Source organism: Salvelinus sp. IW2-2015, linkage group LG4q.2, assembly GCF_002910315.2.
Source record: "Salvelinus sp. IW2-2015 linkage group LG4q.2, ASM291031v2, whole genome shotgun sequence".
Classification (NCBI taxonomy): domain Eukaryota; kingdom Metazoa; phylum Chordata; class Actinopteri; order Salmoniformes; family Salmonidae; genus Salvelinus; species Salvelinus sp. IW2-2015.
In genome coordinates this window covers 6,929,372-7,073,550 of record NC_036843.1, presented here as the reverse complement: position 1 = coordinate 7,073,550, position 144,179 = coordinate 6,929,372, and the positions used below count along the sequence as shown (strand labels likewise).

General features: G+C 43.4%; 3 protein-coding genes across 6 annotated transcripts; 1 reads left to right on the top strand and 2 right to left on the bottom strand.

Moving 5' to 3' along the window:
- The first annotated feature begins 18,967 nt into the window (after positions 1-18,967).
- fndc5a (fibronectin type III domain containing 5a) lies at positions 18,968-46,339 on the top strand. Of its 3 annotated transcripts, none has more exons than XR_011479773.1 (6): positions 18,968-19,462; positions 34,240-34,355; positions 34,939-35,140; positions 41,442-41,525; positions 41,915-42,122; positions 42,587-46,339. XR_011479773.1 is itself a non-coding variant. In XM_023986481.2 (6 exons), the coding sequence occupies exons 1-6, from the start codon at positions 19,390-19,392 to the stop codon at positions 42,644-42,646; spliced, it is 669 nt and encodes a 222-aa protein (XP_023842249.1). In that variant the 5' UTR covers positions 18,968-19,389; the 3' UTR covers positions 42,647-46,339. The 3 variants fall into 3 exon arrangements, 2 of the variants coding, with proteins under 2 accessions (XP_023842249.1, XP_023842248.1); XM_023986481.2 differs by having other exon boundaries at positions 41,915-42,048; XM_023986480.2 differs by having other exon boundaries at positions 41,442-41,549; positions 41,915-42,048.
- An 11,479-nt stretch (positions 46,340-57,818) lies between these two features.
- On the bottom strand, positions 57,819-70,091 carry LOC111962957 (uncharacterized). The gene is made up of 7 exons (XM_070443280.1): positions 69,239-70,091; positions 65,574-67,103; positions 65,248-65,336; positions 64,749-65,096; positions 63,527-63,627; positions 59,458-59,557; positions 57,819-59,259 (listed from the first exon to the last, which is right to left on the bottom strand). Exons 2-7 carry the CDS (start codon positions 67,029-67,031, stop codon positions 59,130-59,132), a joined length of 2,226 nt encoding a protein of 741 aa, XP_070299381.1. The 5' UTR covers positions 67,032-67,103; positions 69,239-70,091; the 3' UTR covers positions 57,819-59,129.
- A 15,977-nt stretch (positions 70,092-86,068) lies between these two features.
- Positions 86,069-140,024, bottom strand: ldlrap1b (low density lipoprotein receptor adaptor protein 1b). Of its 2 annotated transcripts, none has more exons than XM_023986476.2 (9): positions 139,793-140,024; positions 105,937-106,079; positions 104,536-104,648; positions 100,555-100,669; positions 100,046-100,118; positions 95,219-95,314; positions 90,297-90,421; positions 89,441-89,475; positions 86,069-86,592 (listed from the first exon to the last, which is right to left on the bottom strand). In XM_023986476.2, the coding sequence occupies exons 1-9, from the start codon at positions 139,875-139,877 to the stop codon at positions 86,448-86,450; spliced, it is 930 nt and encodes a 309-aa protein (XP_023842244.1). In that variant the 5' UTR covers positions 139,878-140,024; the 3' UTR covers positions 86,069-86,447. The 2 variants fall into 2 exon arrangements, with proteins under 2 accessions (XP_023842244.1, XP_023842245.1); XM_023986477.2 differs by having other exon boundaries at positions 90,336-90,421.
- Between the last annotated feature and the right edge of the window lie 4,155 nt (positions 140,025-144,179).

Sequence of the window (144,179 nt, the reverse complement as noted above, 5' to 3'; positions counted from 1 at the left end):
GCACTCTCCTCAATCAATAGCATGGTATTCTTTCACTGTAATAGCTACTGTAAATTGGACAGTGCCAACATCTTTAAGATAGGCTAACACTTCTCTGTATCCCAATAAACCATCCAGCAAACATGACTGCCCCGTGTGGGTATTCGGTGGGCCATGTGGGCACAGGTTAGCCCACACCAAGACAACAACAGTCCGACACAGGCAAGACCACACACCAATCCAACATCAACCAAACACAGGCTAGCCTAGCATGAGCTAGCCCACAACAGCCCAAGACTGGCTAGCCTACACTAGCCCAACACAGGCTAGCCCAACACAGGCTAGCCCACACCAAGCCCACAACAGCCCAACACAGGCTTGCCCACACCAGCCCAATACGTGGGGTGGAAGGTCACAAAGCTCAAATAATTAAATCACTTAAAATGAGAGAGCAGTGAAGAGCTGTCAGAATTAAACATCCCGAAAAGGAGAAATAATATAGTGCTTGAATATTCGTCAAACCTCTGAATGTTAGCTAAAGTGGTCCGCTTGTCCACTCCTCAGAGAAAGCAGAATGTGAACAAAAGGATATTTTTCATTAGGGAGAAAGTCTCTTCATTATCACAAAGGACCCTGGCTCTTTGTTTTCCCTTGTTCCCCTGCTTCCTCCTCAGCTCTGCACGCCTCGGCCTCATTAAGCTCGTTGCTGATGAAATGGCCTATCTGGGAGTGCTGATTAAGCCATCATAGAGGTGCTGCCTCGCCTCAGTGTCTGGGGAACGACGTGCTTCATTAACACAATTGGACCAGATGGTGGAGACTGCATGGGCAGGTCCAGTCCGGGTGCTGGGCAGGTCAGGTGCTTAGAGGTGATTGTCTGCTGCCTAGACCACACAGAAACACAACGTTTTACCTCAAACTAGTTAAAGATGTGACTTGTTTTTTACTCCTATTCTGATATTGTTTCCTGTCATCCTTTACCTTCTACTGTGCTCTTTAAGGGACTTAGATCAAAACCTGCAAACCAAATGCAAACCATGGCGCTAATTTAAAACCCTGAGGCAACTTTCACATATTCCTCTGAGAGAAGAAGCCCATCAAACATCCAAGGAATCTCATTATGAATGTCAGTCATTTAACTAGATAACTCAGCAACTGACTACCATCTGGCCATAATGTCACCAGTTCACCATCAAAACTAACTTCAGAACACTCCTCCAAGTATCAAAGAAACACATGAATGAATCTGAAGTGGTAAACATCTGATGACAGGATCATGTCCTGTTAACGACCAGCTATCCTTAGTATCATCCTATCACAATGAAGTGTGAGTGCTTCTGCAATAAGGCGGTAGTCCCATCCAAGTGGTTGTGTTGGAGTAGTTGGCCAGGGTCAACAACCTGATCTCTCAGCCAACAACCATTACAGTTGAAAAAAACAGTGAATCTGTGAAGAGTCCCCAACAGGGTCAGCCTGAAATGCTCTTAGCACCTCCCTAAATGTTTTAGGCCCCCCATGTGGGTAAGTGAATGAGAGTTAAGTGGGTAGGTGATGAATGTTGCCTTTATGGTGCGGTTAGACTGTTTATGAGAGATATTAAAGTGAGCTGCACTTATAACGGTTAAGAACACTCAGTGTCATCCATCAATGTGTATTGAACACTTTATGGAGTCCGGACACTTTTAATATACTGTACTTCCTCTTTGCGACAATGAATCTTCAATACCTCAAAACTTTAGAGAGCACCACTCTTCCCACTTCCTTAATTGTTTTATTGCTTCTTTCATTTATTTGCAAATTTATGGTGTACAGTATTGATTTCCTACGTTGTAATAGTTAAGGCATGTTGAGGAATGCTTCCATTCAATGCTGCCTCACTACATGCGAATTCGAAAAAATAAAATCAAAGTTTATTAGGTGTGTACACATTTGTAGATATTATCGCAGGTGCAGCGAAATGCTTGTGTTTCTAGATCCAACAGTGCGGTAATACCTAGCAAAAAAACATAAAACAATATACACATAATCCAGAAAAATTAAGAAATATCAGAACGAGCAATGTCAGTGACCAGAATATAAATATGTACATATAATGGTGTGTAAAGAAAGTATGGACATTATATGAATAGAAAAGGTGTGTACAGCAGTAGTTATATAGGATGAGCCTTGACTAGAATACAGTATATACATATGAAGTTGGAAGTTTATACAGTTGAAGTTGGAAGTCAACCCCTCCACAAATTTCTTGTTAATAAACTATAGTTTTGGCAAGTCAGTTAGGACATCTACTTTGTGCATGACAAGTCATTTTTCCAACAATTGTTTACAGACAGATTATTTCACTTATAATTCACTGTATCACAATTCCAGTGGGTCAGAAGTTTACATACACTAAGTTGACTGTGCCTTTAAGCAGCTTGGAAAATTCCAGAAAATGATATCATGGCTTTTGAAGCTTCTGATAAGCTAATTGACATAATTTGAGTCAATTGGAGGTGTACCTGTGGATGTATTTCAAGGCCTACCTTCAAACTCAGTGCCTCTTTGCTTGACATCATGGGAAAATCCAAATAAATCAGCCAAGACCTCAGAAAAAAACTGTAGACCTCCACAAGTCTGGTTCTTCCTCGGGAGCAATTTCCAAACGCCTGAAGGTACCACGTACATCTGTACAAACAATAGTACGCAAGTACAAACACCATGGGACCACACAGCCGTCATACCGCTCAGGAAGGAGACACGTTCTGTCTCCTGGAGATGAACATACTTTGGTGCGAAAAGTGCAAATCAATCCCAGAACAACAGCAAAGGACCATGTGAAGATGCTGGAGGAAACAGGTACAAAAGTATCTATATCCACAGTAAAACGAGTCCTATATCGGCATAACCTGAAAGGCCGCTCAGCAAGGAAGAAGCCACTGCTCCAAAACCACCATAAAAAAGCCAGACTACGGTTTGCAACTGCACATGGGGACAAATATCATACTTTTTGGAGAAATGTCCTCTGGTCTGATGAAACAAAAATAGAACTGTTTGGCCATAATGACCATCGTTATGTTTGGAGGAAAAAGGGGGATGCTTGCAAGCCGAAGAACACCATCCCAACCGTAAAGCACGGGGGTTTGCTGCAGAAGGGACTGGCGCACTTCACAAAATAGATGGCATCATGAGGGAGGAAAATTGTGTGGATAAATTGAAGCAACATCTCAAGACATCAGTCAGGAAGTTAAAGCTTGGTCACAAATGGGTCTTTCAAATGGACATTGACCCCAAGCATACTTCCAAAGTTGTGGAAAAATGGCTTAAGTACAACAAAGTCAAGGTATTGGAGTGGCCATCACAAAGCCCTGACCTCAATCGTATAGAAAATTTGTGGGCAGAAGTGAAAAAGCATGTGCGAGAAAGGAGGCCTACAAACCTGACTCAGTTACACCAGCTCTGTCACCCAACTTATTGTCGGAAGCTTGTGGAAGGCTACCCGAAACGTTTGACCCAAGTTAAACAATTTAAAGGCAATGCTACCAAATACTAATTGAGTGTATGTGAACTTCTGACCCACTAGGAATGTGATGAAAGAAATAAAAGCTGAAATAGGATCACCACTTTATTTTAAGAATGATCTAACTGACCTAAGACAGGGCATTTTTACTAGGATTAAATGTCAGGAATTGTGAAAAACTGAGTTTAAATGTATTTGGCTAAGGTGTATGTAAACTTCCGACTTCAACAGTACATATGAAGTGGGTAAAACTGTATGCAAACATTATTAAAGTGACCAGTGTTTAATGACTATGTACATAGGGCAGCAGTCTCTAAGGTAGAGTACTTGTTGGTAGCTGGCTAGAACAGTGACTAAGGCTAGTGGTGACTGTTTAACAGTCTGATGGCCTGGAGGTAGAAGCGGTTTCTCAGTCTCTCGGCCCCAGCTTTGATGCACCTGTACATTTTCCACCTTCTAGATGGTGGAGGAGTGAATAGACCGCATCTTGGGTGGCTGAGGTCCTTGATGATCTTATTGGCCTTCCTGTGACACCGGGTGCTGTAGATGTCCTGGAGGGCAGGCAGTGTAATGGAACTAAGTTGCTGGTTGATGGACCATTAGTGCGAGAAACTCAATCTTCTGCAAAGCATAGAAATGTAATTGTGTTTAATCACAGATCATGTGCTCTCCTTCTCTCCCTCTCTCCCTCCCCTCAGGAGACTGAAAAGATTTGGCATGGGTCCTCAGATCCTCAAAAAGCCATTCAGCTACACCATCGAGAGCATCCTGACTGGCTGCATCACTGCCTGGTATGGCAACTGCTCGGCCTATGACCGCAAGGCACTACAGGGGGTAGTGCGTACGGCCAAGTACATCACTGGGGCCAAGCTTCCTGCCATCCAGGACCTCTATACCAGGCGGTGTCAGAGGAAGGCCCAAAAATGTGTCAAAGACTCCAGCCACCCTAGTCATAGACTGTTCTCTCTGCTACCGCACAGCAAGCGGTACCAGAGAACCAAGTCTAGGTCCAAAAAGCTTCTTAACAGCTTCTACCCCCAAGTCATAAGACTCCTGAACATCTAATCAAATGGCTACCCAGACTATTTGCATTGTCCCCCCCACCCCCTCTTTTACGCTGCTGCTACTCTCTGTTATTATCTATGCATAGTCACTTTAACTCTACCTACATGCACATATTACCTCAATTACCTCGACTAACCTCTGCCCCCGCACATTGACTCTGTACCGGTACCGCCTGTTATTAGCCTCACTACTGTTATTTTACTGCTGCTCTTTAACAATTTGTTATTTGTTCTTTTTTACTTATCTATTCTTACCTAACACTTATTTTTCTTAAAACTGCATCGTTGGTTAGGGGCATTGTTTGTTGTAAGTAAGCATTTCACTGTAAGGTTACACCTGTTGTATTCGGCACATGTGACAAATAACGTTTGATTTGATCTTCTCATCAACAGTCATGTGCTACTCTACTGTAGGAAGGAGAAGGTGTTAGTTGGCTGCTCATGCCATTTCTGTCCCTTCATCTCCCATTTTCTCTGACCCGCTCTCTTTCTTTCTCTCTGCTACCTTTTTGACTTTCCACTTTCTCCTCGTTTCTCAATTTTTTATTTTCTCCCTCTTTATCATACATTTCTCATACTCTTTCCTGTCATGCTATGCTTCATCTATACAGTAACTATGTGATTCTACATCTTTCTTCCTCCCGCTCTTCCTCTTTCTTTGGAGATAGCTGGGTCTGACTATGTAGCCGTCCTCCACTCCTGCTGTCTGTTCTATTAGTGCTGAGGGAGACACAGAAACCCTGTGAGCCAGGAGGGTTAAGCCCTGTCAAAGAAACTCCCAGACACAACTGGACACAGAATAGACTGACAGGCCATGTGAGGCGTACAAAACACACTGCAGCTGACCGTGCTCTAGTCAGGTTCACCTCACTGCTTTTCTATTCTTCCATTCATCCCCTGCTCCCTAGCCACAACAATTCCCTTGTGAACAATTCCCTTCCTCTCATTTTTCAAAGTCATCCCTCCCTCCTGTACATCCATCACTGTCCGCTCCTCTTCCTTTGAATAGATGCAATCTCTTTTTGCCCATCGCCAATCTGTTCGATTGTTCTTCAGTTCACTGCAACTCTGTCCCTCCTCTGTCCCCCCTTCATTCCAGAGCCTAATATCAACACGCCCCCTCCTCTTTCTATCGCTCCATCTCTCTGCATCCATACTGTTCCTCTCTCCTTCCCTCTCTTACTCTCTTTCTAAATTTACCAGCAGCATTGATTGACTGTGTGTGCAAGCAAGTGGTTTTTGTGTGACAAAGTGTGTGTGTGTGTGTGGTCTGCGTGTGTGTGTGTGTGTGTGTGTGTGTGTGCATGCTTCAGTGCATTTGTGCGTGTGTGTGTGCATGAGTTGTATTAGAGTACTGTGGCTAAGGCTGGTCCTATGAACATTGCTCTCTACCTGTATCAGCATTAAGCAGGCAGACCTGTGTCGGCCCCATGCTGAATGATGGTTAATAGGAATGACCCGCGCCCAAGGAGAAGAGAGGGATAAAGAAGGAGAGAGAAAGTGAGTGAGATGATGTGCGGGTGCTTTCCCCATTACAAACCTTTTAGGCTGTCTTGGACAAAGCCATTTTTACAGAGTGACACTAAGTTTGGTATGAATGGTCATTTATAACCATAGTTGTACACTATACTGTTCAGGCTTGGGGAAGGTAATCTAATCATGAAAACACAATTGTGTTTTCTAATAAATTCCTCTCCACACAGAGATATATCAACAGTGAGAAATAGACTAAGAGGACAGACCTCAGTGATTTACTGACAGATTACAGAGAGTACAGATGGCTTGCAAATGTTACCTATTAATTCACATACATAAATAATGAAGTCGGATAATACAAGTGTTATAATAAATATCAGGGACTATTCACCATGAGGGATTCTTACTAGTCACAGTGATTAATGACTCTACCTCTGGGTAGCCATAAAACTTCCTGACACATTATCATGGCCAGGGGTCTAATTCTATTTTACTTTGCATTATTGTTGAGATCACTTCCCATAATTTGATAAGCACACACACTTTTCTAAGGGAAAACATTTTTCCCTTGGCGGTTTCCCTATTTTGTTGCATTACAATGTCACGCCCTGGCCTTAGTATTCTTTGTTTTCTTTATTATTTTAGTTAGGTCAGGGTGTGACATGGGGAATGTTTGTGTTTTGTCTCGTCTTGGGTGGTTATATGGTATAGGGGGTGTTGGGTTTAGTGTATGGGGTTGTGTTGAGTGAATGTGTCTAGGTATGTCTATGGTTGCCTGAGTGGTTCTCAATCAGAGACAGCTGTCTTTCATTTGTCTCTGATTGGGAGCCATATTTAAGGCAGCCATAGGCATTATGCGTTTGTGGGTAATTGTCTATGTCTTACGTTTGTAGCTTGTGTATGCACTAACGTTTGTAGCTTCACGGTCGTTTGTTGTTTTGTTTTGTAAAAGTGTTCGTTTTCGTGTTTCGTCTTCTCTAAATAAAAGAAGATGTATTTATATCACGCTGCGCCTTGGTCCACTCTCTCTCATCAAGACGGTCGTGACATACAACCTGTAATTTAAATAGATTTATATTTGGATTTCAAGTAATGGACATACACAAAATTGTCCAAATTGGTGAAGTGAAATGAAAAAAATAACTTGTTTCAAAAAATTCTAAATAATACAAAATGGAAAAGTGGTGCGTGCATATGTATTCACCCCCTTTGCTATGAAGCCCCTAAATACGATCTGGTGCAACAAATTACCTTCAGAAGTCACATAATTAGTTAAATAAAGTCCAACTGTGTGCAATCTAAGTGTCACATGATCTGTCACATGATCTCAGTATATATACACCCGTTCTGTAAGGCCCCAGAGTCTGCAACACCACTAAGCAAGGGGCACCACCAAGCAAGCGGCACCATGAAGACCAAGGAGCTCTCCAAACAGGTCAGGGACAAAGTTGTGGAGAAGTACAGATCAGGGTTGGGTTATAAAACATATCCGAAACTTTGAACATCCCACGGAGCACCATTAAATCCATTATTAAAAAATTTAAAGAATATGGCACCACAACAAACCTGCCAAGAGAGGGCCGCCCACCAAAACTCACGGAACAGGCAAGGAGGGCATTAATCAGAGGCAACAAAAAGATATCCCTGGAGGAGCTGCAAAGCTCCACAGCGGAGATTGGAGTATCTGTCCATAGGACCACTTCAAGCCGTACAATCCACACAGCTTGGCTTTACGGAAGAGTGGCCAGAAAAAAAAACATTGCTTAAAGAAAAAATGTAAATGTTTAAATGTCTTGGAATGGCCTAGTCAAAGCCCAGACCTCAATCAAATTGAGAATCTGTGGTATGACTTAAAGATTGCTGTACACCAGCGGAACCCATCCAACTTGAAGGCGCTGGAGCAGTTTTGCCTTGAAGAATGGCAAAATCCCAGTGGCTAGATGTGCCAAGCTTATAGAGACATACCCCAAGAGACTTGCAGCTGTAATTGCTGCAAAAGGTGTCTCTACAAAGTATTGACTTTGGGGGGGTGAATAGTTATGAACGCTCAAGTTCTCTTTTCTTTTTTGTTTCACAATAAAAGATATTTAGCATCTTCAAGTGGTAGGCATGTTGTGTAAATCAAATGATACAAACCCCCCCAAAAATCTATTTTAATTCTAGCTTGTAAGGCAACAAAATAGTAAAAATGCCAAGGGGGTGAATACTTTCGCAAGTCGCTGTACTGTATACATTATGCCAGTAAGATGGAAGTGTGAAAGGGTGTGTGTGTGTGAAAGAAGCCATTACATCCATATGAAGGAAGGACACATTGGTGAGTAGAAAGACAGCCTTATGACCAAAGGGCAGAGCAAACGTCACACTTTTAAATATGCATTATTGCTTTGCCCACAGACCCTTCCTGTTGGATTGGTTCCTGGAATATTAGGCTGCTTTCTTCTCACACTCAGATCATGCAAAAATATGACTTGAAGCAGTGCCAAGCCTATTGCAAGAGTGCGCATAGACAACTTAAATGTTGTTTCGGCATCAAATACACAGCCAATTCTAAAGGAACATTCATGACAAGACATAACATATATTTCTCTGTCCTGTTGACAAAAAACACACTGTTTCCCCCCGTGCCAACCAGCCAGGCAGCCAACCAGGCAGCCAGAGCTGCACATATGGGGCTGCTCAGCAGTCGGCAGTAGCTGGTAACAGAAACACAAAGCTGTCAGAGCCCCGTCGTCCTTTTCCATCTCCCCCAGAAATAGAGTTTATTACAGCCCGGTGCAAAGTTTCTCAGTTGGGCCTTCGGCCCAATGGCTGCTGGCAGGAAATCTCTCCTTGGATATTAATAGTTGTGGTTAGTGGGCCATTTAATTGAGAGAGGTAGTGAGTGGTAGGTGAAAAGGATGATGGAGAGGCTCCTGCCAAGCCACAGTGGATATGTGGGATTGCTGTACTGCATAAATGCACTCAATTTACTGGTCTGTCACTAGACTTGGGCGGTATACAGTATATACCGTATACAGGGGTATTTGGAAATAGCCACGGGAGGATTTTTCAATAGCGTCAATACCGTTTAAAGATGTTTGAAAATGTTTTGCTACTTTTTAAGTAAATACCTGAAGTAAACTTGAGCAATACTTTAGGAGATAAAGAAGATTGTGTTCTTCATTTCACCTGTCACATAATTTTTCATTATGAAGCTTACCGGTAGTTCCCAGTCATGTGGTGTTTGTTTACCAGAGACTGGAGCCTTGTGAGTCACTCACTGTTGTTCACCACGTGCCAGGTGATCTAATTAGAGTATGGAATTCACAACTAAATGTTTGCCAGCTAGATATCTTATAACTATTAAGTTAACTGTCTAAAATGTGCTAAATGCGCTGCAGTTGTGCATTTGGTTTTCTAATTTAGTAGCGACAGGTAGCTAGTGGTTAGAGATGAATCCCAGGTCTGACTGGAGAAATCTGTCGGGAAATGAGCTGGAAACTGGAGGGTTGCTGGTATCAAATCCTAGATGCATTGCATGCAGTTGTGCCCTTGAACAAGGCACTTAACCCCCCACAGCAGCAGCTCCCCGCACCTCTCCAAAAGCCTGTATATGTATGTGTGTCTTTTGGAGGGGTTGGGTTAAAAGCGGAAGTAACATTTTGGGTGGCCCTTGTGTGCAAATAAAGTGATCTTCATCTCTTAATCTAGCTAAGTGGCTAGCTTCTTCCAAAATCAAGCTTTGCTTGGTAACAGCAGAGAATCCACTCTTGGATCAAGAGCCTTGCTGTCTAATATTTGTTTTGTGTGAGTGCAGCAAACTGTGAGTAGCATGTCTGAGTTACTTGTATAACGTTATGAGCTAGGATGTCAGTCCTGAAAAAAGTTTAGGTCAGAGACTGTATAAAATGTTCGCAATGTGCTCGTTAGCATTTAGTTAGCATTCTCTATGGGATTTTACATGAACATGGTAGCAACATGGTAGCATTGCTAACCTTCGGATTACAGAGTGGCGTTTTGCCCCTTGTGTTCAGTGCCGGTATTACCGTATTTACCGGTAAGGCACAAGGTCGGTATGAAGGTACAGTATGACAATTTGAATACGGCCCAAGCCTGTCCTTGGGCTTACCATAAAACAGCTATTTTTATCAGACAGCAACACACGTTACTGCTCTATCAGTGGTGATGGTCACTTTTGATTGGGAAGAGGCAGAGTATCATATAAGGAAAACTCACACATCCTGTCTACAAAACGTTTAACTCTTTTTTAAAGCTACAGTATGAGACAGGCCAATGAGCGCAGATGTATGCAAATACAAAATTTTATCAGCAAATCAGTCCTCCCACATAACAACTGTGTGTCATCTCCCCTGCAAGGCTACGTTAGTCCGTACTCCTTCTGCCACAGCGATTTTGACAGCCCTCTCTGTGCCAAGGAGGTGACCTCTGTCACTGTGCCAATGTGTGTACAACTTGTGAAATGTGCACTCCTCCCCTAGCACATCTCCTTTCTCCCCTCTACTCTCCCCTCCCCCATCCCCTCCCTACCCTGATCTCCTGGTCTCTCTCTCTCTCTCTAAAGGCACAAGGAGAAAAAGGTCATCCCACTGCAGAGAGGACATGCATGACCGCCCACCTCTCGGACACCATGTCCAACAACGAGGTCACCGGCACCATGCAGCATCACAACCGCATCATGAATATTCATGTCTGGGAAAGGTGGTGTCAGCCATTTTCCCTGCAGTGGTTTTCCACAGTGGTTTCCTGGAGCGATGCATGGAACTTCAATGACATTGCAGGCCTGAACATCAATGACATTGTAGCCCTGGGATTTCTCTCTAAATCAATCGCTCTTATTCATCTGAACTGATCTATACACATCTTGCAATGAGGTCTTAGAGGAGGTGGATTTAGAGCTTTCTGCTTTGATGACTGATGCAGAAAAATATAGGAAACTTGTCAAAATAAGGCGCGCGTGCAGTATAGTGGATGAGATCCACCAAGGCTGGGAAAAAGAAGAGACTGGCTTGATAAACTGACTGAGCAAGTTTGACAGTAAATAATTGAGGAATCGCACCTCTCACCACATTCAACCCCCTAGAGCAGATTCCTTTGCTCTTTTATGGATTTGTGTTATTTCAGGGATTTCAGTGAGGTATTCTAACACAATGCATTCCTGTGCCAGCTTCTGATGTCCTTAAGGAATTGCTCCATCTTGGATCTAAAAGGAGGTATTTATGATTGAAAAAACAAAAATGGAATAGCACTCACATACTGTGATTGATTGAGATAAACTGGGCATTTCATGCAAAGCAGCACTAAGCTTTTCTGATGTCCCTTGACCATCTGCTACAAAGCACTGCCTTTCATTCGGTACGAAAAGGGCATCCTTTGAATTTAGGCACAACCAATGCATTCGCCTTCTTTCATAACTTAGTCACACTTTCACGCCCTGACCTTAGAGATCCTTTTTATGTCTCTATTTTGGTTTGGTCAGGGCGTGAGTTGGGGTGGGCATTATATGTACAGCTGCAGCTGTACATAGTCCATCTGTAAACTACCCACCCAATTTACCTACCTCACCCCCCATACTGCTTTTATTTATTTACTTTTCTGCTCTTTTGCACACCAGTATCTCTTCTTGCACATGATCATCTGATGATTTATCACTCCGGTGTTAATCTGCTAAATTGTAATTATTCGATTTATTGCCTACCTCATGCCTTTTGCACACATTGTATATAGATTCTCTTTTTTTTCTACCATGTTATTGACTTGTTTATTGTTTACTCCATGTGTAACTCTGTGTTGTCTGTTCACACTGCTATGCTTTATCTTGGCCAGGTCGCAGTTGCAAATGAGAACTTGTTCTCAACTAGCCTACCTGGTTAAATAAAGGTGAAATAAAAAAATAAAAAAAATATATATATGTTTTGTGTTTCTATGATTTTCTATTTCTATGTTTTGGCCGGGTATGGTTCTCAATCAGGGACAACTGTCTATCGTTGTCTCTGATTGGGAACCATACTTAGGTAGCTTTTTTCCCACCTGTCTTTGTGGGAAGTTGACTTTGTTTAGGGCACATAGCCGTTGAGCTTCACGGTTTGTTTTGTATTGTTTATTGTTTTGACGGCGTCATTTCTAAAATAAAGAGAAAATGTACGCTCACCACGCTGCACCTTGGTCCTCTTTTTCCAACAGCCGTGACACACACTTCGTTGTGATTTTTCCTCTACTCTGATGCGTTGTGAGCAGATCATTGTTCCTCCTGCATCATTTCATAATTGTTTCATAAAATTAACATTACTTCTTCACAATTAGGTTGGATATTAAACTGTAGATAAATTGTGGTACCGTATTCCTACGAGGTCTGCAAAACGCTCTCATAAACGACGGAATAGAACCACGCTCTGTTATGCGGAAACATTCTGATTAAATTTACTTTTCCACTCAAGTGGCAAATGTCCCATCACACTATAACCATGGAACTGAATGTAAAAAATAAAGTGCTTTAAATGTTGATTGAAAATGTTCTCTGTTACCCCTGAAAATATCCTATTTGATCATACATTAGAAAACAGGGCCCACACTATGATTGACATTGAATAAAACTGCATAGACTACAACTAGAAGCTCTGTCTGTGGTCCTGAATGTTGACTACAACTAGGGACACTATCCATGGTCCTGAATCTCTTCAAGTTTCAACTTTATTGTCCCATACAGTGGTTTTGCAGCAAAGGAGCATAAAGAACAACATTGAACATATAAAATAGACATGGATCACAATGACACAGACCTTCTACAGTACATCTGCATTGCTTGCTGTTTGGGCTTTTAGGCTGGGTTTCTGTATAAGCACTTTGTGGCATCTGTTGATGTAAAAAGGGTTTTATAAATACATTTCATTGATTGAGTTATAGTGAATACAATGAGCATAGGGCTAACAGCCATCAATACGAATATATACAGTAGGCCTACTAGTGATCGATATTAGCAGCAGCACAAAAGTATAGCAAAGTTGTCTAATAAGTAAAGTGCTCTCTGCATTCCTAGATTATCTCGTCAACAACATATCATCAGTGTGCTGGCAAAACTAAAATGACCATCATCAACATATTACCATCATCATCCGCAACATCATCATCATCCCTAGCCTACCTCCTTCTCTTCCCTGTAATCAAAAGGACAACGGACATAGGGGTGAAGGAGTGCTTGTACCTGTTAGACTTAACAGTGGGGAATCTACACTGGGAGCCAGAGGGTAGGACCTGGAACTCATGGTGTAGGGGGTGGGTACAGTCAGACAGGATGGATTCTGCCTTCCTCACCACTTGTCTGTTGTACAGGTCAGACAGACTACTCCTATGATCTTACTGACCACATCACTATTCTAGCTAGTGCATTGTTTGCTTTTACACCAAGGTTGCCGTACCAGCAAATCAAAGACAATGTTAAGGCAGACTCTATGTACGACTTATAAAAGAGAGTAATCAAGGTCCTGTCTACCTGGAACTTTGCCAGTTTCCTGAGACAAAAGTGTTGCTGGCCCTTCTTCCACAACATGTCACTGTTACACTCAAATTTCAATGTATTCTCAATCATTGTGCCAAGATACTTGTAGTTGTCTACCGTGTCTACCACCTGGCCCTTGATGACAGTGTTCTGAGGGGTAGGGGGTTGATGCCTGAAATGAACAGACATCTTTGGGTTTTGTCACATTCAGTTGTAAAAATGCACGGTCACACCAAAGTGGCTCAATCATTACCTGATTCATGGGTGCAATTATTCGGGTGGACTGTCTCCTTGCCTGGCTGAATTAGCACTGACTGAGGGATAGCTCTAAATTCTACTGCATTGAGACCCTTCCCCTTGTGGGACCAAGTATGGACATCCATAAAGATTACTGAGATTGCGCCTGCCACTCTATAGTAGGTAGCATATACACTGGATATAAACAAACCGAGAGAGAGATTAGTCCTAGAATGCCCTGCAAATGGTCAAGGAGAGAATTAGAAAAACATTGAAATTCATTAATTTACCGGTCATTTCTCAAAGTGTGAAAAATCAATTGCTCTGGATGTAGGCCTAGTGGTGGGGGAGATATAGGGTGCGAGAGTGAGGGTGGCTGGGAGCTGAGGTGGGCTACCCATCACAGAGCAGATAACTCTGGTTCTATTCATGGCGAAGCTCCATCTGTCCCATGGGATGAAGTCTCCTCCATAAAAGAAGGGTCATATCTGCTGCCTGCCTCCACAGATTTAGGGTCCACCAGCCTTAACCCTCATCCAGAGCATCTGGTGTCGGCACACACTCACACACTGGCACAACCACACGCACGCACAAATGCACACAACCACGCACACACAGAGTGGAGTGGATCCACTGTATTCAATCATGCTCACACTAAACTGATGCACTTGAGTGACCCTGCGCTAAAAGGACATTATGTTCGCCTTTACACAGTCAATTTCAAGAACAAGACCATGACCTTATGCAAGGAAAGTGTGCTGCTGGCTTGCTTGGTTCTTATGTTGTATTCCCAAGCATGTGATTTAATTTCTGCCATCAATGATATCCGGGGTGAAAGTAGATATCATTTCTAACAGTGTTAACAATCTATAAAACGGCCTCATCTCTCGTGTTCTGCCATCCGAGGCTTTGAGTCGGTGTGCGACTGCCAGTTCAGATTTTCCACTATTCAGACGGGAGCATGTCTCAGCACAAAGCGGCAAATGAACTCTGAATTCAACGGAGTCGTAATAAGATTAGGACCGGGAAGTCAACCATTCAGAGGACCACTTTACATGTGAGCAGAGGCGAGCTCATCCATTTGTGCAAAAACATTGTCCGGGCCAAGAAAACACACGGCACAGGAGCGCTGAATGAGAACATGAAAGCGCTGCGTAAACATTATTTCAGCTCATATTATACATTTGCAGGTGTTATTTTGAAACTGTTCAGAGCTGTTCCTAGAGAGATAAAACCAAAATTCGAAATCTAAAATCCATTGATTCATATTTTTATGACTTGGTTCAAAGTGTGACACAATGATTTGAGGTAATTTAGGCTACCTTCCTGTGAACTCCTTTCTTTGTTTGAGTCATTGTCGTCAACATCATCGTCATCATCATTATCATCATCACCACCACACCAAACCCATACATCTGTTTTAGTGACCCAGAAGCTGGCAATCGTCTACCCTTTTCCCTTCCTAGTTTTTTCCCTTCACTATCCCCCTTCTCTTCCTACCCTCTTCCCTCTCCTCTCCTCTCCTGTCATGGCCTTATCTCCCAGACCATTTTCTCCTGGTGCTCTGGCCAGCTAGCCTCACATCGCCTGGGCCAGCATCCCAATCCTGTCAGCCTGGGATAGGAACAAAGGCCTACTGTTCTGCTGCTGCCTCCGCTGGACCTCCAACCACAGTAGCCCTGCCCCGTCTCCCCTCCACCACCCCACCACCAGCTCTCCAATCCCCCCAGGACTACTGGCTCAACCCTCACCTCCCCATAACCTCCAGGAGATTAGATTTTACAGCTCATCCAAAACTCATTTTGAACTGCAGGATAGTCCCAGGTAAGTCAAAATGTAATATCAGGAGATACTTGTGTGTTATATATTCATGCTCAGGTTACTTGTTTGCTTTCCCCATCGTTGTAAAATGCTGATTCAGGTTATGAATTTCAACATAAAGTTTGGGAATCAAGTGTGCTGGGGGATTTATAATCCATCCCTTACATCACATGGTCATCATGACACATGTTCATTCAGAACAGATAGATACGTATACTGTAAATAGAACTTTTTGTCCTCAAAATATGACTTCTGCCTCAACAACTGAAAATGTCTGCAGGTTTTTACCAGGGTAAATGCACTGATCTATATCCACCTACTAATGATAATCAAAATCAACATCTCTGATCCACCCAGAGAAAAACAGCCATGTCACCAAATCAATAGTCCCTCAGCTGTTATTTTCAATGTCCCTACAATATTGCTATCTGTCAGGAATGACTGAGCCAATTCATTCTGTATGCAAACACAGAGGCATTGGCTTCAACAGCCTCCATAGCCACATGGACAGGGGCAGCTTGGGTCCTAGCAGATTGGAAAACTTCAAAGGGTGGGAAAATCCACACTGTATCTTCAGTAACTCCATGTCTAATGGTCCACTCTACGGCCCTCTTCTCACTGTGAGATGATTACAGCGACCACATCAATCCTCACACACACACACACACACACACACACACACACACACACACACACACACAACACACACACACACACACACACACACACACACACACACACACACACACTGTCAAAGTGGAACCTCGGAGAGGATGGATACACCACAACTTCCATAAAAACAGCTCTGATTTATTAGTGATTTTCTGCTTGATCTGTGTTTAATATTGTGAACTGTAAGGTATCAGTGAAGCCCTTTCCAAAAGCAAATTACGCGCTTGGGCTGAGTCCTTTATGTGTTTGCAGAGTGTTGAATTTAAAGCCCATTAATATTTTATTGGCCGTAGACTTGAGAGATACCTTTGCAATTCCTCTGTTTGGGTCGTGTCAACAATCCACTGTGCTGTCTTTGTGCTGCCCACGCTTCTATTGAATGAAATACATCTCAGTCAACTATGGCTGTGGAGCAGGGTTTTGCTAATGGGATTGTTAGAATGCAACACACCTGACCAGTGCTGGATTGAGTATCAGACAGTATAAACACGAATAGGGTTGCAAAGCTACCGGTAATTTACTAAAGTTACCAGAATCTTCAGTCATTTTGTAAATTAACAGGTATTCTATGGCAATCTATGGTAACTTTGGTAATTTATAAACATTTTGCTCACTTAATTTTTAAAAATGTATATATATATAGTATAAAGAAATAATTATCTGTGTCCATATTGTCCATGACTTCCTAGTGGGTAGACCATATGGATCAAGAGAAAATAGCCTAATTAATAAAAAAGGCTCTTATCAACAATGGCATAATTTTCAATTAACTCTGCAACTCTTCCAACTATTGACTTTTTTCACAAATGCCAACAGTTTGGCACCAAAACATTTACAAAAAAGACATGGACATAAAAAAAAAACGAGTGTGTAAATAAAAATATATAGGATATGTCATGCTGAAACTCTCATATTAAACATCAATGGTATTCACTAAATTGATGTTTAATATTTAGGAAACATTTTGGCATCATTTTTTAAATGTTGAAATCGTTTTATTTGATTATTTTATATATTTAACGTGTGATAAGGCCACACAGAGGGCCAGCGTTAATTACAGGCACCTGTGATAATCTGACGTGCCCAAAATGGCCACTAGATTAAACTTGAAAGTGATCTAAATTCTGGTAGTTTACTGGTAAACTTCGAAAGTTTTACACCCCTTTGCAACTCTACACACAAGTGACATACTGAGGCCTTTGCGCCAGAGCAATGTTTGCATATTTGCACTGGTGTACATTGTACATCTTAAAATCTTGGCAACAAGTGACAGAGTTTTACATTTTAATGTTGCAACTCATAAAAATGCAGCTAATTTCTTTGGACAGTATCTTCCTCCTTGCCTTAAATGTGTGAGGTAAAAACCTATACGGAATTGTCTAGGAAACACCTAATTTCATGACTGCAGAGCTGCAAAGGACAATGACTCACGCACACACACTCGCAAACTCCCCTTAATTCACTCATTCTCTCTCACACACACGCCATCACCCAGCCAGATGCTGTGAAGCTGAAGTAGTGGGTGTAGTGTCGTTGCAGAGCGGAAACAGTTTTTGGGGACACAGAGGGCATTCGCTAACGTTGCTTCTCAGTTGGGACGGTAGCCCGACTCCGGACGGGCGCGCTCTAAACTCGTGACGAAGCTTTCTTAAAGTGAACCATCCCGGCCATGACCGCACACATCTTGCAGCGCCGACTGATATAGGTAGGCTACATACAGGCAGCTCAGGTAAGAGAGACTATCTTGTACTATTTATGTATAAAATAATTATCTGCAGTTTTCTTTTGATGCAGTAAATGATCTATTCAAATAGTCAGAGGGTGTGGTGATGTGGTTGCTTAAACTATAGTGTATGGACGGATATTTGCGGTTCTAAGTGGTGTTCGAGGACAAAATCATTTATGACGCGAATCTATGCACTGGCGGCAGTTTTTTTGCATGGAATTGTACATGAATATTTGATAGTGGTGTGGTCGAAAATCATTCTGAGAACTGTCTTACCAAGTATGGTAAATGGATGTGGCCGGGTGTCGGTGACAGAGTGCATTCAAACAAATGACGGAGGAGTGACATGTAGGCTCAGGACCTTGAACTTGACCAATGGTCAGAGACAAATGGGAAGTCAGATAGATAGATTCAGCCCATGTGTAACTATACAAATGGAAATTATAAAATCCAAACTTTACACTTCATTGGAATGCATTTTTTATTCTATTCTACTGGCCTGGTATTTTGTCCTAGCCTTTAATGTACCATGACAATTGTCTATAGAGCAATAACTAGGCTACTGTTGGTGCTCTTATGCAAACTTGACATATGCCACATAGCTTACCCCACCCACTGCTGTATACCAAAATGCAAGTCTGAAATGTCTGAATATTCAAGCTTCAACAACTGTACTCAAGATCAAACTTTATAAATAATTTCATAGCCGAAATATACCAGAGACTGTCTATAGCTGAGAAAAATATACATGCACTTTGAGCAAAAGTCAAAGTTATCCGGTTTAGTGTAGCCAATATCAGTCTGTGAGATGCTTTCATACCTCATTTCATCATAATTAATAAACTCTCCATGTGGACATTATGTGTGCATAGAGGTATAACTGCAGCGCATATGAATAATAATTGGAGCATAGACTGTATGCCTGTGTGTGTGTGCATCTCTCCCATGACTATACGCACGCGAGTGTCAATTGCAGTGTGCCACGGGCAGTGAGAGCAGCGCGATCACGTTTCTGTTGACCACCCGATTCAGGGGCACATATGTACACGGTGCGAAACTCGGCCACAGCCACAGCCACGGACCAACACTCATCACCAGGACTTCATTTATGTCTGGTCGTCGAGTTTAATGTCTATAAATATCTCTCGTAGCTGAGGTGGAGCAATGAAGAGCGTTCGTGGGCGACACACACGTACAAGGTCCGCCGCATGTTAAGCTACTGTTGCATGTAGGTGGGGGAGCACTGTCGCTGTCCCAGGTGCTGAAAGCGCTCGTCAGTCAATCTGCGGCAAGCCAACGAGACAGTAAACGGTTTTTGATCGAGACAATATGCATGGTCTGATGTGAATGCTGAACAATAGCAAGGCAGTCAACATAGCTCTAGTCAGAGTAAATGGATCTCACGTCCTCTAATGTTTAAAGGATGAAGAGATTTTTCCTGTCAACCGTGCCACTGCTAATTCTCAGCTGTCTAGGTGTCTCTCGCGTCTTTGCGGGTAAGTTAATGTTTATGTACTGAAAATATTTATTTGTCAGCAATTACTCAACCATGCATTCACGTATTTGCCTTGTAGTGGGAACTCTAAGGTTGATGTGTGAGCATTAAGGGGACTGCATTGGTATCCGTGCAAATAAAACAATGGGAAAAAGTGAATGTTTGTGCTAATTTGTTTCTAATTGGCATTTAGGCTATATTCTGTGCGATGAATGAGGAATCGTGTGTGTGTGTGTGTAAGAATCTGTATTGATACAATGCTCCAGACATTATACTGGTACTGATCTATACTGAAACACTCTAAACAGGCCATGGAACATGAGCAGTTATGTTTCGGGATTTAAAGGCTAAACAAATGCTTTTGCAATAATTCAGCACCAGTTTTATTGCCTACGTTACGTTTCAGTATGTTTTATTACTGTAGCCTGGTTATATTTACTACCGTATCAGCAAGAATAACACTAGCCTTTGATCCAAGCAGTTGTTAAGTGCTTACATTCATAAGATTTAGACTGATATGACGTTAACCTGACTTACCCAAAACAGGTTTATAGATGTGTGTGTGTTCCAAGTAAAGCTGACCTTTGCATGTAATTAAGTAGTACATGGTACAGGTACAACCCCAATGTCTCTGAAAATGAAATACTTTACTAATTTTTTTAAATGTATGTTTTACTTAAAAATCTGTAATTAACTGTTATCACAGAATGATGGAGGATAACAAATATGTATTTCTTCTACACACATTTTCAAAGTAATATGTGATATCTATACAGCAGGGACCAAACTAATATCCATTAGGATCATGGCATTACAGTGAATGTACTATTGGCACAGCTTGCTGTAACATTTGAGGAGGAAAACAACCATTTCAAATTGTTCCTCGGAAAGCTGCTGAATGATCTATGCGTGAGGTGAGAGTGAACCCTGGGAATAGACTGAAGAGAACCCCAGCGGAATCTATCACCCCGTAATGTACGTTCCCTAAACACTTGAGTGCTGTAGCTTTCACTGCTCAGCGTGATGGAGCGCTGCACACCACACTGACACACTACTGCAATCAGAATCCACCGCCTCTACAGTGTTTACATTCCAGCTGGATTGCATCTCGCTCTCTCATAAATAAATACACACAGACACTTAGGACGTGTCTACACTTGACACCTACATGTGACATCTGCTATCAGAATACAAAAAACGCTTTGTGGTCTGACTGTGTTCCGATCTGGCTGACCAGGGGGCAACGTCATCAACAGTCCTCCCACATGTCTCCAGAAAACGTGTGTTTTGAGACCGAGAGGCAACTTTTCATTATAACGTTGGAGGAAATACGCTCCTAGCATGTGAAGAACGTGTTTGCTGGCCTCATAAATAGTAGCCAGCTAGCTAATATTTAGAAAAATACTAGAGTTATGCTAACCTGTTTGCAATCCCTTTAGCATTGAGTGCTAGCTACAGAGATTAGCTGGCCAGTTAGCTACAGCCATCAGTTGTTGTGGTGTTATCATATTTTGCCTATTCCACCATTTGTAAAATGTTTACTGGCATTTAAATATAGCGCGGGAATAGGGAATCTGGACACACTGTGGACACGGTAGACACATTTCTGTAGGTGTAGATGCATGACACGTTCGGAATTCCATGAACAGAACGCTATGATCATAATTCTAAAGCTGCATGAACTGTCACGTCTAGACACAGCCGTAGACATAGTCTAGACACAGACACACATGCATGCACACTTGCACGTAGGCAACACACACCCTTACCGTGTCAGCAAATCACGTTTCGCCGAAAGTGGGGTGCACATATGGGTTTTGTGGGCTCATAATTGTTTCATACATTCTGATTGTGCGAGGGCGATTGAATAAAACATTGATTAATGAGCCAGTCCTGCTGGCAGTGCAGAGAGAATGTTCTTCTAATTCCTCCTCCATCTACATCAATCTCCTTATAGCCACAGCAACATATACCTAGTGTATGATGTCATCTCACTAGACAGTACTGTACTAGAGAGCTAACACACATACTGTAGCAATGCAGCCAGATCGTGGATCTAATGGTGTTCGTCAATCCACTGGGCCTAGGGATATACAGTGTGTGCAGGCTTTTGTTCCAGCCCAGTACTAACACCCTGTGGTTGTCCAGGACCAGGTAGAAGAACACTCCGACAATCAGAGAGACCATTAAACCTCTTCCTCTTCCATCTCCTTAGTAGAAGTGTTGACTGGAGAGAGTCAAGGGCACTTGTGGATGGATATTTGATTGAAGTAGACATTGCACTTGTCTAAGATACTCTTAAGAATGTGTTACTTCTGAAAAATCTTCAGAAAGCCAACATAAAGAACACAGAAACAAAGGAAAGCATGACAAGTAATCAGAGGAGCGAAGCTAGGTCCGGAGTAGGATGGATAGATTGACAGAAGCGTGTGGGTGTGTGTTAACACACTGTAAACTTTACATTTGTGACGTCCTTTAATGCGTTTCTGTTTATGGTGAGTCATGAAGTATCTGTCACCCTGGACGAGGAATGTAAAGCTAATGTTTCCATTTAAAATGTAAATGACCTTCAACACCATCATAACGAGGTGGTCAATTCCACCAGCCAGTCCCTGCTCCTCGACAGACTCGCCATGAAACACAATAAATCAGTCAGTCAACCCATCAAATCAACCAATCAATCAAGTAGTTAAACAGTAACCAATAGAAAAGCCCAGCGTAACCTTAGAGACCCTTTCAAGTTCTGATGAAACGAGTAACTATTCTAAAAAGCCTTGTTTTGTTTTTACTGTAAAACACAGCATGACTATTACACTCCCACTATGAGGGTTCTAACGCGGCCAGCCAGAGGAGTCCTGCCACTCCCCAACCCTGCCACAGATTCTCAGTAGCAGCAGTATATTAACTGTCAAGTGTCAAGTCATCACACCATCCCACCCGTAGGAGTTACAGCACCCAGACAGGGGAGCCAAAGGTCGTTAAACAGACTCATCAACTCCAGTCTACTGCCAAATCGCTAGCTTGCTCAAAAGCTCTTTGTGGAATATTTACTGGGAGGTGGTTTCATCAGAAAAACACATCATCTTACAGTATGTTAAACAAACTAGGGGGACATACACTGTGGTTCCTGAAGGTCTGTATTCATGGAACAACAGTATTTCCTTGATGCCACCTTTTCTTTCTTCACTTTAGTCTACCGTTGTTCTCCTTTATGCTAAATAGACATTTTTAATCTGTTAGATTCTGTGAATCTTTTGAAATAATACGTGATAACAAATACAGCCCACAGCTACCTGTTTTGGATGTCACCTGGCTTAAGTGCTTTCTCTAAAGGCCTGGTTGTTATGTAGGCCAGCCACTTATTGTTGGATGAATCATCCCAATTTCAAAAGAACAGTCTGTTTGGATTTAGATAGTTTACCCCGCAGACAGACACAACCAATGGAGCAGGAAACAGAACATGCATGGGGTTACACAGCAGAGGCTGGATATCTTCCACTTACCACATGTATGAGGTCTGCTCCGACCAGAACGGCAAAGAGAAATGGGTGTTTGGAAGCAGAACATTATGATATAAGTAATGGAGTGTGTGCTTGTGTATGTTCATATGGGTTTGTATTACGTGCATGTGTGTGTGTGTTTGTGTGTCAGTGTGTTTATGTGTGAGTGGAAACAGATTAATAGTATTCATTCATTGGCTGGCTGTATTATTGAAGTATTCAATTAGTTATTTGGCAGTAGATCTGTAGACAAAAGGAGAGAACAGACGAAGGCACAGAATTCTCTCAAAATGGCACTTGCAGCTCAGCACACACATACATTACAGCCATTACCAGCACTAACACACACTAATAAAGCCATGTTCCCCCTGTTAATCAAAAAGAACAGCCTTAATGACAGGCTGATGGTATTTTCAAACACAGTAGGCAAACACAATAGAGACAAGGCAAAATGTCAGCGAGCATGAGAAGTGCTGCAGCACCAGCCAACAGCAGCAAAAGAGACAAGTGGAATCTTCCTCAGAATGAGTGTGGTTGGTTTTGCCTGAACTCAGACACTGTAGACAGAGGGGCCTTAGACCAGATACACACAGGGCTCCTGATGCTCTGTTGCCTGCTCCTGCACATGACTCACAGCGCTAGAATGCACAGATTAAGACAAAGGACTAAGCCTTGTTTGCGTTCCTGCTGGCTTCTGTTGAGTAAGGTTGACTGAAATACAACTCAACCAAACAGCATCTGTTCAACATCTTTTCACAGTGGAACTCATCTTAGCAGCTTATTTTCCAACCAGACCATGTGTGATTGATATAGTCAATTGCTCACTTTTTGTCATACTCCATGTCTCCTCCACTTGTGATCTCTCAGAGAGCTGAGATCCATGGAAATGAATGGATGTGCTTGTCTGAGGGGCCTTGTTGCTGTCATTGGGAACACACATTAATCAAATCAAATCGTATGTATCACGTGCTTCAGGAAACAACAGGTGTAGACTAACAGTGAAATGCTTACTTACCAACAATGCAGAGAGAAAAAAAAAGAAAAATAGTCTGAAAAATAATAACAGAAGTAATAAATACACAATGAGAGACTAGCTCCTGGCCATCAGGCCTGTGAGGTGGCACTGCCAACAGACTGACGTGTCCCTGCCATGTCTCTGACGCAGTCTGGAGTCTGCTCTGACACCATGAGTGGCAGGTGGGGAGGAGGATGGCAGGTGGTATTGGTGGGGGGCCAAGCTGTTGAGCGGTGGGGGTCCAATCTGCCATTTAGAGCCCATGAGTACAATATGATAATGGTGGGGTGGTTGCGCCAGAGACTGTTATGGTGCTGTATATGTTCCTGGCCCTAACACAGGAGTGTGCGTGTATATACACGCACGCACACGCCACGCACAACACACACCACACACACACACACACACACACACACAACACACACACACACACACACACACACACACACACACACCACACACACACACACCACACACACCACAACACACACACACACCAACACACAAACACACACACACACACACACACACACACACACACACACACACACACACAGCCCTTGGCAGCTCGCCAGAGCGTAAAAATACTGTTTTTATTTTCTCCTCTCTGTTAATATCCTAGGGGATAACCCAAATGGTGTGAGCTATGCTAGAACTGGCTGTGGAGACACAGGTGTGCCTCCAGTAGTTTACCTGTTAGCCCAGTCTCGCTCTCTCTCTCTCTCTCTCTTCTACCTAACTGCTTCTCTGCCAGAGGCCTTTGCTTCACCAGTCCAGTGCTAATCCACTCTCTGCTGCTGCACAATCTAAAACTCTCATTCTCCCTAGTCCTCCTGACGTGGCGCGTGTGTGCATGAGACACACTGTCTCCTGGGGCTGTGGCCAAATCCAGTGTAAGAGCTGCAGGCCTGGTGACATTCAGGGGGATAAGAAGCCTGCCTCTACCCACCACAGGCGCCTCTCAGAGAGGAACCGTCACGCTCACCCAGAGAGAGAGAGAGAAGAGGAGAGAGAGAGGAAGAATGAGAGAGAAGAGAGAGGAAGAGAGAGAGAGAGAGAGAGAGAGAGGAGAGAGAAGAGGAGAGAGAAGAGAGACGAGGAGAGAGAGAGAGAAGAGAAGAGAGAGCGGAGAGAGAGAGAGAGAGAAGAGAGAGAGAGAGAGAGAGAGAAGAGAGAGAGAGAGAGAGAGCGAGAGAGAGAGAGATGAGAAGAGAGAGAGGAGAGAGGGGATCCAGGGGTCGCGAGAGAGGAGGCACGGCGACGATGTATGATGAGGGATGCAAGGACAGATGAGAGGCAAAAGAAGCGAGGGGCAAAACGAAGAGGAAGGAAGGGGGAAAGAGGACCGGACCCCCAGAAAGATGAGGCCCTGCCAAGAGGAAAAAGAGAAGGAAGGAGAGGGGGGAAAAACACCCACTAGGGCACAGACGTGATCACGTCTATTCCACAAATCACAATAGACTAAGCTCATGCAACATAACGGTAATTGCTAATAGTAATTAGCTACGAACTCTGAAACGTCTGAGCAAAGACGTATGTACGAGATTAGATGTGGAAATTAGACGTTGGAACACAACACTGATTAAACCAAGTGTGTCCCAGTGGGCAAATGAGAGGGAATGAAGGATGGGACAAGAGTTTGTGACGGACTGTTGAGTGTTTGTTTGTTGGTGTGAAAGAAAATAGATAAGACTGAAAAAAAAAAAAAAAAAAAAAGTGACCTGAAAAAACATGCCCAGAAAGACTGAGAAGAAGGGAAAGTACTAAGTTTGACGAGAGACGGAGTGCGGAGACGTGCGAAGCACCATAGAGAGGCCGCCCCACATAACAATGGCGACATGATCGTCCCACCATACACAACGCAGCACCGAACTCCACGACCTCTCCTGACGCCTCCTCTTCTCCGTCACCATCTCGTGGTCTCGTTGTGTCCCTATCTGTGACTCCATCCTCCAAGAGCAGGACAGACTGCTAACACTCTAACCGGTACACGAGCAGGAGATCTGAGGACAAAAGACGAAGAAGCGGAGAGAAATAGGTCGAAGTCCGCAATATGTGTGTGATAGTGGTGTGAACAGACGCAACAGAATGGCGGGAGGAGCGGCGGAACCAGAGTCGAATAACGAGGGCTCACAGCGAAATGAAGGAGCAGCGCATGACGAGCAAGACGAATAACAGGGATGGGAGGAAAGATGATGGAGAGAAAGAGAGCGAAGAGAGTGGAGTCAGGTAACAGGGAGAGAAAGGGTGAGTAGGAGACAGATGCATGAACAAGGAAGAAGGGGAGAATAGTGAAAAACCCATCATATTTAAGTGCTGTGTGTATATGTGCCCAGCTCTACTGGGATATTGATTGTGTAATATTACCTTGGTTTCCTGGCGCCGAGGAACTTGGATGGGAACTAGATTCATTTGTAGTTAACAGACGAGCAGTACGGCGGATTGTCAAAAATCAACACTGCCACCTGTGCTCCTTTGCTTTTGAATTAGCTGCATTCTCAGCGATACTACACAACGCAGCAGTTGTTTTCATACTCTGCTTTTTACATTTAATTACACAAGTGAGGGGGAGAGTGAGTGGGTGTCACGCCCTGGCCTTAGTATTATTTGTTTATTTATTATTTTAGTTAGGTCAGGGTGTGACATGGGGTATGTGTGTATTTTGGGGTTATTATTATGGTAGACGGGTGTTGGTTGTAGTTTATGGGTTTTGTGTTGAGTGTATGTATCTAGCTGTGTCTTATGGGTGTGTAGTTTACTAGGAAAGTCTATGGTGGCCGGAATGGGTTCTCAATTAGAGACAGCTGATTTCTGTTGTCTCTAATTGGGAGCCATATTTAAGGCTGCCATAGGCTTTAGCTGTTTGTGGGTCATTGTACATGTCGACGTAAGTAGTTTGTGTGTGCACTTGCGTTTTAGGTTTCACGATCGTTTGTTGTTTGGTTAGTGTGTTAATGTTACTGTTTCATCTTTGTCGTTTATAATTAAAGAAGATGTATTCAAGTCATGTTGCGCCTTGGTCCTCTCTTTCACGTCAACACGATCGTGACAGAATGACCCACCAATCTTACGACCAAGCAACATGACCACAGCGGCAACAGAGCAGCGCAAGGAGAAATGGACTTGGGAGGAGATCCTGGACGGTAAAGGACCCTGGGCTCAGCCAGGGGGAATATCGCCGTCCCAAGGCGGAGCTGGAGGCAGCGAAGGCAGAGAGGCGCTGGTATGAGGAGGCAGCGCGGCGACGCGGTTGGGAGGCCGAGAGTCAGACCCAAAAATTTCTTGGGGGGGGCACACGAGGAGTGTGGCAAAGCCGGGTAGGATACCTGAGCCAACTCCCCGTGCTTACCGTGGAGTGAGAGAGCGTCGTACTGGTCAGACACCGTGTTATGCGGTAAAGCGCACGGTGTCCCCAGTACGCGTGCTTAGCCCAGTGCGGGCTATTCCACCTTGCCGCACTGGGAGGGCTAGGTTGGGCATCGAGCCAGATGTCATGAAGCCGGCCCAACGTATCTGGTCTCCAGTACGTCTCCTCGGGCCGGCATACATGGCACCAGCCTTACGAATGGTGTCCCCGGTTCGCCAGCATAGCCCAGTGCGGGCTATTCCACCTCGCCGCACTGGCAGGGCTACGGGCACCATTCAACCTGGTAAGGTTGGGCAGGCTCGGTGCTCAAGAGCACGTGTCCTCCTTCACGGTCGGTATACCCGGTGCCACCTCCAAGTACCAGTCCACCGGTGGCAGCCCCCGCCACCAGGCTGTCTCTCCGGTTTCTCTCCCAGCTGCTCCACCTGTCCAGCGCTGTCAGAGCTTTCCTCCTCTCCAGCGCAGCCAGTGCCTATACCACGCACCAGGCCTACTGTGCGCCTCAGCAGGGCAGAGTCGGTCGTCTGCCCAACGCTTTCTGCACTGCCTGTCTGCCCAGCGCCGTCTGAGCCATCTGTCTGCCCAGCGCCGTCGGAGCCATCTGTCTGCCCAGCGGCGCCTGAACTGCCCGTCTGCCCAGCGGCGCCTGAACTGCCCGTCTGCCCAACGGCGCCTGAACTGCCCGTCTGCCATGAGCCTGCAAAGCCGCCCGTCTGCCATGAGCCTGCAAAGCCGCCCGTCTGCCAAGAGCCTACAGACTTCCGCCAGACGGATCAGCCAGAGCCTTCCGCCAGACCGATCAGCCAGAGCCTTCCGCCAGACCGGATCAGCCAGAGCCTTCCGCCAGACCGGATCAGCCAGAGCCTTCCGCCAGACCGGATCAGCCAGAGCCTTCCGCCAGACCGGATCAGCCAGAGCCTTCCGCCAGACCGGATCAGCCAGAGCCTTCCGCCAAGACCGGATCAGCCAGAGCCGTCCAGCCAGGACCTGCCAGAGCCGTCCAGCCAGGACCTGCCAGAGCCGTCCAGCCAGGACCTGCCAGAGCCGTCCAGCCAGGACCTGCCAGAGCCGTCCAGCAGACCTGCCAGAGTCCCTCAGCCAGGACCTGCCAGAGTCCCTCAGCCAGGACCTGCCAGAGTCCCTCAGCCAGGACCTGCCAGAGTCCCTCAGCAGCAGACCTGCCAGAGTCCCTCAGCCAGGACCTGCCAGAGTCCCTCAGCCAGGACCTGCCAGAGTCCCTCAGCCAGGACCTGCCAGAGTCCCTCACCAGGACCTGCCACAGTCCCTCAGCCAGGACCTGCCAGAGTCCTCAGGCAGGACCTGCCAGAGTCCCTCAGCCAGGACCTGCCAGAGTCCCCAGCCCAGTCCCCAGCCAGGACCTGCCAGAGAGTCGCCCGCCCTCAGCCAGGACCTGCCAGAGTCCCTCAGCCAGGACCTGCCAGAGTCCCTCATCCCGGTGCTGCCTCTCTATCCCGGTGCTGCCCCTTATCCCGGTGCTGCCCCTTACCCGGTGCCCCTTATCCGGTGCTGCCCCTTATCCCGGTGCTGCCCCTTATCCCGGTGCTGGCCCTTATGACTATGGTGGGTGGGGACCACGACCAGTGCCGGAGCCGCCGCCGTGGAAGGAAGCCCACCCAGACCCTCCCCTAGACTATGTGCTGGTGCGCCCGGAGTTCGCACCTTAAGGGGGGGTTATGTCACGCCCTGGCCTTAGTATTATTTGTTTTATTTATTATTTTTGTTAGGTCAGGGTTGACATGGGGTATGTGTGTATTTTGGGGTATTATATTGTAGAGGGGGTTTGTTTGTAGTTTATGGTTTTGTGTTGAGTGTATGTATCTAGCTGTGTCTATGGGTGTGTAGTTTACTAGGAAAGTCTATGGTGGCCGGAATGGGTTCTCAATTAGAGACAGCTGATTTCTGTTGTCTCTAATTGGGAGCCATATTTAAGGCTGCCATAGGCTTTAGCTGTTTGTGGGTCATTGTACATGTCGACGTAAGTAGTTTGTGTGTGCACTTGCGTTTTAGGTTTCACGATCGTTTGTTGTTTGGTTAGTGTGTTAAGTGTTACGTGTTCATCTTTGTCGTTATAATTAAAGAAGATGTATTCAAGTCATGTTGCGCCTTGGTCCTCTCTTTCACGTCAACACGATCGTGACAGTGGGTGAGAGAGTGAAAGTGAGAGGCTATTTTGGCGCTCGCATCTTTGCAGCTCTTTAGGCCAGCGGGTTGGAGAATTATTTTGGCAAAAGTAAATAACTAATGTCTCCTCAAAAGAGGAAAGCCCTGGAGGTATGTTTATCATGGAGCATGGCGAGTGAAAAGCCATGGAAAAGACACACACACACACACTGTTCTCTGCGGCTTTGGGAAAGGGGCTTGAAGCCACACTCCAGTGGTTCGCTTTCTGGGTTGTACATTTCCACAGTAAACTATAGACAGTAATATTTTCTATGTTAAATGATTTTAACATAGCCCCTAATGAGCTCCTGGTTGGGATGAGTGGCAACCCTGATTAGAAGCACCTGCTGCTCACCGGTTGTTCTCTACAAATGCTGTTTTGAATTAAAATAAAACTGTATCTACACACTGAGGAGGGCGGTAAAGCCGAAACGTCTGTCCGCTATTCCTGATGCAGTAAAAAATAATACAAGTGAATGGAATAATGAAGTAAGCTTTATGCAACATCTTTTTGAGTGCGAAACCAGTACACTTTGTTGTTTATGGGATCTCAACCCCCTCTGTGCCCCTAGAACTATAAATGTAGGGTAAACCTGGACTGTATCTCTACCCATACTGTACTTGTTCTGACAATCAAAACCAGAGAGTGCATAGTACAAACCGCGCTAACAGTATGAAGTGAGTCATAGCGTGCTGTAGTGGAGAGGCTGTGGATTGATATGGAGGTGTTGGCGGGAGATGATGCAGAGATGATGAGGGGGTGGGGTAGGGGTAGGGGGTGCCAAGCCTGAACTCTTTCCTTCTATTGTCTGAAGTGGAGGAAGCAGTGAGCAGCTCCCACAGAAGTGTCAGTCAGCCGGAGCACCGTTTACACTCCGGAGGACTAGGAGACTGTCTGCAGCCCACCTGTCAGGAGAGGCTCTACTGGAGAACGTCCACACAACCAGATAGATCGGAGACAGGTAGAGATGCCGAGAGAGAGCGTTTCAGAGATTTGAACGAGTCAGCTAGAGAATGAAAGAGAGAATGGCTGAACGAAAGCAGAGGGAAAGAGAGAGAGAGAGAAAGACTATAAGAAAGATGGAAAGAGGAAGAGAAAGAGTGACCAAGAGAACAGGAAAATGTTTTGTTTCTCTGCTTCCATCCAGGGACAATAAGCAGTGAAAAATAGACTGAGGCTCGATAAAGGCTGTAATGAAACAGGTGATAACGCATTCATAATTGAACATGGCATCGTGTTATGGCTCCCAGTCTCGCCCTGTACACCTAACGCAGACATTCATTTTTCAACAGCTGTTTAAGATGCCAAATGAAACACATTAACTCTATTGTTCCAACTCTCCTTTAGGCTTTACTGCTGTTTCTTTAACTGCTGTGGGTGTGAGAATGACAACATGAATATATGCCTGCAAATCAGTGTGTGTGTCTGCATGCATATGCATATGTATATATATATATATATATATATATATATATATATATATATATATATATATATATATATATGTGTGTGTGTGTGTGTGTGTGTGTGTGGTGTGGTGTGTGTGTGTGTGTGTGTGTACTGCACAGTACAGTAAACCTGAGGAAGAGTAGGAATGACCTGAAAGCACAAAGGGAGAAGTGGTTGCCCTTGCAATCTCAATGACACGTTTGGGGGGGGGGGGGTATTGAAAAGCCACTTGTGATTCCCCCAGCGTGATCGTTAGCAGCAGGCGAGGACGTGTTAATGAACATGTGCTAATTTATTGTCCAGCAGGGTCGGCTATCGCTTAGAGACAGCAACCCAAGGTTCACTTCATTTGTCTATTTATGGTCTCTCATTGCTAATGCCAGAGAGAAGCACCACAGTATTGGCCCACTTTGATATTCTACTCCCCTCGGGCCATTACTGCCAGCATGCAGACTATATGTCTGTCTGTCTGTCTGTGGGATATTTACCCATGAGATGAGAAGGGTGTCTTTGATTGCTGAGCAGTAAGTGCTCTATGAGCACAGAGGCATGAAAGGATGAAATGCTGCAGGACCAGACCAGGGTCTTAGATCAGGCAGAGGCAAAGCAACTCAGTCAGACATCAGCCTGCGTTCAACACTCAGAGAGAGCAGCTATACAGATATACAGTTCACAGGTTGAGGGGGGAGTGCTACTGTCTTTCCCAGGTCAGAGGGTCTGGTGGGCTGGGGGGGGGGGGGGGGGGTGGGGGCTTGTATGGAGTTATGAGAGAGAAGGGCCTGTGGAGGCCAGAGAAGAATGTTCATTAAATAATCATAGGCTTTATTGATCAAGGGCAGCTGGAGTACTGTGACAATAAGACTAAGCAGAAGACGGGGTTTGTGTGTGCGTGCGTGCAAGTTAGTAAAGGCTCTTAAAATGGTGAGGGGAAATAGTACGTACAAACTGCAAGCCAACAGTTTCAGTGTTTTATTTGTTTGTTGTCTGTAGGCTGGACAAAATCTAATTTAATGTGCACTGTACAATTAGTTTACTAGCAAACACACACAGACACCCATGCAAACATACTGCCTCTCTTTATATACCCCCTCTCTCCTTGAAAGACTGCCGAGCTGTCACCCACTGAACACTGTCATCCTCATGACACGGCCCAGCACGCCACACACTACCTCCTGTCCCTCTGATGACTTCGCTAACAAAGACATGCTGGTGTCTGCTCCCTCCCACACACACACACACAGAGTTCTGAGTCAAAGTCATCCCCATCTCTCATCCTGTGGTCCTGGCGGTGTGTGTGTGAGTGAGAGAGTTTATGGAGACATCTGTCTGCTGTTTCATTAGTCCTGACTCACACTTCACGTCATGGGGATATATGAGAGCTTCCTGTCTTGGCCACCGTCCGCCAAGGAGTACATCCCCCAATTACTAGGCCATGATTTACACTGCCTAGCTAAAAACAAGAGTGAGCGCTAAAACGCTCAATAACTCATCTGAATACATCTGCAGCACTAAATAGATTTATGTGTCGGGAATAACGTAACATGATTATGAGTGTCCACTCTCATTTATCTGTTCCCGTCCCTCCTGTGTCTCATCACACAAACCCATCAATCCTCAATGTCTCAGACTGTTTACCATACTGAAGTGTACGTGTGACACGGAGGGGCTAAGAGACAGGGCGCCCTCCCTCTGACAGTGAAGGAACATGGAAGATTGCATGTTCATTTACTCTGCAGACACTCCCCCATCACATGAGTCATCACCACCAAAGCCCTCTGATCATTCAGGTAAGCCCTGATAATGATTCTCCCATTCACTATCTGGAATGTATGAATTGAAAGTGTCATTGAAGAACAGTTGGCATGTCCCTGCTCCAGCAGAGTTTGGATCTCTCATTCATTTGTAATCACAGCGTCATATGCTCACTTATTCGATTAAGTATGCTGCCAGGTGTAAACATCTGAATACAGTACACACACACATACACACACATACGCACACACGTACACACGCACACACGCACACACACACACACAACTAGCATGCACGCACACAAAACTGTAAATGTATTGCACAGCAACAAATCATTACTTTGAAGTGATGTGGCACAAGCCCTGATTAAACTGTCAATGGTTTGCAGCACGCACAACATATCATTACACTGAATAATAAAAAGTAATCCAACTCTATATACACTGGAGTGTACAAAACATTAAGAACACCTGCTCTTTCCATGACATAGACTGACCAGGTGAATCCAGGTGAAAGCTATGATCCCCTATTGATGTCACTTGTTAAATCCACTTTAATTAGTTTAGATGAAAGGGAGGAGACAGGTTAAAGAAGGATTTTTAAGCCTTGAGGCATGAGATTGTGTATGTGTGCCATTCAGAGGATGAATGGGCAAGACAAAATATTTAAGTGCCTTTGAACGGGGTATGGTAGTAGGTGTCAGGCGCATCAGTTTGAGTGTGTCAAGAACTGCAAAGCTGCTGGGTTTTTCACGCTCAACAGTTTCCCGTGTGTATCAAGAATGGTCCACCACCCAAAGGACATCCAGCCAACTTGACACAACTGTGGGAAGCATTGGAGACAACATGGGCCAGCATCCCTGTAGAATGCTTTCGACACCTTGTAGAGTCCATGCTCCGATGAACTGAGGCTGTTCTGAGGGCAAAAAGGGGTGCAACTAAACGTTAGGAAGGTGTTCCTAATGTTTTGTACACTCAGTGTACATGTACATTATTTTGAGTTGAGTGTAATTTCACTGAAATTTCACTGACTCTAAATGTGAACCTATTCAAAATTCAACCCTTAATTGCGGGGCCATTTAAAATTCAACCCCTACAAACCGCTCCACTCTAGATTTGATTGCACTTGTATTTCTTATGAGTCCTAATTATGCTGAATGGATGTGAATACTGAATCAGGCCACAGCTCTTCCTGGGTGAGTAACAGTGAACAGTGAAACCAGCTGTGGGGGGTTGCAGTGATCAGAGGCCTCCGTTTGTAGTAAGCACCAGACTCCACAGTCTGATGGCCAATCTGTAGATCATACTGTCTAGAATAGCCAAGCTCTCCTGTGGAGTAGCTTACTAACCACTCTGTGATTGTAGGGACTGTTTGAAGTACTATATTGAGTCCATGTAAATAATACATGTACCCATTACCGTACCTACTGTATCCTACCCGGTACCCACTAGACAGTAAACGTCATTTGCTTCATGTGTATCTTTTCTCTCTCTCTCCCTGTCTGTGTTTGCAGACAGTTTGGCGGCTCCTGTCAATGTGACCATCAAGGCTCTGAAGTCCAACTCTGCCGTGGTGACATGGGACATCCCCGAGGGGGACCTTGTCATCGGCTTTGCCATCACACAGCAGGTGAGAGCGAGAGTGAGCGCAGTGCGGGGGGGGGAGGAGACCCACCCGCACACAGAAACACTCACACTCTCGCCAATAGGAGATCAAATAGTATCTGTCACCAATCCCTACTCACCGTCTCTCCATTGCGTCCCTGCGTTGCTGGCCAGCGGCTTGTTTTGCGGAACCGTTGTGTCACGGGACGCTGTGTTGCCAGGACGATCCCGTCAGGGTGCCTGTCTCTTCGACAACAGCAGTGGAAGATGGCAGCTGTGTAAAGAGGGAAAGCAATAACATTTCCCACTTGCACACAGTCACTCTACCCTGCACAATGGTTAGGCTCCATTCTAGCCAATCAGCAGATGATTTCCTGGTCCCAGAGGCCCAGCTAAGAGCCCCGGTTCTGCCCATCTCCTGACTGCTGCTCCCTCTCTCCACTCCTCCACACAGTCTATTTCTGTCTACTATTACTGTACAGTATGTGATAACTGGGATTGAAGTTCACCAGGGCTCAATGCTGTGTGTGAGACTTCTACTCAACATCAGTGAATAGGTTTGTGTTACACTGCTCACTAAACGCACCTCTGTGATGATGTGCCAACAGAAGAAGGACGTGCGCATGCTGCGCTTCATCCAGGAAGTGAACACCACCACCCGATCCTGTGCATTATGGGACTTGGAGGAGGAGACCGACTACATTGTGCACGTGCAGTCCATCAGCATGAGTGGGCCCATGAGTCAGCACAGCGAACCCCTGCGCTTCCGCACGCCCAAGGAGTCTGAGACACAGGCCTCGAAGAGTAAAGGTAAACAACTCTAGAATCTCACACACAACTTTAGGATAAGACTGAAGCTAATACATAAAGTATCTATGGAGAAAACAAAGTTCGAAGCACTTCTCCAGGTTCCCGTACCTTGCTGTAATACAGGTACAGTGCCAAAAAAGGCAGAGGAAACCCTGTGCACAGCAGTATGTACACATACAGTGCCGAGAGTAAGGCTTGCAGTTGGACTGTTGACAACTTTTGACTGATTCCATAAAGGCCAATACAAATCAATGGGGACACAAAGCGTGAAATTAAGTTTCACAACAGAATGCTCTTAAACATCAAGCGCTCTTACAACAATTTATGAATATAACACCTTCACGGTATAGTTTGTGGTATATTGATGTGCCTCTATGCATTCACCCCCAACTGCCCCCCGGGCCTGCCCTGTACTCTATCTACAGTAAGGGTAATGCATTTGTCAAAGTGGTGATGAGATATTCAGGGCAGCGTGATGCAAATCAATGTGCTTTTGGCTCGCACCCTTCCCTCACCCCCTCGCTCCTTTACTCCTCACAGACACTCACAGCCTGACTCCTTCACTCACAGACACTCACACCCTGGCTCCTTCACTCACAGACTCCTCACAGACACTCACACCCTGGCTCCTTCACTCACTGACTCCTTCACCTCACTGACTCCTCACAGGACACTCACAGCCTTGCTCCTTCACTCACTGACTTCTCACAGACACTCACAGCCTTGCTCCTTCACTCACTGACTCCTCACAGACACTCACACCCTGGCTCCTTCACTCACAGACTCCTCACAGACACTCACAGCCTTGCTCCTTCACTCACTGACTCCTCACAGACACTCACACCCTGGCTCCTTCACTCACTGACTCCTCACAGACACTCACAGGAAGCAGAGGCAGGGGGCTTGTGGTTCTGGGAACATTTCACAGTCACAGTAGCAAAGGCTCTTTGGGCACACACACTAATCCCAGGTAATTTAGTTGGGATATTGTCAGGAATCTCAGCTAGGAGAAACTAGCACAAAGGGATACAGAATGCTACAAACAGCCTCATCAGACACATACAGACCTACAGTCCCTAGGCTCAGACCAACCCAGAGCTAGATCCCTATAGGTGGATGAGATGAGACGAGACGAGAACCTGTGCAGCGAAAGCGGTGTTAGTGTGTGAGTGATGGCTGGGCTGAGGTGAGATAAATGTGCGGGTCTCAGAGAAGTGTTTGTTTCCTTGTGTACAGCCAGGCAGCCACTGTGATAAATGGCTACAGTATTAAGGCATGACTCAGCGCCGGTCGCATAATGATGCAGCCTCCATATCCCTCTCTATCCCTCTACATCAGTGGTATTCAAACTTTTTCAATGGGCACCCCATTTTTTCTGCAATAATTTCTCAGGACCCCATTTTTTTCACAAGAATTTCACACAACCCCACCCTAAATATAATGACAGAACCTTAAAATCGGTACATTTCGATTTTTACAGCTACAAATAACCTTCAATTCATTACATTTAACTCTTATCAAAATGAAGAAACYAATAAATATATTTACTGAATAAAATTATATGTTTTGTAATTATCTTTCTCAAAAGCGTATTCACACCCCTTGACTACACACAATACCCCATAATGACGAAGTGAAAACACGTTTTTATACATTTTAGCTAATTTATTCAAAATTAAATATAGAAATAACTATTTGACATAAGTATTCACACCCCTGAGTCAATACTTTGTKGAAGCACCTTTGGCAGAGATTACAGCTGGGAGTCTTTCTGGGTAAACCTCTAAGAGCTTTCCACACCTGGATTGTGCAACATTTGCCCATTATTCTTTTCCAAATTCTTCAATCTCTGCCAAATTGGATGTTGATCATTGCTAGACAACCATTTTCAAGTCTTGCCATAGATTTTCAAGTAGATTGATGTCAAAACCGTAACTCAGCTACTCAGGAGCATTCACTGTCTTCTTGGTAAGCAACTCCAGTTAAGATTTGGCCTTGTGTTTTAGGTTATTGTCCTGCTGAAAGGTGAATTCATATCCCAGTGTCTGGTGGAAAGCAGACTAAAGCAGGTTTTCCTGTAGGATTTTGTTTAGCTCCATTCTGTAAAAATGTTTATCTGGAAAATCTCCCCGGTCCTTAACGATTACAAGCATACCCATAACATGATGCAACCAAAGCTATGCATGAAAATATGAAGAGTGGTACTCAGTAATGTGATGTATTGGATTTGTCCCAAACATAACATTTTGAATTCAGGACAAAAAGTGAAATCCATTGCCACATTTTTTGCAGTATTAGTTTAGTGCCTTGTTGCAAACAGTTTTGGAATATTTTCACTCTGTCAATTAGGTTAGTATTGTGGAGTAGCTACAATGTTGTTGATTCATCCTCAGTTTTCTCCTATCACAGCCATTAAACTTTCTAACTGTTTTAAAGTCTCCATTGGCRTCATGGTGAAATCCCTGAGCGGTTTCCTTCTCTGGCAAATTAGTTAGAAAGGACGCCTGTATCTTTGTAGTGACTGGGTGTATTGGTACACCATCCAAAGTGTAATTAATAAGTTCACCATGCTCAAAGGGATAWTCAATGTCTGCTTTTTTAATTTTTTATCTACCTTCCAATAGGTGRTCTTCTTTGCGAGGCATCGGAAAACCTCCCTGGTRTTTGTGGTTGAATCTGTGTTTGAAATTCACTGCTCGACTGTGGGACCTTACAGATAATTGTATGTGTGGGGTGTAGAGAAGAGGAAGTCATTCAAAAATCATGTTAAACACTGTTATAGCACACAAAGTGAGTCCATGCAACTTATTATGTGACTTTTTAAGCACATTTTTTCACTTGAATATATTTTGGCTTGCCATAAAAGGGTTAAATACTTATAGACTCAAGACATTTCAGCTTTTCATAATCAATTAATTTGTCCAAATTTTCACAAACATAATTCCACTTTAACAATATGGGTTACTTTGTTTTGGCCAGTGACAGAAAATCTCAATTTAATCCATTTAAAACCACAAACTGTMGAAAAAGTAAAGGGGTGTGAATTCTTTCTGAAGGCACCGTATGTCCGCTGCAGAGAGACATGAGAGGATGAGAAAAGAAGATGACGAACAAGCTATAGGATGAAGAATACCAGAGTTTTGCGCGCAGACAGTGGCAACCCGTCATTCAGGGCAAAGCCCGACTTGTTAATCTAAACAGAACAAAACAAAAAGTGGACATTCATTTACTTATTTTTGCCTGTTTTGCATATTATTTTGGCATTAATACGTGTCACATATCAGTTTGCAAACAATGTAAAAAAAAGTAATAATATTTGAGTTAATAAAGCCACACAAATATGGCCTGTTTTTCCTTTTCTTGAGTAAGGCAGCTCCAAAATGCARGTGTTTCAACCTAGCTCAGAGCTTTCTGTGGTGGTGGGGCAGCCAGCGGAAAATACYGAGCGYTTGTTAATGTTCTCTAGTTGCGCCATGATTGGCTCAGTGTTCTGTCACTGAAAAAAACATAAAAACGTTATATTTTTTTTTATACTGAAATATCAAGTATTCAGACCCTTCACTCAGTACTTTGTTGAAGCGCCCTTGGCAGCGATGACAGACTCAAGTCTTCTTTGGTATGATGCTACAAGCTTGGCACACCTGTATTTGGGGAGTTTCTCACATTCTTCTCTGTAGATCCTCTCAAGCTCAGTCAGGTTGGATGGGGAGCGTCGCTACACAGGTCTCTCCAGAGATGTTCGATCTAGTTCAAGTCTGGGCTCTGGTTGGGCCACTCAAGGACATTGAGACTTATCCCGAAGCCACTCCTGTGTTGTCTTGGCTGTGTGCTTAGGGTTGTTGTCCTGTTGGAAGGTGACCCTTCGCCCCTGTCTGAGGTCCCGAACACTCTGGAGCAGGTTTTCATCAAGGATCTCTGTACTTTGCACTGTTCATCTTTTCCTTGATCCTGACTAGTCTCCCAGTCCCTGTCGCTGAAAAACATCCCCACAGCATGATGCTGCCACCACCATGCTTCACCATAGGGATGGTGCCAAGTTTCCTCCAGACGTGATGATTGGCATTCAGGCCAAAGAGTTCAATTTTGGTTTCATCAGACCAGAGAATCTTGTTTCACATGGTCTTAGAGTCCTTTAGGTGCCTTTTGGCAACCTCCAAGTGGGCTGTCATGTGCCTTTTACTGAAGGGTGGTTTCCATCTGGCCACTCTACCATAAAGGCCTGATTGGTGGAGTGCTGCAGAGGTGGTTGTCCTTCTGGAAGGTTCTCCCATCTCCCTAGAGGAACTCTGGAGCTCTGTCAGAGTGACCATCGGGTTCTTGGCCACCTCCCTGATCAAGGCCAAGAACCCAATGGTCACTGGTCGCCCGGCTCAGTTTGGCCGGGCGACCAGCTCTAGGAAGGGTCTTGGTGGTTCCAAACTTCTTCCATTTAAGAATTATGGAGGCCACCTTTCAATGCTGCAGAAATGTTTTGGTACCCTTCCCAAGATCTGTGCCTCGACACAATCCTGTGTCGGAGTTCTATGGACAAATCCTTTGACCTCATAACTTGGTTTTTGCTCTGACATGCACTGTCAACTGAGGGACCTTATCAATGGAAACAAAATGCACCTGAGCTCAATTTCGAGTTTCACAGGAAAGGGTGTTTTTTTTTTCTTTTCGATTTGTCATTATGGGGTATTGTGTGTAGATTGATGAGGTAAAACATTTATTTAATCCATTTTAGAACGAGGCTGTAACGTAACAAAATGTGGAAAAAGTGAAGAGGTCTGAATACTTTTCAAATGCACTGTATGTGTTTGTCTCCCAAGACCATAGCTATAGAACCAGCATTTGGTCTGTGACCAAGACTCTTGATGATGGAGGTTTTCTAGCTAGACCAGCGGGACAACTCCCTCCTGGATGTCTGCAAAACTGTGCTGCAGTAAAACAGGTGTATTACACTCCAAGACTATGTCTTTACTCATATAATCCTGCAGCTATACAGCATACAGTTTACCATGTCCCTGAATGCTCCTACCTGCAAACTTCCTCCTCTACAAACAGTACAGCCCCACCTCTCCCTGCAGAGGACTCAACCTGACTCTAGGATTGGAGACAGTCTTTGACATTAGAACTGACCTATATTAGCTATATGGAGGCCATCTGGCAGCGATGTCAGGAGCCCCTGGCTTTCCAGCTTGGATTGGTTAATGTCAAGGTACATAGACTCATCGATTGTCTGAATCAGTCATTGGGAGAACCTGCTGGAGCGTGGTGAAGCTACCCAGGTACATTAGAATTTCAGTGTCTCTGCCTACTTCTGTTTGGTCTTTAAATGGGGGGCACTTGTGTGCTGAACTTTAGCCAGCTCTCTACTGAATTCATAAACATGTTGCTTTGTATGAGTGGACATTGAACACACACAAACACACACTTCTCTGATCTTTTTTGGCCCTTAGGACTATAATAATGATTATTGAGTTCTATTTAGGCCCAACTCAATCGATCGTGGCTGCTGTGATTAACTCTCTCTCTCCAACCCCTTCAGAGTGGGGATCCCCACTGACCCTGTCTCAGGCTTATGTATTCTCTTCATGCCCAGCTTCTACTGAATACTTTGACACCATCAGCCTCTCTCAGAAAGTGGGCAAATTGAGGCATTGTGCTGTGCGGTTCCCACATAGCAGCGCTCTTCAATGAGGAGATAATTGTGGAGGCTGTGCACAAGTTGTTAGGGTTGAGTCAGAATCACCTGGAATCATGAAAAACGTGGCCTGTTTAAAGCAGTGCTAGCTGACAGAAAGACAGTGGTGAGTGGCGCCATCCTGGGACTGAAGAAGAATAGAGAGATCAGTCTACACAATAGGGGGTGTCAGGAGCTAATGGTTCTATCCAGCTGACACAGAGCAGACCTACTCCTGATTATGTATAATTACAGTAGAGACCAGTGGAGGCTGCTGAGGGGAGAACGGCTCACATTAATTGCCCGAACGGAGCAAATGGAATGGCACCAAACACCTTGAAAGCATACATTTGGTGTATTTGATACCATTCCACTGATTCCAGTCATTAACACGAGCCCGTTCTCCCCAATTAAGGTGCCACCAACCTCCTGTTGTAGAGACGAGGTCTACTGGACTGAAGTTCTGCCCGGCATATTCACTTAGCAGATGACGGCTTTCACCCCAACACTCCCCCATCATTAGACTGACCTGTCAGGAGAACCTGGGTTTAATAAGCTGCCAGTTACCAATAATAACTCTGATGATAATGTTGCCATGGTGATGAACTGATTGTGCTGCTGTATTTGACACTCCAGACGAGGTGACCATGGAGGAAGTGGGAGCTCAGCTGAGGGCAGGGGAGTTCATCATTATCGTGGTGGTGCTGATCATGTGGGCAGGTGAGGGGTGGAATGTTTCAAAAGGTCAGAGTGCTACCCACACACTAGGGTTACAAAATTCCAGTAAATTTCGCCAAATTCCCAGGTATTCCAGAAATCCTGGTTGCAGGAATCTGGATTTCCTGCTTATTCCCTTCTGATTCCGGGAACTTCCAACCAGGATTTCTTGAAAACATGGTATTTTGGGAAAAGTTACTGGAATTTTGCAACCCTACCACACACACACCCTCATGAATGTAGAAAAAAATAAAAGGTATTTTTAAACAAATATGGTCCACAACTTGATGTAATTTGTCCATGCTAAATGATTTCCGTCTGCTTTTCACTGCGGTAATGTGGTTGTTATTTACGATCTTTATGTGTATGCCCTTTTCTCCTCTCTCTGTCAGGTGTGATCGCTCTCTTRTGCCGTCAGTATGACATCATCAAAGACAACGAGCCTAACACCAACAAGGACAAAGCCAAGACCTCATCAGAGTGCAGTACTCCAGAGCACCCGACGGGGGGGCTGTTGCGCAGTAAGGTATAACCCCTTCMCCTCCCCACTGAGTCCCCACCGTCACCGGGCAGGTGAATCGTCCCAGCGACTTAAAAAAGGTCCACTTTCACCAGCAGTTAACACTCCCATAACACCATTAGAGCTACGCCCACCACATAACAGAATATGCATTGATTTACTAGCATTTATGACAGCACTTCATCCAAAAAATAAACTGTTAAAATGCAAAACATGCATCTCAAGGCCATAAATTATGACAATGCTATAAATCCAAAGCCTTTCAAATCAATGCATAGACAGCCCATACGCTGGCATGATTGTCCCATGTCCATTCGCTCCTCTCCATCTCCCTCAACAACTGGCTAATGCCCTCTGCCAACTAAACCAATTGACACTAAAATGATCAAAATACCCCATCTCCCWTCCAGAGAGAAAGCATCATAACCCTCCCATTCTGTCCAGGCGCTCCATGCTCATACACTAGCAGAATTATACTTTATTCCAGGTTTAGAGACTGGCCTTCATCTTTTTCATCACTGCTGTTTCCCTTCTTCCCCTCCAGTTCCCCAAGAACAACAACAACAACAACCGGGCGCCATCTGTGAACATCATCGAGGTGTGACGGCCAGAACACTCTCTAATCCAAAGGATTGAGTGTATTCTAAACAGAGCAACCAAAGGGCCCTTTATGCCCATCTGCTTGTTAGGATGAGGCTGGGACTGTGGGTCGTGGCCAGCCCTTTGGCATGGGGCCTGGGTGTGAACTGGGCCCTCAGGACTCCAGGGTCCAGGTCTCAGAGGAGAGGCTCTAGATGTGGTAGCAGGACTGTGGCTGTCACTGCTCTAATTATTGCCAGAAGGTCAAGGAGATAAGGGCCAAATGGGTTCAGCTATGAGTTGAGAGAGAGGAGAAATGAACATGGCCAGGGGACTGCATATAACCAGGGCCAGAGACCCTCTCTCTCAGCTTGTTGTTAATGAACTGAAACACACTGTCCCGGCCCCTGTTCCCCATACTGCAACCAAGGCTTGAGCACTGTGCACCGTGTGAAAATGAACTCCCCCTACTGCATCTCCTCTCTTACAGTGTTTATTTATTTGCCTCCTATTATGCTCATTTGCTGTAAGGCACATACTGTACTCCTTACTATTGTTTACCTCCTTTGACATATTATACCTCTTATTCAAATTATATATCACTGTATCTGTTTCATTTTTTATCAATCTATTCACGACAACTTCTTATTGCTAAAGTACCAGTTTTYTAGATCTCCTTCTAGCTAAACTCCCTGAAACCTCCTCTGAGATGTGTTTTCATTCGATCAGAGAGCTAGTTAGTTCCCCTCTCAGGGAATCCAGACAATACAAGGCTAATTTTGGAGGCCTTTCTGAAGCAAGCTGGTGGCTATGACGTCAGAGCAAGATCAAAAGGAGCACTCAAGACACCCGTGCGGCAGAATACTCCATTTATCTGGCGAATTAAAGCTTGTTAGCTCTGACAGCAGAAAAGAACGTTGTCATTTATAAACAAATCTGGTCTCTARATTTATCATTGATTTACCTTAAATATAACCATTTCCTTTAAAGGTCCAATGCAGCCATTTTTTTACCTCAATATCAAATCATCTCTGGACAACAATGCTACTGTGTTTGTTTTTGGTTAAAATGATCAAAAAGAAGAAAACATTTGCTTCTTAGCAAAGAGCAATTTCTCAAGCAAGAATTATGCTAGGACCATCTGGGAGTGGTCTGAGTGGGGAGGYGAAAACTGAAAACTAGCTGTTATTGGCAGAGAGGTTTGGAACTATCTTTCTTATTGGACTATTAACTTACCACATGATGATGTCACCATGGAAAGCCCAAAGCTCCATTCCACCAAAACGGCTGAAATTTCAGGCAGTCTTTTCAAACTGCTCTTACAATAAAAGGGCTTTATCCAAATYTTCACAATTACACAGTATTATTCCAATCTCAGTGTGCAAATATATATAAAACACAGGAAAATCACGTTGACTGCACTGGGCCTTTAAAGGGATAATCCACACCAAATGGCTAATTCATACAATTAACAGTGTTAAATAACACTAATATGTGAKTATATTTCTTAACAAATGTTTTATTTTGTTGCTATAACAAGGTTGCTAGAAATATGTGAAAAGCATTGTGGAAATATCTTGCAACAAAACCCACAATGCATTGCTCTTTCTGAACTGGCTGGCTAGCTAGCTAGAAAACATAGCTATACACAATAATACCAAAGTCAATATCAGCATGTGAAGTAGCTAGCTAGCTGTATAATCGCCTAAACAAACTGCACTATCAATTTAGGAGTCTCTCACCGAGTTAAAATTACAGTTCATCAACTTGCAATGAAGCTGCAGAAATGGTACGTTGCTATGGCAACAACGGCCTTTTCCCATAGGGAGCATAGAGATKAATAGTAATGGCGTCTTTTWGAGGGCACTAAATCTACCATGGTTCGTTAGCCAAAGCATATGGGGAAATGAATGGCCTTTTTGTAGGGTTTTTGGATAAACACGGGCTTAGGAGATTTAGGAAGTTTTGTTCTATGAGAATTTTGAAGCATTTATGTAATAAAAAAAGCACATAATACACATAAAAGGCTTCATATTTCAAAAAGGTAATGTTAATTGACTGATATTATCGCATTGAACAAAACGTATAAGATCTCCTAAACCGTGTTAACCTCAGACCTTATTTTGGGCGTTTATCCCAAAACCCTATTCTTTCCCCATTCCTTTTCCCCATAGATAGGTTAGCTGAGAACGTCACAAAAACGATGTGCTTGCCTCCATGGGGCAGAAGTCAGCATGTTGTGATTCTGGATGGCCAGATTGTTAGCAAGAATGACAAGAAACTGCCATGTGGGGAATCGTAACGGGCTCGTTTCATCTTGTTCTTGATACCATGTCTTGTTTTGAGGTGTTTTGACTGATTTAATGTCAATGCTGATATGGCTAGCTAGCTAACCAACAACTGTAATGACGTATTTGAGGGACAAGTGCTCATTGTGCAAATGTATTTATGTTTTCAATAAAACATTGGAGAGGAAATATAGCATACATGTTATCAACAATCCAAGSCAACCCTGTCTGTTTTGCCCCATAGTTGCAAACGRGTCAGTTTTGTTGCTAAACAACCGACCCGTCTATAGGAATGGCTAAACGAACCAGAGGTAACTKATTTCCTGTTTTTAGGACTAAAACCTGGCGAACTCTATGGCGAGATGGTACTTGAAGGAGAAACTGAGTTTAATCATTTMGTACACTTTTTAGATTGAGGACATCTAAGCGAAATATATACCTTTTCATGACGATATAAACAGATGGTTGTGTTCCAGACTAGTATGCCATACCATCTATTGGCTGACTTGGCGATCTGGAGTGCAYGTAATTGTTTAAAAAGCGTCATAAAATGTGATAAGTGCGTTATCTCCCATCTCCGGTGACGAGAACCATTTGGCTATGCCGCATTCCTACACCATTTCCTGATTTCACAGATAGACCARTTAGAWGTTAAATCATGGGGAATTGTTTTATTTTACCCACTGATAGAACATAGGCTTTCACCAAATTGACAGGAGTTTCATGAATTTTATTTCTGGTGGTGGATTATCCCTTTAAGTAAAAATAAATATTTGACTTATAAGTAGATTTACTAAAATGCTACTGTTCAAATATTTTTTGTGTATCGTTTCTCTTATCACCTACTTTTATTAGTYAACTTTCAAGAGATTTTATAGACTCACCTTTAAGAGGGGCCTGACTCATGTGCATGGACTGGATGTGTCTCTGAGGAAGGGCTAAACAGGCCTCCCCATGACAGCAATAACAGCCCTGAGTGGAGCAGTGGAGKATCTCACACACCGGCAGGCCATGAAGCACCTGTCCACCTACACTCAACCTCCCAGCCACACTTAATGCAGGGGGACTTTAAAAGGTGATTAAATAAGTTTAAAGTCCTATTTTATGAGTATCCTTGTTTATGAAAAGACCTTTCTATGAAACACCTGCCARCCCCAACTTTCCCAGATCTAATCAACGACGTGATCACAAGCTATAGGGCTGGGAAGTGCCAGAGACCTCACAATACGATATTATCACGATACTTTGGTGCCGATACGATATGCATTGCCATTCTCACGATTCTATATGTATTCCAATTCGACTGTGATTTTATTACGATTCGATGTTCCAAACATATTGCTCACCATATGTATGCTGCAGAGGAACAAAAGATAGCCATGAGAAAACAAGTTTTGATCAGTCATGGGAATAAAAATGATGAAAACAAATTGTCTCCCTATTTAAAAAGATGATGGAAAACAAGTTTTGCTGCAGGTACAGCCAACTGGCGCAAATATAATATTGCGATAGTCAAAACGATACATTGTCAAAAATAATATCCCGATATGTAACTGTATCAATTTTTCCCCCCATCACTAATGAGCTCCATATGTTCGTTCTAAACTTTGACCCCTTTGATTCAGTCCCATCTGACATCATCATTAGTAGTCATCTTCACAGAAGGGCTTCCACTGAATCATCTTCAGTGTGAGAGTCCATCCTCCCCACCCCATCTACTGTATCACAGGCAGGTGTTGACATGCTGTATGAAGAGACTATGCTGTGGAGATTCTCAAATGGGCTAAACAACCTCCTCCACATCCCCATGAAGGGGACATTGCTGTGGTAATGTGTTTTAGGTCTGATTTAAAAAAGCACTGCCTTAAACACCTAAATATTCAATTTTGTTTGATAGGATGGAATGGTAAGGGTCCAATTTGTTCCACCTTTTCCATTTAGTATTTCCCTGCCACTTGGCCCATGGAGGCTGCAGTATGTTATGTTAAACATCTGTGGTCTGTCTGTATCCATTATGAGATGGAATAGGAGGTAAACTAGAATTTGATTTATTTTCTAAGGGATGGGCGAATGTAATGCTAAATAAAGAGCATGACAGAAATGTGTACATACGTTTTCTCATCAGTTATGTGGTTTCTAGAAATGCTACATACAAGTATTATTATTTGAGAAATGTGTCAACCTTTTCACATTCTGTAAAGAGTGGTATTGGTAAGAGAAATGTGTCTTCAGGCAAAGATTTTTGAAGTCTTACGGGCAATGTAAATGTTATTGGAGAGACTGAACATTTGTTCATGACACTTTGCTTTCAATGTATTTCTAACATTCTATGGCTGTCCTATTTAACCTATATCCAATGTACAACAATCTTGTTAAAATGTGCATATAGAGGAATAGAGAAAGGTAAATTTACAGCCAAGGGAGGAGGCAGGAAGGTAGACTATTCTGTATTTTACTCTCATTGATTACTCCAGTTCTGTTATGACGCATCACATTGTGTCAGACTAGCCCTTAATGAACTGTCACTGTAAAACACATCAAACAACCTTCTGTTACTCTCCACTTTCCCACTGCACACACACACCGAAATAACACACACAGTAATTTCGCCTGTACCTGTCGCGGTGAACAGACCTCTCTGCAGGTGATTAACCTTGGCTGTGGGGGAGTGGCAGACTAATGACAGGCAGAGCACAGCGATGTATAAATAGGGGGGAGGGGGTTGACTGATGACTAATAAAATATAAAAGGTTTTTATCTTTCTCCTTACTTCCACCGTTAATGAGAAAGAGGGGAGCAGAACTCAGCTTCCATTTCTCCAATAAGCAGTGATTCGTGTCAGGGACAAGAGCAGGCTTTAAGCAGAGATGGAGGAAAGAGAGAGAGAGAAAAAAGGAGGGAGACGGAGAAAGGAGGAGGCCCATCTGATGGATTAATACAGACATATGGATGTTCGGAGAACAAACTTGCTGGCGAGGTCTCCTAACGTTGTGCTGCTGCATTACCCCATCAGCACTTCTCACAAAAGTTTCTATGCTGAAGGTTGAAACCATCTGTCCTTAAGACTGTTGGAACTGGTAGCTCATTGCAATCGATAGGTATCCGTTGACTCAGTAACGGATAATGATGATCATCTCCCTGGATGATTTCTTTGAACTGGGGCCTTGTCTGTTTGCAGTGTGCCAGCACTACATTTCTCAAAGGCACCCAAGCACTGCTTATTTCTCATTCACCTACCTCCTTGCAGTTTTTAAAATGGGCATTTTACTGTCCGCATTAGATTGGGCAACTCTAAACTTTCTGTTACGCTGAGATTAATAGTCAGGGCCAAACATAATCAATACAGTGTTCAAGTCTTATTAAAAATTGCTTAAAGTTTTTCAATTAAGCGTACCATAACTTTTCATTATGGCACACCATTTACCCAATGTTGCCAATGTCAATACAATTTTTTTAAATTCCGGTTTCAATAATATTAATGCATTTTAGGGCTAATGTACTGTAAAGCAAGTTGTTATGTTGCCAAGTTGTGGTCCAACCATGCTTTGAAGAGTCTACGGTTGCAGTTCTGCATTGATGCATTATCATCTGCTTGACTGGCTCTGGGAGCAGCTCCCTGCAGTCGGAGGCTGGCTGTAAACATGACTGTTGCTGTGTTATTTGAATAAACATCAGAGGCGGCTGTGACCAAGACATATCAAAAGCGAACAGCCTTTTACTGTCAGACAGGAGGGGGGGCTTTGTGGAGGAGCTTAGCCTGACACTTGGCTCTCTGTCTCCAGTATCAACATGCCCTCGTGTCATAGGAAGGATACAGTGGGATTGATGAGTCATCGGCGCAAGGCCAACAGCAAAGCATAGAAATAATTATATTTCTATGGCCAACAGTTCTCTGTAACCTTTTGGTTTCTTTGGATCTTAGTGCCTTGGAAGATAGAGGCTCTTTAAAGTTGTAAAATAACTACTGTCAGAGATTTCAATATCCAGGAAGACCAATTCTGATATTTTTTTCACTAATTGGTCTTTTGACCAATCAGATCAGCTCTGAAAAAGATCTGATGTGAAAATATCTGATATCATTGGTCAAAAGACCAATTAGTGGAAATACAAAAAAAATGAAAGAGTACAGTATTCAGATGGGCCTAATAGATCCCAGCTGGAATTACTGAGGGGGAAATTAGCTGTTTCTTCATACTTACTGTAAGAACAACATTCTACTTAGGTCTTGTGGGAACCCACACTTTTTTAGAATGCTGAAAAATGATGTTTGCTTGCTTGGGAGGGTTGATTTGCTCTCTTCATAGGATGAAAAGTAGGGGATAGAACTTGAGGTTTAATCTAATGATAATATCAGGCAAGGAAAAAGAGAAAAACAATGTCATACTAAATTGTAGTTGTTTTCAGCCCATTTAGTTTTACTTTGGTTCTTTGTAATACAGCAAAGGGATGTACAAAGAAGCATGGTTAAGAAAATATGAAATGCTTTATCAATGCCATCATATTTATATTCCATGCATAAATTATACAAGTCATTGCTTAAAGAGCAACTGCCCTTAAAAAACGAATTCTCATTTAAAAAACAGCCTATGATGCATCGATAAAAAACATTTATCTAATGTCAAAATTGACAAAAGTGTAAATAGGAACATTGCTCATGAAGTCAGTCTCGTCCAAAACAGAGTTGTGTGAGACTTGAGGTCGTGACTGCATCACAACGTAAATGAAGGTTGGGTTTGTTTCAATCCTGCCCACATGCCCACAGCTGGCAGCACGCAGGTAATCATCAATTCGGAGTGCAGCAGCACGCGACCCAATCATATTGTCCGTGGCAAATTTGGGTTATAGCTATGGGGCTAGTTAGGGACCATCAGTAAATTACACAATGCACAGTGCATTCATTTTCAGACCCCTTGACTTTTCCACATCTTACGTTACAGCCATATTCTAAAATCTATTAAATTGTTAATTCCCCCCCCTCAAACTACACACAATACCCCCATAATGACAAAGCAAAAACTGTTTTTTAGAAATGTTTGCAAAAGTATACAAAAATCGCTCCCCTCAAAATATCACATTTACATAAGTATTCAGACCRTTCACTCAGTACTTTGTTGAAGCACCTTTGGCAGTGGTTACAGCCTCGAGTCTTCTTGGGTAATACGCTACAAGCTTAGCACACCTGTATTTGGGGAGTTTCTCCCATTCTTCRCTGCAGAGCCTCTCAAGCTCTGTCAGGTTGGATGTGGAGCGTTAGTGAACAGCAATTTCCAGGTCTCTCCAGAGATGTTCAATCAGGTTCAAGTCCGGGCTCTGGCTGGACCCCTCAAGGACATTCAGAGACTTTTCCCGAAGCCACTCCTGCATTGTCTTGGCTGTGTGATTAGGGTCATTGTCCTGTTGGAAGGTGAACCTTCGCCCCAGTTTGAGGTCCAGAGCGCTCTGCAGCAGGTTTTCCTCAAGGATCTCTCTGTACTTTGCGCCGCACATCTCTGCCTCGATCCTGACTAGTCTCCCAGTCCCTGCTGCTGAAAAACATCCCCACAGCATGATACTGCCACCACCATGCTTCACCGTAGGGATGGTGCTAGGTTTCCTCCAAATGTGACACTTGACATTCAGCCCAAAAAGTTCTATCTTGGTTTCATCTGACCAGAGAATCTTGTTTCTCATGGTCAGAGTCTTAGGTGCCTTTTTGGCAAACTCCAAGCAGTCGTGTCTTTTACCGAGGAGTGGCTTCCGCCTGGCCACTTTTTCATAAAGGCCTGATTAGTGGACTGCTGCAGAGATGGTTGTCCTTCTGGAAGGTTCTCCCATCTCCACAGAGGAACTCTAGAGCTCTGTCAGAGTGACCATTGGGTTCTAGGTCACCTCCCTGACCAAGGCCCTTCTCCCTTGATTGTTGCCAGCTCTAGGAAGAGTCTTGGTTCCAAACTTCTTCCATTTAAGAATGATGGAGGCCACTGTGTTCATGGGGAGCTTCAATGCTGCAGACATGTCTTGGTACCCTTCCCCAGATCTGTGCCTCGACACAATCCTGTCTCGAAGCTCTACGGACAATTCCTTCAACCTCATGGCTTGATTTTTGCTCCGACAGGCACTGTAAACTGTGGGACCCTATATAGACAGGTGTGTGTGCCTTACCAAATCATGTCCAATCAATTGTATTTATCATCCGGTGGACTCCCATCAAGTTGTAGAAACATCTCAAGGATGTATAGAAATTAGCAAACATTTCTAAAAATCTGTTTTCTCTTTGTCGTTATGGGATATTGTGTGTAGATTTCTGAATATTTGTATTTATTTAATCCATTTTAGAATAATGCTYTAACGTAACAAATCGTGGAAAAAGTCAAGGGGTTTGAATACTTTCCCAAAGGCACAATGTTAAAATACAGTACCAGTCAAAAGTGTGGATATACCTACTCATTCAAGGGTTTCTTTATTTTACTATTTTCTATATTGTAGAATAATAGTGAAGACATCAAAACTATGAAATAACACATGGAATCATGTAGTAACCAAAAAGTGTTCAACAAATCAAAATATATTTTATATTCTTCAAAGTAGTCACCCTTTGCCTTGAGGACAGCTTTGCACACTCTTGGCATTCTCTCAACCAGCTTCATGAGGAATGCTTTTCCAACAGTTTTGAAGGAGTTCCCACATATGCTTAGCATTTTCTTGCTGCTATTCCTTCACTGCGGTCCAACTCATCCCAAACCATCTCAAATTGGGTTGAGGTCGGGCGATTGTGGAGGCCAGATCATCTGATGCAGCACTCCATCACTCTCCTTCTTGGTCAAATAGCCCTATGGATCATTGTCCTGTTGAAAAACAAATTATAGTCTCACTAAGTGCAACCAGATGGGATGGTGTATCTCTGCAGAATGGTGTGTTAGCCATGCTGGTTAATTGTGCCTTGAATTCTAAATAAATCAGTGTCACAAGCAAAGCACCCTCACACCTCCTCCTCCATGCTTCARGGTGGGAACCACACATGCGGAGATCATCTGTTCACCTACTCTACGTCTCACAAAGAAACAGCGGTTGGAATCAACAATCTTATATTTGAAATAAATCAGACCAAAGGGACAGATTTCCACCAGTCTAATGTCCATTGCTCGTGTTTCTTGGCCAAAGAAGTCTCTTCTTATTGGTGTCCTTTATTAGTGGTTTCTTTGCAGCAATRTGACCATGAAGGCCTGATTCACAGTCTCCTCTGAACAGTTGATGTTGAGATGTGTCTGTTACTTGAACTCTGTGAAGCATTTATTTGGGCTGCAATCTGAGGAGTAGTTAACTCTAATGAACTTATCCTCTGCAACAGAGGTAACTCTGGGTCTTCCTTTCCTGTGGCAGTCCTCATGAGAGCCAGTTTCATCATAGATCTTGCTGGTTTTTGCAACTGCACTTGAAGAAACTTTCAAAGTTCTTTGAAATTTCTCTATTGACTGACCTTCATGTCTTAGTAATGATGGACTGTTGTTTCTCTCTTTGCTTATTTGAGCTGTTCTTGCCATAATATGGAATTGGTCTTTTACCAAATAGGGCTATCTTTGTATACCACCCTTATCTTGTCACAACACAATGGATTGTTCAAACGCATTAAGGAAAGAAATTCAACAAATGAACAAGGAACACCTATTAATTGAAATGCATTCCAGGTGACTACCTCATTAAGCTGAGATGGCGCCGGAGCAAAAGGCAGACGTTTACGTGTTCCAACTGATTGTTTTTTTGTTTCGTTTATCTGCGTCGTTTGTAACTTATTTTTGTACATAATGTTGCGCTACCGTATCTTTTGACCGAAAATAACTTAGGTATCAGGACTGCAATTACTCACCAGCAGAATCATTTTACTTCTTTCACGACTTTGACAAGCCCGAGGTGGAGGATTACAGCTCCCGCGGAACAGACCCCGACCCCATTGATCTGCGTGAAGAGGCGGCGGAGAAAGAGAGGCCGGACGGCGGGCTGCCTTCTGAGGAGTCGGAGGCGATCAAATAAACCCCCACTCCTCTCAACTCTGCTAGCAAACATGCAATCTTTGGACCATAAATGGAGGAGTTATTGGGAAGATTAAACTACCAACGGAACATTAAAACTAACATCTTATGCTTCACGGAGTCGCTGGGTGCACGATACCTAAGGGAGTCTCGAGCTATTGCTCGCCTGAGGTAGATTTCTAATGATAAGCTGCAGACCACATTACCTACCGAGAGAGTTTATCTATATTCTTGTAGCTGTTTTACATAACACCACAGTCAGAGCTGGCACTAAGATAGCATTGAATGAGCTGTATTCCGCCATAAGCAAACAAGAAAACGCTCACCCCGAGCGCGGACGCCTAGTAGCTTGGGACTTTAATGCAGGGAAACTTAAATCAGCTTTACCAAATTTCTATCAGCATGTTAAATGTGCAACCAGAGGAGAAAGAACTCTGGATCATCTATACTCACAAAGCTCTCCCTCACCCTCCATTTGGCAAATCTGACCATCATTCCATCCTCCTGATTCCTGCTTACAAGCAAAAATTAAAGCAGGAAGCACCAGTGACTAGATCAATAAAAAAAAAGTGGTCAGATGAAGCAGATGCTAAGCTACAGACTGTTTTGCTAGCACAGACTGGAATAGTTTCTGGGATTCCTCCAATGTCATTGAGAAGTACACCACATCTGTCATTTGCTTCAAGACTACCGGCCCGTAGCACTCATGTCTGTAGCCATGAAGTGCTTTGAAAGACTGGCCATGGCTCACATCAACACCATCATCCCAGAAACCCTAGACCCACTCCAATTTGCATACCGCCCAACAGATCTACAGATGGTGCAGTCTCTATTGCACTCCACACTGCCCTTTCCTACTTGGACAAAAGGAACATCTATGTGAAAATGCTATTCATTGACTACAGCTCAGCGCTCAACACCATAGTGCCCTCAAAGCTCATCAATAAGCTAAGGAACCTGGACAAACACCTCCCTCTGCAACTGGATCCTGGATCCTGACGGGCCGCCCAAGGGTGGTAAGGGTAGGTAACAACACATCCGCCACGCTGATCCTCAACACAGGGGCCCCTCAGGGGTGCGTGCTCAGCCCCCTCCTGTACTCCCTGTTCACTCATGAATGCTCGGCCAGGCACGACTCCAACACCATCATTAAATTTGCAGATGACAACAGTGGTATGCCTGATCACCAACAACGAGACAGCATATAGGGAGGTCAGAGACGTGGCCGTGTGGTGCCAGGACAACCACCTCCTCTCTCAACGTGATCAAGACAAAGGAGATGATTGTGGACTACAGGAAAAATAGGAACGAACACGTCCCCATTCTCATCGACAGGGCTGCAGTGAAGCAGTTGAGAGCTTCAAGTTCCTTGGTGTCCACATCACCAACAAACTAACAAGGTCCAAGCACACCATGACAGTTGTGAAGCGGGCACGACAAAACCTATTCCGCCCAGGAGACTGAAAAGATTTGGCATGGTCCTCAAAAAGGTTCTACAGCTGCACCATCGAGACATCCTGACTGGTTGCATCACTGCCTGGTATGGCAACTGCTCGGCCTCGACTGCAAGGCACTACAGAGTAGTGCGAACGGCCCAGTACATCACTGGGCCAAGCTTCCGCCATCCAGGACCTCTATACCAGGCAGTCAGAGGAAAGCCCTAAAAATTGTCAAGACTCCAGCCACCCTAGTCATAGACTGTTCTCTCTGCTACCACATGGCAAGCGTACCGGAGCGTCAAGTCTAGGTCCAAGAGGCTTCTAAACAGCTTCTACCCCCAAGCCATAAGACTCCTGAATATCTTGTCAAATGGCTATCGCATCCCCCCCCCCCCCACACCACTGTCTGTTGTCATCTTAGTCATAGTCACTTTAATTAACTCTACCTACATGTACATACTACCTCAACTGGCACCCCCTGTATATATTGTTATTTTTTACTGCTGCTCTTTAATTACTTGTTACTTTTATCTCTTATTCCGTCTTTTTTGAAACTGCACTGTCGGTTAGGGGCTCGTAAGTAAGCATTTCACTGTAAGGTCTACACCGGTTGTATTCGGCGCATATGATTCATAAAATTTTATTTGATTGAGAGAATGCCAAGAGTGTGCAAAGCTGTCATCAAGGCAAAGGGTGGCTACTTTGAAGAATCTCAAATATATTTTGATTTGTTTCACACTTTTTTGGTTACTACATGATTCCATGTGTTATGTCATAGTTCTGATGATGAACTTAAATGTAAATGTAATGTAAATGATGTCTTCACTATTATTCTACAAATGTAGAAAATTGTAAAAATAAAGAAAAACCCTGGAATGAGTAGGTGTCAACTTCTGACTGGTACTGTAGCTCCAAATTTAAATGACTCAAACCAAACTATAAATTGTATAAATGTATACACAAATATTGAAAGCATTTAATGAGAAAACTAAGAATGTTTGCAACATGAAAATTCTCATTTTCATTGTGTAATTAATTGACGGTCTCTAACTAGCCCCGGAGATAGGCTATCCAAAGTCCAACCAATATTGCCAATTGCACACCAGCCAGCTGAAGCTAATTGGCTAAATAATTTCCACCTGCAAACACACAAGACACCCACATCAAACCGCACCCAGAAACCAACTCACATTTGAATTCAGTCACAGCATCTAAACCGCACCCAGAAACCAACTCACATTTGAATTCAGTCACAGCATCTAGCATTTCTTCATGAACCAAATCTAAAACAAGGCCAAATCAGAAAGTGCATGTTGCTCTTTAATGAGGGATAGCATGGTTACACTGTCTATAATGTGGATTATGGTGTATGCTTACTTGTGTACGGTTAATAAAATAAGTGATTTAACATTATTAAATAAAGTTATTTTAGTTTGCTCCTTTTCTCACAGCTGGATTCAAAATACTACAGTACCAATAGACCATGTCAAATATTTTTCTTCCAGGATTCCAACAATGGTAATTGAGAGGGATGAACTTGAGCTTAGTGTTCATATCCAAWWTTTTTTTTTAAATGTATTTTTTATTTTATTTAACTAGGCAAGTCAGTTCAGAACAAATTCTTATTTACAATGACGGCCTACCATATCCACATATACAGTTGGGCAAAAAAGTATTTAGTCAGCCACCAATTGTGCAAGTTCTCCCACTTAAAAAGATGAGAGGCCTGTAATTTTCATCATAGGTACACTTCAACTATGACAGACAAAATGAGGGAAAAAAATCCAGAAAATCACATTGTAGGATTTTTAATGAATTTATTTGCAAATTATTGTGGAAAATAAGTATTTGGTCAATAACAAAAGTTTATCTCAATACTTTGTTATATACCCCCTGTTGGCAATGACAGAGGTCAAACGTTTTCTGTAAGTCTTCACAAGGTTTTCACACTGTTGCTGGTATTTTGGCCCATTRCTCCATGCAGATCTCCTCTAGAGCAGTGATGTTTTGGGGCTGTTGCTGGGCAACACGGACTTTCAACTCCCTCCAAAGATTTTCTATGGGGTTGAGATCTGGAGACTGGCTAGGCCACTCCAGGACCTTGAAATGCTTCTTACGAAGACACTCCTTCGTTGCCCGGGCGGTGTGTTTGGGATCATTGTCATGCTGAAAGACCCAGCCACGTTTCATCTTCAATGCCCTTGCTGATGGAAGGAGGTTTTCACTGAAAATCTCACGATACATGGCCCCATTCTTTCCTTTACACGGATCAGTCGTCCTGGTCCCTTTGCAGAAAAACAGCCCCAAAGCATGATGTTTCCACCCCCATGCTTCACAGTAGGTATGGTGTTCTTTGGATGCAACTCAGCATTCTTTGTCCTCCAAACACGACGAGTTGAGTTTTTACCAAAAGGTTCTATTTTGGTTTCATCTGACCATATGACATTCTCCCAATCTTCTTCTGGATCATCCAAATGCTCTCTAGCAAACTTCAGACYGGCCTGGACATGTACTGGCTTAAGCAGGGGGACATGTCTGGCACTGCAGGAGTCCCTGGCGGCGTAGTGTGTTACTGATGGTAGGCTTTGTTACTTTGGCCCCAGCTCTCTGCAGGTCATTCACTAGGTCCCCCCGTGTGGTTCTGGGATTTTTGCTCACCGTTCTTGTGATCATTTTGACCCCACGGGGTGAGATCTTGCGTGGAGCCCCAGATCGAGGGAGATTATCAGTGGTCTTGTATGTCTTCCATTTCCTAATAATTGCTCCCACAGTTGATTTCTTCAAACCAAGCTGCTTACCTATTGCAGATTCAGTCTTCCCAGCCTGGTGCAGGTCTACAATTTTGTTTCTGGTGTCCTTTGACAGCTCTTTGGTCTTGGCCATAGTAGAGTTTGGAGTGTGTGTTTGAGGTTGTGGACAGGTGTCTTTTATACTGATAACAAGTTCAAACAGGTGCCATTAATACAGGTAACGAGTGGAGGACAGAGGAGCCTCTTAAAAAAGAAGTTACAGGTCTGTGAGAGCCAGAAATCTGGCTTGTTTGTAGGTGACCAAATACTTATTTTCCACCATAATCTGCAAATAAATTCATTAAAAATCCTACAATGTGATTTTCTGGATTTATTTTCTCTCATTTTGTCTGTCATAGTTGAAGTGTACACTTATGATGAAAATTACAGGCCTCTCTCATCTTTTTAGGTGGGAGAACTTGCACAATTGGTGGCTGACTAAATACTTTTTTGCCCCACTGTATAGTAGGTAATTAAATCATATGCTATTTAAAGTCGTTAGCAATAAGTTTAAATCAAAGGTTGAATAGCGTATTATACCTAAACGAACCTAAAAGATAAAGTAAATTAGTAAGCAAGCTTAGATGGGGTAGTTCATATTGAAATGGTCATAGGTAGGCTGCACTGCAATTCCGTTGTCTTTATTGTAAACTGCCAAAGTGCTCCATTTATTTTTTCTTATAAATGAAGCCTCTATTCTATTAGCATCAGTGAGCCATATGCAATATCTCCTCAGTCATCGAGTGCACTCATATGGTATTCTGAGAGCTAGACATTCATCCTTGTAAAAGTTCACTCGGGGTTTCAGGCAACTGCTTTTAATGTGAAATCAGAAACCTGTGCAAGAAATGTGCCGAGATTCACAATGTCAAAGAAAATAGGCCACACAACAGATCCCTACAAATCGGGTTTCTCACCAAATTCCCACACTAGATTATGTTTACAGATGTCTCTCCAACAAGCATCAATACAAGGCCAATCTATATCACTTCGCTGCACAGAATATAGATGATAAAGTAGAGAACTTTAAGAGTTGACCTAATCCATCTGACAAACTCTAACTCCCTTAAGTTTGTTAGACAAGAAATCTAAGATGGAACAAAAACTTCAAGCAACCATAACATGACCTCAAATACTCAGGCATATGCTAATAAACAAATGACAGGCCATTAGAGGCAGTAAGTGAAGAGCATCTGGAACAATACATATGGCACCACACCTTGGAAATGATGTAGATCAGTAATGATTTGATTGTCCCTTCAAAGTGTTCCAACTGAACCAAGGGGCTAATCAGAACCAAGTACTAACAAAGTGTTGGATGATTTGTTTATACTTCAACAGCAAGAATGCAACATGGGGAAAGAAATTCAACTGCACAAATAAGAGTTTAGGCAGGGAAATATGCACAATATTCAAAAAGGAGTTCTTTAAAACATTTAAAAAAAGAAGCCTGTGCAAACAAGGTGCCTAGCACAAACTAGGAGTGACAGTACAAAAAGAAAATAAGTGCAGACAGGAGATAGGCAGGCAAAACGATTGGCTGTTACGTTATTTTTGTTCCTTTTCTGTCATCAATGTTATGATTATACTGGATGGTAAGCTGAAAGGAACATAATTTAAATTCAAGTATAACAAAAAAAGAGATAAATCACACGAGAATCCACAATATTAATGTCTCAGACCGATCAAATTGAAAAAAATGAAAAGAAAAACATCTCTGGGCTTCAAGACACTTTAACAATAAACATACAATCTTGAGCGAGGATAAATTAATAAATTTCACAAACAAAAAACAATAAGTGAAAGACATTGTTAAAAGATGAGAGCAGAAGTAGAGGATTAATTCAAGTTTTAACCGTGGTTCTAGGCTTACAATATAAGAGCTCAAATCTCACAGACACCTAATGACCTGAGTGATGTCATTTGCCAAATTTAAAAATGTACTGCCCTATACGTTCCTCTGGTAAGATGCTTTGTTGCTTGGATTTACAGAACCGGACTTCTCTCAAAGATCTGTGGGAGATTGGCAAAGCGCTGGTGGTTCCTGTAGTTCTGGTTCTGCCATTCGTCCAGAGTGTAATTTGTTCTGTCATTTCCAAATCTTCTTTGGTAATTTCTGATGAACAAAAATTTGAAGAAAAAAAAAAACACACATTTTTTCTAGTTTAAAAAAAGCGTATGGGGTAAAGTGAAATCATTACTCAGAAATGAGTATGTGACTGCATTAGAAAAGATGCAATCAATTCTCCAATTAAGACTGAAATGTCCTCTACAGAGGGCAGCAGTAGATAAACAAATATGTAGATGCCTGTACCTGCGGGTGAGATCCGAGGGGTGCTGCCACTGCCTGCCGTTGGTGCCTGGTCCCTGTTCAGCCACATGGTTCATCAGGTTCAGCAGCTCAGTCATCACCCCTGGAGACAAACCCATACAGGTAGCACACACACACTACAAGCTGAACAAGTACTATGAAGAAGAAGATACAGGACAGCAAGAATATACAGCGTCAACGGCACAAAAAACCTGGGAATTATAATGCCATTTGAGGGTCATTACAAGCATTATTCAGAAATCTAGAACAAGTGGCTTCAGATAAGTGTCTGCTAAATGACCATTATTATTTGTATTAATAATATTAMATTAAGCTGGTGTCCATAACAAAAAGGATGTAATCAGGGCACAAAATAGACAATTAAGTAAAAAAAACCTAGCCAGTCAGTGAGCAAGTCCTAATAACTGTATTTCTGCAAAAAAAGTCAAACTATCAATGAAAAATGGAAATCCAAGACAACTTCCTAGTGAGGGTGATTATCCTAGCCCAAGCAGCTCTTAAGATTTGTTACATGTGTGGTAAAGTACAAGCGCCTACACCAGCAAAAAAAAAGATGATGCCCAGAGCTTACCCATGATGTTGCTCAATTGTCAATTTTAGTCAAAGTATGGTATGGTCAATTTTAGTCAAAGTATGGTATATTTGGGCTTGAAGTGGGACATCCGAAGTGGGAACTTTGTGGAAATCCGTGTCAATGACGTGCAAGTGCTTTCTGAATTGCGTGTCAGTTACAGGGCTGGCTTTAGTTAATTTGGAACCACCTACAGTACCAGTCAAAAGTTTGGACACACCTACTCATTCAAGGGTTTTTCTTTAAAATTGTACTATTTTCTACATTGTAGAATAAGTGAAGCCATCAACATTATGAAAAATCAAACATGGAATTATGTAGTAAACAAAAATGTTAATCTAAATATATTTTATATTCTTCAAAGTAGCCACGCAAAATCAATCAAATAAATGCTTCAGAGTTCAAGTAACAGACATCTCAACATCAACTGTTCAGAGGAGACTGAATCAAATCAAATTTTATTAGTCACATGCGCCAAATACAACATGTGTAGACCTTACAGTGAAACGCTTACTTACGAGCCCCTAATTGACAGTGCAGTTTCAAAAAATACAGATAAGAGATAAAAGTAACAAGTAATTAAAGAGCAGCAGTAAAAAAAAWTACAATATATAAAGGGGGGTGCCGGTACAGAGTCAATGTGCAGGGCACTGGTTAGTTGAGGAAGTATGTACATGTAGGTAGAGTTAATTAAAGTGACTATACATAGATGACAACAGGCAGTGGCAGTGGTGTGGAGGAGCAATGCAAACAGACTGGGTAGCCATTTGACTAGATGTTCAGGAGTCTTATGGCTTGGGGGTAGAAGCTGTTTAAAAGCCTCTTGGACCTAGAGTCAGGCCTTCATGGTAGAATTGCTGCAAAGAAACCAATACTAAAGGACACCAATAAGAAGAAGAGACTTGCTTGGGCAAAGAAACACGAGCAATGGACATTAGACCGGTGGAAACTTGTCCTTTGGTCTAGAGTCCAAATTGGACATTTTTGGTTCCAACTGCCGTGTCTTTGTGAGACGCGGTGTGGGTGAACGGATGATCTCCGCATGTGTATTTCCCACCGTAAAGCATGGAGGAGGTGGTGTTATGCTGTGCGTGTGCTTTGCTGGTGACACTGTCTGTGATTTATTTAGAATTCAAGGCACACTTAACCAGCATGGTTACCACAGCATTCTGCAGCGATACACCATCCCATCTGGTTTGGGCTTAGTGGGACTATCATTTGTTTTTCAACAGGACAATGACCCAACACATCTCCAGGCTGTGTAAAGGCTATTTTACCAAGAAGGAGAGTGATGGAGTGCTGCATCCCACAATCCCCCGACCTCAACCAAATTGAGATGGTTTGGGATGAGTCAGACTGCAGAGTGAAGGAAAAGCAGCCAACAATTGCACAGCCTATGTGGGAACTCCTTCAAGACTGTTGGAAAAGGATTCCAGGTGAAGCTGGTTGAGAGAAAGCTTTGCACGCTCTTGGCAGTCATCAAGGAAAAGGGTGGCTATTTGAAGAATCTCAAATAGAAAATATATTGATTTATTATTGTTATGTAATTCTGTTACTTTTAATATTTTCTTAACTAAATAAAATAACTATTTCTTGAACTGCACTGTTGGTTAAGGGCTTGTAAGTAAGCATTGTGCATTCGGCGCATGTGACAAATCAAATTTGATAAGTCTCTGAATTTCCTTGAGTGGCCCAGCCAGAGCCCAGACTTGAACCCGATCAAACATCTCTGGAGACCTGAAAACAGCTGTGCAGCGACGCTCCCCATCCAACCTGACAGAGCTCGAGAGGATCTGCAGAGACGAARGGGAGAAACTCCCCAAATACAAGTTGAGTGGGGAGAAGAAGTATTTGATACACTGCCGATTTTGCAGGTTTTCCTACTTACAAAGCATGTAGAGGTCTGTAATTTTTTATCATAGGTACACTTCAACTGTGAGAGACGGAATCTAAAACAAGAATCCAGAAAATCACATTGTATGATTTTTAAGTCAATACGGACTTTCAGCTCCTTCCAAAGATTATCTATTGGGTTCAGGTCTGGAGACTGGCTAGGCCACTCCAGGATCTTGAGATGCTTCTTACGGAGCCACTCCTTAGTTGCCCTGGCTGTGTGTTTTGGGTCGTTGTCATGCTGGAAGACCCAGCCACGACCCATCTTCAATGCTCTTACTGAGGGAAGGAGGTTGTTGGCCTAGATCTCGCGATACATGGCCCCATCCATCCTCCCCTCAATACGGTGCAGTCGTCCTGTCCCCTTTGCAGAAAAGCATCCCCAAAGAATGATGTTTCCACCTCCATGCTTCACGGTTGGGATGGTGTTCTTGGGGTTGTACTCATACTTCTTCTTCCTCCAAACACGGCGAGTGGAGTTAGACCAAAAAGCTCTATTTTTGTCTCATCAGACCACATGACCTTCTCCCATTCCTCCTCTGGATCCATCCAGAGGGTTCATTGGGCAAACTTCAGACGGGCCTGGACATCGCTGGCTTGAGCAGGGGACCTTGCGTGCGCTGCAAGATTTTTAATCTATGACGGCGCGTAGTGTGTTACTAATGGTTTTCTTTGAGACTTGGGTCCCAGCTCTCTTCAGGTCATTGACCAGGTCCTGCCGTGTAGTTCTGGCTGATCCCTCACCTTCCTCATGATCATTGATTGCCCCACGAGGTGAGATCTTGCATGGAGCCCCAGACGAGGGTTGATTGACCGTCATCTTGAACTTCTTCCATTTTCTAATAATTGTGCCAACAGTCGTTGCCTTCTCACCAAGCTGCTTGCCTATTGTCCTGTAGCCCATCCCAGCCTTGTGCAGGTCTACAATTTTACCCCTGATGTCCTTACACAGCTCTCTGGTCTTGGCCATTGTGGAGAGGTTGGAGTCTGTTTGATTGAGTGTGTGGACAGGTGTCTTTTATACAGGTAACGAGTGGAGAACAGGAGGGCTTCTTAAAGAAAAACTAACAGGTCTGTGAGAGACGGAATTCTTAGTGGTTGGTAGGTGATCAAATACTTATGTCATGCAATAAAATGCAAATTAATTACTTAAAGATCATACAATGTGATTTTTGGTATTTTTGTTTTAGATTCCGTCTCTCACAGTTGAAGTGTACCTATGATAAATTACAGACAGTAGGAAAACCTGCAAAATCGGCAGTGCACTGCACAACAAAATTCATAGGTAGTTTAGGATTCAAGGTTATTAGGACTGGCATGAATTAAGTCTGACTTAGAACGGGATTTCACACAAAGCCTTACACATCATTACAGCCAACCACAGAGGATTCACGACAAAATAAGATAAGGACTTGGTGTGGAAATGGGGTAAGGTTTTGGGGCGATAAATAGACTTCAAGAGAACAAGAAATTAGTCTAAATAACTTATTTGTTGGGAAAACAAGAACATTTCATTAAACTCACCAATTGAAGCACCCGGTTAGCACCAGACTCCCAACATCCCAAATAATGAGATATACCTCTTACCTTCTCCTGCACCAATGTTCTCCCTTATGTGTCTGGTGACTGAGTCCACATAGAGCCACTTCTCACGCTGCCAGTCCTCCTCCCTGTCATAGACCACTGGCCTGGAAAAGACATCCACCCAATTAAAACACTCAAGAAATCTATTCTGCTTCCTTCCACTCTCACAAGACCTCAGATCTGACAGAATTGAATAAGTAATGCTTTATTGATGCTTTGACCATTCAAGTCATGTAAAAGCATTGATTAAATAAAGATGCATTTGTGAAGTGGTTGAGTGGGAGAATAACCAGACCGTCTGTCTACATTCAGAGAAGAAAAATAAACCAGTCTCTCTGGAAATAATACCAGTCAGCAGGGCCTGAAGCTCACTTTCTGGTCCAACAGCCACTATGGCATGTAGATTTTAAAATTTACCCACCACTCAGATTTTTTTTTACCAACCAAAATATTTTTGTCTGATAGAATTACACCGACACAAAAAAAGGGATGAGCATCCTTTGTCATGTTTCTAAATCAATAATTGTATTACTAGTAAGATGTAATGAGGTATAGTGTTTAATTTTATCTTTTGTGACCAAGTCTTTAAACCAAAATATCAGATGAGACAAAAATGTTCACCTGCCCCTTTCAGGGCGGGAGGTTACTGTGGTAATGCCAGTTGAGTCATGTTTGTGCCTGTGAGATTGAGTCTGACTAGTAGCCAACTTCTTCTCTTCCCTAGCAGTTGAAACTCAAACATTGAAAAACAACCTAGCTTGTGAACAAAACAAAGTAAATAGCCATGAAACACAAGGACAGTTTCACTTGTCAACTTTCGTTATGCCTATGCGTAGCACTTCTAAAAACGAATCTTTCACGTCAGCACAGCCCCCAGCCTGGCAATGTTGCTGCGCGAGGTGGGATAGGCTATAGGATTAATATTTCTTTGACTTTGTGCAATTCATTTACCAACTATGAAACAAAAAACGGCAGAAATACTGCTGATGCATTTATTTTGCTATAAATCATACTATTTTAATTCATAAATGCAAGTGAAATGCTAGCACTGTGGAGCCTTGACCACCCGCCAACATGGCTGGTGAAATTGACATCTTACTGCCAATGCCAAAATCTGCCCGCATTTGGCGGGTGTTCATTTTAGGCCCTGCCAGATAGGGAAGAAAATCATCAAATTGCTCCCTCTAGGGGAGATTTAGAAAACATCAAGGACTCTGAAATGTACCTTGGTGCAGTTTTCTGGACAGGTCTTGTATTGACCACTTTCTGGTCAGACGAAGTTGAAGCTGCCTGGACAGGTTTTATCTTCGTCACTTTCTGCCCAAGCGATAGGTTTATGGACAATTGTGTTCTTGATAATGTTCTGTCCAGGTGAAGATTTCTGGACAGGTCTTGTATTGACCACTTTCTGGTCAGACGAAGTTGAAGCTGCCTGGAAGGTTTTATCTTCGTCACTTTCTGCCCAAGCGAAGGTTTATGGACAATTGTGTTCTTGATAATGTTCTGTCCAGGTGAAGATTTCTGGACAGTTCTTGTATTGACCACTTTCTGGTCAGACGAAGTTGAATGCTGCCTGGACAGGTTTTATCTTCGTCACTTTCTGCCCAAGCGAAGGTTTATGGACAATTGTGTTCTTGATAATGTTCTGTCCAGGTGAAGGTTTCTGGACAGGTCTTGTTGTTGTCTTGACAACATTCTTCTCCGGAGAAGGTTTCTGCACAGACCGGGTCTCAGACACTTTCTGCTCAGGCGGCGTTGAGGGTTGGCTGCTGCTGCTCTGCTGCACGCTGGGAACCACCAATACTGACCTCACCTGGACACGGCAGAAAGGTCTTACAGCAATATGACCAGAGAAATCCACACAAGCACTATACAGTCACAACCAAATCTAAGCTATCCTAACAGTTGAAGCAGGCAAAACAAATACATTTCTAAATATGGCTATATGGACACAAAATACAGGATTTTTTTTTGTTAATGATGAAATATGATTGATTTAACTAAACAGCTACATTAAGAAAACAAAAAAGTAATCGTTCGGACCGCTTACCTGGACTTGGAGAGGAAAGGCGTTCTCGTACCTGGTCTCCACGGTTACCTCTTCGGCCAGGAGTGTGACCTGGCACTCCTGAACTGAATCAAGCCCACCCCCCCGCCCCTCCACCACATTTCCCTCACAACCCGCATTGAACTCCACTGGGGCAATGTGACACAATGAGGACTCCAGTATCGGGGCACCGATACTCCAATCGTCCTCTGCCGTGCCCTCCAAGCCCTCATCTGCACCCTCCACTGGGACCAGAGGTGCCCCATATAACCCATAAGCTACATCCTCCGAAGTGAAAGAGTAGTGCGGCTGGCAAACCATAGCCTGGTCCCCATTGGGATCAAGGAACCCTGGAGGACATGGAGGCTCCCCCTCATCTGACACAGCCACCTGCAGCCTCTGCATCACCTCCCTCCCCCTAAACAAAGGGCTGGACGAGATGCGGGGCTGCAGGGGTGGCACAGCCTGAGACACATCCTTTCCTGCTTTAAGTGCCTCAAGGTAGGACCTGGAGAAAAAATCCTCAATGCTTCCAACCTCCTCTTCCTCCTGATGGTTTTTCTCCTCATTGCCCTCTTTACCCCTTTCTCCTTCTCCCACCATCTTCTCTCCTTTCCCCTCCTCCCTCTCTCCTACGTCATATCCCTCCCTTGAAACCTGGTCCTGTGTTGGACTATGAGCTAAGAAAGGCTTAGTTTGCTGGGTGTCGCCGTCACTGGGGTTACGGGTGCGGTCGTCGTAAAAACTTTTACAGCTATCGACAAAGGCTTCAATGCCCTCATCGCTCTCCCTGTCGCTGTCAATGGGGCTCAGGCACATGATGTCGTCAACGTCAAAGTCAAAAACAGGACCAAGGTCCATCGAGACTTTCTCAGGCTCATGGCTCAGGGTCTCAGACCAGGCCTCAGACTCGTTTGATACGGGGCCGCCTGGAGCTGCAGCACCACCTTGTCTACTTCCAGCCTCTCCTGCTTGGCCACACTGGATATGATCAGAGTTTGGCACACATATCACAGCTTCTGATGTACCTTTATCTTTGACTGTATTTTCAACACTAGATGGCACTTTTTGGAGGTCAGTGGTGGGGGAGACAGTGGCTACATCTGGAAGGGTGTTACATGAAACTACAACACAAGCCAGGTCTGGGGAGATGGCCTTAGGACTGCAGGGCTTTTTGTACTTAGTCTCGTACGTGTCATCAAGGCAGGAGTCATCCAATCGCCTCTTGTGTCTTGTAGGGGCATTGCTGTTCACAATCTCTATTTTCAAGTTGCAGAATGGATTGGATGAATTCCATGACTGGTTAGTGCCGCTAGGACTAACCCTACCGTTTTCACAAGTTATCATTCTAGAATAAAGAGAGAGCGGTCTCAAGTGCCCAAAACTCTTATTATCTCCTCTTGGTTTTGCACTACTTAGCCTATGAAATATTGTCTTCAGAGGCTGGTTAGGCCTCTCCATTGCCCCTGATACAGTGGTCAACCAGCTGGGGCTAAACAGATACCAGGATCAGGAACTCTTCTAGAACGTTTCCTAAGGGTAGAAAAAAATATATTTCTACAACTATTTTGCCTCAATTCCAATTCAGACCCTCTCTGAGCTACAGTTGTGAAGCAGGAAAGAATAACTAAGCACTTCTGGATCACAGATTTTTGGAATCCTTCAGAATAAGAGTCACGTCCTGTACACTTGGTAAAAACAACAAAAGCATAAAATGCAACATGTAAAGTGTTAGTCCCATGTTTCATGAGTTGAAATTAAAGACCCCAGAAATGTTCCATCTGCACAAAAAGCTTTTTTCTCTCAAATTCTAAGCACAAATGTATTTACATCCCTGTTAGTGTTTGTCAAGATAATCCATCAACCTGACAGGTGAGGCATATCAAGAAGCTGATTAAACAGCATGATCATTACACAGGTGCACCTTGTCCTGGGGACAATAAAAGGCCACTCTAAAATGTGCAGTTGTGTCAGGCAACACATTGTCAGATGTTTCAAGTTGAGGGAGTGTGCAATTGGCATGCTGACTGCAGGAATATCCACCATAGCTGTTGCCAAAGAATTAGGCCTGACCCCAATTAGTCGACGGATCGATTATTTGGTCGTTAGGCTATTGGTTGACCGAYATTGTTTTAGTCGAGGAGTAACATACATATACAGTGCCTTCGGGAAGTATTCCCAACTACTTTACTTTTTCCACATTGTTACGTTACAGCCTTATTCTAAATGTATATTTAAAAAATAATAATTGGTCACCAATCTACACACAATACACCATAATGACAAAGCGAAAACAGGTTTCTAGAAATTTTGCAATTGTATTAAAAATAAAAACAAAAATACCTTATTTACATACCCTTTGCTATGAGACTCGAAATTGAGCTCAGGTATATCTGGTTTCCATTGATCATCCTTGAGATGTTTCTACAACTTGATTGGAGTCCACCTGTGAGGTTGAAGGAATTGCCCGTAGAGCTCCGAGACAGGATTGTGTCAAGGCACAGATCTGGGGAAGGGTACCAAAAAATGTCTGCAGCATTGCCAAGCGTCACATCTGGAGGAAACCTGGCACCATCCCTACGGTGAAGCATGGTGGTGGTAGCATCATGCTGTGGGGATGTTTTTCAGCGGCAGGGACTGGGAGACTAGTCAGGATCGAGGCAAAGATGCACAGAGCAAAGTACAGAGAGATCCTTGATGAAAACCTGCTCCAGAGCACTCAGGACCTCAGACTGGGGCGAAGGTTCACTTTCCAACAGAACAACGACCCAAAGCACACAGCCATGACAAGCAGGAGTGGCTTTGGGACAAGTCTCTGATTGTCCTTGAGTGGCCCAGCCAGAGCCCGGACTTGAACCCAATCGAACATCTCTGGAGAGACCTGAAAATAGCTGTGCAGCGACACTCCCCATCCAACCTGAGAGTAGGGAATGGGAGAAACTCCCCAAATACAGGTGCGCCAAGCTTGTAGCGTAATACCCAAGAAGACTCGAGGCTGTAATCGCTGCCAAAGGTGCTTCAAGAAAGTACTGAGTAAAGGTTCTGAATACTTATGTAAATGTGATATTTCAGTTTTTGTAAAAAAAATAATAATATGCACACAGTTCTAAAAAACAGTTTTTGCTTTGTCATTATGGGGTAGTGTGTAGATTTCTGAGGGGGGAAACGATTTAATCAATTTTAGAATAAAGCTGTAATGTAACAAATACACTTTTTTTGGTTACTACATGATTCCATGTGTTATGAAAGAAGTGAGAAAGAAGTTTTGCTTTATTTCATAACAATCATGTACGAGATTGGTATATTTTTTCATTGTCTTTTGTTTGGAGTGCTCTATGTGAGTATGTGTCTGGTTTCTCTGTCCTGATAATGTTGAGGGAGCGCAGGTATAGAAGAACCTGGCCTGCTGCGCAGGAAATGTACGAAAGTGTTTTTTTTTAACATCCATTTCAAATTATATATTAAATCTATAGTTCCTCAAAGGTTTTAGGCAAAATAACCCCATCAAAACAATAAGCTCCTTGGAAGAGGTAATGTCAGGCCTATTGGACCAAAATCAATGATAGTCTATTGCATAGACAATAGAACGAAAATTAACTGAACTTTTAAGCGATCTGATTTTTTGTTTCTAAATAATTTGCAACAATGATACTTAGCTAGCTACCCACCTCGTTCCTTTCTGTTAGCATGTAGTACACCATCATGTTTCGGGAGGCGTGTCTTCTCAGATTCCACAATGACTCTTTAGTTGTGGACACTACATCACCGCACTCCCTCGCTTGCTCTTTATAAATCAAATTGATTTTGCCCGTTTCTTTATGAAAATATTATGAAAAAAGCCTTTGGGCAACTTGCTCCACGCTTCAGTCAAATTGGGCACCCGCAATTCCTCGCTCCGCTCACATACTCTAGGCCCAGTCTGATGACCTGGAACATGCCGCACCACCCTTTGAAGCTTCTCCAGTTATAGATGCACTTCAGACCCTGTCCTAACCCAAGATGTACTCTTAAGGAGCCGAACGTTACAGTTAGCCTAAGGACCGTGTGTTATTTTTTGAGGTAGACTGGCTCTGTCAGAACACCATCTAAACGTGACTAGATTATCGATATGATACGGTTCTAGAAACACAAATGCATACTTACTGTATACTGTTAAACATGCAGTTGGCTAACCTCACAAAATTACCATTATGTTGATTTTTCTACTAACGTTAACTAGCCAATTTACTGTAGTTCGCTAGGAAATGCGATTCATCACGACACATCTCACACAAAAACATGTGTTAGCTAACTAACTCAAGTTGGCATATTTCGTCTCATTCACTGTTATGTGAAGGAGCCATGCTTCAATAATGATCTTAGATAGGTATTGTTTTACGTAAGTTAAAGTTTTAAAAACATGCTAACGTTAACCGTTGACAAAGATACCGACAGCTAGCTAACAACGTTAGCGCGTCGCTTCCCCCTCATCAGAAAAATGTTTATCGGGTCCAACACAAGAGTTTGATAGTTGGTTGTATAACTAGCTAACTGAACAGTAGCTAATGTTCATAAACTCACCACTTGTATTGTTGTCAAATCAGCCACTGCACAGCCAAAACCACTTGTGGTAATTGGCGCCTCAATTTAGCAGGGTGAGATGCACGCGGTGGAATCCACAATGACACATGTCTATTGCCGCGTTCAAAACAACTGGGAACTCTGAAATTACGAGGTTACATTACATCATGACGTCAGTGATCTTCAGCTCGGAAAGTCAGAGCTCTAGAAAGAGCCCCGAGTTGGAATTCCGAGTTGAATGACCGTTCAAATCGATTTTTCCCAGTCGGAAAAGGAATAAATACCATTATAAATGAGACTCAAACAGAATTTATGAAGGGCCGTCACATAAACTCTAACATTCGTTTAGTCTTGGACCTTAATATAGATTATTCAGATGCTATTGACTCAGATGCGGTTGTCCTATTTTTGGACTTCTGTAAAGCCTTTGACACAATTAAACATGAATTTATCTTTAGGTCTCTTAAACTTTTTGGATTTGGTGAAAATTTTATGAAAGTAATTCGCATGTTTTACAAAGATATAAATAACCCTGTGCTACTAAAACGTAATACTTCCAAAAGATTCGGTATCAACAGAAGTGTACGACAGGGATGCCCAATTTCGCCATTTCTATTCATTTTGGTTGTGGAACTTCTATCTCTAGATATTCTGAATAATGCAAATTTGAATGGCTTAACCATTTTTAACAAAGAAATCCAAATTTCCCAACTGGCTGATGATACTACTCTTTTCTTAAGAGACAAAGACCAGGTCACCCATGCCCTTAATGCTATAACTGCATTTTCTATTGCATCAGGATTAGTACTGAATGTTTCTAAATGTGAAATCTTATGTTTATTTGACTCTGATGATAAAGAAATAGAAAATATTCCTGTAAAGAACTGTGTTAAATATTTAGGAATATATCTGTCAAAAAAACACTAAGTCAGACAACATTTGAATTTCTCTCCTAAAATTAAGAGAACTAAAAATATATGTAATAATTGGCTACAAAGAGATCTTTCTATACTTTGGAGAGTACTTCTGTCCAAGGCAGAGGGACTCTCTCGTTTTGTGTACCCCTCATTATCGTTATGTGTAAATCCTGCTACTTGTAAAGAGATCAATAAGACCTTTCTTGACTTCATCTGGAAAAATAAATCTCACTAACTAAAAAAATCTGGCGGTCTAGAAGTGCTGGATTTTGTTGACATAAATAACACTTTCAAGATAAACTGGTTGAAAAAATGTTTGATCAATACTGATTCAATATGGTATTTCATTCCAAATAATTTGTTTAATAAACTGCGCCACCCGGGAGGCCCCTAACAAGATCTCTCAAGTAAGCCCACGCCTTCCAATCTGAGTTCTGGATAAACTTTGTGATCATTACCAAAGCCAAGATGAGTTTTCATTAGTGTAGTTAGACCACTGGGAACGGCTTTGATCACATAAATAAACTCTCTGAAAGGTATTGGAAACTCTTTCAATGTTATAAATTGTTCATATGTGAGAATATTACCCTTGTTGTCGAAAATATCAAGAACAAAGTCAATATTCCTCTCATGCCAGCTGGGGTAGAACAATGACTTATTCCTTATAGTTATGTCTGAATTATTCCACAAAAGAGTTTTATGTGGGGAAAAATAGTGCAGGAAACATATGTTCCATGCCATTAAAGTATGTTTGAGTATTTTCTTGTTAATACCAGTTTTGTTTTGTTAGACATGTTTGACAAGCAATCAAGCAATGTAAGTTGATTTTTGTATTATGAATAATACATAAAAAWAAAAAAAACTAGTCACAGAAGAAGAAAAAAGGACCTCTCGAAAGAGCCCTGAGTTGGAATTCCGAGTTGGATGACCGTTCAAATCGATTTTTCCCAGTCGGCGCTCAAATTTTTTCGAGTTCCCAGTTGTTTTCAACGCGCCAATTATTCTTGCATTCATCCGGCTCTGGTAAATACAACCGCTGCCTTCATTGATTACATCTCGTAATGTTGTTATTAGCTGTGTAGCAAATGTCTCGTGAGTTCTGAGCAGCACAGCAGCCAAACGGAGCAGTTGTTATGGCTACTCACACGCAGAGCGGCTGAATCGCATTAGTGGAAACCATGACTGTTCTCAGGGCACATCTGCCGACTTTTCGTAGCAGGTTAGGAGAATTTACGTGGCAGGTTAGGATAAATAGGTTAAGGTTAGCTACAGTTGTAACCGACCGGACTCGAACATAAACTCAGCAAAAAAATAAACGTCCCTTTTTCAGGACACTGTCTTTCAAAGATGATTCATCAAAATCCAAACAGATCTTCATTGTAAAGGGTTTAAACACTGTTTTCCATGCTTGTTCAATGAACCATAAACAATTAATGAACATGCGAGGCCTTTCTACTTACTCTGAAAACACCAAAAGAAAGATGCCCAGGGTCCCTGCTTATCTGCGTGAACGTGCCTTAGGCATGCTGCAAGGAGGCATGAGAACTGCAGATGTGGCCAGGTCAATAAATTGAGATGTCCGTACTGTGAGACGCCTAAGACAGCGCTACAGGGAGACAGGATGGACAGCTGATCATCCTCACAGTGGCAGACCACGTGTAACAACACCTCCACAGGATCGGTACATCCGAACATCACACCTGCGGGACAGGTACAGGATGGCAATAACAATTGCTCGAGTTACACCAGGAACGCACAATCCCTCCATCAGTGATCAGACTGTCCGCAATAGGCTGAGAGGCTGGACTGAGGGCTTGTAGGCCTGTTGTAAGGCAGGTCCTCTCCAGACATCACCGGCAACAACGTCGCCTATGGGCACAAACCCACCGTCGCTGGACCAGACAGGACTGGCAAAAAGTGCTCTCCACTGACGAGTCGCGGTTTTGTCTCACCAGGGGTGATGGTCGGATTTGCGTTTATCGTCGAAGGAATGAGCGTTACACCGAGGCCTGTACTCTGGAGCGGGATCGAGGTGAAGGGTCCGTCATGGTCTGGGGCGGTGTGTCACAGCATCATCGGACTGAGCTTCTTGTCATTGCAGGCAATCTCAACGCTGTGGTACTCTTCCTGCAGGCTCATCCTGACATGACCCTCCAGCATGACAATGCCACCAGCCATACTGCTCGTTCTGTGCGTGATTTCCTGCAAGACAGGAATGTCAGTGTTCTGCCATGGCCAGCAGAGTCCGGATCTCAAACCCATTGAACGTCTGGGACCTGTTGGATCGGAGGGTGAGGGCTAGGGCCATTCCCCCCCAGAAATGTCTGGGAACTTGCAGGTGCCTTGGTGGAAGAGTGGGGTAACATCTCACAGCAATAACTGGCAAATCTGGTGCAGTCCATGAGGAGGCGATGCACTGCAGTACTTAATGCAGCTGGTGGCCACACCAGATACCGACTGTTACATTTGATTTTGACACCCCCTCCCTTTGTTAAGGGACACATTATTACATTTCTGTTAGTCACAATTCTGTGGAACTTGTTCAGTTTATGTCTCAGTTGTTGAATCTTGTTGTGTTCATACAAATATTTGCACATGTTAAGTTTGCTGAAAATAAATGCAGATGGCAGTGAGAAGACGTTTCTTTTTTTGCTGAGTTTATCTAGCTAGCTAGCTACAATCAGGCGTGGTTTCTAATGCGATGCTGCCGCAGAGCGGGGACAGACAGACTAGCAGCTAATGAAGGAAATTATTTCTGATTTCTGCGCGTAAAAATGAGTACGGGCCGAGAGTAAATTGTATAGGGATGGGGCAGGAACGTTCCGGGTTTATATAACTGTTGCATGATCAGGACCGTACGGGGGAACATTTGACAGGACAAGACGCGGCATGAATTAATGTTAACCCCCGTGTCAACCTCTAGTGTGTAGACTATATCTAATTTTAAACTACAGCCTCTCACAGTAACCCGTTTTTTACCCAACAGTTTTATGCTCGTAAAGTACAACAACAACAAAAGTATGTCGCGACAGGCCTGATGGAAACTGCAAATTTGTCGGTAAAGTTTCCAAATGTCAACAAAACAAAATACTGTAATGACCTGACTAGATCATAAATGAACAATTGTCCAGACAGAGGCTTGAGTTTGCGAATTGACGGTTTATTAAACCAACTTTACACAGGCTACTGTTTGGGCCGTAGCACACGCCAAATAGATGACAGATAACCCACAAGCCAATCGTGACCTTCTCTTGTGAAACCCAGACGTAAGAGAGAGAGAACAAAGGCTGAACCTGGTCTTAACTTCCAATGCTCCACCCCCCTGCCCAACCCCCCTCCACGCCACTCCGCCAACCACCAGGATGCCCGGCATCAGAACATTCCAGGCATTCCCGTGATTGGCAGATAGCAGGTTGATTGACATGTCGGACCCCGCGAACACCGGGTACTGGTCAGTACAACACAACCACCTCCTAGCCTAACACATAACACACAGCTGTCTGTGCGGGTCGCTACAATACGTTAGAAAAGGTGGGATTTTTTGTTTCGATAAAATGTATTATGATATAACCATCATATCAAAGTAAATGTGGTTTCCGTCACGCGATGACATGTGTGGTCATCCCACTACGACTCGGGAAAACATGCAGTTTATTAGGCTACAGAGGAAATAAATAATGAACTTCACAGGGTGGTGAAAGTGCCATGTGATGAGCTTGGTGCTCCTTTCCAATAAATATCGAGGGTCTTATTCTGGTGACATGATGATCGATGATTGCCTGCCGTTTGACAAATTAAAATAATCTCATCATGTAGGCTATACCCGCACTGTATCTGCCAGTTATTGGCCAGAGCGCAGGTGCCGATACAAGAGTGGGCACATTCACTAAATAACGCAATTGCTTTTGTGTCAAAACCATCAGTAGAGGTGAAAATGCAATGGAAACCCATTTCATTTGCATTTTTTATTTAGTACATGGGAATATAACCCCAAAATCTATTTTTATGTGCACAAGTCAACAAGTCAATTTGATGAAACATCTCTGGTGGGAAAATGTGTATATTTTATTTATGCTGATTTTCGAATATTCGCATGGAAATCTGTCGCCAATTGGATGGAAACCAAGCTACTTTGTTGGAAGAAAAACATATAAACGGAATAATAGCGCCCTCGGCTGGCCCTTGGGGCTGCCTCTATTGCAGCCACTCGCAGGTCTACTGCTTACAGCCTACTGCTTACAGCCTACTGCTTACAGCCTACTGCTTACAGCCTACTGCAGTGACATTCATAGGATTAGGCTACATCTGTATCATTCATATTTCGTCATGATTACTGTCATTCTCTGACATGTTACGTGTACTTGTAATAACAAAACAATTCAAATTCATACATTTTAGCTAAAAAACAATGTCTCAAAATTCATGTCATCACTGAAACTGCATTTAATTTCCCTTAGGAATGCAATAGCCTTCCAACTGGGATCTATCATTCTATCATGCTGCAAATGGATAACCACACTTTCAGGAGACATCTCTGAGTTACCCACACCCAGTTTGACAATCTTACCATCCAACTGAAGCAGCAGGGATAAAGCACATTAGCCTGGAGGTTGCCCTAAAGTTCCTCTGATCAAGAAAGTTCTGATGTTTGTATGGTACCTTGCCAATCAGAACTGTTTCCTGGAGATGTCAGACAAATTTGATGTTTCCCAAGGAGCAGCCCACAGTGCCATCATGGAGGTCCTGACATTGGTATGCAAACTTGCACCGGTTTACATCACCTGGCCTACAGACTGCGAGAAGAGGTCAACATCTGGCTTTTCCACAGAGTCTGCCATAGACGACGTCATTGGAGCATTCGACGGCTGCCACATCAAGATCCAGAGGCCAAAGATAAGTTGCGATAACTACATTAATTGGAAGTCATTCTATTCAGTTCTCCTCCAAATGAGATAATGGTGCCCTGCAAGCTGCAGACCTAGAGCAGAATGCCTGTGTGAGCCGTGGGAGGGTGGTCATTGAGCAGACCTTCAGGCCTGGTCGCATAGACTAGATGTAACATAGTAAATGTACATCCAGAACACTTGAATTAGTTTGATATGTTACGTTTGGTATGGTTACATAAGACAGAAGGTTAACTAAGGCAAAAATGATAAGGCAAAAATGAAAGTAGGGCAGTTAGTCGGGGTGGATGGGTAGGTGTATAACGCCAACATCTAGCAATCCAAAGGTTGTGTGTTCGAATCTCATCACAGACCATTTTAGCTAATTAGCAACTTTGCCACTACTTAATACTTTTTAGTTACATTACAACTACTTAGCATGTTAGCTAACCCTTCCCCTAACCTTAACCCTTTTAGCTAACCTTTCCCCTAACTTTTACCATTTAACCTAACCTTAACCCTAACCCATAGCCTAGCTAATGTTAGCCAGCTAGCTGACTTTAGCTTTAGCCACCTAGCTAGCCACAACAAGTTGGAATTCGTAACATATTGTACGTTTGCAAATCGCAACATATTGTACAAATTGCAATTCGTAACATATTATACAAAATGGATGATGGACATCCACAAATTGATACATACAATACGAAATGTAACATATCATACTAAATGGAGAGTATCAGATTTATGTACAGAATAATATGAAATGCTCAGACCAGGTTGGGCAGAAACAAATCAGTGACTTTGTTATTTAACTTCAACGAATCACGACCTGGCATAGGATATCAACACTGAAGGGTTGGATGTTATTTAAATGATAGTTTTTATTGGTGTGCGGCCATCGAGTTTTATACAGAGCGCCCAGAATTATCTGTGCCATGAGTTAAAAAATTATAGCTAATGACGTTCTAAATCCTGCCACAGACAGGCGCATATAACAAAATCAATGGTACCAAACCAAATATATTAATATGTTTAAAGCAATCGAGGTAATGTATTCGTGATGACTAAACAATCTAAAGCAAAAAGTGTGTAATTCCATTCAATATAATGTGCTGAAAATGCAAACTTGTGTACTATAGTAACACGTTTTGTGCACCACAGAGAAATTAACATAATATAACATACCTAACTAAATATTCTGAAAGTATTCAGACCTCTAGACTTTTTCCACATTTTGTTACGTTACAGCCTTATTCTATCATTTTTATAAAATTGCTTTTTTCCCCTCATCAATCTACACACTATACCCCATAATGACAAAGCAAAAACAGTTTTTTAGACATTTTTGCACATTTTATTAAAAATAAAAAACAGAAATACCTTATTTACGTAATTATTCAGACCCTTTGCTACGAGACTCGAAATTGAGCTCAGGTGCATCCTGTTTCCATTGATCATTCTTGAGATGTTTCTACAACTTGATTGAAGTCCAACTGTGGTAAATTCAATTGATTGGAGATGATTGGGAAAGGCACACACCTGTCTATATAAGATCCCACAGTTGACAGTGCATGTCAGAGCAAAAACTGAGCCGTGAGGTTGAAGAAATTGCTCTTAGACAGGATTGTGTCGAGGCACAGATATGGGGATGGATACCAAAACATTTCTGCAGCATTGAAAGTCCCCAAGAACACAGTGGCCTCCATCATTCTTAAATAGAAGGTTGTTTGGAACCACCCAGACTCTTCCTAGAGCTGTCCGCCCGGCTAACTGAGGAATCGGGGGAGAAGGCCTTGGTCAGGGAGGTGAACTAGAACCTCATGATCACTCTGACAGAGCTCTAGAGTTCCTCTGTGGAGATGGGAAAACCTTCCAGGACAACTATCTCTGCAGAACTCCACCAATCAGGCCTTTATGGTAGAGTGGCCAGACGGAAGCCACTCCTCAGTAAAAGGCACATGACAGCCCGCTTGGAGTTTCCCAAAAGGCACCTAAAGACTCTCAGACCAGAGAACCTACTCTCAGACCATGAGAAATAAGATTATCTGGGCTGATGAAACCAAGAGCAAACTCTTTGGCCTGAATGGCAAGCGTCACGTCTGGAGGAAACCTGGCACCATCCCTACGGTGATGCAATGGAGGTGGCAGCATCATGCTGTGGGGATGTTTTTCAGCGCCAGGGACTGGGAGACTAGTCAGGATCGAGGCAAAGATGAACGGAGCAAAGTACAGAGAGATCCTTGATGAAAACCTGCTCCAGAGCACTCAGGACCTCAGACTCAGGACCTCAGACATACCCTACATTACTCATCTCATATGTATATACTGTACTCGATACCATCTACTGCATCTTGCCTATGCCGTTCTGTACCATCACTCATTCATATATCTTTATGTACATATTCTTTATCCCTTTACACTTGTGTGTATAAGGTAGTAGTTGTGGAATTGTTAGGTTATTATTGCATTGTCGGAACTAGAAGCACAAGCATTTCGCGACACTCGCATTAACATCTGCTAACCATGTGTATGTGACAAATAAAATTTGATTTAATTTGATTTGAAGGTTCACCTTCCAACAGGACAACGACCCTAAGCCCACAGCCAAGACAACGCAGGAGTGGTTTTGGGACAAGTCTCTGAATGTCCTTGAGTGGCCCAGTCAGAGCCCGAACTTGAACCCGATGAAACATCTCTGGAGAGACATAAAAATAGCTGTGCAGCATCACTCCCAATCCAACCTGACAGAGCTTGAAAGGATCTGCAGAGAAGAATGGGAGAAACTCCCCAAATACAGGTGTGCCAAGCTTGTAGCGTCATACCCAAGAAGACTCGAGGATGTAATCACAGCCAAAGGTGCTAAAACAAAGTACTGAGTAAAGGATCTGAATACTTATAAAAATGTGGTATTTCAGTTTTTATTTTCAATAAATTAGTAAAAATGTCCAAACGTTTTTTTCCTTTGTCATTATGGGTTATTGTGTGTAGATTGATGAGGGGGGGGGAACGGTTTAATAAATTTTAGGCTGTAATGTAACAAAATGTGGAAAAAGTCAAGTGGTCTGAATACTTCCCGAAGGCACTGTATGATGATAGTAAATGTAGCACACTCATACATATTTTTGTTCCTACTTTAACCATGGAGAGTTAAAAATGCTCCGATACACAATCCACAAACTCTATACAGCAGGCTGAACATTTTACTTCCTTAAAGGCAGTAACTTTAGCCCTAGATATTTGAGTTGGCTAACCTTAAGAATCACAAAATGACAATTAGCTATATTGTTTTTACTAACGTTAGGGATTGAACGTTATTTATACACTGCCCAAAAAAATAAAGGGAACACTTAAACAACACAATGTAACTCCAAGTCAATCACACTTCTGTGAAATCAAACTGTCCACTTAGGAAGCAACACTGATTGACAATACATTTCACATGCTGTTGTACAAATGTAATAGACAACAGGTGGAAATTATAGGGAATTAGCAAGACACCCCCAATAAAGGAGTGGTTCTGCAGGTGGTGACCACAGACCACTTCTCAGTTCCTATGCTTCCTGGCTTGATGTTTTGGTCACTTTTGAATGCTGGCGGTGCTTTCACTCTAGTGGTAGCATGAGACGGAGTCTACAACCCACACAAGTGGGTCAGGTAGTGAGCTCATCCAGGATGGCACATCAATGCGAGCTGTGGCAAGAAGGTTTGCTGTGTCTGTCAGCGTAGTGTCCAGAGCATGGAGGCGCTACCAGGAGACAGGCCAGTACATCAGGAGACTGGGGGAGGCCGTAGGAGGGCAACAACCAGCAGCAGGACCGCTACTTCCGCCTTTGTGCAAGGAGGAGCACTGCCAAAGCCCTGCAAAATGACCTCCAGCAGACCACAAATGTGCATGTGTCTGCTCAAACGGTCAGAAACAGACTCCATGAGGGTGGTATGAGGGCCGACGTCACAGGTGGGGTTGTGCTTACAGCCCAACACCGTGCAGGACGTTTGGCATTTGCCAGAGAACACCAAGATTGGCAAATTCGCCACTGGCGCCCTGTGCTCTTCACAGATGAAAGCAGGTTCATACTGAGCACATGTGACAGACGTGATAGAGTCTGGAGACGCCGTGGAGAACGTTCTGCTGCCTGCAACATCCTCCAGCATGACCGGTTTGGCGGTGGGTCAGTCATTGGTGTGGGGTGGCATTTCTTTGGGGGCCGCACAGCCCTCCATGTGCTCGCCAGAGGTAGCCTGACTGCCATTAGCTACCGAGATGAGATCCTCAGACCCTTGTGAGACCATATGCTGGTGCGGTTGGCCCTGGGTTCCTCCTAATGCAAGACAATGCTAGACCTCATGTGGCTGGAGTGTGTCAGCAGTTCCTGCAAGAGGAAGGCATTGATGCTATGGACTGCCCGCCCGTTCCCCAGACCTGAATCCAATTGAGCACATCTGGGACATCATGTCTCGCTCCATCCACCAAAGCCACGTTGCACCACAGACTGTCCAGGAGTTGGCGGATGCTTTAGTCCAGGTCTGGGAGGAGATCCCTCAGGAGACCATCCGCCACCTCATCAGGAGCATCCCAGGCGTTGTAGGGAGGTCATACAGGCACGTGGAGGCCACACCACTACTGAGCCTCATTTTGACTTGTTTTAAGGACATTACATCAAAGTTGGATCAGCCTGTAGTGTGGTTTTCCACTTTAATTTTGAGTGTGACTCCAAATCCAGACCTCCATGGGTTGATAAATTTGATTTCCATTGATAATTTTTGTGTGATTTTGTTGTCAGCACATTCAACTATGTAAAGGAAAAAGTATTTAATAAGAATATTTCATTCATTCAGATCTAGGATGTGTTATTTTAGTGTTCCCTTTATTTTTTTGAGCAGTGTAATAAGGGTTACATGGAGAAAATCGTACCTCTCTTTAGCAAAATATATTTTACCTAAACCCTCCCTAAACGCTTGAAAAAAAAAAAAGTGACCCTCCCCTATACCCAAAATAATAATTAAAACATAGTGTATAGCACAGAACATCCTTACTGTTTACCCTCACTTCTTGGACAGACCGAGCCTTTGTATGCATTTTTATTATCTGACCCTGCTGGTCATCTATGAACGTTTGAACATCTTGCCATGTTCTGTTATAATCTCCACCCGGCACAGCCAGAGAGGACTGGCCACACCTCAGAGCCTGGTTCCTCTCTAGGTTTCTTCCAAGGTTCCTGCCTTTCTAGGGAGTTTTTCCTAGCCACCGTGCTTCTACATCTGCATTGCTTGCTGTTTGGGGTTTTAGGCTGGGTTTCTGTACAGCACTTTTGTGACATCGACTGATGTAAAAAGGGCTTTATAAATAAATGTGATTTTAGAAACGGTTCTAAAATCCTGTTACTAGCCTATTCAAACTCTCTTTCGTATCGTCTGAGATCCCAAAGATTGGAAAGCTGCCGCGGTCATCCCCTCTTCAAAGGGGAGACACTCTAGACCCAAACTGTTATAGACTTATATCATCCTGCCCTGCTTTCTAAAATCTTCGAAAGTCAAGTTAATCAACAGATCACCGACCATTTCGAATCCCACCGTACCTTCTCCACTATGCAATCTGGTTTCCGAGCTGGTCATGGTGCAGCTCAGCCACGGTCCTAAACGATATCATAACCGCCATCGATAAAAGACAGTACTGTAGCCGTCTTCATCGACTTGGCCAAGGCTTGTCGACTCTGTCAATCACCGCATTCTTATCGGCAGACTCAATAGCCTTGGCTTCTCAAATTACTGCCTCGCCTGGTTCACCAACTACTTCTCAGATAGAGTTCAGTGTGTCAAATCGGAGGGCCTGTTGTCCAGACCTCTGGCAGTCTCTATGGGGGTGCCACAGGGTTCAATTCTCGGGCCGACTCTTTTCTCTGTATACAGTGGGCTCATAAATTACTGGCACCCCTGACTGGCAATGCACAAACAACACTTAAAAATATATAAACAATATAATTATAGAGAAACTCAAAATACCAACATTTGAGAAATACTGTACTTTATTAACGTTTCAATGGAACCCACCAAAATCATACAATTATTTACTACAAAATACATTTCACCAAAATCAAGGTTTCATAATTATTGGCACTCCTCATTTAGTACTTAGTGCCACCATCTCTGGCAAGGATAACAGCATGGTCTTTTCCTGTAATGTTTGACAAGGTTAAGGAACACATTTGGAGGGATTTTGGACCATTCCTCTATGCAGATCCTTTCAAGATCCTTCACATTCTTGGGTTTGCGCTTATCAACTGCCCTCTTCAACTCAGCCCACAGGTTTTCGATTGGATTGAGGTCCGGCGACTGAGATGACCATGGCAGAACATTGATTTTGTTGTCACAGAACCATTTCTGTGTGGATCTTGAGGTATGTTTTGGGTCATTGTCTTGTTGGTAAGTCCACATACGGCCAAGTCCCAGCCTAAAGGGCAGAGGCAACCAGATTGTCAGCCAAAATTGCCTGGTACTTGGTGGAATTCATTATGCTATCAATCTTAACCAGTGCCTTTGGACCTCTGGAATTAAAACAGCCCCAAAACATCACTGACCCACCACCATATTTCACCGTGAGTATGAGGTGCCTCTCCTTGTATGCATCTCTGTTTCGACGCCAAACATGCCGATGCTGTATCTGACCAAAACGTTCAATTTTGGTCTCATCTGACCAGAGCACCTTCTTCCAATCATAATTTAAATGACGTTTGGCAAACTCCAAGCGCTTGCGTCTGTGTCTTGGGGTCATTAAGGGCTTTCTTCTGGCAACCCTTCCAAAGAGCCTTTGGTTGTGGAGGTGGCGTCTGATGGTGCTTTTTTAAACCTGGTGACCCCAAGATGCCACCAAGGCCTGCAATTCTTTCACAGTGATTCTTGGGGATTTTGTTGCTTATCTCACAATCCTCCTCCCTATCCTGTGGGGCAAAATGCATTTGCGTCCTCTACCCGTGAAGTTTTCAACTGTTCCATATCTTTTGAACATTTTAATAATTACCCTGACAGTGCTCAGTGGTATATTCAATCGTTTGTGGATCTTCTTGTAGCCATTACCAGATTTATGAAGGTCTACGACCATCTGTCCCTTTTGAACTGCCAGTTCTTTTCTTTTCTTCGTGGTCTTTGATGACAAAGAGATATTGCATGCCTGTTACCTCATTTTTATACCCTAGTGACAAAGGAAGTGATGTAATGGCTCAATATAGTTCCTTAACACTTAGATAAACTTAAATAAGTGGAATTTAATTCCTGGTTTAATTTTGGTAGATGTTATTTACAATAATATTTAAGGGTGCAATTAATTGTGAAACCTTGATTTGCAGGACATTGATTTTTTAATTTTTTTAATTTTTAATCAATAAATAATTTTGATGGGTTCCATTGAAACATTAATAAAGTACAGTATCTTTCACATGTTGGTATTTTGAGTTTATCTCTATAATTATATTGTTTATATTTTTTAAAGTATTGTTTGTGCATTGCCAGTCAGGGGTGCCAGTAATTTTGGAGACCACTGTATACCAATGATGTCGTTCTTGCTGCTGGTGATTCTCTGATCCACCTCTACGCAGACGACGCCATTCTGTATACATCTGGTCCTTCTTTGGACACTGCTAACAAACCTCCAGACGAGCTTCAATGCCATACAACACTCCTTCCTTGGCCTCCAACTGCTTTTGAATGCTAGTAAAACTAAGTGCATTCTCTTCAACCGATGGCTGCCCGCACCCTCCTGCCCAACTAGCATCACTACTCTGGACGGTTCTGACCTAAAATATGTGGACAACTACAAATACCTAGGTGTCTGGTTAGACTGTACACTCTCCTTCCAGACTCACATTAAACATCTCCAATCCAAAATTAAATCTAGAACCGGCAACCTATTTCGCAACAAAGCCTCCTTCACTCATGCCACCAAACTTACCCTCGTAAAACTGACTATCCTACCGATCCTTGACTTCGGCGATGTAATTTACAAAATAGCCCCCAACACTCTGCTCAGCAAACTGGATGCTGGTTCAAGTTTCAGCACCACAATGTAAGTAACTAGAATCTGGCTTATTGTGAGGTCAATAACTCTCATAAATACATAATGCCCAAAAACTGTTTTTATTCAAATTAATTATAGTAGTAGCAAGCTATCAAATTTGACCTCTTTGACCTCATCTTCGTCCTCCTTCTCAAACTGAGCAGAACATAAGCCAGTCCGTGTGCGAGATATGGCATATTTTTGGACTAGGCCTAATCAAATATTATTTTCAGAAGAATTCTTTGAATCTCCTCCTGACCTGCCACTGTAGCACTACACCCAGCACAGCATTGGTTAGGCAGCACACAAAAAATATTTGGATCAGCAAGATCAAAACAGGGTCAGGGTTGGAATATCCATTGCCGTGTGTAATGCAGCCTAGTTTTATTTACACCATCCCAGCAGCTATCTTAGAAATATAACTTTGCTCTGTGCTTCTCCAAGCATGCAATTCGTAGCCTATGGAACATTTGATTGAGACCATACTAAATAGCCTATAGATGCATTTGATATTGCATGCCCAGCAGAGAACCAGAGACGAGGGGCTGCATTGGGCACACAGGTATATAGCCTAATACGCAACTCATTCTAAAACACAGAAATATTGAAATTACATCAATTACGTGACCCTTCCCTAGACTAGATTTTAAAAATACTTAACTCTCCCCTTGACAGAAATTAAAAGCATGTACCGATTCTGTAAATTTCGATCCATCCCTTAGGTACTAGAGTAGCGAGGTAGAAAACTACAGCTGGAAAATGCATTCATCACATCATGCCTATGCATCTCACACTAACATTTGAAATCTTATTCACTGTTATCGAAAGAGGTGACCTGCTTCAAAAATGACCTTAGCTAGTTAGCATCATTTATGTTTTCCAAGTTGGGGGAAAAGAAGTGAAATGTTAAAGCTAGTTAGCTAAGTTACCGCGTTAGCACTTCGCCTCACCCTCCCATCAGAAAAATGTTTATCGATCTAACGCAAAATAGTTGTTTGTATGGTTTGATATTTTATAAATAACTAGCTGAACGGTGTCAAACATAGCTAGCTAGCCAACTCACCACTTTTGCGAAATTAGCCACTGCACGGCCCCAAAAAAACTTTGGGGGCTTAGCAGGTGCATGCTCAAGAAAGGTCAATGAGTTCAATCACGTTATGGATATCAGGTAAATTTGACAAATGCACCAAAAATATTTTATTTGGATACCATCGAATTTGTTTAATATGGCGTTGGCTAATGGTTTTACCCACAAATAACATGCTTAATGCCAATGTTATGACTCATGAGTTACTTGAATGTAACCACAGGTGGCCTATGAGAGAAAGCTGAGCTGTAATATTTGTAACTGGTGTGTGTGTGTGTGTACATGTACAGTATATTATTAAAACAGCCTCACATTGATACATACATTTTATTGAATTCAATAGGAGTAACATAATACCGGAAATGATTTAAATACATTTAAAACTAAGAAAAATGTCAGACATTAACACTGAGACTTGACCTCAAATCCTCATACACCATCCCCAAACTGATGAGTAAACTATCAAAATCTTTATTAGCACAAACAAGGTCATAGACAACATTACAGTGGTATATGTAAGAGTTTGATGTTATAACAATCCCCAACATGAAAGTATGTGCTTTGGAGAGGGATGAGTAGTGCAAAAATAGATCTAGCAATAGAATAAAAGATGAATCCATATACACACAACTCACACATTATATATGCAAGTCAATTTTGATCAAGCCTGTTTGCCCAATTATTAGAGCACAGAGGTGAGTCACCCGCACTCTTTATTCTTATATTTGGCATCGGGGCTGGAGTTCAGCTGGTGGCTTTCAATCCATCACTTGTGAAGTTTCCCCTCCATCCACAGGTACATTAACATAGGGCTAATGCCATGGTTGTTATGTTCCCTGACTCCACATCAAACACTGACCATAGGTGTTAACCTGTTTTATCCATTTTCTGCCTCTAAATGCTTAACTGCGCCTTCACCAAATGCTCAAAAAATGATAAAATATAGCTCTTTCTATCAGCTTATGTATACAGTAGATACATACTTACATTTGGTACACACACACACAGTTCAAATATACCAGTAGATACATATACAGTGGGCAAATAGAAAAATAAAAAATTAATGCACAGTTGAATTTAACAAACACCAGATGACTGCATGTTTAACATTTAATTAAAAGAAACAAAATGGTTACATTGCTTTGGTATGAGTTCTGGAGGCTCTCTGCTCAGGAAGGTCTCACCTGGTTGGTCAGCTAGATGCACAAACAGTCACATCCCTCAAGATGGCGCCACTGAGTGGACTTTCAGGGAGAATCAGGTACAAACTCCATGGCACTACTATTTCACAGACATCGTTACTGCCTCTACTGCTTTCACTCAAATCCCTCCATCTTTCTCTCCCTTCCTCGATGCCTTGCGTCCGCAGTGGCTCCACCCTTAGAACCCAAACATATCGTCTTTCTCGGTGTTGTCTGCGTCTGTTTTGTCCCAGTTAGTTGGGGACAGGCACTCTTCGGTGTTGAAGTCCTGAGGGTTTACCCCAATGTCCAGGACCTGGGGGTTATTGCGAGACTCAGCGAGTCTAGACGGGGAGAAGGAAAGACATTTCACTTATCACATTCATCAGGCAAAAGACACCATATAACAGATGGGATGTGAACACTCAATACATTGAAATGAATGGAGATGTGGTAGCATTAACATTGAAAAGCATTGGGCAGTAGTACAATTTAAATTGTCAAATGTGTGTATTGGCTACTAGCAAACATTGTTGAACATTACATTAAATATACTATACACAAATGTGTCAAATTTGAGTAAGTGTAACTACAAATACTGTGTTGGTCTCGTGTTACAGTATCCAGAACTAAACAGTAGAGGCATGTTGTGTGAAATTATCAAACAGTGAGGTATGGTCATCTAAGACAATCTCTTCACACGACTACAGCTCTCAGACCTGACACAAGACAATGTTTCGACACACGCCAAACACTTTCAACACTTCACTGCTACCACAGTAACCACTTGGCTCACCATGTCATCACTCATTTAGTGATGTGGCAACAACGGTGAAATGGCTGATGATTATAAAGAAGAAAAACACAAATCCGAAACATGGACAAAATTAGAATAAATAACAAATCAACACTTTAGCATAAAACCCTGCCTTGCATACACAGCACAGCCTTCCTAGCCTCTGTGCACTTTGCTGCTTTTAAGTAGGATCCTCTAGTCCAAACTTAAATCAGATGGGTACTTCTCGGTTTGAGCCCTTCGTTACCTCAGCATCGTCAAAAGGGAAAATCAATAGGACAGGGTTCCGAGCTGTGGTAATGGAATACTCCTACATCGAGATATGCAACTACATGGTGGCAGTAATGTACACATCCACGCTCAGACAGATGGGCTGGGTTCGGTGAGGACAAGAGAGTGACAGAGGGGGTCACAGTTTGGATGAGAGTGGTGGTGACTGGGGGAAAGTAATGGGGGGGGGCGACACGGCACATCCAATGGATGACGTCATTACCTGAGTATGATTCAAAGCTATCCAGACTGCGGCTGAGGGGTGCAAAGGAAATGTAAAATGTCAGACAGCTGTTTAGAACCTCATACCAGTACTAAAAGATGAGAAAATCATGTCCCCTATAGTCATAATGAGGAACTGCCAGAAGGTGTCACTGTAATCCCTCGAGATAGAGCAATGGCTCATCAGTCCAAGGTCAGTATCAGTATTGAGAAAAAGCCCTGGGCTCAACTTTGCTACATACCATTGTTTAAAGGGATGTACAGGGAGAGGTTTACATGACCATACAGCTGAACTTAAAATCACTCACGCAGAGAATGAAGGGAAGAAATGTCAACACTATAGTGTTTTACTAGTTCTAAAACCTAACATACAAGGATGGAGGATTGACACTAAAACTGTTCTTGGATTCACAAGATGTCCCGAAGGAGGAAAACCACTGTCTACATTACATGCGTCCTTTGACTTCCAGAGTTCTGCTACCCCATTCTACCACCCACAGCATGTTTGGAGGAACCAAAGCCCTACTGCCAATTAAGTGCCTTTTACTGAAAGCTCTTTCCTCAAACACAGAGGAAAAGTCTGACCTCACTCCACCCCATTCCCAAGGAAAATAAAGGAAAGAACAAGCATTAGCAACAACAAAATATACCTGATTATAAACTCCCTGCGTGTGGCCAAACAGCCTAGTCTTGAGGAAGACTAAGGTCTCACAGACAGAATCTAATGTTTCTGTCATCACTGGGTCTTTTTTAGAAAATCCATACTAAAGAGCTAGCTTGTTTGAGTCCAGTGACAGAGACGTTGAAGTGGCAGCCTATGTAATGAAAAACTCTCCYTACACATATATCAGCAACAGGCATGGAACTAAAAAAATAAAAAAGAGAAATGAGTCTACAAGTACTGACATCAGCAGATCGTCCAGGTCATGTCTGGCTGGACATCCAGGTCAGTCCATATGACACTTCGTTTCACCATTGGCTCAACGCCTCCTCAAAGGCTTGCACCAGATCCTCTGCCTCCTCAAAGGCTTGAACCTCCTAAATTTCCCTCAATTAAGACAATCACTTCTCCAGAGTCCCCTCGTTAATCACAGCAACAGACACCGCAGCAGATATTAACAGCTTAGTGAGTAATTACTGTGTGCGCAGACAAATAATTATCTGATAACAGCGTTAGATGGCTTGATTACCAGTCGATGAAGCAAACTGTCCCTACCTCCAGACAGACAGAGGCGGCCACTGTCAGTTTCAACTGAGAAAATTAAAAGAGTCCTGGGGGAAATTAAAGCACTGACAAGACTGTAATTAGACTCTTACTTTGTGGTAGACATTAGAAAACAAATAAATATAAAAACAAATAAATATTGGGAATTGTGATTCAGCTCCCCAAACTCCACAGTAGGCCTCAAAACCCCATCAGGGTTGATTGAAACAAAATGGCGTCCTTTGAGCTCTGCATGAGTTGGGTTAGCTTAAAATGAGCTCTTGAGTAATCCCCGTCTGTGCAAAAGCACAAGGAATACACTGAAGGACATGTCCAGTCAACATTGAACCTGCTAGTTGTGTGACCGAAAACCAATGCTCTCTATTTATCCCTCAACCACAACCATTCTTGTCTGCCAGATTCAATCTATCCCAACTTGAAAACTTACTGTTAAATCACTGCATGTGGGGGCCAAAAGAAAGAGAGGCTGAGAAAGCAGATGACGACTAAGTGTGGTGTTGACGCCAGTAAAATAAAAACACAGCCTGTTTCTTAGATATAAGCGCAATGAGCCAGGAGGAGGGAGTGGCAGCATTTATGAGACGAGCCCTAACCACCGGCTATTTCCAGAACAGTGTGTGTGTGTGTGTGGTGGGTTACTGCAGAGGGGGACTGGACGAGGTACAGTAACATCACCCACCTTGAGAAAGCTTCATCCAGACCATCCTCAAGCTCCTACCAGAAAAAAAACAGACAAGGTCAGTGAAAGAAGACAATGTCAAAGTAATTTAAATACTGTTAAAAACAGTTAGAAAAAGGTTTACAAGTAGGTACACTACAGGAAGTGATCTCCAATAAAGATAAATGGCATCAAACTGCTCTTATGGTTTTACAGTAGATTTAAAAAGGTAGCTTTGAGTTATGAGCAGCTAAAGTTAACACACACACACACACACACACACACCTCTATCCAAATAAGTATATAATTGTAGAGTAACAACCTCACACCCTCCCCTGTTATGGGAACCATCTGACAAGTATTGCCCTTTTCAATGCACCATTGTCCTGAGCTTAACTCAACCCATACATATACTCTAGTACAGTGTTTCCCAACCCTGGTCCTCCAGTACCCCCCTTACTGTACACATCCAGTACCCCCCTTACTGTACACATTTTTATTGCAACTCTGGACAAGCACACTTGATTCAACTTGTCAACTAATCATCAAGGTCTCAATGAGGTGTGTTTGTACAGGGATAAAACTAAACGGTGTACTGTTGGGGGTACTGGAGGACCAGGGTTGGGAAACACTGCTCTAGTATAAATACCCTGCCTTTGAATAAAGCGTGTATGCTAGGAGCTATTGCCAATAGTGTATTGTTTCCATCTTACCCGTACAGTGTACTGTTGCTGTTCCGTCCATTTTATCTAACCCATACAGCTAGTTGTAGCAAAACATATGCCCTCCAAGCCTTTGGTTGTCATCCATAAAGCATTGCCCCTCTTATCAAGCCTGTGCAGCTCCAGTAGTACTATTCTAGCCCCCATTCTCTTACCCATACAGTATTGTTGTTCTCTGTGGAGTGGTTGCGCACCATGAAGGGGTCCGGTTCGCTCTCCTTTGTCCCCGAGTGGACCAGCGCCCCCTCTGCCAAGTCTAGAAGGTTTCCTGTGGCCACTTCTGTAAAACAATGGAAAGCAAACATACTTAATGGAACTCAGAGACATATACAAACCTGAAAAATATTGCCTAAATGACATTACAAGCTGTACAAGTGAGACGTCTACCAAGTAATTTATCATAGCATTCTTGCACCAATACTCATGCACACTTATAATCATCATARGCAAACATAACATTAACCGGAATCATGCACACAAAGGCCATTATGGGAATCTTTAGGACCAAGGCCTAATTCTCTGAGCATTGATTGTCTGGTCAGACTAACTGTCGCCGGTCCCTTGAGAAGAGAAGGTGAAATCTCAGTTCTCTAAACCCGTCTCAAAGTTGTACTTGGCTCCATTAAGCACCTCATATCCTTCTTTATCCTTAGAAGACCATGGCCTTTTCTTAATTAGAGTTGCTCAACTGTTGGGTCCTCTCTGTCCTCCTTTCGAAAAAGGTCAAAGGTAAGCGAGAAGAGGGAATGTAGACAAACGGCCATGTATGAAATGAGACTCCTTCTCCAATCGCGTATCATCAGGCAAATTACAGGGTGGAATCCCCAAATAAATGTATAACGTGATAAAAAAAACGAAATGTAGCTAGTTGTGCAATACATTTGATAGATAAAAAGCATAAGCAACATATTTTTAAATGTTTGCATGCTTTGGAGTGTGGCTGGGGTCTGGGCATCGTCTGGCAGGCTTGCCCCAGGGAGTGAGCGGCAAACAGGAGTATCATGTTACAGGCCTCTAAGAAACTACATCTCCAAGTAGAGGGGACACGGGAGCATGTGCATAGAGATGCACACGTCAGCACACAAACATTAGTTTGTGTGATGAGCAGGAAACTATCAGAGAGGGAGGGGCTCCAGCAACACGCCTTCCTGAGGCTCCCAGGTGGTGTATACTTACTGTGAGCACGTTGCATCCCTGTCAATACCACTTCATTATGGGTCTAACCCACACATCCCTCTGTGAGTCATAGCTCAAGTACTGCCAAAAATAAAGTGACAGGGCTGCAATCCCCTTACACCAAAGCCCCTCTGTTACAAAAATATAATTTCCAGGTCAAGGGTTTTACCCTCCTCTCTAGAGAGGATCTATAAATCTCTGAACTCAAATGGCCCTGATCCTTTTGTGATCTCGAGCTGATCCAGTCCCGGCCAATGTTAACAGTGTCAGCTGAGGGATCCCACTCTGGCTGGCTGGGGTCCAACTGGCCAGAAGACGGGGACGCGTGGCTAAGCTGATGTTTTAAGGATGCTCTTTATGAGGAGGAGGGGAGAAGAGGGAGAAGTCAGAGTGCCAGAGGTACTGTATGGTGTAGGGTCAGCGTCATTCCCTCTCAGGCTCTGGATCTGGAATGCAGCTGTAACCCCCCTGGTTACTTTGTTGGTTTTTTTGCACAGACTGTATTACTTATTATAAAATGGGTGGGTTGAGCCCTGAATGCTGATTGGCTGACAGCCGTGGTATATCAGACCGCATACCGCGGGTATGACAAAACATTTGTTTTTACGGCTCTAATTACGTTGGTCACCAGTTTATAATAGCAATAAGGCACCTCGGGGGTTTGTGGTATGTGGCCAATATACCACGGCTAAGGTCTGTATCCAGGCACTCTGCATTGCGTCGTACATAAGAACAGCCCTTGGCCATGGTATATTGGCCATATACCACACCCCCTCATGCCTTATTCCTTAAGTATGTACTGGTATTGTTGCATGTGGGACATATTTGGGAGACTGAGCGGTTGCTAGGGAACTGTGCAACGCGAGTGAGGGAAGACTATTGAAAACATCAACGTTTGCTAATTAGTTGTTTCAAGCAGTGTAAAGTTGTGTAACTCGTTCACCAGTGAAAATAAAAGTACTAAATATGACAAACATTTATTTGATCACCGTGAGGACAGTGAGGGATTTGTAGGTGGTACTTTTTCCGACAGAGAATCAACTGTCATCAACAGGCTACTCTTAATCTCTCTCAACCGATATACTGAGACAGCTTTGCCACGGTCGTGAGTTGCCATTGGTTGTGGTAAAAGTCAGAGGAGTTAATAGTTCGAGTGGTCCCGTTTAAATGAAAGAGCACCATTTAGTTTGTGTTTTCACAAAAGGAACTGTGTCGAGCTGTTCCAGGGTGTTTTATTGGGACAGCCACAGGTCCGTTGACCGTTTCCATTCGCGCGCTGCGCCTCAGGTCAGGCGCCAGTAAAGCTTGGAACAGATTCTTGGACACAGGACCTTAAGTTTATTTGGGACTGAGCAGTTTTCTTGTTTCTTTTATTGTGTTGAAAGGAAGGGATCCACATTTTAAAGTAGCTTTGAGCACTCTGAGGCACTAAACCCTGGTACCAGATCTTTACTAATTAGTGTGTATGTTATATATATATATATATATATATATATATATATATATATATATATATATAATTTCTTGCTCAAAAAAATAAAGGGAACACTTAAACAACACAATGTAACTCCAAGTCAATCACACTTCTGTGAAATCAAACTGTCCACTTAGGAAGCGACACTGATTGACAATAAATTTCACATGCTGTTGTGCAAATGGATAGACAAAAGGTGGAAATTATAGGCAATTGGCAAGACACCCCAATAAAGGAGTGGTTCTGCAGGTGGTGACCACAGACCTCTTCTCAGTTCCTATGCTTCCTGGCTGATGTTTTGGTCACTTTTGAATGCTGGCGGTGCTTTCACTCTAGTGGTAGCATGAGACGGAGTCTACAACCCACACAAGTGGCTCAGGTAGTGCAGTCATCCAGGATGGCACATCAATGCGAGCTGTGGCAAGAAGGTTTGCTGTGTCTGTCAGCGTAGTGTCCAGAGCATGGAGGCGCTACCAGGAGACAGGCCAGTACATCAGGAGACGTGGAGGAGGCCGTAGAAGGGCAACAACCAGCAGCAGGACCGCTACCTCCGCCTTTGTGCAAGGAGGAGCAGGGAGAGCACTGCCAGAGCCCTGCAAAATGACCTCCAGCAGGCCACAAATGTGCATGTGTCTGCTCAAACGGTCAGAAACAGATCCATGAGGGTGGTATGATGGCCCGACGTCCACAGGTGGGGGTTGTGCTTACAGCCCAACACGTGCAGGACGTTTGGCATTTGCCAGAGAACACCAAGATTGGCAAATTCGCCACTTCACAGATGAAAGCAGGTTCACACTGAGCACGTGACAGACGTGATAGAGTCTGGAGACGCCGTGGAGAACGTTCTGCAACATCCTCCAGCATGACCGATTTGGCGGTGGGTCAGTCATGGTGTGGGGTGGCATTTTTTTTGGGCCGCACAGCCCTCCATGTGCTCGCCAGAGGTAGCCTGACTGCCATTAGGTACCGAGATGAGATCCTCAGACCCCTTGTGAGACCATATGCTGGTGCGGTTGGCCCTGGTTCCTCCTAATGCAAGACAATGCTAGACCTCATGTGGTTGGAGTGTGTCAGCAGTTCCTGCAAGAGGAAGGCATTGATGCTATGGACTGGCCCGCCCATTCCCCAGACCTGAATCCAATTGAGCACATCTGGGACATCATGTCCTCTCCATCCACCAACGCCACGTTGCACCACAGACTGTCCAGGAGTTGGCGGATGCCTTAGTCCAGGTCGGGAGGAGATCCCTCAGGAAACCATCCGCCACCTCATCAGGAGCATGCCCAGGCGTTGTAGGGAGGTCATACAGGCACGTGGAGGCCACACACACTACTGAGCTCATTTTGACTTGTTTTAAGGACATTACATCAAAGTTGGATCAGCCTGTAGTGTGGTTTTCCACTTTAATTTTGAGTGTGACTCCAAATCCAGACCATTCAGATCTAGGATGTGTTATTTTAGTGTTCCTTTATTTTTTTGAGCAGTGTATATATAATATAATAATATATATATATATCGATAGATGGATAGATATCTGATGCTGTCATCAAGACAAATGGTGGCTACTTTGAAGAATCTAAAATATTTGTTTAACACTTTTTTGGTTACTACATGATTCCATATGTGTTATTTTTATAGTTTTGATGTCTTCACTATTATTCCACAATGTAGAAAATTGTAAAAAAAAAAAAAAGAACATCCCTCGAATAAGTAAGTGTGTCCAACTTTTTGGACCGGTACTGTACACACTCACACTTTAGGGGTATATTCCCACTAGGTGGAGGCTCTGCACTATTTATGGTTGGCCCCCCCAGTCCACACACTCATTTTCACATACTGCCTGCTTACATAGTTTATTATTGCCATACACCTAGATACTAGGTCCAAACGGATATGAACTCAGGTCCCTCAGAAGAGAGGGCAACACAGCACTTCAGGGTCTAAAGCTAAATATGCCTCACCAGCAGGATTTGAGGAAACGGTCACAGGGACTAGAATCTCTTGGCTCACAGAATTCCATGGACAAGGAACCGAACAGCCACAAAGAATGTAGATCCCTCAAGCTTTTCAAACAAACGGTTTCCTGTTGTTGGACTCAAGCTTACATGCCAGAGTTCACCTTTCTCCTTAACATTCCTCTGTGCCAAATATCTTTAAAATATAAAATAAAACCAGAGAGACAAGATTCTGAGAAAAACAGACCCCATTAGTTCTCAAGGAAGAATTGATCTAGCCAGTATCTACAGAAGAACAAAGACAGTAACCAGCATAAGTGCGTGATGGTGGATTTAGGCTAAAATGGACTCCTAGACAAAGGACTCAACAAGCACAAGATTATCATCACCTGCCCCTGGGCTATATGAATATCTTGCCTTTGGAATATCTTTCCATCCCTGAGGCAGAGAGACGTTATGGTTGGTGACTCACCTCCTCCCTTCAGACTGCCCAGGCTGGCCGAGCTCTCCGACTGGCTACTACTGGCTCCTTCCCCATCCGACCCAGACTTCACACGCTTCTCCTTGTCTGTGGAGGAGAGAGATAGAAAGACCGAGGGAAAAGAGGGACAATCATCTAGAATATTCATGTCTAGCTGATCATGTTTGTAATGTCTGTAAACCATTGTTCATCATTCTCAGCAGATATCGGGCACTTGACCAAACAACACTATGGATGTGTTTGTAAATTCACTCTGGAGTGCGCTCTGGGCATTCGTAAATGCAGAGCATTGTCAGATTGTCCGCTCGTAAATTCGGAGCGTCTCAAATATTTGAGATTCTTTAGAGCGCACACTGGACACTCAGGCCGATGAGTAGCGTTGATCCAAGGGTTCTGACCTCACAGCGGGAGTCAAGCGCTCAAGCCAACTGGCTAAATTTGCTAGCTACTTTCAGACACAAATGAGAGAACCTCTGACTATTTTACTCACCCTAGCAGAGCTGGTTAGGCTGTTTTCATGTTATCTAGAGCGTCGGTGGCTAACTGTGCTGCTGGAAACAATTGAATTACGTTTTTTTTGTGCCAATGTTCACTAACGCCGGTAATATTCAACTAACACTGGTTGGTAAATTCATCAGTTATTCTGCACTCTGGCACACTCAGACGAGAGTGCTCTGAAATCAGAGTAAATAGCCAGACTGAATTTACGAATGCACCTAAATATTTAGACATGAGGGGTTGAAGACGCCACAAGGACCAAAAGCTTCTGTAGCGGCTACACTTAAACATGCCAGTCAGTGGCCTTGGGCCAGGAGATTTAAATCGAGTAGAACCAAACAGTGGTCAGGTCTGTAGCTTCAGGAACCAGTCAATCAGGCAGGCAGTTCCTCATCTGCTTTAATAAGGAGCATCTGGGTCACGTGGATAAAGCCCGTCTCCTCTCCTAACATCCTTACCTGAACGGGAGCAGGGCTCAGGTTGCAGCGTGAGGCACTGACCCAAAGAGACAGAGCTTTCCTGGAGAATAATTGTTTCTCAACTCCAGTCCTCTGAACACCCCAACTCCAGTCCTCCCAACACCCCAACTCCAGTCCTCCCAACACCCCAACTCCAGTCCTCCCAACACCACACATTTTTGTTGTAGTCCCGGACAAACACCCCATTATTTCTATCTCTACTTTACACTTTCTTCCACTGCAAACCAACCATTCCAGTGTTTTTTTTACTTGCTATATTGTATTTACTTCGCCACCATGGCCTTTTTTATATTTTTATTTATTTATATATATATTTTGTTTGCCTTCACCTCCCTTATCTCACCTCACTTGCTCACATTGTATATAGACTTATTTTTCACTGTATTATTGACTGTATGTTTGTTTTACTCCATGTGTAACTATGTGTTGTTGTATGTGTCGAAATGCTTTGCTTTATCTTGGCCAGGTCGCAATTGTAAATGAGAACGTGTTCTCAATTTGCCTACCTGGTTAAATAAAGGTGAAAAAAAAWAATAATAATAATAATCTACTTGTCAACTAATCATCCAGCCTTCAATGAGTCGAATCGTGTGAGTTTGTCTGGGGCTACAAATAAAAGTGTGTGCTGCTGTTGGGGGTACTGGAGGACTGGAGTTGGGAAACACTGGTCTACATGTTCACATTAGGTGGGTCTCTACACACACACACACACACCTCAGTATGCACTATGTTTATGCATTGCATGCATGTTTTCTTGCCCCCACGGTGAAAGGGGAGGTTCTTACTCAAGCATACACACATACTTCTGATGCTCTCAAGCAAACCATACACAGTCTGTCTGCAGGTCTGACCATACACAGTCTGTCTGCAGGTCTGACCATACACAGTCTGTCTGCAGGTTTGATCATTCGTCAAAAGGCCTGGCTGCTGACCTACTGTAACTCATGCTTCCATTAACTTCTGTGGCGATTAAAAGCACATGTCAGCTTGTCCCCCAAGGGCAATGGTTACATTAAGTCCCTTTTAGGACTCCTTAGACATTGTCCAGCAGAAGCATAAAAAAAAACATGCAGTCCCCCCCCCGTGAGTCCCATTCCCCAGGAGAGCCCAGGTGGCTGAGTGGTGGCTGGGTTCCAAACTATTCCCTGGGTGGCTGTGCCCTCTTTCCCCTCCGGTGGCAACACTGCACGGGATAACCCCCAGACAGGGTGTGAGAGAATGCCATCAGGCATTGAAACAACACCCAAAAATATTGAGAGACTTCACACAGTCAATATCAAAGCTATACTAGCTAGTTGTGTCTACTGTAAATACACTTCAAATTATTGCTTCTCATGCATAGAGATGAGATCTTATAAGGATGTGGGTCACAGATGCAGTTTGGAGAAATATGGTGGGGTTGAGTGTGGTCGGTTGGGGCAGAGGGATGGATGCAGTGATGTACAGCAAAGAGACAACCACCCTGATGTTCCTACCCACAATCCTCAGGGGACATGTAACTCACAGAGCAGACTATGATTGTTAGTTCGCTCTCCTTCTGCCACAAGAGAACACGACTACTCCCTTTGATAGCTCCCCAAAGCATCACTTCTTTCTACTCCACTCCCTCATCAGCCACATTGTGTAGAACAAGACAAAAAGGCAGCCCAGGAAATCAGAGGGGTTAGCAGTCCTTATGGCTCTGAGTCTGAACTCTGACTAAAGGCACGAGGGCAGCGAGCGAGGGAAAGCCTGCACTCCTCATTTTCAGCTTTAATATTCATTTCTGAAATGCGGAACGGAACACAGAAAAGAGGAAATAGTCCACTGCCTTGATCTTTGGAAAATAATACAATCAAATGGAAATGCATCTGAATTCAAACCCTATCAAAAGGCTCTGCCGTAAACAACCTGTCCAAAACCACAAAAACGGGGGCGTAAATGAAAGTGTGGGAGGTGTAAAGGAATGAATAGATAACCTCTCCTTCACTCTCAGTGAGACTGGATCAATTGCACAGGGATCCAGTTGTCACAGACAGGACTGACCTACCATTGTCACAGACTCTGTCCTTCCTCCCCTCTCCTTCTCTCTCCCTCCTCCTCTCCGACAGTGACAAACAGAAAGAGGGGAATGGGTGGAGGGTTTTGACAAAAAAGAAAGCAGAAACTTTACAAGGATCTAGGTGCCAGACCAGTCACAAAAAAAATAATCTAGCAAAAAAAAAACTGCTTGTTGCAACTAAATCCTGATAATGAGCCATTCTTTTGTATCAAACGAGAACTGATTCTAAGGTGCTATGTTCAGAAGACAACAGTTAGAGAGGGTGTGTTATATGGAGGACTGAAGAGGGAGAATTATACTGACACCCACATGTATAGTATACCCCCAGGAGTTTTCATTTACATACAAGTCATACATGCAGTAAATGACAGACATGTTCTGCTGACCTGTGAGAACCATACATGGGTGTGTGACAACCTTCCTTACACAGCACTTTCAGTGTTCATCCATTTAGCCTGAGCGAGTACCCTAGGGGCTGTATGTCTGTCTTTACAGTAATCTGTGTGTGTGTGTGTGTGTGTGTGTGTGTGTGTGTGTGTGTGTGTGTGTGTGTGTGTGTGTGTGTGTGTGTGTGTGTGTGTGTGTGTGTGTGTGTGTGTGTGTGTGTTCAACAACAACAAAAAACGGTGTACTTAGTAAATAATTTAAATTTACTTGAATCTAAATATTTCCAGTCAGTTTTAAGGAGTAGACTTCATCTATTTGGTGACTTCCTTTTCTGCCCTCATGTTTTCACAGTAAAAACACGGCAGATTGACAAGCCTTCTCACCTAGGCCTCAGGCTACAACTCACTGAGCTCCTGTCAATATCTATATTAGCCTTTAACCAGAGTAATCTGCCCTAAATTAAGTGGGTTTACTGAACAAAACAAAGTTTCCCTTTCTGGCCTGGTTGTTCCCACAGAGGAACTGTTTTAATCAATGTGGACATTCCTGTTGGGGAGCTAACTGAAAGGTGGGAGCGGCCTAGCAGAGATCCACCATTTCACATGCCTCTGAGGGGTCAGGGCCAAGGCCGGGGAGGACAGGGGAATTTATGTTGCTACATTGTAGAGGAACTATGGTGGGATTGAGCAAACGCACTCTATCCTCCCTCATTCAGCTGCTGTACAGAACATCTACATGCAGTGCGTGGGAACAGGAGGGACTTAAAGGGATACTGCGAGATTGAGATTTAGGTCGTTTTTGTAGTTACCCAGTCAGACAAACTCATGGACACCATTTGTATGTCTCTGCATGCGGTTCGGAGATGATTGAAGTTAGCATATCGTTAGCCTAGCGTAATTGCTTGAAGTCTCCAGGTACAGTAGCCAGCTCCTCTCAAAATCAGGGAAATAGACCTAACTACTTTGAAGCTGGGTGGATGGTAATTTGGTCATTGTGGCATCTGAGCACACGGGCAGCGCCATTGAGACCGATACAATGTTGAAATGACCAGTAGTTGGAGTAGTTGTGTCTATTTCCCTGATTTTGAGAGGAGATGGCCATTGTACCGAGAGACTTCCAGCAATTGCACTGAGCTAACGATATGTTAACTTCAATAATCTCCAAACTGCTTGCAGAGACACACAAATGGTATCCATGGATTCGTTTGACTCTGGGTCAGTAGAAAACCTACCTAAATCTCAAAGTTTCCCTTTAAGTGTGTACTGAGAGAGAACATAGGCCGAGAGGCAACAGAGTGAAATAATGAAAGAGTAAGGGGGAGGTGAGAGAGAGAAGAGGAGGATAAGAACGGTTACACTCAAAGAATGAGACATTCGTCACACTTCTCCAGTCATCCGGGGTGACCACGCGTACCTTCTTTGGCGGCCTGCCAGAACTCAAACGCCACTCTGAAGGCTTGGGCCACTGTTAACGTCACTGCCTGGGCCTGAGGGAGGGGGAGAGAGCGGGAGGGAGAGAGAGAGAGAGCGAGAGGTAGAGGAAAATAAGCACAGTAAGTATGACATACAAGATGTTGGCTAAGTGTTTTAAGATGGGAGAGGAAAACCCATTGAAGACAGATAAGAGCAGAACTAGAGACTAACAGAGGGAGGGGTCGCCGGCCTCCAGAGGAAACTCCTCAACTAACACTTAATAAGGGAACATTAACCCACGTGACCGTGTTGGTCCCTACTACTCAGATCAACTTCCTCTTCCTTACTAGTTGTTTATGTAGCTGGGAGGAAGTGTGGCCGTTGGACCAGAGCTAAATTAGCAAGGGGAAGGAAAGAGAGGGAGTGGCACACTCATTCACAAAGCCACCCCCTGGGAGAGATACTATTTGGAAGAGGGGCCACACACACACACACACACGACAGACTCACCACTTTCCTCTTGGTGCAGAGGTAGGCGTGACACTCCAGGGTTTCATTCTGTTGGCTCTGGGCGATGTAGGCAAACACTTTGTCGTGCATCTTGTCTGCTGTGCAGTAGGATATCCTGAGGGGGAGTCACAGAGACAAACTAGTTTTAATAAAAAGTGTCCCTGCGGATTGGGCAGGGCTATCACGCAACTTCATCTTCACTAAGCCTTTAAGCCCACCACAATCAGATTTAAACACTTAAATCTTTCATTTCCACATTAAATAAACCCATCACATTTCACACACACACACTAGCGTGCAGGCGGAGACCCAATCAAAAGATCCAGCCTTTGAATTTTAACTTAAGGACATTCGTCTGTGGTATGTCCCCAGTGTACCTCGGCTCCATTAGTTTTAGCCAAGACGACTGTGTGATCCCTGCTGTGTCTGTCCGCCCAGCCCTGTGGTGTTTTAGTATTATTGGATTGGACCTTGCCTCTTAACTGCAGGTCTACTCTAACGTTGGAACAGGCTTTGTTCTGCAAATGTTCTGAGACATGACATCATATCACCCAGAGACCTGATTGACAGGTGGGTTGGATAATGAATGACCGCAACCTGCCCTCCCTGTTCCTCTACACCAGCACCCTGCTGCTCAAACTCTGAACATCACTCTGCAGAGATCACACGTCTAGTTAACTAATGACTCAGTGATATAAAATGCAACATGTAAAAAAACATTTCTCTGCTATAAAAGCCAACAGCTGCACAGCGCGACGCTGTGAGATTTACGACAGATGTTAAGAGTGAGAGCATTGTGAAATTGGGCGTCTAGGTAAATACATTTAATTTACTGCTCATCCATCTTCTCTAGCAGATGACTGGAGAGGAGGACCCCAGTGAATGACAATGTTTGCTTTAAATTTAACCAACATCCTTACATTGAGTCACAGCTAAATAGTTAGTGTTGAAGATCACACAGCCTTAGAGAAAACTGTTGTACTCCAGTGTGATAGAGAGTTAAGCGACATGATTGTGATTTTGTCCTCAATGTACCAACCCCTCCTCGGGTGCTGCGAGAGCGATCCAACCCCTCCTCGGGTGCTGCGAGAGCGATCCAACCCCTCCACGGTTGTGGCGAGAGCGATCCAACCTCCAGGGGTGTGGCGAGAGCGATCCAACCCCTCACGGTTGTGGCGGAGACGATCCAACCCTCCACGGGTGTGGCGAGAGCGATCCAACCCTTCCACGGTTGTGGCGAGAGCGATCCAACCCTCCACGGTTGTGGCGAGAAGCGATCCAACCCTCCACGGTTGTGGGAGAGCGATCCAACCCCTCCACGGTTGTGGCGAGAGCGATCCAACCCTCCACGGTTTGGCGAGAGCGATCCAACCCCTCCACGTTGTGGGCGAGAGCGATCCAACCCCACGTGTCGGACGATCCTCCCGGTTGTGGGAGAGCGATCCAACCCTCCACGGTTGTGGCGAGAGCGATCCAACCCCTCACGGTTGTGGCGAGAGCGATCCAACCCTCCACGGTTGTGGCGAGAGGCGATCCAACCCCTCCACGGTTGTGGCGAGAGCGATCCAACCCCTCCACGGTTTGGCGAGAGCGATCAACCCTCCACGGTTGTGGCGAGAGCGATCCTCAACCCTCCACGGTTGTGGCGAGAGCGATCCAACCCCTCCACGGTTGTGGCGAGAGCGATCCAACCCTCCACGGTTGTGGCGAGAGCGATCCAACCCTCCACGGTTGTGGCGAGAGCGATCCAACCCTCCCACGGTTGTGGCGAGAGCGATCCAACCTCCTCGGTTGTGGCGAGAGCGATCCAACCCCTCCACGGTTTTGTGGCGAGAGCGATCCAACCCTCCACGGTTGTGGCGAGAGCGATCCAACCCCTCCACGGTTGTGGCGAGAGCGATCCAACCCTCCACGGTTGTGGCGAGAGCGATCCACCCCTCCACGGTTGTGGCGAGAGCGATCCAACCTCAGGTTGTGGGAGAGCGATCAACCCTCACGGTTGTGGCGAGAGCGATCCAACCCCTCCACGGTTGTGGCGAGAGCGATCCAACCCCTCCACGGTTGTGGCGAGAGCGATCCAACCCTCCACGGTTGTGGCGAGAGCGATTCCAACCCCTCCACGGTTGTGGCGAGAGCGGATCCAACCCTCCACGGTTGTGGCGAGAGCGATCCAACCCTCCACGGTTGTTGCGAGAGCGATCCAACCCTCCACGGTTGTTGCGAGAGCGATCCAACCCTCCAGGTTGTTCGAGAGCGATCCAACCCCTCCACGGTTGTGGAGAGAGTCCAACCCCTCCACGGTTGCGAGAGCGATCCAACCCTCCACGGTTGTTGCGAGAGCGATCCAACCCTCACCGGTTGTTGCGAGAGCGATCCAACCCCTCCACGGTTTGTGGCAGAGCGATCCAACCTCCACGGTTGTGGCGAGAGCGATCCAACCCTCCACGGTTGTGGCGAGAGCGATCCAACCCCACGGTTGTGGCGAGAGCGATCCAACCCCTCCACGTCGTTGTGGCGGAGCGATCCAACCCCTCACGTTGTGCGAGAATGGATCCAACCCCTCACCACGGTTGTGGCGAGAGCGGATTCCCAACCCCCCTGTCCCCGCTCGTGTCGAGAGCGATCCAACCCCTCCACGGTTTGTGGCGAGAGCGATCCAACCTCAACGTTCCCGTGGCGAGAGCATCCAACCCCTCCACGGTTGTGGCGAGAGCGATCCAACCTCCACGGTTGTGCGAGAGCGATCCAACCCCTCACGGTCGTGGCGAGAGCGATCAACCCCTCACGGTCGTTGTGGCGAGAGCGATCCAACCCCTCAGGCGTTGTTGCGAGAGCGATCCAACCCACTGGTTGTTGCGAGAGCGATCCGACCCCTCCACGGTTTGTTGGGAGAGCGATCCAACCCTCCACGGCTTTGGATGAGCGATCCAACCCTCACGGTTGTTGCGAGAGCGATCAACCCCTCCACCGGTTGTTGGAGAGTGATCCAACCCTCACGTTGTTGCGAGAGCGATCCAATCCCGTCCACGGTTTAGCGAGAGCGTCCAATCGCCCTCCAGGTGTGTGAGAAGTGATCACGCTCTACAGTTACTGTGAGAGTGATCCAACCCKTCAGTTACTGTTACATTCCCCAGTTTCTGTGTTTTGGGTTTGTATGTGTATTTCAGGAAATGGCTTCCTGAAGTCCAAAGCAGCTGATTGGTCGGCCCCATTGCAGATTGGAGCTCTGACCCCGCCCTCTCGTCAGGGGTTACAGCTGTCTGCAATTACCGACTCCTTCTGCAGCTTGAAAAGCCAGTGTTCCTATGTTAGGAGGAGAGAGCTTCTTTGTATGTCCTGTGTTTTGTTGTTGGTCTGTATAATTTGTTGTAAAGTATTTTGTAGCCGGTCCTGCAGAGGTATGTGCATGTCAAAGGGACTGTGTTTTTGATTATTGAAACTGCTCACTTTACATTAGTAATTATTCTATTTTTGTTCACAGGGGGGAAGGCACCTTGGGAGTGTTTAGGCAAAAAGCCTGCGGGCATACATATTCCAGTAGCATGTACTGTCTATGCCACTAGGTAAGACCTGGGCAGACGTCGAGATGGAGTGCTTGGAAGCCTCCACTTCTCATAAATGTGGAATATTAAACAAGTGATTGTTGGCCTAAGCAATAACAAGTCACACTGTTTTTGAAAGGTGAAATTGAGGGTATGTGCTATCGCGCATGCCTGTTTCTGAGCGCTCACACCCCAGGTTAAAGCTCAGACACACAGCTGTTGTTGGAGAGGACATTGATGGAAAGCTCTATCCACCCCTCCGCCCTTTTTCATCACCGCAAATCCCAACACTCAGTCTCAAAGTGATGGATGAGAGGGTTTGGAAGGGGGATTCTGGGGGGAAAACAACTTTTGTTTTATTGTAAGTTGAAAATGAAGACCTTGGCCTGATAGAATTTCAAATTTGGGCACCCCTTCTCTGTGAGTGAGTGAGACTAACCTGTAAATGGATATGTTCTCGATCAGCTGGTTAGAGGCATAGTCATAGAGGATGATTCCTCGAGGGGACACTTTTAATGTCACTTTCTGGAGTTTCTTGCCGCTGGCTTTGGCCTAGAAGAAAGAGAGGGTGAGAGCGTGAGAGGCCGAATAGGTTAATGATACTCATGCAATCTCAAACCTGTGTGACTTTTGCCAGTGTGCAAGTATGTGCTAAAAGTACACATCTATAGTGAACTAAAATATATTGATTGTGGCCTGTGGAACGTTGTCCCACTCCTCTTCAATGGAGGGAGCTGGAACACGCTGTCGTACACGTCGATTCAGAGCATTCCAAATATGCTCAATGAGTGACATGTCTGGTGAGTATGCAGGCCATGGAAGAACTGGGACATTTTCAGCTTCCAGGAATTGTGTACAGATCCTTGCGACATGGGGCCGTGCATTATCATGCTGAAACATGAGGTGATGGCGGCGGATGAATGGCACGACAATGGGCCTCAGGATCTCATCACGGTATCTCTGTACATTAAAATTGCCAAAAAATAAAATGTATGTGTGTTTGTTGTCCATAGTTTATGCCTACCCATACCATAACCCCACCGCAACCATGGGGCACTCTGTTCACAACGTTGATGTCAGCAAACCCCTCGGCCACACACGTGGTCTGCAGTTGTGAGGCCAGTTGCACATACTGTAAAATTCTCAACAATTACGTTGGAGTTTGGCATATGGTAGACATTAAATTCAGCTCTGGTGGACATTCCTGCAGTCAGCATGCCAATTGCCGCTCCCTCAAAACTTGACATCTGTGGCATTGTGCTGAGTGACACAACTGCACATTTTAGAGTGGCCTTTTATTGTCCCCAGCACAAGGTGCACCTGTGTAATGATCATGATGTTTAATCAGCTTCTTGATATTCCTCACCTGTCAGGTGGATGGATTATCTTGGCAAAGGAGAAATCATCACTAACAGGGATGTAAACAAATGCATGCACAAAATTGGAAAGAAATAAGTGTCAGTCACCTCTGAGACTCTGTACTGTGTGCTCTGGGCCCTATATACTCTCCCCAATTTAATTACTGTGGAGCTGCCAGATTTAATAACAGTAAACCTTCCTGTTACTGTACAATACACCTGGCCAGAGCAACCCTCAGATGCATCACAACTAATTGCATCTGGGTTAAATGGCTGTTGCAGAAGGTTGGCTTTCATGAAGGCGACAACTTAATGGGAAAGTAAATGGGACCGTTTTATACTGTGGTGGTACGGGTATCGGAATAGATCAATCCACTCTGTTAGGGAAAGTTGTCAAAAGACCCTTTAGAAGGGGAGGTTTGTGTTTTTGGGGGGGATAGGGTGTAGAACGCCTGGGAAGGTCAAGTGTGTGTGGTGCTGACCGTGGCCACGATCCTCTTGACGGCGGCTGCGGAGAGCTCCTCTCCTTTGGGTTGCTCCACCAGCGTGACGCCCAGGTACTTGAGCTGGAACACCATGCCCTCCAGTAGGGTCTCCCGCGTGTCTGTCCAGTTCTCTGGCAGCTCTATGGAGAGGAGAGGGCACAGGTCAGAGGAGACCGGTACAGGTGACAGGTCAAACAGATGGCCCAACACTCTTCAATCTACAACATAGCTGAAAGGTAACAACAAAAGGCCATTGAACTGCACTATAATTTGCTTGACCTTTTTGTTAGATGGGGGGGGGGGGGTAGTAGTAGAGAAGCAGACTGTCTCTGACCAAGGTTTATCATACAGCCTTTGTAAAGTCACCTTAATGTGAGTGTCTCCCAAACCAGTCATGTATCCAGACATTGGGCAAATACAACAGGACAAGCTTGTCTTCTCCATTTAATAACCTTATCAAAACAGTAAGAATCAGAGTAATTTGTCAAAAGGCTGCTCTCCCTACATACACCGAGTGTACAAAACATTAGGAACAGCTGCTCTTTCCATGACAGACCAGGTGAATAAAGGTGAAAGCTATTATCCCTTATTGATTTTACCTGTTAAATCCACTTCAAATCAGTGTAGATGAAGGGGTGGAAACAGGGGATTTTCTTTTTAAGCCTTAACACAATTGAGACATGGATTGTGTATGTGTGCCATTCAGAGGTTGAATGGGCAAGACAAAAGATTTAAGTGCCTTTGAACAGGGTATAGTAGTAGGTGCCAGGCGCACCGGTTTGAGTGTGTCAAGAACTACTCAACAGTTTCCAGTGTGTATCAAGAACGGTCCACCACCCAAAGGGCATCCAGCCAACTTGACAACTGAGGGAAGCATTGGAGTCAAGATCGGCCAACATTCCTGTTGAATGCTTTCGACACCTTGTAGAGTCCATGCTCCGGTGAATTGAGGCTGCTCTGAGGGCAAAAGTGGGTGCAACTCAATATTAGGAAGGTGCTCCTAATGTTTTGTACACACTGTGTATACTGTAGCTGTTCCCTTCAAAAGTTTTTTTTAAATTCAATGTGTGTCCTTTCCAAAGAGCACGGGTCCCGCTCCGCATAACGATGACATTCAGTAAATCAAATATAACATTGCGAGTTGAATAGGAGCCCTGCCATTTCATTTCTTTCATCTTTTATCTCCAGAATGCGCTGTGAGCAGTACAAGAGCGATTTCTCTCTCAGTCTCTGTATAACGCCAGATAGCCAGAGGCATTTAGTCACAGCACAGAACAACAGTTAGTTACAGCAGAGATGGCGCGGAGCAGAACACAGGACTACTAGTACCCATACTCCCCCTCTCCCATGAGACCTCAGTATCAGCCAAGGCCATGAGGGACCACCGCAATAGCCCAGCAATAGAGGGGCACGGCCCACCCCTCCCCCTCTGGCTTCACTACAGAGTAGCTGTGCAGGACTTAACAGGCTTCGTATTCACAAAATGCTTTTAAGCGCACCATGTTCAACTACACTTTGACTTAATGAGCAGTCTTACAGGCCTAGTTCTGCAAGGCTGGACGGTACGCTGTATCTAAAATAGCCCAATCCATGTTTCAGAGACGAAAGAGGAATGACAGGGGTTGTTTTGCACAGCTTTCATTATGACTTTTTTTTTTATCATCCTGCACTTCCTTCCTCAAATCAGTAACATGTTAACATGAAAAAGATCTGTATCAGAAAAGAAATGGAAGAAAATTACAGTTGATCGTGACACAGTGTTCTCTGAGGAGAATTCACAAGCACCAGGGGTGCTCCATTCTGTCAGAGACAACCATGAAACATAGCCACGGCGGGTCTCTGGCGGTCAGTGATATTTCCTGTTGATCTTGAGGTCATCTGGCCAGAGAATCCTGTTTTTACAGCTGCCATGTTCTTACAGAGCCATTCAGCCAACTGGAAAAGGTCACTAGGTTAAAATCATGGTCAGACCTTCAAAGGTAAACCCAAGGATTGGAATCCATGTAGGCTATATTCTTCAATGCAAAAGGTAAAAGGTTCAGATTGTTATGCTTTCACCCTTATTGAGCCAAAGTCACATTCTACTAGGGCTGTCCCCGACTAAAAAAAAAAATCTTGGTTGACCGAGAGTTCTGTTCTTTCAACCAATCGATTGGTCTACAGTTTGAAACGTGTATTTTTCCACATAAAGAAAAATCATAGGTGTTTTAATTAGTGATGCACCGTTATGACATTTTTTGGGCCGATATCGATATTTTCCTTGCCAAAAAAAKKCCCTGATATTTAAATGTTTTGCGGCCTTTTAAGCATTCTAGTACACTGATACCCCATTTCATTGATCCCCAAACCTTAGGTAAAGCTGTACAGTGCAATATGAATGTCAATACAAACAAATAGGCTGACTGGGGAGGTAATTTCACACAGTCACAGTCCCGCGATAAGAGCGACAACGCTAATATTTGCGTAAACTCTTCACAGTTGTTCTGTGGGTGTCACAGAGTAGACATACCCCATTTCGTTGCTTCACATTCCAACCTGGTTTAACATGATCTAATCTAAATATGGCATGATTCCACCAATTGTAACCTTCTGCATCACTTTTAAATAGGTACTTTTATTTTGAAGGCAAACCGCAAATTCCACTATTGTGCCTAATCCTTATTGTGGCTAGCTTCACAACATAACCCAGTCCAGTCGAGCATCACTTTCCACATGAAGCTAGCTGGCTGCTTATAACGTTAGCTTTGGGCAACAGGGTTAAGTAGCTGGCTAGCTATTTATTTTCATGAACTGAAGTTCAACTTCAATAGGCAAACAAACAGTACTTACTCACAAGGATTCCTAAATCATTGCTAAGAATAATGAAAATGACTGCAGTGTCTACTGGTCATTGTTTTCAGGCTGGTTGTATTGGTGCTAGCTAGGTACCAAACTAAAGCTAGCTATCTACCCCAGAAATTGCGGTCGAACAAATAATGCTTTATTACCAACGCGGTATTGTAAACACATTGTTCGTGGCCTTTGCAGACTTTTTTGTACAGCTTTGACAGTGCTACTGATAGTTGTGGTGGCGCTTGGCTTGCATGTGCAAATTCATTACACACAACATTCTATAATAGAACTGTTATTTGAAGTGACAAATTAAAAGCTTATTTAACGCGTCAAATAGTGTTATGGTAAAATAGTGTTATTTGACATGCATCTTTTTTGACACGCAAAGACCCAAACGGCGTTCTATATTATGTCGTGAAGCCAATAGCAGTGACGCTCTGCATTTGATAATATTCCATATTGGCATTATCAGAGAATTTAAAACCTTTTTTGTAATAACATAGTATATGCGATTGATTTCAAGAAATTTGGCTTAATTAATTTGATTAATATTATGGTGTTTCCATTCAGAGAAAACAGAAACCTTAAGGGTTTCCGTTAAGATGGAAAATAAAATATGGCGCTGTACAACTTGATTGTCGGGAGTAGGCTACAGGATTGGAGGATTCTAAATCGTTTGCCTTCATTAGACAACTCTGTTCCAATATTTCTGTAAATCAGTGATATTTATTCCCATAGTAATTCATTATGGATCCATAACTAAATCAACATGTGCATTTTGAAAGATTATTTTTGAATCTTTATTTTATTAGCGAAACGTGGTTATTTGTTTATTAGGCTACTGTGCTCTGGTATTCTGCGCTCTGGTACACTCAGACGAGAGTGTTCTGAAATCCGTGTTGATAGTAGGCTAGACACATTACATTTTTAACAACGTTCTTTTCTGATGAAATCAGTTCATTGCATCCGCCGTGGAGCCCAGTTTCATAATAATATACCATATTTTCCAGCTGCTTGCCGTTGTTTTGAAGTAATCGCAAAAAAACAGGCCTTATTTTAGTGCATTTTTCATCCTGCCAGCTCCTATTAGTTCTATTGAGCACCGTGGCACCAACTCGCCTTCCGAACYTTCTATTCCCAGCTTATTGTTCAACGTCACAATGCCTGCTTCGCTATTGTTGGCAATGAGACCTGCTCACGTTGTTTACAGTTGAAATGTAAACAAAAATAATATTGGAACTCTGCAGTCTTCCCATTGTTTCCTATGGGGGAAATATAGGCATGTCGGTCTATTTCGCCAAATATCTCGCAATGTGTATATTTAGATTTTTTTCAAGCCGGACGCCATTTTAAAATCACGAGAATCTCCTCTTTTTAATTATGTAAGCCTGGGCAGCTAGCTCGGTTGTCATCAAATGCCAGCCCCAAAATACTTTTTGCCCTTGGAATGCTGAGCTCCCCCTTATTGTTTTCCTACAGAGAGGCCTGCCTGTCTATTTCGCCAAATATCTCACTGTGTATATTTAGTTTTTTTCAAGTCGGGTGTAACCGGTGTGAAATGGCTAGCTAGTTAGCGAGGTGCAAGCTAATAGCGTTTCAAATCGGTGACGTCACTCGCGCTGAGACCTTGAAGTAGTTGTTCCCCTTGCTCTGCAAGGGCCGCGGCTTTGGTGGAGCGATGMGTAATGATTCTTCGAGGGTGGCTGTTGTCGATGTGTGCAGAGAGTCCCTGGTTCGAGCCCAGGTAGGGGCGATGAGAGGGATGGAAGCAAAACTGTTACACTGGCACCATTTTAAAATCAGGAGAATCTAATCTTTGTAATTATGTAAGTCTGGGCAGTGAGCTCGTTTGTCATTGATCGCTAGACCAGAAATATACATTTATTTTTTCCCTACTTGTTCATTACGCAGACATAAGCACAGTTGACACCATCGAGGTGCGGATGTTTACTTTCTACACAAGTTGTTTTTTCCCCAGTTTCATCCGACGAACAGATTGTAGTAGTAAAATAAAAAGGGATACATTTAATGGAATTCTAAGCGTCACTCCAGTCAAAACAGACTCTGCAAATGTTCGATTCCATTCATTTGCTATGGGCTCGTGCTAGTTTTCCAGTTTAGCCAACGTTCTTTAGCCGTTTTTCAGCCTTGGGTGAATTTTGACTCCTATTGTCCAGCCTATAGATAGCCAGAGCGAATTTACGAAAGCCCCCAAATGTCCATTGAGAAAGCAAAACAACTACACCATTTAGCTAAGTTAAGAATGATGAGAATAATCAAGTCACTAAACGTTGGGTAGTTAGATAGCCTATAGATAATATACTGGCAAGTTTGATGTATAACTACTAACGTTAGGTAGCTAGGTAGCTAACATACCGGTACATACTGCTGTAATGATATGCTATGTGGTTCGTAAGGACAGCGTAGCTAACAAATTGTCAGCCAACATAACGTGTAACGTAACTTATTTGAAAAGCCATTACTTTATTACATTGAGTAGCAAGCTACCCCTTGGTCGTTAGGGCAAATCTGGTCTGTGATAGTAGGGGGGGTTTTCACACCTAGCTCAGCTACCTAGCTTGGCCCGTGCTTCACGGTTGGGATGGTGTTCTTCGGCTTGCAAGCATCCCCCTTTTTCCTCCAAACATAACGATGGTCATTATGGCCAAACAGTTCTATTTMTGTTTCATCAGACCAGAGGACATTTCTCCAAAAAGTATGATCTTTGTCCCCATGTGCAGTTGCAAACCGTAGTCTGGCCTTTTTTAATGGAGGCTTTGGAGCAGTGGCTTCTTCCTTGCTGAGCGGCCTTTCAGGTTATGTCGATATAGGACTCGTTTTACTGTGGATATAGATACTTTTGTACCTGTTTCCTCCTGCATCTTCACAAGGTCCTTTGCTGTTGTTCTGGGATTGATTTGCACTTTTTGCACCAAATTACGTTCATCTCTAGAAGACAGAACGCGTCTACTTCCTGAGCGGTATGACGACTGTGTGGTCCCATGGTGTGTATACTTGCGTACTATTGTTTGTACAGATGAACGTGGTACCTTCAGGCGTTTGGAAATTGCTCCCAAGGATAAACGACTTGTGGAGGTCTACAATTGTTTTTCTGAGGTCTTGGCTGATTTCTTTTGATTTTCCCATGATGTCAAGCAAAGAGGCACTGAGTTTGAAGGTAGGCCTTGAAATACATCCACATGTATACTTCCAATTGACTCAAATGATGTCAATTAGCCTATCAGAAGCTTCTAAAGCCATGACATCATTTTCTGGAATTTTCCAAGCTGTTTAGAGGCACAGTCAACTTAGTGTATGTAAACTTCTGACCCATTGGAATTGTGATACAGTGAAATAAGTCTGTAAACAATTGTTGGGAAAATTACTTGTGTCATGCACAAAGTAGATGTCCTAACCGACTTGCCAAAACTATAGTTTGTTAACAAGAAATTTGTGGAGTGGTTGAAAAACGAGTTTTAATGACTCTAACCTAAGTGTATGTAAACTTCCGACTTCAACTGTATATAGGACTTGCATCCTTGGCACAATAAAGTTATTATATTCTACTCTATCCATTTGTAACAGTATAGCTTCCGTCCCTCTCCTCACCCGTACCTGGGCTCGAACCAGGGAGCCTCTGCACACATCAACAACAGCCACCCTCGAAGCATCGTTACCCATCGCTCCACAAAAGCAGCGGCTTTTGCAGAGCAAGGGGAACAACTACTTCAAGGTCTCAGCGCGAGTGAAACGCCATTAGTGCGCACCCCGCTAACTAGCTAGCCATTTCACACCGTTTACACATAGGCTTCATTAATGCCATTCAGACTTGAAGTTGAAACAACAACTATGATAGCTGAGGTTCATAGATTGGTATGAATATTAGTTCAGAACCTAACGTTTTAGAGTCCATACACAGATCGGCTACATACTGTAGCTTGCTACACATCCATAGGCATACAGTTATTTTTATCCTCCGCTACACAATAAGCAAGTAAATAGTTATCTATGTTACTTCAGCTGCATTGCAAGACAAGCTTACACAATTGTACAATTACATTTGCAGTAAATGCTTTAGCTAGCTGGATTCTTTACATCCACTGTTTCACAAGACAACAGCATGGTTTGCTGGTTCTCAGGGGTCCCTAAAACATTAAAACACATTACAAATTCATTCTCCCAACACAAGCTAGCTGGCTAATGTTAGCTAGTCAGATAATCACTATTTAGCAAGTTTTCGTAAATTAACTTTATGGCAAAAATATGCACAAACGTTTGTCTCTCCATTAACTAACATATTCCTCTCAATTGTACATTTTGTCAGCCATCTTCAACCAGGGACGGGTGGCTCGCGTCAAAATGTGTCATTGTAACCACTCGATATGATTGGTCATATAAAAACCTTGGGACCCAAATGCATAATGGGTGCTCTAACTCCCCCTTGTGGTGGTCTGGAGTAATGAAGCCGTGACGCTGGGTCCAGCGGTGCAAGCTCGCAACTTTTAAAGGAGGAACCACTGTACCACCACAGAACATCAACAGTATTTGGAACAGTATAAACAACACTAAATTAATTATAAGTAATACGAGGCTGTTCTAACAAGAAAAAAAGAAGAAGTGTAAAGCTTTTATTACAGCATAGCAAAGACTAAAAACAGACAAATTAGTTAAATTGTTTATCCGACATGTGGTTGCGAGGCTTAGTGCGCACGGAATCAGTAGGCTATTAAACACTCAAACCGGCAACAGAAGCAGGATATGTCTCATGTCTGTAGATATATATGGGTGATTTAGGCACATTTAACAGTTAGGAAATTGATTATAGCCATAATTAAGTTGGGCTTCCAGTCACCTTTCTTAGACAATTAAAGCAAGGGCTGTTTTCTCGTCTCCTAACTCTGCCTCCACCTTATTGTTCGCACAACCAATAACCTGGTTAACTTTGCTATTATGCACATAGCAACATGGTCTAGGCAAAGGTGCCAATTCAACAACGCACTGATGTTTCAGACCCGCGGACAGCGACCGCTATCAAACGCTGGAGAAAGCACATTTGTTATAAAATAACATTTTAATTATTAGTGTTGCGCCATTGTCTTCAACCATATACAATTTCAGTAGCACGTCAGTGATGGACTGCCATCGCTACGGCATCCACAATGGATTAGTCCACAGGAGCAAATCATACAGGTGTCTTGTAGACCATGGAAAATGTGTATATTTTTTCTACTGCTCGACAAAGAAATCTTGGTCGACCAACAGCCTATCGACCAAACATCGACCAGTCGACTAAAATGGGGGTCAGCCCTATATTCTAGCAATGTAAAATGCCTTAAGGTCTAGCTTGCTACTCAGAACAGAACTCTCAAGGTAATGCCAGTTTTACTTTTTTCAGAGCCAATAGCTTCCCAACTGAGACCACACGCACTCAAGGTCACTGATTTGAAAAGTGCAACAACGTGACTTTCCTTTAAAACGGAACAAAATGTGAGTGCATAAATCTTCACATGTACAGTACACCCTGTTCTGAATGTGGGGGAGGAGTAGTAACTGGAAACTAACATTTCAAAAAGGCAATCTATAATACCCATCTCTTTAGTCCCCACCCTTGGCGACCAGACCTCAGTAAACACAGGCTTCGTCCTTTTCAACCTCCTCCATCCATATCTCCATTTTATGCTAACCAAACCTCATCATAAACCCAGCCTTTGCAGTCCAGCTAACCGTAACCAGGGCTTCTAAGTGACTAAGGGAGGTTTAATGGTCTGTAATGGTCTTAATGTGAACCTAGACTTACCTTATAGGAGAGTCTGGTAAACGCCCATGATTGAGGTCAAGAGCCCACAACCACCGGGCTGGTGAACGCGAATCTGACCGTGGGTCCTCCACTGATCCGACAATGCACTTTACACTAGGAACATAAAGAGACTATGTTCCTAGACATTACAGCATGAAACCACTAAAAGCTAATTATGCTCCCTTATTAGGTTGCTAAGCAGACGGATATGGCCATTGTGGGAGTGATGCTTTCAGTTTTACAAGCAGAGGTATAGTCACTTAGGCTTATTAGTGTATTATAGGTGAAATGCCAGTTGAGTCTCATACATGATAGGAATTTGACAGCTGATGTGAACTTTAAATGGTGGCAGGTATCCTAGCAGTTAAGAGCGTTGTGCCAGTAACCGGAAGGTCACTGGTTCGAATCACCGAGCCGACCAGGTAAAAAAAAAAAAAGTAGATGTGCCCTTGAGCAAGGCACTTAACACTAATTGCTACAGTAAGTAGATCTGCATAAGATCATCTGCTAACTGATTAAAATGTAAATGTTATTTTATACAGTAGGCTGAATTCACTGCACCACTGCTCATTGGGCAAGGCAATGGCTATGGTCTCCAAGATAGGTAAAGCTACATTACAATTACGCATTGATCCGACCACAAGGGTCCTAAAAGCTAGTCCCTGAAAGGGCATCAAGCCGTCTGAAATTACAAATATCCTCCTAAAGAAGACATTTCCACCAGCTGTTTCTTCCTACTCAGGCAGCTGTCAGGTCAGACCAAAAAAAACATGCAATGAAGACTCAACCAGTTGAGGTTCAGTTAAGACCTTAGGGGAATTTCTTCCTTTTACATTTTTCTTTTTAATCTCCAATTCCTAGTAGAGGCCATGGGGGGTTGACCAACAGTTCACTCTCCATACAGAACCTCAGTGTAATCCTTTTCTCATGGTCCTCCCCCCAGAACCATACATCTACATGGCTCTGCTCTTGCTCTTGCTCCATCCCTCCCTCGCTCTTCCCCTCACACTCTCCGTACTTCTTATAGAAAACTGCAGGAGATAAATCAACTATCTAGCAAAATGATGTACCACAAAAATAAATTAAAATGTTAATGCTTAAAAGCAACAGAGTAATGGAGGGGCAATTTTCCACGTGTGCCAATTACTCCTGAAATAGCTACATTAAAGTACATCTACCCTTTGAAGCCAAACTCAATGTTCATGAGAGCGGGGTAGTGAGTGAGCTGGTTCTATTTTTATACACTAGCCTATACTCAAAGAGCTGCTTCGTATGGATAATTATCCCTTTCCATATTGTACCAGAGCTCCACATTCTCCTCGCGGTGATTAGTGCTTTCTTCAAAAGGCTGTCTACGCTGTCTGGTCAGCAGCACTGCCTGTAAATGAGCAGAGCGCTGGAACACTGCTGCATGCTGGGAGGCCCATGCTGTTTGGCAGCAACACAGAGGACCACAGCTGCTCCCAGAGCAGGGGCCATAAAAACAGTAGACTCAGCCCGTGATCTTCAAAGCCAAGCCTGGATAATGAAACAGTAGATGTCGGTGTGTATATGTATGGAAGCTGCTCTCAGGCACTGGTGGGGTAGGTGTCTACCTCTGCTCTCATGGGACGACATTAAGAACAGGCCACATCAAACCTTGGTCTACACAGACAAGAGACAGAGGTGATGGGGGCTTGATTAAGAACAGTCCAAAAATCTCACACCAAAGCCAGCCGCTGCACAGTGCACGCACATGACTTGACCGAGGCATGTTCACTCTGCAAGGGAAATGGGCAGAATGGAGGAAACCCCATTGAACAGGCAAAACAGAAAGGAGGAGAAGAAATTCCCCTAAAGCAACCAAGATACATTCCTGTGTGCAAACCCGAGGCGATACACCATATGCTCCTCTGAAAAAATTTAAAACTAGATCCTACTTGAATTACCAGGCACCACCATCATGAATTAACAATGAAACAGTTGCAGGAATACAAAATATAGAACCCCACTGAATGTACAGACATTCTTCAAACAGTAGGGTGGCAGGTAGCCTAGCGGTTAAGAGCTTTGGGCCAGTAACCGAAAAGGTTCTCCAAGCCAGCAAGGTGGGAAAATCTGCAAGGCAGTTAACCCCAAACAACAACTGCTCCCCAGGAGCCGATTAAGGCAGTCCACCGCTCTGATTCTCTTAGTTTAGTTAAATGCTGAAGACACATTTCAGTTGAATGCATTCAGTTGTGCAACTGACTAGGTATCCCCCTTTCCCTTCCCAAAGACTCAGTCTACACTGCGTGTACAAAACATTAAGACCACCTTCCTAATATTGAATTGCACCTCCCCCCTTTGCCCTCAGAACAGCCTCAATTCATCTGGGCATGGACTTTACAAAATGTCAAAAGCGTTCCACAGGGATGCTGGCCCATGTTGACTCCAAAGCTTCCCACAGTTGTGTCAAGTTGGCTGGATGTCCTTTGGGTGGTAGACCATTCTTTATACACACAGGAAACTGTTGAACGTGAAAAGCAGCATTGCAGTTCTTGACACTCAAACCGGTGCGCCTGGCACCTACTACCATACCCCATTAAAAGGCACTTCAATCTTTTGTCTCCCTCTGAATGGCACACATACACAATCCATGTCTCAATTGTATCGTCGCTTAAAAATACTTAACCAGTCTCCTCCCCTTCAACTACACTGATTGAAGTGGATTTAACAAGTGACATTAGTAAATGACCATATAGCCTTCACCTGGATTCACCTGGTCAGTCTACGTCATGGAAAGTTAACGTTTTGTACACTAAGTGCATGTCATAGCTGCTAGAAGTCTGAACCAATTCCAGAGTGTCTCCCGTCACAGCAGAAATAGAGCTTGTCTGGTACCTGGATCGTGTGGAAGATGCTGCCGTTTTGGCAGCATTGAGAGAAAACCAGTGAATGGCTCTGAATATCAAAACAGATTTTTTTGCCAGCGGCTGCAAACGGTCTACCGGTAGGCCTGTGTGTCAGTCGGTGGTTGGTTGACAGTGTGTGGAAATTCCACCCATCGGAGGTCTCGCGGTACTAGTGGGAAGCATCAGTGATAAGTGCCCTTAGCCGCCCTTTGAGCTTCTGTAGCTGTAACACACCTTTGATGTGGGACCGGAGAACAGGGCAGAGATCTAGTGTTTAGAACAGCAGCAACACTGACAGCATCTGCCAATACTCCTCCCAGTTCAGTCAGGTCATTTGTCCTCACATCGCTCCTGACCTCAGCTGCACGTGCCACAGAGACTCCAAATGCACTGCTTCTGAACATCAATAACAGCATGGAGACCCTGGGTTCATCCAAACACACAGCGGCCGTTCCCTCCCTTGTAGCATTGACCAATGGGCGTTAGGAGTTCAGAGGATCACTGCCTTGGAAACCCATTAGCCTGCCTTACAGTTATATTAAATTGAGGCTACATTTTCTGAAGAGAAATTTGAAGAATACCAAATTCAGTATGGCACAGAGACCATCAACCTCTAACGCAAAGAGATGCCAATTTATTTTTTTACAGGGGGATTGGAATCCAAAGCATTGTAGGCTTGACCCCATTGAGAGTACAGACGGTGGCAGTAGTTAAGCAGACACTGCCAGGTGCTGTGCCAACAGAGGAAATAAGGCTGGAGATTTAGAGACGGGAGACAAAGGGTCACGTCAGATCACGGCCGTCTCCTCCGTCAACAACCTGTAGTTACAGCAGATAAGGAGGAAAGGAATCCATCCCTCTAGTCTCAGCATAGTCTACCCTCTGCACTGGAACTAGAGAGGAGGGGGTGAGAGAGGGAAAGACAAAGACTTACAGACAAATACTATTGCCATCAGCCAGAGGAAATGCTTCCTTTGAAATCAGTGAAAGCTGCTATACTGCCCATGTTGCGCTCATAACGTTGCATCCCGTCCAATGGCAGTGTCCAAGCTCAAGAATTGCCAAAGATCACGTCTCGATGGCTGATGCGCACGTTCATTCCATCTTGTGAATTTAAATAATGAGAAATAAAGTTGATTTTGGTTGCATATGGCCTCAACTATACACCACTGGTTATTGGTTATTGGAAACAGGGTGCACCTGTGCTCAATTTTGAGTCTCATAGCAAAGGGTCTAAATAGCTATGTAAATAAGGCATCTGTTTTGATTGTTAATACATTTGCAAACATTTGAGCACCTGTTTTCGCTTTGTCATTATGGGGTATTGTGTGTAGACAGATGGAGAAAAAAAATCCTCAGCAATTTTGGAATAAGACTTTAACATAACAAAGTGAGGAAAAAGTCAAAGGGTCTGAATACACCCCAAATGTAATGACTGTGGAAATGTGCACTGGCTCTCAGCGAATGCAGCGAGAGTAAGACACAGAGCGAGTGAATGACATAAGCATTCAATGATAGAGAATGAAAACGCATATCATGGCTGTGTATTTCCACAGTGTGACAGCCTAGAGGATGGTTATCGTTTCTATTTTGGTGTTCTAGACATGGGCGTTAAGAATCTCAAGACAGAATCTTCACTAGTTGATAGGGGTACGCTGTCCCCCCATAAGAGCATTAAAATAGAAAATAAATAAAAAAACAAACCCGCCCCTCTCAGAGATCCACCTACTCTACACCATGTAGGCTATGTGGTGACAAGGCGGATCAGGTTACTATATCTTTAGCGAGTGTAGCAGAGTGCTAGCTGACGTGGGTTAACCTACTCAATTTACACATGGGCAGAGACAAACATGTCACCTAAAATAGCCTCTCAAGTTCTCCATCATTGCAACAACGCCAAATCAAGTAACTGTAAAGCCACACGGACGTGAGTTTAAAAGAAATAATAAAATAAAATAAATGTTTTAAATCAGTTAGTCAATAATAGTCCGTTAGTTACACTTCCTCATTCCATTGGCAGGCTGACTGAATGACTTCTGCTAGCTGTACTCTGCTCTGCTGCTCCAGTTTACATACAAACAAACACCTTCAGGTCAATTATTAACAACCCCTCCATCTCCAGCAAGTCAAGCCTGCTGTATCAACAGTTTTGCCTTTGTAGAGCCTGAACAAGCTTCTGACAGTTGAGAGCTCCCTGCACAGTGTCTTGTTGAGCAGAGCTGAATGCTGCCTGGCTGGTTGAAGCTGAATGAATGACCCTGCATAGAYTTACTTGTCCATGCAGTAACTAAGCACTCTGATCCCCAGCAGAATGCAGACCTGTCAAAGAGGCATTGTTTAGACTAGAGCAAGCCCAACGCACTCCAGCAGGTATATTTCACTGGTCACCCCCAAAGCCAATTCCTCCTTTGGCCGTCTTTCCTTCCAGTTCTCTGCTGCCAATGACTGGAACTAACCTCAAAAAAAAATAAAAAAATAAAAAAGAATCACTGAAGCTGGAGACTCATATCTCCCTCACTAACTTTAAGCACCAGCTGTCAGAGCAGCTCACAGATCACTGTACATAGCCAATCTGTAAACAGCCCATCCAACTACTTCATCCCCATACTGTATTTATCTTGCTCCTTTGCACCCCAGTAGCTCTACTTGCACATTCATCTTTTGCACATCTATCACTCCAGTGTTTAATTGCTATATTGTAATTACTTCACCACCATGGCCTATTTACTGCCTTACCTCCCTTATCTTACCTCATTTGCACACACTGTATATAAACTTTTTCTAKAGTATGTTTGTTTATTCCATGTGTAACTGTTGTTGTATGTGTCGAACTGCTTTGCTTTATCTTGGCCAGGTCACAGTTGTAAATGAGAACCTGTTCTCAAATAGCCTACCTGGTTAAAGAAAGGTAAAATAAATAAAATAAAAACACTTAGCTCTGCCCACCTGTATACCACCTACTCACACCACATAGAAATAAGAGTGGATTTATTTCCAGTTGTCCTCCACTTCTTGCACTCATATACAGTACCAATCAAAAGTTGACACCTATTCATTCAAGGGTTTTTCTTATTTTTTTTTTACTATTTTCTACATTGTAGAATAATAGTGAAGACATCAAAACTATGAAATAACACATATGGAATCGTGTAGTAACCAAGAAAAGTGTTAAATCAAAATAWATTMTAGATTCTTCAAAATAGCCACCCTTGATGACAGCTTTGGGCCAGTAACCGAAAGGTGACAACACAACATTTTGTTATATATACACAGTACCAGTCAAAATTTGACACCTACTTATTCAAGGGTTTTAATTTATTTTTACTATTTTCTACATTGTAGAATAATAGTGAAGACATCAAAACTATGAAATAACACATATGGAATCATGTAGTAAACAGAAAAGTGTTAAACAAATCAAAATATATTTTAGATTCTTCAAAGTAGCCACCCTTTGCCTTGATTACATCTTTGCACACTTGGCATTCTCTCAACCAGCTTCACCTGGAATGCTTTTCCAACAGTCTTCCCACATATGCGGAGCACTTGTTGCCTGCTTTTCCTTCACACTGCGGTCCAACTTATCCCAAACCATCTCAATTGGGTTGAGGTCGGGTGATTGTGGAGGCCAGGTTATGTGATGCGGCASTCCATCACTCTCCTTCTTGGTCAAATYGCCTTTACACAGCCTGGAGGTGTGTTGGGTCATTGTCCTGTTGAAAAACAAAATGATAATGGGACTAAGCGCAAACCAGATGGGATGGCGTATCGCTGCAGAATGCTGTGGTAGCCATGCTGGTTAAGTGTGCCTTGAATTCTAAATAAATAAAATSACAGACAGTGTCACTAGCAAAGCATCCCCACAACACCACCTCTATGCTTCATGGTGGGAACCACACATGCAGATATCTGTTCACCTACTCTCAGTCTCACAAAGACACYGTGGTTTGAACCAAAAATCTCACATTTGGACTCATCAGACCAAAAGGACATATTTCCACCGGTCTAAAATGTCCATTGCTCGTGTTTCTTGGCCCAGGCAAGTCTCTCCTTCTTATTGGTGTCCTTTAGTAGTGGCTTCTTTTRAGTAATTCAACCATGAAGGCCTGATTAACAGTCTCCTCTGAACAGTTGATGTTGAGATGTGTCTGTTACTTGAACTTTGTGAAGCATGTATTTGGGCTGCAACTTCGACCCCAGGATGCTGGCCTTCCAAGCAGAGTTGCAAAGAAAGAGCCATATCTCAGACTGGGCAATAAAAAAAGAAAAGATTAAGATGGGCAAAAGAACAGAAACACTGGACAGAGGAACTCTGCCTAGAAGGCCAGCATCCCGGTGTCGCCTCTTCACTGTTGATGTTGAGACTGGTGTTTTGCGGTACTATTTAATGAAGCTGCCAGTTGAAGACTTGATGCGTCTGTTTCTCAAACTAGACACTAATGTACAGTACTTGTCCTCTTGCTCAGTTGTGCACCGGGGCCTCCCACTCCTCTTTCTATTCTGGTAAGAGACAGTTTGCACTGTTCTGTGAAGGGAGTAGTACACAGCATTGTACGAGATCTTCAGTTTCTTGGCAATTTCTCACATGGAATAGCCTTCATTTCTCAAAACAAGAATAGACTGACGAGTTTCAGTAGAAAGTCTTTGTTTCTGGCCATTTTGAGCCTGTAATCGAACCCACAAATGCTGACGTTCCAGATACTCAACTTGTCTAAAGGCCAGTTTTATTGCTTTTTATTTCACCAGGTAAGCTAGTTGAGAACAAGTTCTSATTTACAACTGCAACCTGGCCAAGATAAAACAAAGCAGTGCGACACAGAGTAACACATGGAATAAACAAGCGTACAGTCAATAACACAATAGAAAAAAAGAAAGTCTGTATACAGTGTGTGCAAACGGCGTGAGCTGGTAAGGCAATAAATAGCCCATAGTAGCGAAATAATTACAATTTAGCAAATTAACACTGGCGTGATAGATAAGCAGATGATGATGTGCAAGTAGAAATACTGGTGTGCAAAAGAGCAGAAAAGTAAATAAAAAAAAATGGGGATGAGGTAGGTAGATTGGGTGGGCTATTTACAGATGGGCTATGTACAGCTTCAGTGATCGGTTAGCTGATGTTTAAAGTTAGTGAGGGAAATATAAGTCTCCAACTTCAGCGATTTTTGCAAATCATTCCAGTCATTGGCAGCAGAGAACTGGAAGGGAAGGTAGCCAAAGTAGGTGTTGGCTTTGGGGATGACCAGTGAGATATACCTGCTGGAGCGCGTGCTATGGGTGGGTGTTGTTATCGTGACCAGTGAGCTGAGGTAAGGCAGAGCTTTACCTAGCATAGACGACCTGAAGCCAGTGGGTCTGGCGACAAATATGTAGCGAGGGCCAGCCGACTAGAGCGTACAGGTCGCAGTGGTGGGTGGTATAAGGGGCTTTGGTGACAAAACGGATGGCACTGTGATACTCAGCAAACTGGATGCAGTCTAGAGTATTGGAAGCTATTTTGTAAATGACATCGCCGAAGTCAAGGATCGGTAGGATAGTCAGTTTTACGAGGGTATGTTTGACAGCGTGAGTAAAGGAAGCTTTGTTGCGAAATAGGCCGATTCCAGATTTAATTTTAAAATCAGGACAACAGTTTTCAGCTGTGCTAACAATTGCAAAAGCGTTTTCTAATAATCAAATTAGCCTTTTAAAATTATGAACTTTTATTAGTTAATGCAACATGCCATTGGAACACAGGAGTGATGGTTGCTGATAATGGGCCTCTGTACGCCTATGTAGATATTCCATAAACAAAATCAGCCATTTCCAGCTACAATAGTCATTTACATTAACAATGTCTACACTATGACATTCTGATATAAAAATGTACCAAAAAAAAGTAGCTTTTCTTTAAAAAATAAGGACATTTCTAAGTGACCCCAAACTTTAGAACGMTAGTGTACGTAAACTTTGTTTAAACTCCGCTGTCTGTATTCGGTCTCTAAATGTTGTCTCACTAGCAGCAACATATCACCAAGTAAAATTCMGAGTATGTGTAAATGTACTTGGCAAATAAAAAGGTGATTCTGAAACAGGTTTTAAAACGTGAAAGCGACCAAAAACTGTTCCCTTCGTAATGGAACGCTTTGTATGGAAAACCAAGTTGAAGCCAACATTCAATGTTTTCTTGCTCATAAAAACCACAACAGGCTAGTGCAACACCCTTAAATTGAAACAGCAGGAAACAAACAAAAGCGCCAACATCTCAACAAAACTGATCAGAAATGAAATCACGGAATAATTATATTGGAGCAGTCGAACGTCTAAATTTGATACCATAACTTACTGACTTTAAGGACGAAAGAGCATAGAGCATAGATTTTCAATGTAGACTATTCCATGACTGAATTGTGCGTCACAAATAATCAACCAAGACTGAACTTTTTAAATACCCATTCTGGCCTTAGCATTTACTGGTAGATATAACTTGGAACATCTTTCCTACCMCTCTTTGCTCCAAGCAACAACCAGCTGTTTGAGAGTTGCGCCCTCTCTCTGCCCGACATTATCTATAGGCTATATTTGTTCAGCGCGCGTGATAAATAAAATCGACATAAGGAACAAACAGCTTCGGGAATCAATCTATTTTTTAATCAATTATACACTGAGTGTACAAAACATTAGAAACACCTGCTCTTTCCATGACAGACTGACCAGGTGAAAACTATGAACTCACCTGTTAAATTCACTTCAAATCAGTTTATATGAAGGGGAGAAGAACGGTTAAAGGCTTTTTAAGCCTTAATACAATTTAGACATGTGTTTGTGTGTGTGTGTGTGTGTGTGTGTGTGTGTCATTCAGAGGGTGAATGGGCAAGACAAAATGTTTAAGTGCCTTTGAACGGGGTATGGTAGTAGGTTCCAGGAGCACCGGTTTGAGTGTGTCAAGAACTGCAACGCTGCTGGATTTCACACGCTCAACAGTTTCCCATGTGTATTTAGAATGGTCCACCACCCAAAGGACATCCAGCAAACTTGACAACTGTGGGAAGCATTGGAGTCAACATGGACCAGCATCCCTGAGGAATGCTTTCGACACCTTGTAAAGTCCATGTCCCATCGAATTGAGGCTGTTCTGGTGGCAAAAGAGGGTGCAACTCAATATTAGGAATGTGTTCTAATGTATAGCCTAGATGAAAATAGCATTATTACAATAATTTTTTTTCACTGGCCCAAGCGGGAAACTGACGGGGATGATCTACTGGCCCGGAGGGTTTTCAAAACCACCCCTGTATGTCAAGACGACAAACAGACAGGGGCATTCCCGTTTATTTTTTTATCAATTGCARATTGTTTGAATAAATCATGATTGTGAACCCAAAAAAGTATGTAGCACTGCCAAGTCAAACGGTCGCAAATGCGACGTTTTGGTCACAGTATCAAACCCTGTTAACCTCTTAAATGTAATGGCAAAATGTAGATTTCCACCTAAATAGACATACCCAAAAGTAACTGCTATTCATGTGTAATTACATAATTCTGACAAGCAAAATCTTCATAGATTTGGAAAGACATCTGGGAGATTGAGGAAATGATCAGAAGATAGGAGTTACATACTTCAGAATACACAAGATCAAGCACACACAAAATAACGTTTTGTTTTGTAAAGTCATCTTTCATTGACAAGCTATAAGTGAATTATTGATTCCCAGAGCTGGAACCACATACGATGGCTTCCACAACATGTGAACAATATTAGAAACAAAAATGGGATTGATAGACCTAATAACTAGAAATGGGCAGATGTTTTAGTGGTGCCAGGTGGGAGCACAGGGCTTTTCCAAGTGTCCCTAAACCTCTCCAAAGTGGCATATAATTACATACTCCAGTGCTATTACATATTTGCAATCCCAAAATGCTATTTATTCAGTATAAAAATATCCAAGTGTTTTTTCAACCCCTTGAGTGGGGGGGGGGGGGTCTTGATGGTTGGGAGGTTGCTTTGGGCCCCCAATTCAGCCATTTCCACCACCAGCTGCTCTCGGAAGGCCAACTAGGAGAGAGGGGTTTGACCTTTTGCTTTGGCCATCTGCTTATGGAGAATGAAAGCATTTACTGTAGCAATGTCCACAAAAAAAAGTCTTATACCACTTCCTGGTCTTGTGGAGGACCTGGTAGTAGGCTATCAGAGCATCAGATAGGTCGACACCCCCCATGCTGGCATGGTAGTAGTTCATAGAAACATTCTTCCTGACCCATTGMCATTTTTCAACCTCCTTGAGAAATGGTCGTTAATGAATGCCTTATGCTGTGTGGTGAGCACYGTTACTTCCCTAGTGTCCTTCCATTTCACAAAAAGCAGCTTGTTAGTCCTGATCCAACGTATGGTCCCCCTCTCCCCTGTGTTTGTCATGTCATTTACCTTGGTCTTGGGGAAACCGATTCTGTTAGGACAAATGGTGYCAAACTCCTATTTTCTTTTTCAAGGTTTATGAAAAGCATGGGACTAGTATAAAAATTGTCCACAAAGAGCTTGTACCCACTGCCAAGTAAGGGTACAAGCTCATAAAGTCATAACTAAGGCCTTCCCAGTGGGTGTGATCGCCTTGCCTTCATAGATGAAAAAGTTCCACGTGTAGGCAGAATCAGCTAGCACAAAGAGCTTGTAGCCCCATTTGGGTCGGCTTATTTTTCATATATTGCTTCAAGCCAATTCGAGCCTTTGAGGCAACCGTGCGCTAATCTATAGATATATTTTGCGCAGGCTGGAAGTAAGATTTGCATGCCTCCACCATGTCATGATAAAGGAGCTTGACTCATGCAAGACGATCATACCCTGCAGTCCCCGTCTGGTCATTCTCCTGATCCTTTTGTGGGTCACTCATGTGAAAAGTACGATTGATGGCCAAGAATCGGTTTTCACTCATGATGAGTGGGGAACTCAAACCGATAGAGTGGGGACTTGCTCCAGTTGTCAATTAGTCTTGATACATTTACCAGTCCCAAGMAAATCCCCAAGGAAATGTAGTTGAGCATGTCACCCATGGTGACAGGTTTCCAGGACATCTTCCTTCCCCCTGCTGCTTCTTGTCCCCATACMTGTTGGTATTTCTAATTAGTGTTCCCAGTAAAGAGGTGGTAAAGTAGAAACAGCTGTAAGGGAGTGTATGTTTCATCACTAACCAACTGTGGGCCTTCAGGTCGTTTGGGTTTAAACCTAAATTGTTCTGGCTCTTCATCTTCAAGGACCGTATGACACCTGTTATAAGTGTCATCTCCCTCTGTTGTGCTGCTTCCACTGCCTCTTCTCTGTTGAGGCCTAAGTGGAGATGGGTTGGTCACACGGTCCGGAGAACATTGCAAAACATGCCCTGGATTGGACTCAACAAAAAAAGCAAAGAGGAGGATGTCCAACAATGACCTGGCGCAGGTGTCTAGATGCAGAAAGCAACCCAAGACCTGCAATGTTGGAAAACTTTAGCACAGGCCCCTATGTTCCTCCAGGAACCAGGAAAATTAAGTTAGTTAAGCAGTGCACTTATCTGTCCTGATGTCAATGTTTTGTTTCTCCAGAATTGCCCTTCATAACTCATTGACTATTGTCTGGGGCCATCTGTGTCCACAAACTCTGCCAAATCAGGTGAAAACTATGAACTAACAAATAGCATCCAACTTGAGCAGATTCTGACAAAAATGATCAACATTCTTTCTGAAATTAATGTCAGCCCGTATAAAATAATATTCTGTCAACAGCAGCAGTTACAGACTTACAGATTTTTTATTTTATTCTTATTTACAATGGCAGTTGTTCCCCGGTAGACTGTCTTGTTCAGGGGCAGAAAGACAGATTTCTACCTTGTCAGCTCGGGGATTTGATCCAGCAACCTTTCGGTAACTGGCCCAATGCTCTAACCACTATGCTACCTGCCACCCCAAAATAGAGTTGCCTGTAATGAGATTTGAACTCTCAACCTTTGGGTTGCTAGACGTTCGTGTTATACACCCGACCAACCACCCTACTTTAAAATGGTACAGGAGAAAGTACTAGATTGTTGCATAACACAGAGTAGTTATCAGCGTTTGATTTGGTGTGCTTCCAAAACAATTCCAGCTGACTGGAGGAAGGGATTAACAGATCAGATAAGACTCTAATCGCTGGCCTGTAAGTCCCAACAGTGAGACACGTGCTGTGCGGCACTGATCAAACCCACTGGGAAAGTGAGGAAGAGGGGGGAYGAGGGGAATTGTCCCAGCCGTTAGGGATAAAACCAGTGGTTAGCTAGGGCCTGTGCTGTTAACATGTGCTCATCGTTGATTATGTAGACTACAATACAGTCACAGAACACATTACAGGGCTGTCCAGGCATGGGTCATCATGAGTAGGGCCAGTGATCTAACCAGGACTACCACTCAAAACAAATAGGAAGTATTCTATGGCAATATCAGAACATGTGTGTAGCAAAGTCCTACCCCTTAGCCAAAGCTACCCAACGTCAATAGCAGAGATCGGCTCAGACTGGAAGGAACAGTCTTACCTGAATTACGTGCACGTCCACAATGTACATGAGGACAGGTAATATGTGCAGCATCAGCAGGACAACTTTCCTTAATAACCTGCCTGTCTGCCAAAAACCCTTTGAGAGATTCCTCAGYTTGCCTTTATGGCCCTGCTGACAGGTTAGACAACAGAAATAGCATAAGGGCTAGACAGTGATGATAGGGCAATCTGGAGAGTTCAGAGGCTCACGTTCAGTAATGATGCATATGTACAACATGGGGATGTGTGAAACTAACTCCTCAGCCTGAAGTGCCCCCACTTGCGAATAGCTAGCCGACTGGTAAGACGCTTCAGGTCAGTTGTGTGTGCTAGCAAGGCAGAGGTCGAGTTCACGCCAAGTATGAGTCAAATCGTGAGGAAGTGGTACTTGCTAAGCAAGCAGCGTGACATTCTTTACACATACAGCCCTTCGCACATTATTCTTCGATTGACAGCCCTCAGAACAGAGAAGTAGATAAAGTCCCAGTGCCACAGCTGGGACACCTCATCCAGGAGGCTACATAAATAAACTRGTACTTTAATTGGATTTGAAGGCCTTCAACTTGCTGTAAATAGCCTCAGACGCCATGAACAATGCATTGGCTTTCAGAGCTCCGAAAGCCAAACTGTCTAGCCTAACACTTGCTTAACCATACTGGTATCACACACAGTCAAAAGTTTGGACACACCTACTCATTCAAGGGTTTTTCTTTATATTGTAGAATAATAGTGAGACATCAAAACTATGAAATAACACATGGAATCATTTAGTAAACAAAAAAAAGTCTTAAATCAAAATATATTTCATATTCTTCAAAGTATCCACCCTTTGCTTTGACAGCTTGGCACACTCTTGGCAGTCACTCATCCAGCTTCATGAGGTAGTGACCTGGAATGCATTTCAATTAACAGCGTTGTTAATTTGAGGAATTTCTTTCCTTTTTAATGCGTTTGAGCCAATCATTTGTGTTGTGACATGGTAGGTGTGGTATACAGAAGATAGATTATAGCCCTATTTGGTAAAAGACCAAGTCCATATTGTGGCAAGAACAGCTCAAATAAGCAAAGAGAAACGAAGGTCAGTCAATCTCGAAAATTAAGAAAGTTTTAACGTTTCTTCAAGTGCAGTCGCAAAAACCATCAAGCGCTATGATGAAACTGGCTCTCATGAGGACCGCCACAGGAAAAGAAGACCCAGAGTTACCTCTGCTGCAGAYGATAAGTTCATTAGAGTTACCAGCCTCAGAAATTGTAGCCCAATTAAATGCTTCACAGAGTTCAAATAACGACAATGTCAACAACTGTTCAGAGGAGACTGTGTGAATCAGGCCTTCATGGTCAAATTGCTGCAAAGAAACCACTACTAAAGGACACCAATAAGAAGAGTAGACTTGCTTGGGCCAAGAAACACAAGCAATGGACATTAGACCGTTGGGCATTTGTCCTTTGGTCTGATGAGATTTTTGGTTCCAACCGCTGTGTCTTTGTGACGCAGAGTAGGTGAATAAATGATCTCCACATGTGTGGATCCCACCGTGAAACATGGAGGTGGTGTAATGGTGCTTTGCTGGTGARACTGTCAGTGATGCATTTTGAATTCAAGGCACACTTAACCAGCATGGCTACCACAGCTTTCTGCAGCGAAACGCCATCCCATCTAGTTTGCTCTTAGTGGGACTATCATTTGTTTTTTAACAGGACAACGACCCAACACAACCTCCAGGCTGTGTAAYGGCTATTTGACCAAGGAGGAGTGTGATGTAGTGCTGCATCAGATGACCTGGCCTCCACAATCACCCGACCTCAACCCAATTGAGATGGTTTGGGATGAGTTGGACCGCAGAATGAAGGAAAAGCAGGCAACAAGTGCTCAGCATATGTGGGAACTGCTTCAAGACTGTTGGAAAAGCATTGCAGGTGAAGCTGGTTGAGAGAATGCCAAGAGTGTGCAAAGATGTAATCAAAGCAAAGGGTGGCTACATTGAAGAATCTAAAATATATTTTGATTCGTTTAACACTTTTCTGGTTACTACATGATTCCATATGTGTTATTTCATAGTTTTGATGCCGTCACTATTATTCTACAATGTAGAAAATAGTAAAAATAAATTAAACCCTTGAATAAGTAGGTGTCCAAACTTTGACTGGTACTGTGTGTGTGTATATATAACAAATGTTGTGTTGTTGTCARCTTTTGGTTACTGGCCCAATGCTAACCGCTAGGCTACCTGCTCTTCAAAGACAACAAAACAGAAAATTATTTAACAAAAACAGACTCAACCCTGTGAGGGATAAGCCAAATCTGAAAATAAAAACAAAACAGTGACACAGCATGATCCTGCAGTCCCATCCACAAACACAGTACGTGTGGCTCCCTACGCAAGCAGACTCCAGCGATAGTGGAGATGTAACAGGGCTATAAAATCACTGGGGACTTTACAACTCCATAATGGAATCCTGCTGGAAACAATCTCCATTTCAACCTGGCAGTGCTTTTTGAATGACTGTGCAGGGGACACAATTCCACTGCACTGGCCAGAGGTAGATGAGAAGAAAAAAAAACTGGCCAGGGCAGAGCAGAGGAAACTACAGCTCTAGTACACTACATCAAATTAGTGGATTTGGCCATTTCAGCCACATCCATTGCTGACAGGTGTATATATTTTTTAAATGTTTTAAATCGAGCACAGCCATGCAATCTCCATAGACAAACATTGGCAGTAGAATGGCCTTACTGAAGAGCTCAGTAACTTTCAACGTGGCACCGTCATAGAATGACGCCTTTCCAACAAGTCAGTTCGTCAAATTTCTGCCCTGCTAGAGCTGCCCCGGGAAACTGTAAGTGCTGTTATTGTGAAGTGAAAACGTCTAGGAGCAACAATGGKTCAACCTTGAAGCTCACAGAAGGAGTCCGCCGAGTGCTGAAGTGTGTAAAAATCGTCTGTCCTCAGTTGCAACACTCACTACCGAGGTACAAACTGCCTCTGGAAGCAACGTCAGCACAAGAACTGTTCGTCAGGAGCTTCATGAAATGGGTTTCCATGGCCAAGCAGCCGCACATAAGCCTAAAATCACCAGGCGCTATGCCAAGCATTGGCTGGAGTGGAGTAAAACTCACCGCGATTGAACTCTGGAGCAGTGGAAACTTCATGCTTCACCATGTGGCAGTCCAACGTACAAATCTGGGTTTGGCGGAAGCCAGGAGAATGCCACCTGCCCCAATGCCTAGTGCCAACTGTAAAGTTTGGTAAGGAGGAATAATGGTCTGGGGCTGTTTTTCCATGGTTCGGGCTAGGCACCCTGGGTTCCAGTGAAAGTAAATCTTAATGCTACAGTACACCATGACATTCTAGACGATTCTGTGCTTCCAACTTTGTGGCAACAGTTGGGGAAGGCCCTTTCCTGTTACAGCATGACAATTTTTTATTTATTTATTTATTTTACCGTTATTTTACCAGGTAAGTTGACTGAGAACACGTTCTCATTTGCAGCAACGACCTGGGGAATAGTTACAGGGGAGAGGAGGGGGATGAATGAGCCAATTGTACACAATGCCCCCGTGCATAAAGCGAGGTCCATACAGAAATGGTTTGTCGAGATCAGTGTTGAAGTACTTGCACAGAGCACTGATKTCAACCTCATTGAACACCCATGGGATGAATTGGAACGCCAACTGCGAGCCACGCCTAATCACCCAACATCAGCGCCCGAGCTCACTAATGATTTTGTGACGGAATGGAAGCAAYTCCCCGCAGCAATGTTCCAACATCTAGTGAAAAGCCTTCTGGAAGAYTGGATGGAGGCTGTTATAGCAGCAAAAGGGGAGGACCAAKTTCATATTAATGCCCATGATTTTGGAATGAGATGTCCGACGAACTTTTGGCCATGTAGTGTATTTTATGTCCGTTTTAAAAGACAGTCCCTGTGCCAGTAGTAGGGCACCAAAAGTAGAGCCTACAGACTTTTACTTCTCTATGGTTATATGGCTCTCCCCATGATGTCACCTATAATATTCTGGTCACACAGGCCACAATAACCAGTTGGCCACACTCTTCAACATAACACCATGATCATGATGTTTCAGCAACCACCAGGAAAAAAAAAAAACTCTACCATGGTAAATGAACTAACTGAGCCATAAAGAGCCAATGGTTTTTGCGCTTCACCTTGACCTCAGGTTACATTCACTTGGGGATTTCCCCAGGCCTCCATCTGTGCATGTCCTGGATCAACTGGTCAAGCTTCTAAGTCCAGTATTTCCAATGTAGGAATGGCTCCAGGGAGATAGCAGAGACCGTTCCTAGGCCAGCACTTAGGCAACGTGTCCGAAGCGCAGACAAACGTAAAATATAGAATTGGAAAGAAAGTATTAAGAAAAGAAACCAAATGTATTGGCCTGAAAAGATGGTAATTGTTGATGTGAGATATKATTTGACAAACGAAAGCAATTCAGACACATGGTGAGCTGTGCAGTGTAAGCCTTTGTCAGCATCACTTTCAAAATCACATGAGCCGTTTGAAGCCAGCGGGAAATGACATGGGTGTCACATTTTATTCTATGCTGAAGTCAGGCAGGGGATGGAAAACAGAAGACACAACTGACTTGTGGTTTTAGAGGATGTTAGCTTGACTGCGCAATCTATGACGAAATGTGCTATTATAATAATAAAATACATTCTCCAGAATTGTTATTGGGATTGGAATTGTTTTTAGACCACATTTGTATTCCTTGCGACTATGAATGCCTTGAATTATGCTCAATGTGGTTAATGCTTTTTGTGACATTGTATAATTGCTGCAGATTTGAGAGGTCTCCCTTGAAAACAACACTTGATCTCAAATGGGATCAATAAATGATGAACAAATAAAGGCAAAGTTACCAAAAGGACAGAATGTGGGGGGGGAATGCTATTTGCATGGATGCCAAAAGAAAATGAGGCATGCATCTACAAGGGCAAGACCAAAGCATGAGCGCCAAGAGTTGTCAGAATGTTTTCGTTAGAATCCCACATATCTAGCATAKATCATGTAGGGGTAGAGGACACTAACATCTAATCCAGGTGTGTTTGGACTGGTAGGTGCTTTGCATGGACTCCAGACATCTCAATAACAACGCCCTGAATACTTCTGTTTCGTGGTCTCAGCATTGAAAGCAGCATGCATCACTTTCACAACGAAACAGACTGTCTTGCAGCAGTGGTTCTSTTTCCTGTCACGACAAGCTGAAACAAGTTGCTTTCTATCAACAGCTGACGGCAGCTACCTGTGTACTCTGATCTAGCCATGCTGTATTGAAATAACCACATGGAAACAAGAGGCAGTTATAATGAGTGGTTCAGTGTTATGACCATAAGCACTACCTGACCTTGCTGTGAAGAGAGTGTGTGGGTGAGAGGAAATGCAGGTCTAAACCAGAGGCCATCACAGGCCAGGACCCACATGACACATGTGTTGAGAGGTCAACAGAAAATATTTGGTTAAAATATTTTTTAACCATGGGTATTATCATCTTCCACAAGTCATCCCTGCCAGGAGAGATCGGGGACTGGGACCAGGCCTCTAGAAAGCCTCTTTATTCCCCCAGAGAAAGTAGACCAAAACAAAGAATTGATGGCTCAGCATGGCACATGTGGCATCATGCTGCCAAGTCTGCCAACGACGCCATGGTCTAGGAAGGAAGGCGAGATGAGGGGGGCGGTCCCTCTGTGAAACCAAGGCTATGCCTCTTCTTTGACAAGCCATACTACAGTAGTGTGATCATGTGCACCCGCCCGGGTGACTGCGCATCGCCAACATTGCATTGCTGTCTGTATGACAACCCACTGAAGCCAGAGATCAAAGCCATTGTGAGAATCCTGCAGCTTTGCTCAACGCTGGGAGCACTACTTAGATGTTGACCCGTAATTGACATTCATTGTGTACAAAAACAATATAATACTGCATTCGGAAAATATTTAAACCACTTGACTTTTCTACATTTTGTTATGTTACAGCCTTATTCTAAAATGTATTAAATTGTTTTCTCCTACCCTAATCAATCTACACCCCAAAATGACAAAGCAAAAACAGGTAAAATACATTGGCAAAAGTATTAAAAATAAAAACTTCATTATTACATTTACATAAGTATTCAGACCCTTTACTCAGTACTTTGTTAAGCTCTGTCAGGTTGGATGGGGAGCGTTGCTGCACAGCTATTTTCAGGTCTCTCCAGAAATGTTTCATCGGGTTCAAGTCCGGGCTCTGGCTGATCTACTCAAGGACATTCAGAGGCTTGTCCCGAAGCCACTCCTGCATTGTCTGGGCTGTGTGCTTAGGGTCGTTGTCCTGTTGGAAGGTGAACCTTCACCCGTCTGAGGTCCTCGCTCTGTGGACAATTCCTCCAGCAGGCCACATTTGATGGCCTGCTGGAGGTCATTTTGCAAGGCTCTGGCAGTGCTCCTCCTGCTCAAAGGCGGAGTAGCGGTCCTGCTGCTGGGTTGTTGCCCTCCTACGGCCTCCTCCACGTCTCCTGATGTACTGGCCTGTCTCCTGGTAGCGCCTCCATGCTCTGGACCTACGCGACAGACACAGCAAACCTTCTTGCCACAGCTCGCATTGATGTGCCATCCTGTGAGCTGCACTACCTGAGCCACTTGTGTGGGTTGTAGACTCCGTCTCATGCTACCACTAGTGTGAGAGCACCGCCAGCATTCAAAAGTGACCAAAACATCAGCCAGGAAGCATAGGAACTGAGAAGTGGTCTGTGGTCACCACCTGCAGAACACTCCTTATTGGGGTGTCTTGCTAATTGCCTATATTTCCACCTTTGTCTATTCCATTTGCACAACAGCATGTGAAATTTATTGTCAATCAGTGTTGCTTCCTAAGTGGACAGTTTGATTTCACAGAAGTGTGATTGACTTGGAGTTACATTGTGTTGTTTAAGTGTTCCCTTTATTTTTTTGAGCAGTGTATATATATTTTTTGTACACAGAAGTAGGGATGCACAATATTTCAGTGAAGATATCGAATCGGACGATATTAGCTAAAAATGCCAAAATCGTATGCGGGCCCGAAATCTAGTTTAACGCTGACGTGCACACCCGATATCAAAGCTGACGTGCACACCTATATAACGTAAGTACATGACGTAATGATGCCATGTAAAATTTTGCGCTACACGTGCAACACAGCATTCCTAACCTAGCCCACAATGTCTGCTGTGTGGATCGAGCAGTCAACAAGTCGAGCAGTCATTTGAAAGAGTACGAAAATTTCAGTGAYACAAATCAAAAGGCGAAATCCATTAACGCCAAGATAATGGCATTKATTTCCCTTGACAGTCAACTGTTCTCTGTCGTGGGTGATGTTGGCTTTCGCCGACTGGTAGAGCACRGGTACACACTACCAAGTGCACTATTTTTCCAGATGTTGCCCACAGTAAAAGCGTAACTGCCATTAGCTGCACGACTGACATTTGGACCAGCGATATCAYCCCCATGAGCATGCGGAGRCTGACAGCACAGTGGGTCGTCGAGGATTTCTTACTAAGGAAAGTCGTATTTCACGCTCATGAATGTGCTGGTTGTCATACCGCTGCTGCCATTTCAATGGCATGTGAGAACATGTTTGAAACATGAACACACTAGCTAGCTCCATTCAAACAACTGACTCGAGAAATAAGCTCATCAACTGCGCCTGCAGCAGACGTGATACKCTCTGTCATGGKATTGAAAATCCTGCTCAACAAAACTGCCGACACAGGCTGGGAACAAGCGATTCGGTGGCATTCTCTCTTTACTGTGTCACCACCATGCTCGATGCTATGTACAAGGACCGCTACTTCGATGCAGACAAGAAARAGGGTTTACGTGAAATGTTACATACAGAGCTGGACAAGTTGGAAACGGACATAGTGACAGTGCGCACGTGGAAGAGAGGCCACGGACAGACAGAGCTGAAACTTCACTGCTTGACATGCATGATAAAATCCTGGTTGAGAATGAAACGACTGAACAAATGAATGAAACAGCACAGCAAGTCAGTGAAAGAAAAAGGTTTTGATTATGTTTTACTGGTAATGGGGACATACGTAAATGCCAACAGAATAACTTTTTGGTCAGTGTTTGTTTGTGTGTGTGTAACCTTTATTTAACTAGGCAAGTCCGTTAAGAACAAGTTATTTACAATGACGGCCCACCCCGGCCAACGCGGGGCCAATTGTGCGCCGCCCTATGGGACTCCCAATCATGGCCGGGTGTGATAGAGCCTGGATTCAAACCAGGGACTGTAGTGACGCCTCTTGCACTAAGATGCAGTGCCTTAGACCGCTGTGTCCATGTGTGTTAACTATTTAACTGTACTAGAATGCTTAAAAAGGCCGCTAAAATGTTAAATATCGGTATAGTTTTTTTGGGGCAAGGAATATTTTGGATATTGGTATCAGCCAAAAATGTAATATCTGTGCATCACTACTCAGAAGGCTTAAAGTCTTGATCTGACAGTTCTAATCACGCCTGCCTCTTTTGAATGAGTGGAATCATGAACAGTGATTTGTTTGTTATGTTCGCCTACGTCCCCCGGATTCACCTTTTTACTTCGCCATCTCGCAGCACAGGCCGAGGGCATAGCCATAACCTTACGTAAAATGAACTACCCCAGCTTGGAGGCAGCTCAAGTAGGCAACTAGACGCTGCGGACAGTATGTTTGCGAGATGCCGGACAAAAGGCAATTTTAAAACCGCCCCGCGGCTCCTGKCGTGTCTACAGACATCCCCCAAACAAACAAAAACAGACTCTCGGAGGTTGAGTTCACAACAGGCAAATAGTGGCTTTTAGATATGTCAGTCAGGTGGCTAGCTGTTGGCAGATAATTATATAGCAGTAACATTTAAGGCTCTGGCTAGTATTATTTAGCCAGCTAGAAAGATGAAGTACAAAGCTAAAGTTAAAACAGAGTCTACCTCAACAGGAGAAAAAAAAAGGCTACTAAGTTCTCATAACAACTTTGCTTTAAAGAGAGTAGGCTACTAAGAGACAGGGATGTGGTTGGTCGCTCAGTGGTGAGGCTGCAATGCATGCAAGAAGAAGCAGAGGAGATGGAGAGAGAAAGGAAGCAAGCAAAGAGATTAGTACAGTGCAGGCCTTTGGGGGGGTATCTGTACTTTACATTTTATACAACATTCCTAAAAACAATATACTTTTACTCCATACATTTTCCCTGACACCCATAAGTACTTGTTACATTTTGAATGCTTAACAGGAAAATGGTCCAATTCACACACTTATCAAGACATCACTGGTCATCCCTACTGCCTCTGATCTGGCGGACTCACTAAACACACATGTTTCGTTTGTAAATGATGTCTGAGTGTTGGAGTGTGCCCCTGGCTATCCGTAAATACATTTGTTTTATATAAACAAGATAATGGTGCTGTCTGGTTAGGTTAATATAAGGAATTTTAAATGATTTACACTTTTGATACTCAAGTATATTTAAAACCRAAATACTTTTACTCTAGTAGTATTCTACTGGGTGACATTTACTTGAGTCATTTTCTATTAAAAAGGTATGTTTACTTTTACTAAAGTATGACAATTGGGTACTTTTCCCACCACTGGTACAGTGGTMCCCAAACTTCGGTAGTCCCTAGTTACCACAGCCACAAAGTTATAATGACTAAAACCTACCCATTTCTACAATGRATCTTCTTAAAATCTGATTTTAAACATTAACCATACTGCTAACATTAAATTATGACCAAAAAGCAAATGTTTGTTTATATGAATTTTTACAATAGGTTATAGCCCATTTTGACTTTGTGACTGTGGTAACTAGTGACAACCCCAAACTTTGGGTCGGGCCCCATCTGGGGCCTCCTGAGAGAATCTGTACAAATTGTATCAAACAAGTRAGMAACTAAAAAAATATGATATGTTTCAATATGAACATCTCCACATCTTAAAACGCAAACAATACAGTTTTAGAAAAGTCATGTTTTWATTTATATTAGTGGTTGTCTTATCACGATCACCTACTGGCGTTTAGTTTACSACTACATCACTGATWAAACAGAATAGTAAGTAWTATTCTAATAATTCATGTGAATGTCATAATCTGATCGATCATCTATGTGTTCTATTCATGCCGTTTTTTTTGTGGAGCTTGATTAGTAATGKTGAGGAATACAAATATGAATGCTATGTCATTTGAGAAAAGAGATATGTAAAGAGTTGTTCATTTTAMGCAATTCATCATTACAAACTGACTGAACAGTCGCTGATGCTACTTGTCAGTGTGAATAATTTGTTATATTTCCCCCCCTTCAGGGCAATATCATTACAATTGTATAGCTAACAGGCTGTGTATTTGTAGAGCGACTGATGTGAACGAACCTACATCAGCCAATGTGACAATGGCTGGGCTGGAGTCATTTTTGCTGTTCTCTAATAGCATTAAAAGTATTTAAACTGTATTGAAATGCAGTAAATMAATCCCACCCCTTACGGACCTCACTAAAACCCTGGTTAGAGCCCTGATGAAGAGACTTTGAAAATCAAGATGATTTGTCTAATAAAATAAGTAATTATTTCAGCCAATTTACCAAGTGTTGATCCTATGTGTTTAAAAGGTGTCACTTTGGTTGGTGTGTTTTTAGGCTACATAATGTTACCCAAAACTGAAACTAAATCGAGSCCCCTTTAAGACCCCCACCACCACTGCTTCACACATTTTTTTAGCACATAGCAACAGCGTGTTGCCAGGTTTGTTTTGAGTCACTTTCGCGGTCGGTGTACGTCTAGCTCTCATACCTTTCAAGCCCTAAACTTGCTCGATTTCCAAAATCTAAGTGAATGTAGCAGGTATGCACCAGCGCGATAACAGGTACCCCRTGCTGATTCCAAGAGTATTCAATGATCGAGACCAGTCTAAAATAGCAGAACTATGCATGCTAGTTCCACTCCACGGTGACGTGGCGGAATAGACGTTCTTCACGTCTGTGAAAAAAATACTTAACTAGTTTGTTACCTACCATTATTTAAACCGAAAGAAAAGGAACTCAAAATGAATACAGTTACATGCACACAACAATAGGATTGTGGATTGACAGATTCATATAATAATTMGATTAAAACGTCCAATACATTCAGTTGTTCCGAACTCACTTCACTCGCGCTAAATAGGGATGCTCGCTCGGTTGTTGCAAGCACATGCGCAGATCAAATACACCGCTGGAACGTCGATTGAGGTGTCCAAGTAATATTTGAAAGATTGTTCAGAAAACCAGGTGTTTTAACCAGCGTATGTTTACTTCAATTTTGACGATTAAGATACGCAGAGTAAGGTGTTTACATGACTATTACATAATCTGCCATCATCAGTTGAATATCAAATTACTAGTGTTTCGAAGTCAGATATTGAGCTTGTTAGTTAGTTACTACCAAACAGTATCGTAACACCGGTACACAAAGTTGGCATGCATGGCCATTTTGGCAACGCATTTGACGGTTTGTCAGGTTCTTGACAATCCAACACCGGAGACGCTCCCTGACAAAAATTGTCACGTTTAAACACATTTCCTAACAAATTATCAATTGGCAGTCATGGAAAACGGCAATGCATAACATACATTCAGTCGTCTGTTAGCTACGATTCCCACGATCAAGTAGGTAACGTACTTAACTTTACAGAGGGGGGATACAGGAAACGGAGTAACGTTAGTATATAACGTTAGCTAGGTGGATCCTAGGTTATTAGCATTAYTAGTAGCTACATAGAAAAGACTAGTCATCAGCCATTTTCGCTAACCTTTTATCCACTTGCTAGCTAGTCAACTCGCTTCCAATACTTACTTTTATGTCTGCCTACACCCCATGACTGTTTAGCGAGACTGGGGCTCCGAATTATTGCCCTTCCAGCCGACTTCAAAGCGTCCATACCGTAATCCAAAATTGGGGCAYAGAGCCCAACAAGCTTCGGTTCTTGTCTCTCGAAGCACTTGGCCCTGTTTGTCACACACTCTCCCAAACTTTTCCAGCTGTTTTTTGTCTTCTACTTCAAAGACAGCCCAGAATAAATGGATTATGATGTTCATCCCCACTCTGGGCGGTGTTATATGTAAATTAACCGGATAATGTATATGACGTGTATTTGTGGTATCGCACGAGCGAGGTCGCTGCCCTCGTTGCTTGCACAGGCGAAGCCTTCACAGTGAATGAAATGTATACATCTGAAATAATATTCCTAGTTATTCTTTTAAACCGGATAGTTTGTCAAAATATCAACAAATTATGTTCCGTGGAACAGAATTTAGGGGGAAATATATAAATGTATGTGTTTTCATGGGTTAATATAATTTGCATTAACGAAGTGTGGTTAAATAATGAGGTTATGGACATGATGAATATGTAGACTAGATTAATGAATTCCCAGTCGCCTTATATTATTTTGTTATCAATTCTATTTATTTATTAAAGACTGAATTGACATGACTCCTGTCATGGAGAAAGATCATAGATGGGCTACAATATTTGTCATCAAGAGATGATGTGCACTGCACATAGGTGATGGATTTCATCTCAAGTTACACATTAATTTGATACATATTTCAAATCTTTAGATTTTCTCTCAAGTTAGACATTTATTTAATATACATTTCTACCCGGGTCCCTCTTCCCTCCCCTTGTGTAACTCAAGCCCCATTCTGCCCAAGCTCCACAGCCGCTGGTGAAAAAAACAGTCAAACCAGTTCCTCAGGACAGTGTCAGTGGGCCTCTGCTCCATCACCATAGACCCCAGCTCACCTCAGCTGGTCCCTCCAGACTACTCTGTCCCTCCCTGGCATGCTCTGGGTGACATGTTCACCAGTCTGGAGGCAGAGCTATGTAGATAGGACTCATGGGTGTCACATTCACTCATACATCTCCCTCCCAGGCCATAACTCTTTCTTCTTCCCTAGATTCATGAAGGAAAGGTGACTGTTTTTCCTCAATATACATATTTAAATGTTGGTTGTAGTTAAATCTGAGTAATGAAACTGTGATTCCCACACATGAGTATATGATGACTGTTTCCATTTTTCTAATATCTTTCATCAACCAACATCCATAATGGATAACATCCTTAGGTTGTACCTCAGCACAAGGTMAACTTTCCACATTGGATTTCCTTGAGTTTAAATCAACAGTCATTGTCTATTCACATTGTGCACTCAGGGGTTTGGAATGTAAAAAATCTGGCACTTCCAGATTTCTAGGAGAGATGACAGGCCACAGATATAGTAAGAGTACTACAATGTATTGTTTTCCTACGTGCATAAGCATAGCTGAGTTACAGTATGTACAGTACAGTACAAATGACAAAGAGCTCATTTGACATGAATCACATGCTACAGAACAAACCAAGCTTTACCCCTGTATGATCAATAAAACTAGCATCTAATACCAAGGGACTCTGTTCACTCTGGTGATGACTAAACCAAATCAAAACCCAGATTCAATAGATATATCTCTTGCAATAACACATACATCTCCTTCAGATGAACAGTTTCATGATTTGCGCTTAAACCCATCATTTGATGAAAGCCTGGAATGTTCTAAAAGTTCTTTGTACTGCCAATAAATCTCAACTCCAGAGAAAGACCCTGTTCAAAGTTTGAGTATAGCAGAAACACCTAGCAAAAAGATGAATGGAATTTATATTTTTCAGAATCAATGAATTTAGCAGAAAGAGAGAGACACAGTGGATCAGGACAGGTTCAGGTGAGTAGGTAGGCAGTCACTGAAGGCAGATATTTGATATAAGATGCTAATGTAGCCAAATCCTGCTCTGCTGGCAGGGGGGACTGTAAAATATAATTATTCATGTGTAATGGCATTCACGTATAATGTAGTTACTACTTATCCTGTTTGTTTAATATATACAGTTTGACAGRATAACTCTGCCATTGTCTTAATATGTTGTGAGCAGCAAGTCTATCCACAAGAGTACTGGTTGTCCCCTCATGGAGAAATAGATCTACCCTTCTTCCGCTGGGTCTGCCCACATTATTCACACCAATGGCCTCTACTATTTCACATCATTGGCAGCACAGTAGAGGATATCGATGTAATTGTTTCGCATTGCTCTCATTTCCAAAGGCAACATTTTATGACCAGAGCAACCGAGAGCGTATTTTTAATCTGGTCATTTCTTTTTTGGCATATGTTTATTAGGTAGGCAGAGCGAAAGACAGAAAATGTAATGCTGTCATTCCTCAACTTTATTTCCACAGTCTGGCCATAGCAGACAAAATAATCTAAACAAATCAAAATGCTGATGAYACTAAATTTACATTGCATAATGGCTTCATGCTTTGTTTACTGCATACTTTGCCAGATTAGGATTGCTTGAAAAGACCCATTATAATCTACTGTGTCAAATCCGAATAGGTAGATGTGCCAAATGGAGATGTTAACTTGGAACAAGTGCTATAACGCACTCATGATTAAATATGACATGCAATTAATTCTTAGAATGCTGCAGTTTTATTCCTGATAAGGTTCCTCTATGTGAGGTGGTCAAATATGCATGGTTTGAGGCCTCTATTCCTTACAGTGAGGAATGCCCATGCAGATCAGGTGTTTAGAAACAGCCGCAACAATACTCACATAAAAATAGTTGCATATAAAGCATGTGAAGAAACTCTTTGTAAAGTGCTTTAATGCATCATGTTAAAAGGGTTAATTTAGAGTATAATTTTGAAGAACCAGAAATGCAATGCACCCAATACTTGCCACACAAGCTTGTTTTCTACCATTGGAAGACTGTCACTGGCAAAGCTACTCCCTTCTCTTCTCTTACKTTTTCCCCAATGCATATGAACGATCAAAATGAAAATATGCAGCCAGCACATAATTTGTTTCCATTTAGAGTTCCATCACTTAGAAATCATTGGCCTTGAGGTTGTTCTAAAGCCTCATCTATTTATCTGTGGCTCTCAGACAGCCAAAGATGTGGATAGAGAATACATAGAGGGGTCGGTGACAGAATAAAAGTGGTGGTGGGCTTAAGTGCCCAGACTGGTCTGAGGATTAAGGCCATCAATATATTAGCCTTGCGTCCTTCACTAATTACCTTATGTCTACCAAGCCTGGCTAAACAGCCTATTGCACAGAGGCAGCTAGTTTATTAGCTATGATTTAAAGTGATTTGATTTCATCTCAGATATATTGTAGGGYAAAAAAGTAAAAATAAAAACACACTGATGCATGTTTAAGATAGAGAAACCTCTCAGCTGAACATGTGAGTTGAGGTTACAGAAGCTTTTGAACACTAAAGAGATGGACACTGCCTCCTAGTGGGGGTGAGATTACAGTAACATTTAATTGCCCTTTCAAACGTCACAGATCACTCTACTGCCTGATGATGTTTATGTACAGTTGAAGTCYGAAGTTTACATACTCCTTAATCAAATACATTTAAACTCAGTTTTCACAATTCCTGACATTTAATCCTAGTAAATATTCCCTGTTTTAGGTCAGTTAGGATCACCACTTTATTTTAAGAATGTAYAATATCAGTATCATTGCTTGCACACGCTTTTTCAGTTCTGCCCACACATTTTTAATAGATTGAGGTCAGGACTTTGTGATGGCCACTCCAATACCTTGATTCTGTTGTCCTTAAAACCATTTTGCCACAACTTTGGAAGTATGCTTGGGGTCATTGTCCATTTGGAAGACCCATTTGCGACCAAGCTTTGACTTCCTGACTGATGTCTTGAGATGTTGCTTCAATATATCCACATCATTTTCCTACCTCACGATGCCATCTATTTTGTGAAGTGCACCAGTCCCTCCTGCAGAAAAGCACCCCCACAACAGATGCTGCACCCCCGTGCTTCACGTTGGGATGGTGTTCTTCGGCTTGCAAGCATCCCCCTTTTCCTCCAAACATAACGATGGTCATTATGGCAAAACAGTTCTATTTTGTTTCATCAGACCAGAGGACATTTCTCTCCAAAAAGTACAATCTTTGTCCCCGTGTGCAGTTGAAAACCGTAGTCTGGCTTTTTATGGCGGTTTTGGAGCAGTGGCTTCTTCCTTGCTGAGCGGCCTTTCAGGTTATGTCGATATAGGACTCGTTTTACTGTGGATATAGATACTTGTTGTACCCGTTTCCTCCAGCATCTTCATAAGGTCCTTTGCTGCTGTTCTGGGTTGATTTGCACTTTTTGCACCAAAGTACATTCATCTCTAG

Bases quoted from the DNA above. Each gene is read 5' to 3' on its own strand.
- LOC111962957 (XM_070443280.1), bottom strand. From the start codon at position 67,031: ATGGAGAGGCCTAACCAGCCTCTGAAGACAATATTTCATAGGCTAAGT. The intron at 65,097-65,247 runs GTCTGTGCAGAA...AAACCTGTCCAG, and splicing joins CAGAAAGTGTCTGAGACCCG to GCAGCATTCAACTTCGTCTG. The intron at 63,628-64,748 runs GTACATTTCAGA...TGTCTTTTCCAG, and splicing joins GTCCAGAAAACTGCACCAAG to GCCAGTGGTCTATGACAGGG.
- ldlrap1b (XM_023986476.2), bottom strand. From the start codon at position 139,877: ATGGACGCTTTGAAGTCGGCTGGAAGGGCAATAATTCGGAGCCCCAGT. The intron at 106,080-139,792 runs GTAAGTATTGGA...TCCTCTCCATAG, and splicing joins GGGTGTAGGCAGACATAAAA to AGCTGCCAGAGAACTGGACA. The intron at 100,119-100,554 runs GTGAGTCTGTCG...CCCCTCCCTCAG, and splicing joins TCTGCACCAAGAGGAAAGTG to GCCCAGGCAGTGACGTTAAC.